Genomic DNA, 144,179 nt, shown 5'->3' on the forward strand with positions numbered 1-144,179 from the left:
CCCGCATTTACATAGAAAAATGTTATTTTATAAATCTATAATTTCATATATTGTCAAATTGTAGAGAATATTGATGTTGGAGCTAACTTATCTTTTACAAATATTTAAAAAAAAAACCAAAACAACAAAACGGTCCCTATGAAAAGGGCACTTTGGACAGCAAACAGAAAAGGGGCAGGGGCTAGAGCACCTGTAGCACCGGTTCATTGCACGTGGGTGCTCTTACATCTCTTTCCTATTCTGGTTGGAGACAGAATCAAAAATCCACTTGATGACGAGGTGTGGCAGTTGTGTTTAAAGCACAGAAAAATTGTGGATTTTATTTGAGCACCCAAGATCCATACCAACCAAGTAGCATATCTTAAGATTCTCATTGAGGAATACATCCAGCTTAGAACTGCCACATTTCCAGAAAGTACACTAAAAGCCAACCACCACTATCTTGTCCATTACCCAGAACTCATTCTTCGGTTTGGTCCCCTCATTAGGTTGTGGACATTGCGCATTGAAAGCAAGCACTCCTATTTTAAGCAATGTGCAAGAAAACTGCATAACTTTAAAAACCTCTGCAGTACCTTAGCAGAAAGACACCAGTTGCTACAAGCATATTTACATACTGGTAGCTTATTTCCACCAACTCTGCAAATGGGCCAAGCAAGTAGATTTGAATGAATGAATGAATGAATGAATGAATGAACCCTTAATTATCACTGTTACCAGTGAAATTGACCATCAACCTGTCCTTACAGAGGGGGAACAGGACAGGAAGACAGGGATAAAAGAAAAAGAAACACAGTAGTAACATAAGGAAAGATGAGGAAAAAAGAACACCCCCCCTCCACACTATGCTCCTATCAGGAGTACAGTGTGGGAGCATTTAAAAACCTCTGCACATAAGCACACAATAACACAAGTACACTTTAAAACATGGGACTTGAGGGGGGGAAGGGGGGAAAGGAGGGGGCAATCAGGGGTGGGGGTAAGGGAGGGAGGGGGTAAGGGAGTAGGAGGGGAGGGGAGGAGGTAGAGGTAACCCAGCGCAAGCAAGCAGCCGTCCGCTCCTGCAGCCATGAGGGCGCTGGTCACGCACCCGCTTGTCACACTGGGGGTGAAAAACGGCAACTGTGGAAAATTGGGGAAGGAATGCGAAGAATGCAAGAGTGTCTCCCAGCAGTGACCTTCTGGGGGAAATGTTTTCCCAGCAACGGCCTTGATCGAGGCTGGTGCTGTTCAGGGAGCCGAATGTCGATAAGATAGAGATTGTTTGGTCTTTTGAACAGATGCAGTCTTTACATGTCCACACCACTCGTCCATATCTGTCCATTTTGTCCATTCTGTTCAATTAAATTCAATTTGGTCTCCAAAATACTTATTCCTTGCAAAGCTGAAAGCGTCTCCAAGATGACAACCATGTTGTGGTTCAAGTTCTGCCACAGTCTGAGTGCCAACAGCTTTGCCCACCATTTCAATCATATCGGGCAGCTTTGTGGGGCTTTGAACAGCTGTCACCATTGTCTGATTTCCTCGATATACCAGGGCAATGCCTAATCCAATCAGCAAAAGTCCAGTAATCATGGTTCCGAACAGGTAGATATCTTCAATGTCCTCCACAGACGTTCCAGCAGGACAGGTGGGTTCCCCCGAACCCAGGCTTCTCATCGAGAAAACTGTGTCAATTTCATTAGGAGACCAGTTTATCAAATCCATGCTTTTTTAGTTTAGAAATTCAATGCGGAGAGAGTCTCTCAAAAAAAAAAAGTATAGGCAGATGAGACGAAACAAAGAGCACAAGCAGGAAAAAAAAGGAGAGGAGAGGAGAGCAGAGAAATGCGACCGCCTTCCGTGAGAGCAAGGAGGGAAAAAAAAACCAGTTGGTCATCATACAGTTTGATGACCAACTGTACCAGATAGGCATTCAGAGAGCTGTCAGTCTTAAGGGTCTCTGCCCGGAACACACAATTGAAACACCCTCTGTCACTTTCAAAGGCACTCTGTACAAAAGAGGCATGACTGTTGTAGTGGACCAAAATGACGCAGGGTATCTCTTTAGGAAAATACTGTTGATACTGTTAAATGAGTCAAACCTGCATTTTGTTGTCCAGCAGTATCAATCTGTGCCTGTTGTGGATCCTGGTGTGTATTGCTTACAAAGCAACTCAGAAGCACAGTATCAGTGTTTGACTGTAGACAAGCTTGCAGATTATTACCCTCTTTCTGTATATAATCAATTTGGTCTTAATCTTGTTGCTCTGCATCATTCTGTGTTTCAGAAGAATGAGTAATGGACTCCATTGAGAAGGCAATACAGACTGCACTACCACAGCTAGATGAAGCGAAACTTCAAACTTTGGTCAATGAGTTGGTGACCAAAGTAGGTGTTGAAGGACCAGATGATCTGCAGTTCATTCAAGAAGATGACATCAAACATCTGCTCACACCCATTCAGTGCAGAAAGATTCTTCATTCCTTGAAAGGTGAGATTACAGTTGCTTTAATTAACATATTAGTTTAGTGATCTTTATTTCAAACATGTAAATAAATAAATAAACAAGAAAAACATCACAGATTTATGACTTCATAATGTCAGAGCATGTTAAACTGTTTTCTTGCAATTTTGTTTGTTTGTTGCTCATTAATTTGTGACTTAAATGTCAGAGAATTTAAGTCTTTTCCAGATAGTGATTGACAGATTATTCAATAATCAAAATAAGTACTTGCAGACCTATATCTTAATATAGGGTTATATAGAAAATTTGGAGGACATTATTTTATGGTATCAAACTGGTCACAACCTTTTGTGTGTTTTCACTCATATGTGTGTAATGCAGGTCCTGTCGATCCCCAGCTGAGCCCTTCATCGTCTGAGCCACGGCCAGTTGCCTCTTCCAGCACATGCCCCATATCACCCACCAGTCCCATCTCTGCATGGGTGGACAGTTTTGAGGTGCCATGGAACAAAGTAAGGCCGACTCTTAGAAGAGCAGTAGATGCTAGTGAGAGGCCAGCTACGGAGGACCGCCGACACTTGATAAGAGTCACCGTTGATGCGATAAGAGAGCATTCCTTGAACCTTACTCGCAGAGAGTGTGTGGTAGTGGCAAAAGCTATAACTCAAAAATATCCAAATAGCTTTTTAGACAAAAATGAAGAGGGGGAGCTAATTGGATGTGGGTATTTCAGTGTTTTAAGTCAGCTCAAGACCAGAGTAGAATATTTGAATTGAGGCAACAATCTTTCCTGTCTGAGGAAGCCCAAATGCACCCAGAGAGATGATAACGATGGTGATGATGACCAGCCAGCAGTGTGTAAGAGTCAACATGTGTAAGAGTCTACATGTGTAAGAGTCAACAGTTATGGGTGTGTTCGTTGGCAGCCAGAGGACTATCCAGATGAGGAAACATCAGCATCATTAGAGGAAAAGAAGCTTGAGATGTTGGATATACAGTTAGGTCAATAAATATTTGGACAGAGACAACATTTTTCTAATTTTGGTTCTGTACATTACCACAATGAATTTTGAACAAAACAATTCAGATGCAGTTGAAGTTCAGACTTTCAGCTTTAATTCAGTGGGTTGAACAAAATGATTGCATAAAAATGTGAGGAACTAAAGCATTTTTAAAAACACAATCCCTTCATTTCAGGGGCTCAAAAGTAATTGGACAAATTAAATAATTGTAAATAAAATGTTCATTTCTAATACTTGGTTGAAAACCCTTTGTTGGCAATGACTGCCTGAAGTCTTGAACTCATGGACATCACTAGACGCTGTGGTTCCTCCTTTTTAATGCTCTGCCAGGCCTTTACTGCAGTGGTTTTCAGTTGCTGTTTGTTTGTGGGCCTTTCTGTCTGAAGTTTAGTCTTTAACAAGTGAAATGCATGCTCAATTGGGTTGAGATCAGGTGACTGACTTGGCCATTCAAGAATATTCCACTTCTTTGCTTTAATAAACTCCTGGGTTGCTTTGGCTTTATGTTTTGGGTCATTGTCCATCTGTATTATGAAATGCCGACCAATCAGTTTGGCTGGATTTGAGCACACAGTATGTCTCTGAATACCTCAGAATTCATCCAGCTGCTTCTGTCCTGTGTCACATCATCAATAAACACTAGTGACCCGGTGCCACTGGCAGCCATGCATGCCCAAGCCATCACACTGCCTCCACCGTGTTTTACAGATGATGTGGTATGCTTTGGATCATGAGCTGTACCACGCCTTCACCATACTTTTTTCTTTCCATCATTCTGGTAGAGGTTGATCTTGGTTTCATCTGTCCAAAGAATGTTCTTCCAGAACTGTGCTGGCTTTTTTAGATGTTTTTTTAGCAAAGTCCAATCTAGACTTTTTATTCTTGAGGCTTATGAGTGGCTTGCACTGTGCAGTGAACCCTCTGTATTTACTTTCATACAGTCTTCTCTTTATGGTAGATTTGGATATTGATACGCCTACCTCCTGGAGAGTGTTGTTCACTTGGTTGGCTGTTGTGAAGGGGTTTCTCTTCACCATGGAAATTATTCTGCGATCATCCACCACTGTTGTCTTCTGTGGGCGTCCAGGTCTTTTTGCATTGATGAGTTCACCAGTGCTTTATTTCTTTCTCAGGATGTACCAAACTATAGATTTTGCCACTCCTAATATTGTAGCAATTTCTCGGATGTTTTTTTTCTGTTTTCGCAGCTTAAGGATGGCTTGTTTCACCTGCATGGAGAGCTCCTTTGACCGCATGTTTTCTTCACAGCAAAATCTTCCAAATGCAAGCACCACACCTCAAATCAACTCCAGGCCTTTAATCTGCTTAAATGAGAATGACATAACAAAGGAATTGCCCACACCTGCCCATGAAATAGCCTTTGAGTCAATTGTCCAATTACTTTTGGTCCCTTTAAAAACAGGGTGGCACATGTTAAGGAGCTGAAACTCCTAAACCCTTCATTGAATTTTAATGTGGATACCCTCAAATGAAAGCTGAAAGTCTGGACTTTATGTCCACGTCCATTATATAACTATAACTTGAATATGTTTCAGTAAACAAGTAAAAAAACAAAATTTGTCAGTGTCCAAATATATATGGACCTAACTGTATTCAGCCAAGAGGGACTCAAGGGCGCTGAGAGAGGAAGGGTAGAAGACCTAATGGCAATCACTTATGCCAAACAGCAGGAATATATCAGTGCAAACCCTTCCCCAAGTATTGTGGACATGGGTAAAGAGTGGCCATTTCTCTTTTCACAGAAGTTTTTATTGTCACAATTCACCACTCTCACCAGTGTTGACCTATACACAAGACTGAATGAAGACTTGGACAAAAAGGGTAAAGAGTCCTGGATTTCTTCAGAAGTCAGATTACAAGGTGGGGGAAGGAAGTAAGAGCTGTTCTGAAGGAAGCCCTGAAGGAGGACTGAGAAGGAACTAACGGCCTAGCAGCAATGCTTGTGATGTTGGCACACTTCAAAGAGCAAGAGGATTCACTTTTTCTCCTTGCTGATGTAAATGCCTTAATTACTTAAATATTTTATTTACAGTTTTCAACAATTGATACCAGAATTATTTTCTCTGATTAGAGTGAAACATTTTACACCCCCCAAATTGTATTGCAGGTTGGCGAGCCTCCAATGGCATCTTGTACTTGAGTTCAAGTAAATGCACGTTTGCATCTGGCAATCCTGTCTTCCTAGGAGTTTGTAGTTTAAGGTTGTTAATAGTTTGAGACAGTGGGTTTCAGGCCAGGTATATTGTTAGAGGGCACCTTTATGTTATTGGTGATTAAGCACTTTTTCATTGATATACCTCACCTCACACTATAACCCACATCTATCCCACAACACTTCTATCTCAATTCTTTTGTAGAGCATGCTGGGTATAGTCACTTGTCCACTGTGTGCACAATATTTGAATTATTAGGAGAAAACTGATATAGCCTGGCATAAGGTTAGTGTGGCACTTTATTTTTTTATTTCCAAGGGGTGTAAATGTGCACAAACCATCAGAGCAACAAAAAATATGGCACATTGCTTCCTTATCAACAAATTCGAAAAAGCATTTTTTCCATAGAGATAATATACCATCTAGTTCATTTCAAGTAACTCTTATCTTTACTGGCATTCATAGGCGACAACCACTGCCACAGACGCAGAGACCCAGCTGTCTCTCCCCATCACTCCAAGGATCATAATGCTTGGTAAGTTTCACATTCTATGTTAATGATTCCTTTGAATATAGACGGCGCAAGCAAAGAAAGTCTAGTCTGGAAACAGTAGTGAATGCAGCTCGTGTTGCGTCATTCACTGCTTCTGCACCGTTCAGGATTTCCAGCTTGTAATACAAGGCCCACACAGACTTCAAAACCTGAACACATGCACACATACACCTCTCACTCTCGCGCTTGCTCTCAGACCACATAAGGAACATTGCATTTGACATTGTCCTGCTCCCACTGCTTTAAAAAAAAACTAGAGGAAACACTAAACACACAGTAATAAAAAAAAGTTATGTTGAGTACGAAAACTCAAGTTCATGCATTTTACTTCATACCTCTTAATCCTGCATGTGTTCATTGATTCACTGAAGTTTATTCATGTTCTGTTTATAAAACCTTTATCTGTAAATAGTTCTCTGACTCTTGTGATCAAAAACATTTATCTGAAGCTAAATTTGGAGGCTTTTATGTAAATAGTTTTCTAATAAACAATACATATAGAAACTTCTGATCAACTCGTATAAATTTTTGGCGAAAAAGACAACTTCTGGGGTAAGACCAGCCTATTTCTGGGTTAAACCACACCCACTTCCGGGTTAAGCCCCATTCAGAGTACGGATATAGATAATTTAGTTGATTTGAACAGATACAGATAATGGTGTACTCATCATTCCTAGTAGCCACCTCTGCTGTCATTATTGCTTTTTCAGATTGCTTGCTATGCATGTGTCTCTCATCTCATCTCATTATCTCTAGCCGCTTTATCCTTCTACAGGGTCGCAGGCAAGCTGGAGCCTATCCCAGCTGACTATGGGCGAAAGGCGGGGTACACCCTGGACAAGTCGCCAGGTCATCACAGGGCTGACACATAGACACAGACAACCATTCACACTCACATTCACACCTACGGTCAATTTAGAGTCACCAGTTAACCTAACCTGCATGTCTTTGGACTGTGGGGGAAACCGGAGCACCCGGAGGAAACCCACACGGACACGGGGAGAACATATGCATGTGTCACTTTTTGTTTATCTTTCACCAACCCAGTTACTTTATCTGCTCCTTTTATCTGTTTTATGCACTGCTTGGAAGATATGTATGCTCCTTGACCTGTTTTTACAGTCATTCATGTGGAGCAAATCATTTATGGAATGTATTGCGATGAAATATAATTTTTGTAATGTCTGACTCTGACTAAGGAGAGACAATCCTGACTGTGAAAAAATGGATGCTGTCGATCGAAGGGAGGGTCATAATTCCACCTGCTGCTCACCTGACTGACTTCACCACTGCCTTGGCCGCTCTCTTCGCCTGTTACTATGTTTTCAACCTAGAGTATCAGGTGGAAGCCAACACAACATTGGAGTTTGTTCTGAGGTATTAACTATCTCAAGTAGTTGATTGTAAAGATTGAAATGTAAAAGCAAATTGACAATTGAAAAGCTGTTCAAAATCACCCTCTTCCTTTAAAATGTTATTGGTCTTGAGTATGTAAATAGTGTAGGTTGAAGTCTCCTTACAACTTGAATGCTTTATTGGAGAACAGAAGACTCGTTGACATGTAAATATTGTCCCACTCTCTAACTCCTACACTCATTTTCATAGGTTTTGGGTCAGGATTAATCCTGACTCCACTAAGTGCAGTGCCAAGGAGCAGATGAGCAAGAAGACTGGGAGAGTGGTGAAGCGGAAGACTTCCTACATGAACCCCCATGTGATCTCCTTCATCAGGGACTTCACTGAGTTCGATTGGCTAAGTGACTAGATAGAGGTGAGGTTCTGATAATAGCCTTTGCATTGAACGTTCAAGATGGTTTATTTAAAGATGTTATCTCAAATAGTTTTATTAACCCTTGTGGGATGTTCATATTTTTGTTTTTGTTACACTGGACATGTTTGCGGGTCTGGTGGCTTTTTAAATCAATACAGCCATAACAATTTATATAAAAGATACTTACCAGATGTTCAATTCTTCCCAATTACAAGCAATAAAGACAGCATTATATGGATAATATTTATTATTTACCTCTGTTAGATCATATTAATAAAAATGTTGCCCGATTTTTCATGATAAAATGCAAAAAAAGAGGAAATATGTCAAGGAGTTCGGTTAATGGTCTGCTCCAAGCAATTCAACTTTATGGATTTTTACATGTTTTTCAAAAGATTGTCTCAAATTTGAATACAAAAATGTCCAAATTCTGGTCTTTTATGTATAATAGTTACTGACTGCGTTAGTGGAGACAGCTGCCTTGGCCAGCTGTTGACTGCTCGCTACGGAAATGTGATAAATGATTTTTAGTCATTCAAACCTATGATTTCAGACTTAACTCTGCTGTAAAAGTTACATCATGGTACAAGTTCATGTGAAAGTTATCAACAATTCAGTTGTGTTTTTCTGGTGGATAGCCATAGCAGTGTTGATTATACTGTATGTAAAAATGTCATGGTTTGAGTATTGCTGTCCCTCACGTCCAAGTAACAAACTATATTGGGCATTTTTGCCCTCTGAGCAGAGAAATTTGCACCTGCAAAATTTTTTTTTGCAGGTTGCTGGGATACAGTAAAGGAGTGGACTAAGTAGACAACCCTGTGGCGAGCCAGTGTTCAGGCTGAGAGCAGTGAGGTGTGGGAACCCAGCCTGACTCTCTGGGAGCAGCCTGACAGAAAGTCCAATATCCAGCTGCAGGTGAGTGGTGGAAGCCCAAGGTCTGCCAGCTTGGACACCAGTCGTTGTGGAAGGATGGTGTTAAACGCCAAGCTGAAGTCCAGAAAGAGCATTCTGGTATAGCTCCTCTGCTGCTCCGAGTGGGTCAGTACAGCGTGAAGTGCTGTGAATACAGCATCCTCCATGGATCTCTTTGCTTTATAAGCAAGTTGAAGAGGGTCCAGCTCAGCAGGCAGGCAGGCAAGGATATGACTCCACACCAGTTTCTCAAAGCACTTCATGATGACAGGTGTAAGTGCCACTGGGTGGTAGTCATTCAGGATGTTGATGTTAGTTTTTTTTGGCAGCGGTTGTTTGTTTGTATGTGTTAGCCCTGCGATGACCTAGCAACTTGTCCAGGGTGTACCCCACCTCTTGCCTATAGTTAGCTGGGATAGGCTCCAGCTTGCCTGCGCGACCCTGTATTGGATAAGTGGCTACAGATGCTGCCGCTTTATGAAATCTTGTGACAATCTTGTTAGCCCTCTTGTAACATATTAATATGTAGTGATTCCATGTCGGCACGTATAAGGATTAAGACAGGTTCAACCAGAAGTCATCAAGATCTGCTTTATGAAATCCATCCATTATCTGTAGCCAGTATGTGTTTTGCACTTAATCCAAAACAGTGTGTATGTTGAGAAGTAGGGGATCAAACTGGAAAGAGCAAATAATAATAATAATTATAATAAGCAGGCTCAGGATTGGACACAGCAATTGTAACAGTACACTTAACATCATGGGAAAACCTCCAACCGGTTTCTGTGATCAATGCCATGAAGCTGAGACACTTGAGTATATCCTTACATCATGCAAGAAATTTAGATCTGAGAGGCAAGAAATGATGACAGACTTACAGAAAAAAGGCTAGGTAGAGGACAGCATTAAAAGTGTATTAAAATATGGAGAAACTACTAAGGGGAGGAAATGGTTATTTACAATTTTAAGAACAACTGGACTGGAAAGACAGCTTGAATATGATGTGATAAGGACATAGAAAAAATCTATAGATGGCAGTAATGCAACATTGTGGGTGTTAGCTGCTGTAAAACCTCAAAGAAGAAGAAAAAGAAGTTGGAGAACTTTGTGGGCCACTGTAGTAGGCTGTGGGCATTTGTGGGAAGTGGAATCCATTGTGGATTCTGGTGCAGATGTAACAAAGCTCCCCCCTGGAGGTGCTCAGATTCTGTAATTTTTATTTTCCTTTAGCGAATTCTAAAGGAAAATATCAGGACATCTGTCCACCTTCTCAAGAGACGGTTGGTCATACAGCAAGACAACAACCTTAAGCACACAAGTCATTCTACCAAAGAATAGTTAAAGAAGAATAAAGTTAATGTTTTGGAATGGCCAAGTCAAAGTCCTGACCTTAATCCAATCGAAGGCAAGGCAAGTTTATTTATATAGCACATTTCATATACAGTGGCAGTTCAATGTGCTTTACAGAAGTAAAAGCAAAACAGTAAACAATAGAAAATAAAATTACATAAAATAAATGGGGAAGAAGAGAGAAAAAAATGTATAAGAATTAAACAATAGTAGAAATAAAATAATAAAATGTAGTAAAAGTTCAGTAAAAAAAACAGCAGAATAAAAAAGTTAAGTAAAGTTTAAAACATGCAGAGACTATAAAAGTTAAGTAAAGTTTAAAACATGTAAAGATGACAATATTAATCAGTTAGCAGAAAGCATCTGAAAACAGCTTGGTCTTTAGTCTAGATTTGAAGCTGCCAACAGCAGGAGCATTTTTGATGTCTTCTGGGAGTTGGTTCCATAGCTGTATTGCATAATAGCTAAAAGCTGCTTCACCACACTTTGTTTTAACAACGGGTTTTACCAGTAAATTTTGCTGCTGCAATCTGGTAGATCTGATTTGGTTAGGCCGCTGCAACATATCAGAGAGGTAATTGGGCCCTGTACCATTTAGAGATTTGTACACCAGCAGCAATGCTTTAAAGTCAATTCTGTAGCTTACTGGAAGCCAGTGAAGGGACCTTAGAATTGGAGTAATGTTCTCTGTTCTTTTTGTTCGTGTGAGAACCCTAGCTGCTGCATTTTGAATCACCTGAAGTCGTTTGATGGTCTTTTTTGGCAGGCCTGTGAAAAGGCCATTGCAGTAGTCAACCCTACTAGAGATGAAGGCATGTATAAGTTTTTCCAGATCATTTTTTGACATAAGTCCTCTTAGTTTGGAAATGTGTTTTAGGTGATAAAATGCTGATTTAGTGATTGCTTTCATGTGACTGTCAAAGTTTAGCTCGCTGTCAATGAAAACACCGAGATTTTTAACCATATCTTTTGTTTTAATCCCCTTTGTGTCAAGAATAGTGGTAATCCTGAGTCTTTCATCTTTTTTCCCCAAATAGAATTACTTCTGTTTTATCTGTGTTCAGCTGGAGAAAATTTTGTGACATCCAGTTGTTGATTTGGTCGATGGTCGATGTACTGGTAGAGACATTCAAGGGGGGTATAATCATTAGGTGATAGAGCAAAATAAATTTGGGTGTCATCTGCATAGCAGTGATACAAAATTGAGTTGTTCTTGATAATTTGTCCAAGTGAGAGCATATAAAGGTTGAATAGTAATGGTCCAAGGATCAACCCCTGGGGGACACCACAGGTCAAGGACATTGACGCTGAGGTACAATTTCCCATGGTAACAAAGAAGCTTCTATCTTTTAAGTATGATTTTAACCAATTGATAACTTTGCCAGTCAACCCAACCCAGTGTTCAAGTCGATATAGCAGTATGTTGTGATCAACAGTATCAAAAGCTGCACTGAGGTCCAGTAACACCAGGACCGATGTTTTGCCTGCATCAGTATTAAGACGTATGTCATTTATAACTTTAATCAGTGCTGTTTCAGTGCTATGATTGGCACAAAATCCTGACTGAAAGTTATCAAAACAGCTGTTTTGATATCAAGAAGGTAGTTAATTGATTGAAGACAATTTTTTCAAGGATTTTCCCGATAAATGGTAATTTGATAATGGCCTGTAGTTGTTTAATACTGAAGCATCCAGATTATTCTTTTTAAGTAGGGGCTTTACAATGGCTTTTTTTCAGGGACACAGGAACAATGCCAGTCTCTAGGGATGTATTTATGATCTAAAGCACATCTGTAATTATGAGGTGAAGAACAGACTTAAAAAAGTTTGTGGGCAGAATATCCAATTCAGATGTTGAGGAACTGAGATTTTGTACAGTTTTTTCAAGAGTCTCATAATCAATTAAACAAAATTCTGACATTGTGTTGAAATTGTCTGTCTGTGTCACTGGTCACAACTTTTCAATTATTTGCAACTGAGATATATTATGAGCAATATTCTGCCGTATTTTATCAATTTTGCCTTTGAAAAAGGATGCAAACTCATTGCATTTATTAACTGACGGAAGTTCAGGTGCTAATTGTGGTGGGGGATTAGTTAGCTTCTCTACTGTTGAAAATAGCACACGGGCATTGTTCATATTCCTGTTGATGATGTTGGAGAAGAAAGACTGTCTTGCTTTACTAATTTCATAATTATATTTACAAAGCATCTCTTTATGGATTTGATAATGGATGTGAAGTTTAGATTTGCGCCATTTTCTTTCAGTCTTTCTACATTCTCTCTTTAGCAATTTAACAGCTGGGTATTGCTTCCATGGTGCTTTCTGCTTGTCATTGACTCTTTTGATTTTGAATGGAGCAATATCATCCATAATTTGGGTCATATTTAAATTAAAAATTTCCAGTAAGTCATCTACGGAGTCTGACATTTTGGTTGAGATCCGAGAGAGAGCTTGCTCAAAGAGAACACGTGTTGTCGTTTATGACTCTCCTACCCATAGTCGTTGAGCTGTTCTGAATGTGAGGAGACATAGAAACATCAGAGAAAACACAGAAATGATCAGATAAGGCCAACAATCAATAGTAGAAGGTTAACAACAGTAGTAGAAACAGTAAGACCCTTTGTGATGACAAGGTCAAGGGTATGGCCCCTGTACATGTTGTACTAGGTTGAAGTTGTCAATAAGTGCAAGTAGTTCTTTGGCATAAGTGTTTTCAGGATTATCTACATGCAAGTTAAAATCCCCAGATATAATAAGACAGTCAAACTCTAAGCAAATGACTGACAACAGTTCACCAAACTCTTCCAGAAAAACTTTGGCTGAATGTCTCGGAGGCCTGTAAATAGTTAATCACAATATGTTAGGAGAGCATGTAACAAGTGCACATAAGTGTTCAAAACATGTAAAATCACCAAGTGAGGATTGTTTACATTGAAAAGAGGCTTTGAATATATTTCCGATCCCTCCACCTTTCCTCTGTCGGGTAGCACTCATGAAATTAAAATTTGGGGGAGCTGCTTCAATAAGGGTGGTAGCACTATTTGCTTGATCCAGCCATGTTTCAGTTAGAAGCAAAAAATCAAGATTGTGTTTGCAAATAAGATCATTAACTAAAAATGACTTGTTTGAAAGTGATCTAACGTTCAGAAGAGCTAGCTTTACAGAAAGTCTAGAAGTAATATCTGCTTGGGCACTCTGATGTTGTTTTGAAACAGGAAGGAGATTAGACTGGCTTACCCCCTGGGTTAAATATGCTCTGTTTTCTATTTCTTATCAACACAGGAATAGAGAATGGCATAGGCATACTGGATCCCAGCTTGTTTTCAAAACTACACCCAGTGCAGGGACCCACAGCACATCATACAAGACTCTCTGTATGTTCCATGAGGTTGGGAGGGGGAAGGATTGGAGATGTCATGTATTTTTTAGATGGTGAAAAAGATTGGTAGCCAGCTGAAAGTCCTGGGTGAACACAATTCAGTCTGTTGGTTGATTTTGGATGAACTGGGTACACTGCTTGTCGCGAATGATTTGGGCTGGAAAAAGAGAGTGCAGCCATTGGTAGCAGTCTCTGCATACTTTTAGGGAAATCCATGCGGGGGGAGACGGAGATGGTACAACAAAGTCAGAAGAACGAGCCTGAGATTGGGACTTTGGTGAGGTCTTTGTGAATGTCTCCATGACTGTCTCTGTGGTGACTGTCTCCCTGACAGTCTCTGTGATACTTGCATGGGGTCGAGATGTGGATGATGCAGCCTTGGCATGATTGTCTTTGGAAATCGAAATGTTGTGGAAGGACCTGAAGCGAGCAGTTCATGTGAGGAAACCCACCAACATCCCAGAGTTGAAGCTGTTCTGTACGGAGGAATGGGCTAAAATACCTCCAAGCTGGTGTGCAGGACTGATCAACAGTTACCGCAAATGTTTAGTTGCAGTTATTGCTGCACAAGGGGGTCACACCAGATACTGAAAGCAAAGGTTCACATACTTTTGCCACTCACAGATATGTAATATTGGATCATTTTCCTCAATAAATAAATGACCAAGTATAATATTTTTGTCTCATTTGTTTTACTGGGTTCTCTTTATCTACTTTTAGGACTTGTGTGAAAATCTGATGTTGTTTTAGGTCATATTTATGCAGAAGGGTTCACAAACTTTCAAGCACCACTGTATTCTGTGGAACAATGATGGTACAACATACATCTTTAACAGAAAAAAAAAACCCTAAAATTTTGTGCACAAGGTTTAATTTTTTTGGGGTTTTCTGAAGTGAACTGCTGAACCTGATGTAGCTTTCAGCCAAGCTATGTTTGGTTGACTTGGCTAGAATTGTAGCAGTTCAGTGGCCAGTTCCTTTCTGTGCACTCATGCACACCTATGGGCAGTTTAGAGTAACTAGTTAACCTAATTGCATGTCTTTGGAGGAAACCAGAGCACCCAGGGGAGACCCACACAGAGAGAGCATGTGAACTCCACACAGTAAGGCCCTTCCCACCAACCACTGGGCTTGAACCCAGAACTTTCTTGCTGTGAGGCACTAACCACCAAAATGCCTTAAAATTACACCTACAGGATAATAACTATACATCCAGCATACCTTATTTTTGATGAAATATCACCTTGGACAGACACTTTTTGTAGACGTCAACAAGATTTTGACAGAAAGCTGATTGGGTAGAGGTACCTAATTGGTGTAACAGAAAAGCATTCACCCTATCATCTGGTGATTGTGAGTTTAAATCCTGATGCTGTCACAAATCAAGAAGGGAGGGGGTGTCAACTGCAAGGAACACTAGTCAAATGTCTGTGAGCTCATACACAGTGGCGGTTCTAGACCAAAATTACTAGGGGGGCCGAGGTGGGGCCAGTGTTTTTTCAGGGGGGCACATAAGGAAAAAACATGGCAATATTTAAGCGTTCAAAATGTTTTGTTTACAATTTAAAACCAAAACAAAATACATTGAGCATAAATACAATGAGATAAACATTCTGTCTCAATAGCCTAAACATAAATTGTGCTCAATAAATCTTAAAACCATGTTTCTCTTTTTTGTAAAATAAGATTTCTATTTTTGCATACAATGAACGTTTTATATGTCCAATGACACTTTTATAAATTCACAGCATGAATGAATTTTCTTTTTCACAGCATGAGACTTGAATGTACAATCACTATCTTTATCTAAATCACACTGTCATCATCTCACTCTTTCTTTATGTACAGCAGGGGGGAAAAATAGAAAGAAAAAATAAATTCACATACAGTGGTCTCAGAATCACCCTATAGCATTCACAGCAGGCTGAAACACTACAACAACAAGATTCTGCGATTGTGACTCCTTGAGAAACGGTCTACAAATGCATCAAGGTTCAAAGCCTTGGACCTTCTGGATTCAATGCTGAGCACACCAAGATTGCTTAGACGCTCCTCACTAATGGTGGATCGGAGGTACCGTAGGTCTTCACCAGTTTCAAAGTGGAGAAACTCCGCTCACAAGAGGCAGATCTCACTGGGAGTGCCACAACTATTTGCATAGTCTAAAGAGCTCAAAAAATACTTCTTTATATGGCTCAGTGAAACGTGTCAACGCTACTGTATCTGATGGCTTTTCAATCAAAAAACTTCGGACGTGACAGCTGTTATCACTCACGTCCGAAGTTTACAATTCGCGCTGCTGCTGGTCTTTCTGCTGCAGGTAACAGTGTGCGTGCAGCGCTTTAAGGAGTCCGTGTAGAACACTCCGTCATGTCAGTTCCGATCTTCGAGCCAGCGCACGTCGAAATTAATAAATCTTATTATCTGTTCAGCACAGGGGCCACAACAGGGGCCAGGAGCAATTTTACAGGGGCACTGGCCCCCTCTGGCCCCCGTTTAAAACCGCCTATGCTCATACATATGGAAGTAGGTAGACAGCAGGTGTGTTATGCTGTATGATAAGCAGTTCAAATAGATTCAGTCTGCTGGCTTTATGTGCCTCAAAAGAGTCTTCTTTGTTATTCCACCCACTTTGTGCGATGCACCAGTTCTACTGGAAGCAAACCAGTCCCAGAGAATTTTAGCTTCGAGCAGCCAAAAAAACAAACAAAACAAAAAACCAGCACAGACATGTTCAGAACAATCAAATGGGTCCAGGCATTTAACATTGCACTTTTAAAATGACGTTATAATTGTTATTAGTAGAAGTGTGTGAGGGTTGGGTTGGGATAGGCGTCCTCCACCCTGAAACTCCACTCCAGTCCAGGTGGTGGCGGTGACGCGTCCAGTAGCTGCTTCTCCAACCGCCAGTAAACACTGGAGAAGAAAAAGCTGATGCTCGTCTGAACCGCTTTAGCCCCTCGATTTATAAAAATAAAAGCACATTATTGTGTCTGGCTCTGAGGATTTAAACCCCTGAGGTAAGTTAAACTGAAGGTGTGCGGTCGAATCCCAAACACATGTCCACTTTACTGTTTTAGTGAACTACGGTCAGTCTGAAAAAATGCCGTGTGCACTCTAGATAGTGCACTATTTATCCACTCAGGAGAGAGTTGTAGTTTGGCTAACCTTTTTAATTGTATGTTTAAAGTATTTAAATAATCTTCACTTCAAGTTAATTTCCACCTATTTATTTATTTATTGCTAATTTGCGACTTCCTCGCAATTCCAACTTTTTATTTCTCGGAATTCCGGCTTCATTTCTCACAGACTTTTTTCTCCTCTGTGTGTGTGTTTGTTTATTAAGCCAGTCAGGCAGCGTTACCCCCTCTGCAGTATGTTAAGCCGAAAGCTTGAAACATTGAGAATGAAAATGAGTGAAATCTGAGGGGAGTATTTTAATCATGGTTTCCCGAACCGGGAGATCTTGTTACTGGAAGAACTTTTTTTTTTTTTTAAATCTTTATTAAAAATAACAGCAACAAAATACAAATACAGTTATTAATACACACACAAACAACAAAGCAAGAGCCAGGGGGAGTTTTCAAATAAAAACATTAAATAATCAGCACAAATGAGAATTTAGCAGCTTTGTTTTTAGAGTTGGAGATGATTTTGATATACTGTTCAGTTTCCTTTTCGAAGGCTATAAATGAAGGTTTTGAGCGACTAAACTTGGCTTTATGAATATGGTATTTTCCTAAAATGATCAACAAATTTATTATATATAATTATTTCTGTTTTTTTTATTTTGTTTTTATGGAAACCAAACAGTACATGTTTCCAACACAGAGAAAAATCAGAGTCAAGCTTGGCTGTAATGTACCGGGTTATTTCTGTCCAGAACGCGATGGTAGAGGGACGTTGCCAGAACAGGTGCGTTATTGTTTCCGGGTCCATCTCACACAATGAACAGTCCTCACAAATGTCTCTCTTTTAAGCATATAATGCTTGGCAGGATAGTATCTATGAATCAGTTTGAAAGACGCCTCCCTTACTTTGTTTGTAAAGAAGTATCTGTATGGGAGGTTCCACACGCTGCTCCAGTTCAGGTCACCAACAAGACCAGTCCAGTACTGAACCACATAGGGGATAGTGATGATATCTGTCTGGAATAATGCGTGGATATTGCAATTATTGTTCTTGGATGTGACAGAGAAGCATACATGATCCACTGAGGTCAATATGGGGTCCAGAGATGGTAAGCAAACCGTTTTTTCAGCCCCTCTTAGAAGGGTTAGGATACCAGAGGGAATGGCATCCATTATTGTTACTGGAAGAATCGCATGGTGTAGACCGCTACCGTGTGACGTCAGGGGTCACGTGATTTATGTTTGCACCGCCATATTGGATGACCAGAATGAGAGACGCACACAAACGCACTTCACAGGGCCTCTGGTGTTGACTGAATACTGGAAGTTGTAGTCAGTACAAATTGTACTTCAAAATATTCCACACATTTTTAAGGTTTTTATGTTAGCATAATGTAAAAAGAAAGTGTTCATTATTAGCTGTGTGGAATATATTTTCACACAAGCCACAGTACTTGAAACTCAATATTTTCAAATTATGTTAAAATTTAAACAGAAATTAACGATATAGAATCAGCAACAATTTATTTATAATAAAGCAAATAATAAAGGCCTATTTTTGTTGAGCATTCTCATGCTGCTGCTGATAAACATAAAAATAATTTAATCTAGTTCCCATGGGAAACTTATTTTATCTATACTCAGCGCTCGAAACTAACGGTGTCCCGACGTCCTGGGGACCATAAAAAATGTCATCGGGACACAAAATGATCATATCTGGGACAATCCCGGGACAATGGAAAAAAATAGATCTAGAAAAAAAGTTCTACATGGGGGAAATTGTGAGAGTGATGCAGTGCGCGTAGCAGTCACAATTTTAGGGCCTGAGCTGCACTCTGTGAATGAATGATTTGCCTTGAGGCAACAAGCCTGTGTCTCTCTGATGCCTCTTTTCCACCAAAGCAGTTCCAGGGCTGGTTCGGGGCCAGTGCTTAGTTTGGAACCGGGTTTTCTGTTTCCACTGACAAAGAACTGGCTCTAGGGCCAGAAAAACCAGTTCCAGGCTAGCACCAACTCTCTGCTGGGCCAGAGGAAAGAACCACTTATGTCAGCGGGGGGGCGGAGTTGTTAAGACCAACAACAATAACAAGACCGCAAGAGATCGCCATTTTTAAGCGACGAGAAGCAGCAGCTGTACAAACGTGAAGTCATGCATTATTGTTGTTGCTGCTGCTGCTTCTTCCGTGTTGTTTTTGCTTCGATATTCACGCCAAGGTTTAAGCAAACGTAGCGACGTAACTGACGTATACAGCGACGTAATGACGTGGCACCACGAGCTATGGAAAAGCAAACTGGTTCTCAGCTGGCTCGCAAGTTGAACGAGTTGTGAACCAGCACTAGCACTGGCCCCGAACCAGCCCTGGAACTGATTTGGTGGAAAAGGGGTCTGAGAGGGAGCAGCCCGTCCCTTCTGTGTGTGTGTGAGAGCAAGCAGCCCCTCCCCCACCCGCGCGCTGCGCTGAGAGACACAGAAGGGGCAGTAATTGCTCAGAGTGCACCCTCCAAACAACGGGGATTTACACGAAAATGGAAGGAGATATTCACAAAATTCTTTCACATTGAGTGTCACAAGGCTCTCCTGAACATGTTGATGTAATTTTTTTGTCTGTAGTGTAAAAACTGAGGTCACTAGAGCGAGTTAAAAACGAGTTTTTGCATGAGAAGCCTGAAAGTGAGGAGAGGACAGGCGCTCAGCCCCATAGACTGCCATTATAAACGTGGCTGCGCTGTGACTGCAAAATCAGAAAAGTCACTGTAAATAATGTAAATGATTTCTATGACTAAAGGTTACAATAAAAAAACTTGCATTACATTGCTTTGTTTGCACTTATATGATATGACACTTTTATCCAAAGTGACTTTACAGTTTTTACAGTGTTACAGTCCCTGTAGCAATGTTGGGGTAGGTGCCTTGCTCAAGGGCATTTCATCCATTGATGATATGGCTGATGGCTTTCAAAACATCTCTGAATGGGGCAACAGGTATATTACATAAAAATGGATAACGGTAATGGTGAAAATGATAAGTTGGCCTTATATATGAGTGATTCCACGCTTATGGGTACTGAAATAGGGACATGAACTTATTTTTAAAAATTCACCTAAAGCCATTTCTTTTTTTACCATCAGGTCACAAAACATGTAATCTTTAATGAATGATATGTTAAAAGATAACTTTAATTTTCTGAGATGTAATAAAAACATATTTATATGCCAAAGTCAGAACGTAACAGAAGTGTTGTGGACATATATATATTCTCAATTTTAACAATGTAGAATTACTTTTTGAAACATAAGAAGGTGATGTTTTAGCAAATATAATTAATAAACGTGTAGTAGAATAAATACACATTCTTTCAATAAGATTAACATGGTATATAGCTAGATTGTAATTAATTTGTAACAGACACGAGATGGACAATCGTAACAGAAGTAATGTAACGGACATCATTTTGGAACTCATAGGCTTGACTTTGGCATATAAATATGTTTTTATTACATCTCAGAAAATTAAAGTTATCTTTTAACATATCATTCATTAAAGATTACATGTTTTGTGACCTGATGGTAAAAAAATAAATGGTTTTAGGTGAATTTTTAAAAATAAGTTCATGTCCCCATTTCAGTACCCATAAGCGTGGAATCACTCATATGCCAACAGATATTCAAGGTATAAGTAGATGAAATGAACATAAAAGGGGTCTTATTTTCAACTAAAGTGTACTGCAGATGTAGTGAGTTGAAACATTTTCTGAATGAGCTAGTTGGGCCCCTTTAAATAAATGGGTATCTATTCATACAGTGAGATCGCCAAAGTTTAATAAACTGAAAATGCAATAACTGTAATTTTGAAGTAGATGATGTATAGGACATGTGTCACTTGTGTTTTGTGACTTATTGTAAAAATGATATAAAGGGTTCAAAATCGCATAGTTACAAATATAATAGTAACTTCATATGATAATATTAACCACTGGTTATTTCAGAGAGGAAAAAAATGGGGACACTATTGCTTCCATTCAGGACAATACAACACAGAATTCGGGACCACTGGGGGACACAAAGAAAAAAAGTTAATTTTGAGCCATTACTAATATAATGTATGTAGCCTTGAAAAATAAGTCGACCCAGTTAATTCCGTTACTTATTATTTACAGGCCCCCGGGGCCATATTCGGAGTTTCTTTCTGAATTTGCAGATTTTATCTCAGACCTGGTTATTTCCTTAGACAGAGCTTTAGTTGTCGGAGATTTTAATATTCACTTCAATAACCCAGAAGACCCTTTGAAAACAGCGTTTGTTTCCATTTTGGTTTCAGTAGGGCTTAAGCGGTGTCATAGGACCGACCCATAATGGTGGTCACGCTCTCGATCTAATACTAACATTTGGGTTAAACATAGAAAATATAGTCACACTTCCACAGTCTGAAGTTATCTCTGATCATTATCTCATCTCATTCAAAATATGTCTGATTAATAATATATGCACCTCACCACGCTACTGTATTAAACGTACATTCACGTCAGCTACTGCACAAAGCTTTATAAATGATCTCCCAGAGTTATAAACTTTGATTGGGTCATTGTCAGCCCCTGCAGAACTTGATCAGGCAACTGAATGCTTAGTCAACGTTCTGCTATACTTTAGATCAGGGGTTCCCAAACTTTTCCATGCCAAGGCCCCCCAAACAGCATTAGCTTCTGGCCGGGGACCCCCTTTGCCAAATCCACAGACAATGCTACAAAATATGTAAAGAAACATCAACTTTTAGAATGTTTTCTCTTACTTTTATTCAATAGTCAATAATTTGTTACATTTGTTTAGCATAAGAATATTATTAACTAACATTTTCAACACAAATATTTTCGCACTGAACAATAAACTTTTCAACAAACTGTTGATAAGAAGAGCACAAAAGAAATCAAACCACTCTCAATTTTGTGTGTGTCTGGGAGTGACAGACAGTTTACACTAGTGGGAGGGATGGGCTTGGTGGCTCCTACGTAGTTTGTCAACCCTGGGCTTAATCTCCGTCAGTGCCATACGCATGTCATTGTCCACATGTAGACATGCTCTATGTTTGGTTTTGAGTACCTTTAAAGTTGAAAAGCCAGACTCACACAAGTAGGTTGTTGTAAAAGGGAGAAGGCATTTCAATGCCCTGTCAGCCAAGCTGGGATCGTCCTTTCTTACATGTAGCCAGTAGTTAGACAGGGGAAGAGCCTCAAAGTCCATTTTTAAATCCCCTGAGTTTGTCATCTCAATCAGCTCCTCCTGTGACTTTAAGTCCAGACTAGAACCGACACCGGGGGCAAAGGGGTTCCTAACCCAGTTTAAATGTGTGTTTTCGAGGTCAGGGAAATAGTCTTTGAAATATCCTTGGAGGTGCTCCAGGTGGGACTGGATCAATGGAGAGACGGAGCCCAAATAATCACATGACAGCAGCTCCTGGTGAAGTAGTGGGAACATTTCTGTAACTCCCTCCTGGAGCTTGTTTGACCACAGCATGATCTTTTTGGAAAAAGCACGCACTTTGTCTTGCATCTGGAGTATGTACGGTACATGTCACGTCCTTGCATGCTTTGATTCAGTATATTTAGATGCTGGAAAATGTCTGACATGTCTGCAAGTTTGCGGATTCAGGTTGCATCGGTGAACCGATCTGCCAGCTGATGCTTTTCAGATGAGAGGAACTCGCAACCTCCCTCCGCAGCTCATAGACACGGTTCAAAACTGCGCCCCGTGACAGCCAGCGCACGTTTGAGTGAAGCAGCAGCCCCTCAAAACGAGCGCCCATCTCATTACAAAGCAAGGTAAACAGTCTGTGTTTCATGGGACGGGCTTTAATAAAATTCACTACTTGTATAACCTCCTGTAGTACCTGATTCAACTCGTTATCCATCCTTTTTGTGACCAGTGCCTCGCAGAGCTGTTGGTTTGTTCCTTCGGTCTCTTCTTCAAAAACCTGTCCATTTTGCGCTAGCAGTACGCTAGTTTGAGGAGCAAAGCAACTTGATAAATGGCGCAAACCGCAACGTCACAGGCAATCGGAGAGATGAGCATGGCAAACAACGTTTCGATATGATGTATTATTATTAAGTTATATTTTATAATAATGATTAAAAAAAATAATTACAATATATTTAATAATTTTAAAATGTATATATTTTTTTCGCAATTTTTTGTTATCGTCCCTCCAACTTCCTGAGGCCCCCCTAGCGCCCCCTGGTGGCTCCCCAGGGGGCCACGGCCCCCACTTTGAAAACCACTGCTTTAGATAATGTAGCTCCTCTTAAAAGGAAATAATTCAAGAGAAAAAACTAGCACCCTGGTATCACCATGACACTTGCACTTTAAAACTGACCACTTGAAAATTGGAAAGTAAATGGCATCAAACAAAATTGGTAGCATTCAAATTAGCTTATAAGGCCAAAAAAAAGTGTTTTTTTTCCGGTTACCCGACCGACCCTAATCCGTACGGCCCGACCCTAAACTTTTTTTTCGTTTTTTTCCCAGTCGTGACTTTTACATATAACCCAACCATGTGAACCGGAAGTTTTTGTCACTCACTGGGAAAATCAGGGCTTTCCACAAGCGCCGGCTGCCGGCCATACAGCCGACTACACAATTAAGTCCAGCCGGCTACTTTAATGACTTATTTTTGTAGCCCACAGGTTCTAAATATTAATTTTCAATTTTAATAAAATTAAATGTTTATCTAACGGACTGACAATGTCAAACTGAACAGCACTCATTTAAGTTGTGATTCGCGCTGTTTGTACCGATAATAACCACAAATTCCCCGCCGACTTCGTTGATCAAGGGCGAGTAACTCATCCGCGGCCCCGACATGCGGTGTGTGTGCGCGCACTCGGCGGAGGCAGTAGTGTGTCGGGGCCGTCGGAGGGAACAGAAGCAGAGATAACGCTTATTTTGTCTTTCACCTAGAGACATGATTCAAACTTTAAAATGGAGACAAAATTCTCCTGTGTGGATCTGGCATTCAACTTTTTTGCTAGGTTCTATACTTTTTGAACAGTCACAGATCAAACACCATGATCAAATCTGGAGAAATTCCGGCTTTATAATGGGTGTCTATGGCGTTACACTTCAGTGGAGCTCAGGAGTTTAGAGTGTAGGCAGCTTGAAAAAAAAAAAGCTCTAACTCATCTCATCTCATCTCATTATCTCTAGCCGCTTTATCCTTCTACAGGGTCGCAGGCAAGCTGGAGCCTATCCCAGCTGACTACGGGCGAAAGGCGGGGTACACCCTGGACAAGTCGCCAGGTCATCACAGGGCTGACACATAGACACAGACAACCATTCACACTCACATTCACACCTACGGTCAATTTAGAGTCACCAGTTAACCTAACCTGCATGTCTTTGGACTGTGGGGGAAACCGGAGCACCCGGAGGAAACCCACGCGGACACGGGGAGAACATGCAAACTCCACACAGAAAGGCCCTCGCCGGCCCCGGGGCTCGAACCCAGGACCTTCTTGCTGTGAGGCGACAGCGCTAACCACTACACCACCGTGCCGCCCAAAAGCTCTAACTTTCTCATTTAAACTGTTTTTTCAGCCACAATTTTCACTCTACACACACAATTTTCTCAAAAGTTGTAGTCACACTTGTCTTGATTCACAAAATGTACCTGAGCGATAGGATTTACAGTTTTTGAATGAGAAGCCTGAAAGTAAGGAGAGGACAGCCGCGCTCTCCCATAGACTCACATTATAAACCTGGCATCGCTTTTACTGCAAAATCAGAAAAGTCACTTGTTTTTAACTCGCTCTAGTGGCCACATATTTTACACTAGGGACAAAAAAAATTACATTAATGTGTTCATGGGAGCCTTGTAGCACTCAATGTGAAAGAATTTTGTGAATAGCTCCTTTCGTTTCTGTGTAAATCAGCGTTGTTTGAGGAGAGGGAACTCTGAGAGAAAAAGCGCTCTTTGCTTGTTATATTGTGTCTTTTCCCTGCACCGTTACCAAGGCGATGAGCTCCACTCAGGGAGCAGAGAGGGGAGGGGCTGCTCTCTTTCTCTCATGGTGTATTGAGCTGTTATATTTACAGAAAAATTCATGTTAAAAGGTGTCTCATGCTGCATCAGATTCATCAGAAGGTGGTAACTCAGGTGACCTGCAAAGAAATTCATTATATTTTGTGAAATTATTCCTGTCTAAATATAGGTTATGGCAGCCATCTTGAAAAAAAAATGCCTGCCTACCGACCCTAGTTTTGAAATCTACGTAACCGGAAAAAAACACTTTTTTTTTTTGGCCTAAGGAGAGCTTCCTGCAGTATAGAAAAGCTCTTAGTGCTGCTAGATCAACATATATCTTCTCCCAAATAGAAGATGATGATAATCCTAGATTCCTATTTAATACTGTAGCAGAATTAACCAGGAGTAAGACCACTATCGACACTTGCAGTATGTAGTAGCAACGACTTCATGAATTTTTTTCAAGGACAAAATTGAAACTATCCGACAAAATATTGAAACTACGAATTTAAGGTCAGACAACTGAAGTGACAATTTAAGTAACCCTGTAGTTAACAATATAACCATCAGATCAGCAATTAGAATGTTTTACTCCCCTTAGAGAAATCGAACTACTTTCATTAATCTCATCAAAATCCTCAATTTGTGTACTAGATCCCTTACCTACACAACTATTCAAACAGATAATACCTGAAGTAATTAAACCACTTTTAAAAATAAATTCTTCTCTTAGGATTAGCCAGGGCTCGACATTAGCACTTGTCCGATGGCCCAGCGGTGTTTTTTACGTCTTTCGGGCCACTAAATTTGGCCAAACAGTGGCCCGGGCGGGCCAGTACGTTTTCGATACAAATTAACAAATTTTATTACTCATATTTTACCCAGAATTGTGAACAAATTGTTCGTAAAATGCACCTTTTTGATACGAGGTCCACCATCTTTTCGTCACGCTCCGCTCCGCGGCAGGAGTGTGTCGTCTTCGTGCATCTTCGGAGATGTTCGGAAGCGTCATTTTGGCGGGAAAATCGCATCTTGTAGATGAAGACGGTTGCGGCAAGGAGACCATCAGAACGGTGAAATTCAAATAGAAATATGTTCAAACTCCACGCTCCCTAACCTGGCCAAGGCCAGTTAAACAGTTTAAATACGATCGTGCATAAATTAACTATCGGGTGTTAACGAACGGCTTCATTTTGAACTCGGCAGCAAATCAGGGCGCGCGACGTCACGCTCGGTTTACAACTCGCCAAATCGTAAAACAGCATTTCAACACACGCGCTTTAGCTTCAGATGGTGTAAAATCATTCAGACTTTGTATATTAATATCAAAATTTCAGGATACACTGCCAAGAAATATGGCTACACGTCTATCAACTTTTAATGATTAAAGAATTAAGTATAAATGTTGGTTGCTATGACTGAAGTAGAAGAACAGATAAAATAATGTGGTAAATTAGATCTGATCCCATTATATTATATTATTCAAATATCCAAAGATGATGAAATCTATCAAAATAGCCAAACTAGGTCTACATTAGTTCATTACAACAAAAATAACTATTCTGACCCTCTCTGGTACAACCAGACCATGCTAAACCCAGTATACCCCCAGTTGCTAGGGTATCTGCTGTTGCCATGGCAACAGTTTATGCAAATGAGCTGAATTTGCAAAAATGTACTACTAGTTCCCTCAAGGAGATATCCTGAAAATTTGGTGTTTATATCTTGTCTTATTAAAAAAACACAACATTTCACCCCTTTTTGGCTCACCTGAGCATACCTGTTAATTAGCTAATTAACAGGTAATTAGGGTTATAAATCACCCCTGAGCAGGTAAGGCTTTGCAAAAATCTCACTAGATTATTCCCCAAAGTCCACCCTTTCAGGAAATGTATGGTTTGTCAGTGATTCTCATGATATTTTATTAATTAAGAAATAAAACTTCTTCATGGGCAATAAAAATGCCCATTTAAATCCAGCATGATAAGGGTTAGTATGCCACCCTCACTTTTCATCCAGACTTGGGACTGGCCTGTGTGTGTGTCTTGTGGCTATTGTATAAAGGTGTATTTAAAAAGTTCATTGTACCTCTATTTCTATAAGAATATCTACAGTGTTGAGAATTCAGTATCTACGATGTTGAGAATATATGAGCCAAAGTTGAAACCATGACAAAAAAGGAAAATATGTCTACATCACACAGGGTGGGTTACAGGCAAAGCTTATTCTATAAACAAGTTAGTTGCATGGTGAGGCAAAACTTATACAAACAATTGTTAATGTAAAACAGTAATCAACAGCATGTGTTAAACGAACAGAGAACAAGAACAAAGGAAATTTTTAAATGTAACTAAGAAATTGATAGAACAAGAAATGCAAACAATAAAATATCAATGTGAACAAACAATAAAGATATAATAATGTTAGCAAAATATGAATAATCTTATTTTCATTAATTTCACCTTAAAATGCACCAGAATGCACGAATATGAATTGAAAAATCTAAATTTTCCGGGGGAGGGCCCCCAGACCCCCCTCTTTGTGCAAGCACCTATGGTGCTTGCAGCGGCTGCCTGCGGCAGCTGTGGTTCGGGTACCGCACGCATTCGGGCCACCACATTTTCCATTTGGGCCAGTAACTTTTCAATTCCACTGGCCCAATGGGCCACCAGTGGTAAATGCTTAATGTCTAGGCCTGATTAGCTATGTACCCAAATCCTTTAAACTTCAGTGTTTCCCACAGACCACAGGGATGAGAATTTTCTGCGGAATTCCGAGTTTTTCCCGCTGAAAATGTCATTTTTGTGAAATGTGTAAATCTGTTGAGAAAATTTCGGGGGGGGGGTTCCGGGGTGTGTGTATGGTTAACGATCTGTGGTCACCTTATAACGCAGACATCCCGAGTCTCCTGGAAGTTCCGGGAGTCTCCCGCATATTGATAGCGGCTCCCTGATGCCCGCAAATTGGAGAATATCTCCCGGAATCTAGAGCAAGCGCATGCACGCGAAACAATGTCTGCATCGCGCATCTTAGAATGTGCGCATATGATGAAGCTCGAGAGAGACTGCGAGTGTGCCTGTTCATGTAGCGCATGCTAGACAAAGAGCATCCTGACTGGGTTACTCAGCAAAATAAGCCAATCAGCTTTCAGTATGGGCGGGCTTTTATCCCTTTTCTTAAGGACCGAAGTTTTCAGTTGAGTCAGTGCAGCCAACAGGATCGGCATGGCAGAGAGAGAGCACGCGCGCGCCCCAAAAAACAAAAATACAAAACCCACTTCACCTCAGATTACACAAAAGAATCTCCCTGTCTAATAAGGGTAAGCAATAATTACAGTTTCGCGCGATGTACTGTTTGCAGCAGTGATTTTAGCATTGCCCATGGTGGCTTAAATGATTGTAAAGGACATGTTGAGGTGAGGAGTGTCAGTTCATGTGCATTATATTTAGGCCTACAACAGGCTGTCATGAAAAGACCAAACTTACTGAAGATTTCCGTAAAGTAACAATGTATGAATATACATCATATATATATCAAATACACGTCATATGTGTGTATCTTTTATAAATGGGGTTAGCTTATCTAATGTAGCACATTGGGGAGAATCATAGTATCATATCTATATTTCTGATAAAATTTTAGGTATGATGCCGTGTATAACTCTCCTACTTATTGCTCATTTCATAGGGGGAATTGCTGGTATGTGCCGCGCGGGAGCGTCTGCCCAAATTTTTTAGGCCAAGATGAACTTAGTTTTTGATTAAAAAAAAATTTCCAATATGTAATGCCAATTGTACATGCCTGTTCTTTAACTCAAAATCACCATCTTAATCTTCAGATTGACTGTATGGTATCTGTATTGCATTACACACACATGCAAACTCCTCACCTTTCGGCGAAATTCGCCGTTTTGGTCCCAAAATAGGTCACTTGTGTGAATCGTGTAGATCCGAAGAGTTTTTTTTTTTTTTTTTTTTGGGGGGGGGTAGGCAGGCTACAACGTTATTGTTGCCAAACATTTCACTTACAAGGTTACAGCCAATCGAGATAAACAGTAACACGTGCTTCTTTTCCATTGGAGTTCTGATCAGCTGGTGCGCAACCCACTGCTGGTTGCCAGTCCTCGCTTACGAATATTCCACAGATTCAGACCGCAAAGTCACCTTTATAGAGAGATCTGGCAACCTCATCTCGCGACTGGATCTGAACATACCAATGGAACAGTTTCCAGCGCGCTCGGGGGTGAATAACTGGAAAAGTCGTTGGATTTTGTTGCTGTTACGTGTTGAGGTAAGTCTTTTACAGTGCCAGAAATGTGTACATAAATGTAACTGTCTAATATGTTTTAACATACGTGCTGAAATCAAGTTTAAGACATAACACGTTAGCTAGCTCCATAAGACGGCTACAGATGTAAATACCAGCTGCTATAGCTTACTGTCGCCAGATATGAGAGATATGAAAACGAACACATGATCAGCTCAGTGGCGTGGTATAGAGAAATTCCCTCTTCACAATGGATGGTTTTCAAATAGTTTTTTTTTCGAGAGCTAGAAAGCCGACAGGGTGTTTTTCTCCTAAAAATAAGCACCAAGCGTCTTTTCAAATCCCCATGACAACCGTTTGTTCTAGCTTGCTCTGGCTGTAGAGCGCAAGCAATGTACAAGCACAAGTAATAGTTCCAATTATTTTTATATTTTCTGGTAGTATCGAAGTTACTGGGGAACTCTTGACATGGGTTTAGTCACCGTTCGCTACAACTTGCGTTGAACACCGCGAGAGCTAGTAAAGCTCCAGTGGAAAATGATTTGCTCCTGTTTGCTAGATATTTTAATGAAATTAGCGTCAAACTTGTGTTGTCAACACTAAGTAACAGAAACACTGGTCGCCAGGATTGTTATTTATTGATTCATTGAAACATAATGGTTCTGAGCCATCTAAAAATAGCGAAAACTGGCCCGTCTCGTGTTGTACACTGTTCTGCCTTCATCCATTGACTCGGCGCAATTTTTTTTTAGCGTGAGAGGAGACGTCAGGAAAGGCTTATTTAGACCAGAGGCTACTAAAGCTGTAGTGTAAAGTCGCTTTGTTGCCATTGTTGTTTAGTCGCTGCTGTAGCTTTTGTCGCTTGTCACCATTCAAAGTCAATTACTTTTGGCTGTTGTACAGCTTTAGCCTCTGTGATCTCTGAACACAGTAAAGAGAGTGGTTTACAGTTAATAGTACTGATGTACCACTTACACAACATTATTCTTGTAGAATGAGTGTGTTAGGGGAGGAGGACGCTGCAGCTGTTAAAAAGCTGGATGCTGAAATAAAATGCAGCTGGAAGTGGACCTGGCTTAAACTGGAGGGCAAGGTATCCGTGAAGGGACGAGGTGTCATTTTACATAGGTGATGTCTTTAAGAAAATTGACAGACAGGGATTGGCCAGGTGTGTCCTCTGCCACAAGGACATAAACTATGCGAAAAAGGGCAGCCATGCTTTGATGGCTCACGTCCAAACAGAAATACATAAGAAGAAGATGGAAATCATTGCATCCACACACAGTGTTGCCAACACTTTCCTCCCAGCATCAGCAAGGCAGAGTCAGGCAAGCCAGAGCCAACCAACTCAGGGCCCAGAGACCATAAGGCAGCAGTTTCAGGGAAAGGTGGCGGTACCTGTAGTAAACTGCATTGCAAATGCAGCAGTAGGTGGGGCAGGTCTGTTAGATAGCACAGGCAGCAATACCTTTTTGTAAATAGCCCACTGTGTTGTACACAGGGGTGAAAATTAACTTCACAAAATATCAAACTTTACCGGCCACTGACAAATAAATGGTACAATTTACCGGCCACTCAACAGTAACTTATTATTCTGTGTCCCAAATCTACCAGCCACTCATGTTTTACCAGCATTTGGCTGGTGCTAATTTTAGTCCCTGGTTGTACAGCTCACTCACTTAAGTGCAGACAAAGAGATATGCTGTACAACACAGTTGGCTATTTACAAAAAGGTATATATAAAAACGGGGATATTTACATCACAGTATAGAATAATAGAATAAAAACTACTGGTGCAAAAGAGAAACACACACACACAGGTCCTATTTGCAAGCTGGTATTGGCCATTAGTCATCCAGGTTATTGCACAGATTGTCATGTTAAGATACTACAGTTGAGATGGGCCTAGGCTGGGTCAGTATACAACCAAATATACATGCTTAGATTGTTTACATTATAGAGAGGTGTGTTCCAAACATAACCTGATCCATGTGTTAGTACCCAATTTGAAATAATTTTCCTGTTCTAGGCCATGGTGCTTGGAGTACTTGCAGGGCGCTCGCTGCCCTTCTGTATAGCTCCAGTTATTGTTGAACTTGCTCAGACCCTTGCAAAGGACAAAGTGGCATTGCAAGGAATGAAACTTTCAAGGACAGCAGCCGCTTACAAGATGGTACATGGATTGGGGCGGACCTACTCGGAAAGGACTTTCTCCTACTTGAGGAGTAGACCTTTTTCTTTGAACATAGATGAAAGTACAACAAACAACAACAAAAAGGTAATCTTTTGAGTCAGTATTTTTCTTGAGTGTTTCAATTCCATATGTTTAGTTTCATAATACAATCACCTTAAATCATATCTCAGGTAGGCTATACAGTAATATATGCGTGTATGTACTTGTATGTGAGATGTGAATCACAAAAGATCAATTAAGACTCTAATCTAACTATTTTGCTTCACAATTTATGATCTGAAGGTGTTGTCCATGCTCGTGAGCTACGACCACGACGATCTGAAGAAAGTTGTTGTTGAGCATCTAGGAACATTGGAGATCTTAAAAGGTACTGCTGCCAGCTTGGAGAGAGAGCTCTGTCAGTTCTTCGACCAGAACAACATACCATGGAGAAACCTGGTAAGCATTTTGATGGATTCATGTGCGGTCATGAGAGGAAGCAAGACTGGCTTGGAGACAAGAATCCATCAGCACTGTCCAGGCCTTCTTGACATAGATGGGACTCTTGTCACCATATGCACAATTGTGCAAAGAAATTTGCAGAGCCATTTGAATGTCACCTGGAGCAGTTATTCAGTGATCTGCAGATGGACCACCAGTGGTGCCCAGATCAGGTACAAATGAAACAAAATTTAATGTTGTGTATTTTCTTCCTTTAGAGAATGTGGCAACCAATCTTGCATCTTAGACAACCAAAAAGGGACTTTATATAACAGGAACATATCTTTAAGTACTCAGACCTTGGTACCATAGTTGCAGTGGATAGCAATACATTACTAGATTTCCACTGCATTTGGCAAGATGTATGAAACATATATACAGAGGAATTGATATCTAAAATATAATTGCTGGACTAGGTATTGGGCTCTTAAATCAGAGAAACTTTAGGTATAATTCAGTAATTTCACAAATTATCTGTTGGTCAGGTGCAGTACTTTAAGGAGCTATGCCTCATGCTGAACATTCCTGCCTCCAGTCCTCAGAGGGGGTTTGTAAACCATCGCTGGCTTTCAGCATATGATGCCAGCATGAGCACTTGCAGCATGCTACCAGCTTATCCTGTATTTTGGGTACTTAAGCGTGGAGGACCAGGAACTGTACCAAGAGCCCCTGGAAGCCTTATACACCCAATACGGTCTGAGTCAGGCAGGAAAAAGCAGGATCAGGTTGATGCATGAAGACCTCAAGAGGAAAGGTGAAGATCACTGATCCCCAGTTGCATCTTTCAGACATGGTCAATAAAGGTACAAGTTGTGAGTAGTTATCGACAAAGTAATTTGTTATTTATGTCTTCACATAGGTATGACTCAGCAGGGCAAAGATCGCAAGAAGAGGGTGTGCCAAAAAATCTGGCATCAGGAGACAATCACAAAGCTGCAGCTCAGTGTTTACATTGGTGTCCTGGCCATTTTTAAGGAGTACGTCATGGTTTTCCAGGTGGTTATTTGCCTTTTGTTTGTCATGACTATAACTGTTGACCATTGAACAGTGTTTGTTTATCATACACATATTTACGCATATTTCAGGGATTGTATGGCCTAATAGTAAGGGAGTTGGTCTTGGGGTTGGAAGGGTGCATGTTTGTATCCCACTCTTAACCTGTAGGAAGAATGAGTATGGACTCCTGTGTACACCTTCATCCATGGTGGAAGTGCCCTTGAGCAAGGCATCTAACCCCACATGGCTCCAGGGAATGTAACCAATACTCTGTACCTAAATAACTGGCAGGTGCTTTGGATAAAAGTGTCAGCTAAGTGTAATTTAATGTTTTTCCTTTCACAGGGAAGTGAAACATTGGTGCACAAGCTACATGAAAAACAGCTTGAGCTGTTCATGTCCTCCTTGGCCTGCTTCATTAAGGGGGAGTACTTCACAGCATTGTCACCCAGGGCTCTTGTTAACCTGGTCTTGGAAGACCACATGATTTTGCCTGCAAGAGAGATCTATGTTGGACAGGATGCAGACACATTCAGGTCAAAGACTCCAAATCATGCTGTAAGTACTCTGCAGCATAGGAACCATTAAATAACTGTTCTAGCCATATATTGGGAATATGCACTGATCATTAACTTTGTTGCACTATATTTTAGCTGCTGAAGCCATTTACGGAGAAGCTAAAAACGGCCTACACAACCACTGCTGCATATATGCAGGCAAAGCTTCCCTTGAACAGCCAGACCCTGAAGACCCTCTCCGCTCTGGACCCACTTTTGAGAAGCCATTCTCAAGGACCCATCCAACTGAAGAGGCTGAGTGGAATGTTGAGCCACCTCCTTCCACCAGGCTGTGATGTCCACCAAGAAATCCTGAAGTTCAGTGTGGATCTGGCGTTGCCTGTCTACAAGGAGGGAGATTGCTTGGTGGAGTGGTGGGATCACATCTTTCAGAAGGAGAAATGTCAGGCCCTCACTGCACTAGTGAAAAGTGCTCTGTCCATCTTCCATGGCCCCAGGGTGGAGTCAGCCTTCAGTCTAATGAATGAAGTGATTGACTCCAAAAGCGGGAATATGAAAGTTGTGACCTGCAATGCCATTCAAACTGTAAAATATAACCACCTGGCAAGAGGGAAATCAGCCGTGGAGTTGTTTAAAAGGGAGGATGTGTCTTGTGGGGAGGTGGATCGTGTGCTGTGCAAAAACATCCGGACAGCCGGAACAGCTGACAAACGCCAGCGACAACAGCGTTTGAAAAATGCTGAATGTGGATGGTCTCACAGTGCAACAGCAAGCAAAGCCCAGGTGGCTGAGAAGGAGAAGCAGGCCAGGCTGAGGCACGCAGCTAAACACAGGAAGAGGGCCTGTGAACTCCTGGTGCAGGCCAAAAAGAAAAAAAAAAAAATGGCTGTAAAGAAAGCGTCCACTTGAATTGAATTGTTGTCCAATAAAGACATGTTTATGGAAAGTTATTTTGTACTGTATTAAATTCAAGATGTCACTGATTGCAATTTTTGTCACGTAGACTACGAAATGTACTTTTGCGCGCGTGCCGTGTGTCTCTGCACCTTTCTCACCTTTTTCACCCCTGACCAGTTTGCATGCCTGATTACACAACGTCCTGTCCAGATAAAACCTCGTTAGTACACACAACAGTTGAAAGGGAAGTGATAAGTGATGTTGAATGTTGCCTGCTTAATATGCAAGACCTCCTGCTACCATGATAATATCAGAAGAAAGCTTAAGAGAATTATATGATAGAACTTTTTTTTTCTGGTTTGCACTTCATTTTAAAGGATTAGAGTATTCAAAGACATGAATAGCAAAAATATAATACTGTAGAGCTCGTTTATATTAAAAGGTGCATTGATTTTTTTTTTTTTTGAAATCATCAAATGTGAATTGATTAAAAACAAGTCTCTTGTCCCATATTAATCATTTTCACCTGGTAGTCCACCAAGAAGGGGAATTTATTTCCAAATAAATTGCAACTTCTTGCTGATAAAATTAATGGTTTTGGGGTAAAAAAAAAAAAAGCCAAAAATCATTAGCTCCCGCCCCCTGGGCCCCCACTGGGGCTCTGCCAGGGAAATCGATAAATCAAACGGGATAAAGAACTGTTTCCGATGGGCATGGCTCGATAGTAGCGTTACCGTGCAGATAGGGACACAAACTGTGACGACGTGCCTGACGGAACATATCCGAAAAGTGGGTGTGCCGGGAAAGGTTCTGTGTATTCTTTGCTCAGATATGATCAATTATGGAAACAGAGGAGCTAGAAACATCCAGGAGCACATCAAAACAAAAAAGCACAAAGGTACGTTTTACTTAAATTGTCAAAGATAGTCAGGAGGAATCTAATATATCGTTACGGTCGCTCATGATATATATTTGTTATCTTAGTTTATAAACGTTTTAAACCATCATTGAATTTGAAAACATTCTCATATATATAAAATCATCTCATTATCTCTAGCCGCTTTATCCTGTTCTACTGGAGCCTATCCCAGCTGACTACGGGCGAAAGGCGGGGTACACCCTGGACAAGTCGCCAGGTCATCACAGGGCTGACACATAGACACAGAAAACCATTCACACACTCATTCACACCTACGGTCAATTTAGAGTCACCAGTTAACCTAACCTGCATGTCTTTGGACTGTGGGGGAAACCGGAGCACCCGGAGGAAACCCACGCGGACACGGGGAGAACATGCAAACTCCACACAGAAAGGCCCTCGCCGGCCCTGGGGCTCGAACCCAGGACCTTCTTGCTGTGAGGCGACAGCGCTAACCACTACACCACCGTGCCGCCCCAGCTGATATCATGCTTACGAATAATCTCACCTATAGGTAGCAGGTATAAAGGAAAAAAAAAGCAGTGGGCCTAAGACAGAACCTTGTGGAACATCAAACTTGACCGGTTCACTTAGCTCTCATAGTACAAAACAGATGAAAAAAGCATATACACAAAACAAGCAAACAACAACAAAATAAGTGCATAGTGCAAAGTAATCCAGGTAAGTCAAGTATGGAATAGTTAAATATAAAGTATACAGTGTGCACAGAATGACGGTATAAGTGTTCAGATATTTTACAAGTGATATTACTGATATATGAATCTGGATTTTAGCTGTTCATCACAGAAAGGATTTCCCTTTTGGTGCAATATCGTGCATAGTGCAAAGATGAAATAGTAAATATAAATAATTATAAATATAAGTAACAGTGAGCACAGAATGACAGTATGAGTGTGCAGATATTTTGCAAGTGATATTACTGATATATGAATCTGGATTTTAGCTGTTCATCACAGAGACAGCCTGAGGGAAGAAACTGTTCTTGTGTCTGGTTGTTTTAGCATACAGTGATCTATATCGCCTCCCTGAGGGGAGAAGATTAAACAGATTGTGACCAGGGTGTGATGGGTCCGCAGAGATGTTACCTGCCCGTTTCCTGACTCTGGACAAGTATAAGTCTTGGATGGAGGGCAGGTTGACACCAATAATTTTCTCTGCAGACCTTATTGTCCATTGCAGTCTGTTCTCTTGTTTGGTGACCGATCCAAACCAAACAGTGATGGAAGAGCAAAGAACAGACTGAATGATAGCAGAGTAGAATTATGTCAACAGCTCCTTAGGCAGGTTGAGCTTCCTGAGCTGGCACAGAAAGTACAACCTCTGCTGAGCCTTTTTTGATGATAGTCAGTGCGTTTACATGCACATCCAAATCGAGCTACTGTCGGTAATCAAGCTAAGGGTCCCAGCAGGGGTGCCAGAGAAATCCAATCCTACATGCACACAAGGAAATCGAGCTATTGTGTGAAGTACATTGTGCACCCGAGCCACAGGTGGCGCTACACGCCCCATCGTGTTGGTACACTTCCGGTTGTCGTCACGAAGAAGAGCTATTCAAGAGTATAAACAAAGTTATCAGCAGTGTTGCCAGATACTGCTGACGTTTTCCAGCCCAAAACATGTTCAAATCCGCCAAAATGCACTTAAAACCGCCCAAACTGGCAACACTGGCAGTTCCGTGTTCACAAGTTCCATGTTCAAGCTGTTAGGCTTGCTCTAACAGATTGTATGGCTACAAACTGTCCTGCGCAGACCACTGTTTTGTAAGACAACTTATTTTGCACAATTGTATATTTTTCTAAAGTCCATTTTTTGCTTACAAAAAAATTTTTTTTGCCTACAATTTAACTTGTGTCTGAATAAACACACAAAAAGTTCAATTGTTTTGTTTTTATTGACATTCTTCAGATGTTGGACATTATGTATGTGTGTGTGTATATATATATATATATATATATGTCTAATATATGTCTATATATGGGCGGCACGGTGGTGTAGTAGTTAGCGCTGTCGCCTCACAGCAAGAAGGTCCTGGGTTCGAGCCCCGGGGCCGGCGAGGGCCTTTCTGTGTGGAGTTTGCATGTTCTCCCCGTGTCCACGTGGGTTTCCTCCGGGTGCTCCGGTTTCCCCCACAGTCCAAAGACATGCAGGTTAGGTTAACTGGTGACTCTAAATTGAGCGTAGGTGTGAATGTGAGTGTGAATGGTTGTCTGTGTCTATGTGTCAGCCCTGTGATGACCTGGCGACTTGTCCAGGGTGAACCCCGCCTTTCGCCCGTAGTCAGCTGGGATAGGCTCCAGCTTGCCTGCGACCCTGTAGAAGGATAAAGCAGCTAGAGATAATGAGATGAGATGTGTATATATATATATATATATATATATATATATACACACACACACACAATTGTAACGAACTCGATACGAGCCGTTAACAAATCTTATAACTTAATGCATGAAACGCGCTTACAGCATATTTCCAATGTGAATATTTTATTGTATGATGGTGCATAGTGAGAAAGAGTGAGAGAATAGCCTTCAGGGCAGAGTCTTTAGTCCAACCACTGCGTAAGCAGTATAACAAAAACCACGCACCGCCCGTGCGCTTTCCAAAAACAAAACAATCCTCGCCAGCAAAAAAAATAGGAAACAAAAAAGGAGCGATCTCACCTCTTCAGATGTGGGTTTAAGTCCGTCTGTACCTTCCTCAAAAAGGGCGAAGAAGAAAAAAATTAATCCTTAAGCATGTAGCAGTCAGTCTATTTCGGAGCATTGAAGAATACTGAAGGATGTCAGAATGTACATGCGCCGGCTTCCATCTACCTTCATTCATTCCTCTTTCCGCTTTTTCATTCAAAAAACGAGCATGTGATTTAAAGGGTCTAAGGCCATAGGACAGGGAGCGAGGAGGTGTGTGCGTGGGTGAGTGACAGAGAAGAACCCTATTGAGGTATTTCACTCACGTGACTAAGTCATGTGATGCTGCCATTTTGGACGGCACGGCTTGAATCAGTTTGAATGCGAGGAAGGCGACAAACGAAAAACATAAAAGAAAAAGGAGCGAGATGCAGAAAACACCTTCACTATCCAGCGACGTAGGGCATTTACAGGGTGAGCAGAGGGAGAGGTATTTGCAAAAATTGAGGTTAGCAGGCTTAGAGAACGACGTTTACCTGCTTCCACCAGGACTGTTCACTGACAGCTAAGATTTGTTCACATTTTCATTTACTTTTGGTCCTCAGGATAAACAAAATGTTATTAAATGTCATTGAAATAACTTCTTAGTCTGTTGAGACATGGCCCGTTATAAGTTTTTCCTTTACTGTATTTACTAGTTTACTGAGCGTGCTCCGGGGCTGGCCGGGGCTAGCTAGCGCTCCGGGGCTGGCCCGGGCTAGCTAGCGCTCCGGGGCTGGCCGGGGCTGGCCGGCGCTCCGGGGCTAGCTAGAACTCCGGGGCTAGCTAGCGCTCCGGGGCTGGCTCGCTCAGTAAACTAGTAAATACAGTAAAGGAAAAACTTGAGACTGAAAGGTTTTAACAGTCATCCAAATGACTGAACGTAAACGTTGCTACAGCAACATACTAGGTACTATGATGTTGACATTAGCTAGCTTGCCGTCCAAAATGGCGGACACCGGGGCGTCACGTGACCCTGTGACGTCAGGTGAAATACCTCAATAGACTTCCTAGGCTCACGCTCGCCCTGAATTTCTCTTAAAGTGAGGCTTTCTATGTCTTACTTTACATAGACGTTTTAATACGAAATATAAAGTGTCTTAGACATACTGTTTTACGCTACTGACACCTGGGCCCACATCAGAGAGTGCACTGTCTGCCAGCAACATAAGCCTTTCAATTCTAAACCCAGTGGTCTGCTGCAATCGACCCAAGTGTTTGAGGTTGGTGAAATGATGGGTATTGACATCATGGGCCCATTTCCTCGCAGCCGCAAGGGTAACTGCTACTTGGTGGTCCTTGTGGATTATTACTCCAAATGGACAGAGCTGTTCCCTGTGCGTGATAGCCAGACCCCAAAGCTAGTGAGGATTCTCACAGAAGAGATATTCACCAGGTGGTGTACACAAAAATATCTTCTATCCGACAGGGGGAGCCAGTTTACCAGTCACCTCTTGAAAGCTGCCTGCAAATCATGGGGAGTGATAAATAAAACTTTATGTGGCTGATGCTACACAATGACTTGTTTATGTACACAAGTCACAGCTATGCAACAGCTGTACAGATGTATTTGGTGATACAGTAAGTGAGCTAAATTTTAACAGTGCAAACAATGCCACAAAAAGAAAAGATTCATGCCGTTGTCATGCCGACCGAGGCTGTTGTGTTTCCTGCTTGTGGTCTCGTCACTCGTCACTTCCGGAAGGGGCAGTGCTGAAGTAAGTAGCTCGAATACGTAGCTCAATAAGGTATACATGCACTAAGTAGCTCGGCAGAAATCACATAATCTAGGTCGTGTAGCTCAATTCCGAGAAATCAAGTTTGGTTCAATTTCAGCCGAATTAAGGTGTATACATGGCATTTTGAACTTCGATTTCAGTCGAGCAACGGCAGAAATTCGATTCTCTCTATGTCAGGGGTGTCCAAACTGATCCATAAAGCGCCGTGTGGCTGCAGGTTTTCATTCCAGCCATGCAGCAGCACACCTGATTTGGCTTATTCAATCAACTGACACACCCACCTTTTAATCAAGGGTGGGTGTGGCTGCAAGTATTTGACTGTGTGAAGACAGTTCAATTGATTGAATGAGCCAAGTCAGGTATGCTGCTGCATGGCTGGAATGAAAACCTGCAGCCACATGGCCCTTTATGGATCAGTTTGGACACCCCTGCTCTATGTGCATGTAAACGCACTGACTGACTCTGTTTGTCTCCCACTTCAAGTCCTGAGAGATTGTGGAACCCAGAAACCTGAAGCTTTCAACGGCAGTCAGTGTTGTTGGTGATGGTGATGGGCAGCAGACTGGGGGGGCTCCTCCTGAAGTCCACTGTCATCTCCACAGTTTTGAGCGTGTTCAGCTCCAGATTGTTCTGACCGCACCACCAGACCAACCGTTCAACCTCCCGTCTATATGCAGACTCGTCACCGTCCTGGATGAGGCCGATGACCGTTGTATCGTCTGCAAATTTCAGGAGTTTAACAGACTAGTCTCTTGAGGTGCAATCATTGGTATAAAGGGAGGAGAGCAGTGGGGAGAGCACACACCCTTGGGAGGCGCCAGTGCTGATAGTCCGAGTGCTGGATATGATGCTCCCCATCCTCACCTGCTGCTTCCTGTCAGTCAGGAAGTTTGTAATCCACTGACAGGTGTAGGAGGGCACAGTGAGCTTGGTGTGGAGGATGTCTGGAACAATGGTGTTGAATGCTGAACTGAAGTCCATGAACAGAATCCTGGCGTACATCCCTGCAGAGTCAAGGTGTTGCAGGATGTAGTGCAGTCCCATATTGATTGCATCATCCGCTGACCTGTTTGCCCGGTAAACAAACTGCAGGGGGTCTGTGATGTCCTTCAGGTGTGACAACACCAGTCTCTCGAAGGACTTCATGACTACAGATGTGAGAGCTACAGGCCTGTAGTCATTCAGTCCTGTGATGGTGGTTTTCTTGGGAACCGGGATTACTGTGGAGCGTTTGAAGCATGAGGGGACTTCACACAGCTCCAGGGATCTATTGAAGATTTGGGTGAAGATGGGAGCCAGCTGATCAGCACAGACCTTCAGACAGGAGGGTGACACACCATCTGGGCCAGGTGCCTTCCTGATCTTCTGTCTGCGAAAAAGCTGACAAACATCCTCTTCACAGATCTTGAGTGCTGGTGTGGGGTTAGAGGCGAGAGGAGGCAGAATAGCAGGGGGTGTGAATGGGTCTTTAATGTCTGAGGGGGGGAGAGGTGTGAATTTGTCGAATCTGGAGTAGAACACATTCAACTCCTCAGCCAGTTGATGGTTCATTGCAGTGTAGGGGGATGGTCTCCTGTAGTTAGTGATATTCTTCAGGCCTGTCCACACTGATGCCGGATCGTTGGCTGAAAGGCTGTTTTTGATCCTTTCAGCATAGCTCCTCTTAGCTGATTTCACCTCTTTCGTCAGTGTGTTTCTGGCCTGTTTGTACAGGACTCTGTCCCCACTTCTGTAGGCCTCCTCCTTGGCCTGGCGAAGCTGTCTGAGTTTTGCAGTGAACCAGGGTTTGTTGTTATTGTATGTGCGGAAGGTCTTGGTGGGTGCACACACATCCTCACAAAAACTGATGTAAGATGTCACAGTATCAGTCAGTTCATGCAGGTCTGAAGCTGCAGCCTCAAAAACACTCCAATCAGTGCAGTCAAAGCAGGCTTGTAGTTCCACTTTGGCCTCATCAGACCATCTCCTCACCGTCTTAACTACAGGCTTAGCAGATTTCAGCTTCTGCCTGTAGAACGGAATAAGATGAACCATACAGTGATCAGATAGTCCCAAGTCCTTTAAAACAGTGTAACAATGGTCCAGAGTGTTAGTGTCCCTGGTGGGACACTTAATGTGCTGTTTATATTTTGGCAATTTGTGGCTGAGGTTTGCTCTGTTAAAGTCCCCCAAAACAATGAGCAAAGAGTCCGGGTGGATTTTCTCCACATTGTTTATCTGATCAGCCAGGTGTTGTAATGCCTCATTAACACACGCCTGAGGGGGGATGTAAACTCCAACCAGAATAAACGAGGAAAACTCTCGCGGAGCATAAAACGATTTGCAGTTTATGAATAATGTCTCCAGATGAGGACTGCATGATTTATATAGAACTGTGACATCAGTACACCAACCTTCGTTAATATAAAAGCAGACTCCGCCTCCCCTCATTTTCCCCGTGAGCTCCGTTTCGCGGTCCGCTCGGTGCAGGTGAAATCCAGGCAGGTGGAGAGAAGATTCCGGGATGTGCTCCCCGAGCCAGGTTTCGGTGAAGCACAAGGCAGCAGATCTGTTAAAATCTGTGTTGATTGTGTTGAGGAGCAGCAGTTCGTCCATCTTATTGGCCAGAGAGCGGACGTTAGCCAGGTGAATAGACGGGAGCGCAGTGCGAAAACCCCGCTGCCTCAGTCTGACGAGCATGCCAGCTCGTTTCCCCCGGTGTCTCCGGTGTCCTTGGCGTAATCCATAGAGAACTGCCGCTCCCCCAACAAGTAACTCTGAAAAACTTTCCGGATTGATGAAAGCCGATGAAAGAACTTTACTGGTGGTTAATCCAATGTTTGAGTTCTTTTCTAGAGTATGTGACCAGTGAAGAAACGCAAGAAACACAACAAATACACAAAAACGTAGAAAGTATGAGAGCGCGAAGTACCGAGGCAATCGTCTGCAGCGCCATCTTGGAACAGATAGGGTATAATTGAGTTATTTTGACAAAAGTACATGTTTAAATTTTTTTTTTACACACATTTATTTCTGCAACAGAAGAGTAAGACAAGCCCTGAAAACATGAAGCATAAATCAGTATCAAATATGTAAGACTTGCGTACAGTACTAGTATGCAATAGCCTATGTCTTTTTATATCGAGTTTAGGACACAAAGCACACTTTGTTTTCCCTACCATATAACAATGACTAGCAATATTGCAAAGATGAATTATAAAACTAAAAACATGATAAAACAGGAGTCTGTACTGCAGTACTGTCTTATCATTCAGGTTCCCATTGCATTGAGGAGGCAATTAAACAACCTGCCCTCCTCATCTTCACCTGCATGATGGGCCAATGTCAAATGATAAATGGGGTAAGATGTATTTATTTATGGGATAATTCACGATATAAATTATATGCATTTTACTATTTGAGACACAAAAGCATGTCTTTCCATTCATTGAATGTACTTACCACTAGCTTTTTCACATTTTTATATACACCTAATTTTTCTCTTTAAATGATAGATTTTCTCAGTTTAAACATTTGATATGTCATCTATGTTCTATTCTGAATAAAATCAAATCAAAATCAAATCAAGTTTATTTGTATAGTGCTTTTAACAATAAACATTGTCGCAAAGCAGCTTTACAGAATTTGAACGACTTAAAACATGAGCTAATTTTATCCCTAATCTATCCCCAATGAGCAAGCCTGTGGCGACGGTGGCAAGGAAAAACTCCCTCAGACGACATGAGGAAGAAACCTCGAGAGGAACCAGACTCAAAAGGGAACCCATCCTCATTTGGGCAACAACAGACAGCCTGACTATAATATTAACAGTTTTAACAGGTATAACCCTCAACAGTCCTCATTGGGCCGTCCTTCACAGGAGCGGTGCGATAAAACTCCGACCAGACACAGGGCACCAGGATGGATCAAGCAGGTCCGAGGGGCAGAAGAGGCCAGCATCTCAATCCCAGGATCAACATGTAACTCAGAGGGACAGATTGGGGGGGGGGAAGAGAGAGAGAAAGAAAACACAGGTTGTTAGGTATGCCCTAAAAATGAAAAGTATTAAATCTGTGTGGTAGGCTCGCAGAGACGAGAGTGTTTACATCAGGCATAACACACAACAATGGCATGTTAATATGGTAAAAAATATCATGACCTGCTCTGGCTGGATGCTTGATTGGGTGATGGGAGCACACTCCTCAGCAATGATGAGATGCAGATGGGACCCTTAGGGCTGGCCAAGACAATTCAGTTACATTTCACCGGGTCTGGGACATGCGACAGAATGTCTGACGGCCGATTCCCTGCAGGCTACGATAGCCAGTCGAGGTCTCCACCCTCTCCACCAAAAGATTTCCTGTTGACTCCATGTAACTCAGAGGGACAGATTTGGGGGGGGGGGGGGAGGGAAAGAAAACACAGGTTGTTAGGTATGCCCAATGTCACCTGAATAAGTAGGAGCAGTATACATATTGCACCGAGTACAAGCAGGGACTCCGGCAACTAACTATGACAGCATAACTAAAAGGAGAGAGCCAGAAGGTAACACAGGCATGAGGGAGCCCCGGGACATAAAGCAGCCAGCCACTACACCGTCAACAAACTCGAGTGAGCAAGCGAGTGGGGACTGACAGCATCCATACATCCCAGTTTACCAAAACACTCTATGTCTGAGGACCCTCCAGATCTACTCCTTTACCTCATAAACACCATTAACAAAAGGCTTGACTAAACAGATATGTTTTCAGCCTAGACTTAAATGCTGAGACTGTGTCTGATTCCCGAACATTACTTGGAAGGCTGTTCCATAACTGTGGGGCTTTGTAAGAAAAGGCTCTGCCCCCTGATGTAGCCTTCACTATACGAGGTACCAGCAGATAGCCTGCACCTTTTGATCTAAGTAGGCGTGGCAGGTCATAGAGGAGCAGAAGTTCACTCAGGTACTGTGGTGCGAGACCATTCAGTGCTTTAAAGGTCAATAGTAGTGTTTTATAATCAATACGAAATTTGATTGGGAGCCAATGCAGTGTGGATAAGACAGGCATGATGTGGTCATATTTTCTAGTTCTAGTAAGGACTCTTGCTGCTGCATTTTGAACTAACTGGAGCTTGTTTATGCACTTATTGGAACATCCAGAGAGTAAGGCATTACAATAATCCAACCTGGAGGTAACGAAAGCATGGACTAGTTTTTCTGCATCATGCAATGACATTAAATTTCTTATCTTTGCAATATTTCTGAGATGAAAGAAAGTTATCCGGGTGATGTTATCAATGTGAGTTTCGAATGAAAGACTGGGGTCAATAATCACTCCGAGGTCTTTTACTGCTGCACGTGAAGAAACAGAAAGGCCATCCAGAGTCACTGTGTAATCAGAACACTTACTTCTAGCTGTATGTGGTCCTAGCACAAGTACTTCAGTCTTGTCAGAGTTAAGCAGAAGGAAATTAATAAGCATCCAGTGTCTAATGTCCTTAACACATTCCTCAATTCTATTAAGCTGGTGTCTCTCATCAGGTTTTGCAGAGACATACAACTGTGCGTCATCAGCATAACAGTGGAAACTAATACAATGTTTACGAATAATATCACCCAGAGGGAACATATATAAAGAAAAAAGCAGTGGACCCAAGACAGAACCTTGTGGAACACCAAACTTTACCTCGGTATGTCTAGAAATATCACCATTTATATCAACATACTGATAACGATCAGTTAGATAAGACCTGAGCCAGGAGAGGGCCGTTCCCTTAACTCCCACAACACTTTCTAGTCTATCCAGAAGAATGGAATGATCAATGGTATCAAATGCTGCACTAAGGTCAAGCAACACAAGTAGCGAGACACAGCCCTGATCAGACGCCAACAGTAGGTCGTTTACTACTTTAACCAGTGCTGTCTCTGTGCTATGATGAGGTCTAAATCCTGACTGATACATTTCATGGATGTTATTCCTATGTAAATATGAGCATAACTGCTGTGCCACAGCTTTTTCAAGAATTTTGGAGATAAAGGTGAGGTTTGATATTGGCCGATAATTGGACAGCTGACAGGGATCAAGGTCAGGTTTTTTAATCAGGGGTTTGATAACTGCTAGTTTAAAGGATTTGGGTACATAGCCAATCATAAGAGAAGAATTTATTATTTTTAGAAGCGGTTCAATTACTCCAGGCATTATCTGTTTGAATAGATGTGTCGGTAAGGGATCTAGTACGCAAGTTGAGGCTTTTGATGTAGAGATTAATGAAAGTAATTCAGTTTCTTTTAGGGGAGTAAAACATTCTAACTGATGATCTGATATAGTTATATTGTTAACCACAAGGTCACTTTCATTGTCTAACCTTAAATTAGTAGTTTGAATTTTTTGTCGGATATTCTCAATTTTGTCATTAAAAAAATTCATGAAGTCGTTGCTACTACATACTGCAGGTGTGCATGTGTTGATAGTGGACTTATTCCTGGTTAATTTTGCTACAGTATTAAATAGGAATCTAGGATTATTTTTGTTATCTTCTATTAGGGAGGAGAAATATGTTGATCTCGCAGCACTAAGAGCTTTTCTATACTTCAGGAAGCTCTCCTTCCACGCTAATTTGAACACTACCAATTTTGTTTGACGCCATTTACGTTCCAATTTTCGAGTGGTCTGTTTTAATGTGCGAGTGTCATCATTATACCAGGGTGCTAATTTTTTGTCTCTGACCATTTTCCTTTTTAGAGGAGCTACATTATCTAAAGTATGGCGGAATGTTGACTCTAAGCATTCAGTTGCCTGATCAAGTTCTGCAGGGGCTGATAGTGACCCAATCAAAGGTGACAGCTCTGGGAGATCATTTATAAAGCTCTGTGCAGTAGTTGACATGAAAGTACGTTTAATACAGTAGCGTGGTGAGGTGCATATATTATTATTCAGACATATTTTGAATGAGATGAGACAATGATCTGAGATGACTTCAGACTGTGGAGGTATGACTATATTGTCTACGTTTAATCTGAATGTTAGTATTAGATCAAGGGTGTGACCACCATTATGGGTCGGTCCTATGACATTCTGCTTAATCCCGACTGAATCTAAGATGGACACAAACGCTGTTTTTAAAGGGTCTTCTGGGTTATCGAAGTGAATATTAAAATCTCCGACAACTAAAGCTTTGTCTAAGGAAATAACCAGATCTGAGATAAAATCTGCAAATTCAGAAAGAAACTCAGAATATGGCCCCGGGGGCCTGTAAATAATAAGCAATGGAATTAACTGGGTAGACTTATTTTTCGAGGCTACATACATTATATGAGTATGAAGAACTTCAAATGTATTAAATTTATAACCAGGTTTGTGTGTTACACCTAGATAATTATAAATAACCGCGACGCCTCCTCCTCTGCCAGTTAGACGAGGCTGGTGTATATAACTGTATCCAAGAGGACTCGCTTCATTTAATGCTATATATTCATTTGGCTTAATCCATGTTTCTGTTAAACACAGTACATTAAACTCCTGATCAGTAATGAGTTCATTAACCATTAGCGCTTTAGATGTAAGAGATCTAATATTTAATAGCCCCACCTTTAGATCAAAGGTGCTGGCAGCAGCTGTACAGTCAGTATGATCTAATTTTATATTGATTAGGTTACTGGAACAAACTCTCTGAAAATTTCTACCTTTTTGTTGAGCTCGGGGAACAGACACAGTCTCGATGTAGTGGACCCTGAGTGACGACTCTGTGCAGCTAGCAGACAGTCGGTTTAGCCTGTTCGTCTGCTCCCTGGCCTTGGCTCTGGATTGTCAGAAATTAACTCGGCCTGTTCTGAGACTATGACCTATGCTGCAGGAAATGAGAGCAGCACCTTCCCGAGTGGGATGGATACCGTCCCGCCCTAACAGGCCAGCAGTGCCCTCAAAATTAGCCCAATTATCTATAAAGCCCACACTGTTTTCAGAGCACCACCTGGACAGCCAGCAGTTCAGCGACCATAACCTGCTGTAAGCTACATCGCCACGCCGCATTGGGATGGGGCCAGAGCATATTACAGCATCGGACATCGCCTTCGCTAATTTAAACACCTCTACAAAGTTACTCTTAGTAACCTCAGACTGACGAAGGCGTATATCATTAGCTCCTGCATGGATAACTATCTTTGAGAACCTGTGCTTGCCTAGGACCCTAAGATTACCTGCTATGTCCGGCGCCCTGGCTCCCGGTATACACCTGACTAAAGCTGCTGGTGCCCCTAAAGGCTGAGCTAATTTCACGTGCCGTATGATAGAGTCCCCTATAACCAGAGCTCTTTCAGGTTTCTCAGTGGGTGCATCACTAAGGAGAGCAAACCTGTTCGACACGTGACGCGGAGAGGAGTGGTGCTCCCGTGGGCGAGCCTCAGCGGTAGCTTTGGCTCTATGCTTATGCTGCCGAGCCGTCACCCATTCGCCCCGCTGTAAGGGCTCTAATGCCGGAGTTGGGGGATTGCTAACTCCACCTAGGGCGTCCAGACTTTCCCCTACAGAAACTACACTGTTCTCACGCTCACTAACCTGCTCTAAAGCCTGGACACGCGCTTCTAGCACTGAAATCTTCTCCGTCAGAGAGCTAACTAATCTGCACTTACCACAAGTAAAGCTAATAAAGCTATCGCTAGTGACGGAGGAAGAATGACTAAACATCCTGCACTCAGCACACTGAACAGGCTGAAGGTGTGCCATGATGAAAAGATTCGTGTACCTTAAATGAAGATCTGTTGATATTAAAGCAGATCAGATGTGGATGGCCTCCGCTTGTGGTCTTTACACAGGAGGAGAGAAAAAGAAAGCTTCCGGTCTCGGTGTTCTTCCGAAAAAAGAAAGAAAAAAACGGGGGAAAAAAACGGAAAAAGGAAAGCGAAAGTGAAAAGTACAAAAATGAAAGCGACAGTACAATAAAAATGAAGAGGATACTGGAAATTTATTTGTAGAAAAAAAGTTAAAAAAGGATTAGTAATTAACGCCGGCACTCGCGGGAAAAAAGGACTCGGCGCGAACAACTTAGGAAGCAGGAAGTGCGTAAACCAGGATGGAATATGGAATTTTGAAACTTCCACATCATTGCATTCCGTTTTTATTTACAATTTGTACTTTGTCCCAACTTTTTTGGAATCGGGTTTTTATATATATATATATATATATATATATATATATATATATATATATATATATATATATATATATATAAAAACCCGATATATATATATATATATATATATATATATATATATATATATAAAACACGTGTGTGTGTGTATATATATATATGTGTGTGTGTGTGTATATATATATATATATATATAAAACACGTGTGTGTATATATATGTGTGTGTGTGTGTGTGTGTGTATATATATATATATATATATATATATATATATATATATATATGTATGTGTGTGTATATATATATATATATATATATATATATATATATATATATAAATGTGAAAAAGCTAGTGGTAAGTGTATATGTATATATATTTCTACACATGTATATGTACAGCCACATACAAAAAAAGTTGTAAGCCTCCATACTCTTCCATGTTTTCATCTGTTTTGTGGTGTAGAAGGATGTCTGCAACACCAGATAGTTCAAGATGTCGGGGAACTCAACTGAAGGGTAGTTTTCGAGCTCATATGACCTCCTCCTTTCCCAGACTGTTGGTGTCTATTCCATTGCACATAGCAATCTTCTGAGTATATCTAAAGCAGGTTTTTTTCTAGAAAAATTTAGTATGAGGGCGCTCACCATGGCGAGGGAGCGAAGCTGGGGGGGGATGGTGCCGGTTGTCCGTCCCCCCCTCCGCTGTGCGAAGCCTTTGAAAAATTGAGGCTACAGTGGGACATTCTGAGGCTATCTGAGAGGAAAATTGTAACAAATTGTCTGTCAACACTGAAAAAGAAAGAAGTAATCATCTTCTGCCCCGGACAGTCTTTGGCTTTCTTCCGTTTCGTGCCGCGGGATGACATCTTTAAATGCCCAAGTGTCAACAAAAACAACTTGCGAACTACTTCTGTCAAAAGCTCCCGCGCCGGTGGGTGAAAGGTCATTCAGTCTCGAGAAATCTCGCTTTACAAGTCAGCTGACCTTGTATGTAACCCAGTGGTTGCGTTAGACTTTTTCATTGTCCGTCATTTTGACGGACAGGGTCGTAAAAATTCCGTCATTGTCCATTATTATCTGTCATTTTATTTTAACTATTAAATGACAATGTATATAGGCTATAAATGCTATATATTTAATAACTTGTGTTTTCATGGACTCATTTTCATTTAAAAATTAATTCGCAGAACAAGCTTGTATTATTTAATCATTTATTTATGTATTTATGATGCAAAAAGATGAACAGAGATTCTGACGTTCGGTCACTTGTGAACCCATTTTCCCTCCACTAAAAACATTGCGGCTGTTGTGCCTTAACGGGCATATGAACAATGTTATTTTACAACGTAGCAAGACAATTGCAGTTAAAATATGAACAGTCCACTACAACGATTTAAGTGACAATCTAATTTGACCTGTTTGCGTGAGCTCAAACCTTCCTTCTGGCCCGCATGGATTTAAATTGGGAGCTCGCTTGTGCATAATCAGAGTCGTCAATGGAGACTGCTGCCGAGGCAATTGTCATTAAATTTTGCGTCTTTGCCTCGGACAGACGACTTCTCATTGACGTTTTAATTTTATTCTGAAGGCTGAACCCGCGCTCTGCTGCGACACTGGAGACTGGAATAACCAGCGCCACTTCAGCCAAAGTTCTGAAGTCGGGAAACATTTCTCCCAGGGAAGTGATCAGAAGCCGGCAAGAGCCTCTGAAAGTTGGATTTCCCGACCCTGCTAGTACTCTCTTCATAGGGAGGAAATCCTGCAGCATGCGGTCTTTCTGCACCAGTGGTGCAGCTGCACCCCGCGGTGACCCATAGTGGGCTGACACGGAAGGTCTTAAATAAAACGAAGTTATGTTTAAATGTTAGTTTGTCTACCCGTGCTCTCATTAAAATGATAGTTTAGCAGATATTCGAGCAGTGATGTTCCTAAGCTTGCTGGGGAAGAATACAATAAATCGACATTTGTTTAATTTTAAAAACAAGAAAACAGCTAGCCTAAATGAGCGCTATTGCATTAAGACGTACAGGCAGGGAAACGACACAAACAACCCAATACATCTCTTTTTTTTAATAGCAAAAATGACGTGTCTTCTGCAGAGAAGGGAAACATTAATACATCTCACTGTGCTAGTGGTTAGAAAAGTCAGAGCGCGGTCAGGAGTGCGATGGGGGGAACAGCCTTGCGCAGTGGCTACAATGTATACATGAGTAGCCTATGCACTGAACATCAAGACTGCCGCAACGTCGACTCAGATTGAAAGTGACGGCAGTGAGGACTATGTATACTGTATGTAAGAAAACTCTGCCACAACTTGCCAATCATTTCAATGATATGTTTCATTATGTTTTATTATTGTTATTATTAGGCTATTATTGTTATTGGTAATGGTAACGGTAAACATCCGTCAAAATGACCGACGGCCTTCAGATTTTTCCGTCATAGCTAAAAAAAATCCGTCAATGACGGACAATTGTCGGTTAACGCGACCTATGATGTAACCCATGTCAAATCTCGCGAGAGCAGCCGCGACAAGTAAACAACATGGCGCCTCAGTCTGGAAAACGCCAATTCGGATTGTTTTGCACCGTCTGGCGGTGTATCTACTATGATTGGAATATTTTTGGAGCAATTATAACGTATTTGATGATCAGACACATTGTCACGTGGTTTTGCTGGGATGTTTTCACAGAGAAAAGATCATTTTGAGAAAGATTGCATGTTGTGCAGTAGCATATAAGTGCATGGCCTAAGTGTGACTTGGGGTTCAATCGGCATTTCGGTAAGGGGGCGCACGCCGAGAGTAAGAGGGCGCAGTGCCCCTGTTCCCCGGTTTAGACAAAAGCCTGTAAAGCAAGCAGTGGCTTCTAGATTACAAGCATACTCTGATAAGTTATCACAAGTTGTTTGCACTATGGCAGCCATTTTGGTTTGCTTGACCACCAGTTGTTTTACTGGAAGTGAGATCGCAAAGAAAAGTCATGTGACTGAAACCCAAGAACACCCAGTCATCTTACTGACCTGTTGCCAATTAATCAAATTAGTTTTGTTAGCATTACACAACTCTTTGAGTCTTTTGTTGCCCCGTCCCAACTTTTCTGAAATGTGTTGCTGACATCAAATTCAAAATGAGCATATATTTTTCAAAAAACAATACAATTTCTGTTTCAACATTTGATATGTTGTCTTTGTCCTATTTTCAATGAAAATATAGGGTTTCCATGAATTGCAAATCTTCACATTCTGTTCTTATTTGTTTTGCACAGTGTCACAACTTTTTTGCAGTTGGTGCTGTAATTAGACTGGGTAGACTTGTTTTTTTGGCTGCATATGTTCATGTAAAGAACTTCAGACATATTGAATTTTTGTTCAGGTTTTTGTATGATGCCTAGATTATCATTATAAATAACTGTGACACCTTCTCAACCAGTTGGATGTGGCTGATCCATATAGCTGAGGATGAATGCACTGGTGTATTTCGATATGACTCTGCATTGTAAAACTCTTTCCACACTGTGAGCAATGATGCGTGTTGGAGCCAGTATTAACCCCTTGTGTTAGTGTGCGCTCCCTCTACAGGCCTGGAGGATACTGTGTCCAGGGGGATGATAAATACCTGGCCAGGAAAAGCTAGTATCTCACTGGGCTGCAACAGCTTACGACAAATTGCGAACGTCATTCGCGAGAGAGCTTCAAAAGTGTCTTGAAACATTCGTGGGGCTTCTCAATTTCCTCGCATAAGTCGCAAAGTGTCGCTCCTTCATCGCTGAAATTTTGAACATGTTCAAAAAATTAATGCGACAAAATTTCTCTCAAAATAGCTTTAAATGCGTCGCTGGTGTCGTAAAGCCGTCGCAAACCCTTCTCAAGTCAGTTTCTGTGAGGCTTCCTCTACTTCCCTGCCTGCCGAGGGAAAGCCGGGCTGCGACAGCCTGTGACTAGTTGGAGACACAACAATTGCGGTAAAATATGCGAATATCAATTCAGTGTGATTCCAAGTGAAAATTGTCACTAATTCGCATATTTTATCGCAATTGTTGTGTCTCCAACTAGTTGCGGGCTGTTGCACCCCAGTGAGATACTACCCAAAGGACCAGGTGTGGCTGATTGGAGATAACAGCTTCTTATGTCTGTCTCCTGCTGTGAAAAGAAAAAGAAGAAAGAAAGCACAACTTTATTCATCACACACTTGTAAAATTCCTCTCTGCATTTAACCCATCTGAAGCAGTGAACACACACTTGCACACACATGTGAGCACTGAGCACACGCACATACCCAGAGCAGTGGGCAGCCATGCTAACAGCGCCCCGGGAGCAGTTGGGAGTTGGGTGCCTCGCTCAAGGGCAGCTCAGCCCAAGGCCGTCCCATATTAACCTCTCCGTATGTCTTTGAACTGTGGGGGAAACTGGAGCACCTGGAGGAAACCCACCAGACACGGGGAGAATATGCAAACTCTGCACAGAAAGGCCCCCGCCAGCCGCTGGGCTTGAACCCAGAACCTTCTTGCTGTGAGACAGTGCTCACCACTTACACCACCGTGCTGCCCAATCTGTACTCCAGTTTAACATCTTGTAGGAGTGTACTGGTACATATATTTGTACCGGGCCATTTGCAGTATGATGCAGATGTGTACCAAATGCAGTCTTTAAACAGTAATTAAATTAATTTAACTGTAATGCGTAACATGAATTCAATACGTTTGAAGTTCTTCATACTAACTGTCCAGGTTGTTGTGTTATGCCGAGATAATCATTATAAATAACCGTGACACCGCCTCTTCTGCCAGTTAGGTGAGGGTGGTGTATATAGTAACTGTAACCAGGAGGACTAGTTTCATTTAATGCATGGTTTAATCCATGTTTCTCTTAAACACAGTACATTAAACTTCTGATCAGTAATAAGTTCATTAACAATTAGTGCTTTAAATGCAAGAGATCTAATATTTGGTAGTCCTACCTTTAGATCAAAGGTGCTGGCAGTGGCTGTACAGTCAGTATGATGCAATTTTATATTATCTAGATTACTAGAACAACCTCTGAGTATTACTACTAGTTTTTCGTTTAGCTTGGGAAACAGTCTCTATATAGTGGACCCTGAGTGATGACTCTGTGCAGCTAGCAGTCAGTCAGTTTAGCCTGTTCGTCTACTCCCTGGCCTTGGCTCTGGATTGTCACAGATTAACTAGGCCTCTTCTGAGAATATGCGCTACGCTGTGAGAAATGAGAGCAGCATCTTCCCGAGTGGGATGAATACCGTCCCGCCCTAACAGATTTGTTGTTTGATCTTTAGCTGTGTGAGGACATGAAAACCGAGATATCCACAGATGGAGGGACGTCAGAAGTCCGTGTGAAGAAAGAGGAGACGCTGGAGCTGAAAATCTACAACCATGGAGACTACCTTGATAATCCACCTGAAGGTCTCTCTGTTAAAGTGGAAGATCCTGACAATAAAGACTACCTCTGTAAGACATCAGGCCACTCTGGTGCTCAGTAACACTCACTGTTTATTCTACCCTCCACACTATCTGGTGCACTGAAAGTGCAGTACAGTACATTTGGGATGTAGCTTCAGTCTCTGATAATTTAATCAACAAATTGAACTTGATATTTTTATTGATAAAGTATGAACCTTGTTTATAGCGTGTAAAATATGGTAGCAAGGAGTGAGAGAAACTAAAGATTTTATGTATTTATTTAGAATAGAATGCCTTTTTTTGTCACTGCACAAATGTACAACGAAATTTAGTTCGTCATAGGAGAGCAAAGCCACTGCGTACATGCGTGCCGCCACTCTTGGGCACTTCAGCCCAAGGCCATCCCATGTTAACCTAACTGCATGTCTTTGAACCGTTAGGGAAGCCGGAGCACCTGGAGGAAACCCACGTAGACACGGGAGAACATACAAACTCCACACAGAAAGGTCCCCTGTCAGCCGCTGGGCTTGATCCCAGAACCTTCTTGCTGTGAGGCGACAGTGCTAACCACTACAAAACCGTGCTGCCCATTTATTTCCTTAAAATATATTAGTTGTTATAAACCAATGATGTTAACCTGAACCAAATAAGTATGGAATATCACACGATGGGTCATGCTGTTAGATAAAAATCTATGCCGGGTGATTTATTTTCATATAACAGCACAGCCCAAAGCATATTATTCACCTCATACTGCACTGATTTGCCTACGATTATCATTTTTAATTTATTAATGAATGACACATTGCATATTTTATTTGTTTCTGTTTACATTTAATGGTACAGAATGTCTGCCATTCTCTCCAGCCACTCATGTGTTTTCTTCTGAGACAAAAAAAAATGCAAGTGGTTGTGTGACTGAGAAACCAGAAAGCACAAACTCCTCTGTCCTGAAGACTTTCCCATCATGGGGAAATTTAATGACTGATAGCTGGATCTCCTCCCATAAACGTTAAATAAACATGTTCTTATGTCTTCACCACATTAGAAGATTATAGTTGTTTGTTTTTTTTCTTCCACCCATTTTTCTCTCCAATGTGGTCACCTGCTAGTATCCACCTACTTGCCAAGTCTCTCTAACCATGTGAGTGAAGGCTAATACGTGATTCCTCCAAGACATGTAAAGCCATCAAATGCCTTGTAACAAGTCCATGATATGGATTGAGTACAGAAGCACGGCAGGCGGGAGATGATATTTACACACACGTTTATTTTGGCTTTTCAGCTTCACACTCGCTCGATTTTAGGACACGCGTGCATACGGTTGTGTTCTGGTCCAGGGAGCTCTCTTCTCTTTGCTCTCCTCCTCCTTTTCTATCCTCCACTGTCACTGCAACACACACACAACATTAATCGACAATAGGTGTAATGACTTTGCCACTCACCTTCGTTGGTCCCGCCCTCCATTCACAAACTGACACTTGGCCATGCCCTCACTGCCACATACCCCCGCCCAACTCACTGGAGCCGTCTGGACTGCAGCGTACTCCTCCCCCCCATGGGACAGGAATTCCGGCACCACCATCTGCACCCCCGGTTGTGGACCACCTCAAATTTAAATGGCTGGAGGGCGAGATACCAACAGGTGATCTGCGCATTGGATCCTTCATGTGTTGGAGCCACTGGAGGGGTATGTGATCCGAACAGAGGGTGAGAGAGTGCCTCAGCAGGTAGTATCGGAGAGTGAGTACTGCACACTTGATGGCCAAGCACTACTTTTCGATGGTGCTGGACTTAATTTCATGCATTGAGATTTTGCAGCTGATGTACAGCACGGGATGTTCCTCGCTCTCCACCTTCTGGGACAAAACGGCCCCAGCCCTGTCTGATGCATCCATCTGCAAAATAAAGGGGAGAGAGAAGTTAGGGGAGTGTAGAAATGCCCCCCCCCCCCAAACACACACACTGTGCAGCTTTTACCTTTAGTGAAAACCTGTTGACTGCTCTGTCCACTGGACTGGATCTGGTGCTCCGTTTTTAGTGAGATCAGTCAGCGGGCTGGTGACATCCGAATAATTAGGTATGAACCGACGATAGTAGCCAGCCATCCCCGGAAATGTCTTGCCCCCTTTTTGGTCTTTGGGTTTCAGGCAGGCTGCAGTCTTGTCAATTTGGGGACGCATCTGCCCATGACCCAAGTGGAAACCCAGATACTGTACTTCCACCCACCCAGTTGCACACTTTTTCGGGTTAGCTGTGAGATCTGCACGCCTCAGTGACCCTAGGACGGCCCTAAGGTGTTTTGAGGTGCCGCATCCAATCGTTGCTATAAATATTGATGTCACTGAGGGAAGCTGAGGCAGAGGGAGCGTGGGGGCAGAGGGTCTTGTCCATGAGTTGCTGGAATGTAGCGAGTGCCCCAAATAACCCAAAAGGAAACGTGACAAATTGGTGTAATCCTGACAGTGTAGAAAAGGCCGTTTTCTCTCAGGATAGAGGAGTCAACTGGGTCTGCCAATATCCCTTTGTTAAATCAATTGTCGGATAAAAGCAAGCAACACCTAATCAACTGAGCAACTCACTGCGAGGCATTTGGTATGTGTCAAATTTAGACACCGCGTTGACTTTTCTGTAGTCCACACAGAACCAGACCGACCCATCAGTCTTGGGACCCAGGATCACTGGGCTGCTCCAGTCACTGTGCGACTTCTTGATTATGCTCATTTCGAGCATGGCCTTGAATTCTTCCCGAACCACCTGTTGTTGTTGGTGGTTTTTTTCTTTTGTTTTCAGGCAAGTGGTAAGGGTAGCTACACACCACCACCCCTGGAGGCGTTTCAGTTTGGTATTTTATGAGGTGGGTGCAGCCGGGAAGGGAGTGAGAACACATCAGAAAATTCCTTTTGCAACTTGGCAACCTCTGTGAGTTGGGCCGGTGAGAGGTAGTCTCCACGAGGGACCGGAGTGTTTTGAGTCATTAGTTTTGTTTTTACCTCTGGCCCCAGCTCCGCCTTCTCCGGAACTACCAACGCCAGTGCAACAAGGACCTCCTTGTTCTAACATTTTAACAGGATGAGGTGGTATATTTGCAGTGCCCGCCCCATCCGCTTGCCTCACCTCACAGTCAATGTGCCTGACTCGCCGTGTGACCTCAAAGGACACTTGCCACTTGGCAATTTGGAGCGCGACATGGGTAATAACACAAGTACCTTGTCTCCCAGTATGAAATCTCTAAGGCGCGTGCCCCTGTCATACAGCCGGACATGATGTTCTTGTGCCTGCTGTAAATTTCCTTGGGTTAAGTGTGTGAGGATGTGGAGTTTTGTGCACTGGTCAAGAACATATTGAATTTCGTTTTTACTAGGTGAAGGTCCCTCCTCCCAATTTCCTTGCAGCACATCCAAAATGCCACGAGGCTTACGCCCATATAATAATTCAAATGGTGAAAATCCCGTGGAGGCTCGCGGGATCTCTCATACTGCAAATAACAGTGGCTCGAGCCATTTATCCCAATTATGTGCATCTTCACTTACAAATTTCCAAATTAAGTTTTTGAGTGTCTGGTTGAATCGTTCCACTAAGCCATCTGTTTGTGGGTGATGGATGCTGGTACGGATAGATTTAATTCCCAATAACCCATACAGTTCGTGCAGTGTGCGTGACATAAATGTAGTGCCTCGGTCAGTCAGGATTTCTTTTGGAATCCAGACTTGGGAGATAACATGGAGGAGTGCCTCTGCAATACTGCATGCTGAAATATTGCAGAGAGGCACCATTGACGCATGATGCAGAGTCTTGTCTTGTGACTGCTCTAACGAGAAATCCTCGTGGGAATCCCCGACAGAGGAAGGAGGGGCAAGCTGCTCCTCACTCCTCTTATCGCCCTGACGTGGTGCTAAAGTAGATGGCTCTGTGATTGCTTCCCCAGTCAATGCCACACCAGGATCTCCCCGTGATGTACTATTCCAGGACCCACCCTTTACTATGTGTTCCATTAAGCCTTTGAATCCCTACCAATCAGTTCCCAAAATCAGCGAGTGGGTGAGACGAGGATTAACCGCCACCTTTCTTCTATGCTTTTCTCCCCTAAATAGAATGTGGACGGACACTAATGAGTAGTTGTGAATATCCCTGTGCACACAGAATCTTCACCACTTGCCCAGTGTCTCACCTTGCATCAGCCTTTGTTTGATTGAGGTCTGATTACTGCCGGAATCCACCAATGTGAGATATGTACTGTATCCCCTTGAACACTTGGCGGTATACGATGCGCTCCAGCCCGATGGTCTCTGGCATGTCGGGCATTTGGACCACAGCTCCCACCTCCATTGTGGAACACTGACTCTGGAGATGTCTGGGCTCCCTGCAGTGCCAGCACACTAGTTTAGGCTTCCCCTCTGCACTGGCATTATAGGCATCACTCACCTTGGGGGGACTAACATAGAAGGGGAAGATGGGCCTCCACCTCCTCGTTGGGGGAAGGGAAAGGGAGAGGACAGAGAAAAGGGGAAGAGGTGGCGCGTCCGCCTGCCGTCAGAACTGCCTCCAGATGGTCCTTCGCCAGCTCGATGGCTTGGTCCAGTGATGCCGGGTGATGACACTGGACCCACTCCGCCATTCCTTTCAGAAGTTGCACAATGAACTGTTCCAGTGTCACCAGGTCGATGATCCGCTCTGCGTCATGGTCGTCTGCCCTCTGCCATCACCGGCAGGCATCCCAGAGCTGTTGGCCAAATGCATATAGCCGGCCGACCTCCTCCCATGTCAGTGTCCGGAAGCACTGGCAATGTTCCGGGGAGCGGCCAACATACTGCATGTCGGCTTATATGAGTAGGCTGTCGGCGGCGAGCTGTGCCTCTCCAATCAGTAGCAGAAGTAGGCACGCCGTGCGCTACTTGACCAGCCACCCTCACGCTTTGGCCGCTTGCTCAAAGAGTGCTATAAAGGCTTCCAGATTGTCGTGAGGGTGATGTAGGGAGGGTCTGCTGTGGTGGTGGTCGAGGACCCTGCCGATGCGAGCAAGTGCCAGAACGCCTGGCGATCTTCCTGCCGGGCCAGCATCAAGACTTTGAAGCATTGTTCTTGCTTTTTCCGTAGAGCGATCACTGCTTGATGCTTGTTCTGCCGGGCAGTAGCGAGGGCATGGATGAGATCTTTGAATGGCGAGGACTCCATGTGGTGGTTCCCATCCGTACTCCTGGGTTTCAGCACCATTGTAACAAGTCCCTGATGTGGGTGGAGTACAGAAGCACGGCAGGTGGGAGATATACACACACATTTATTTTTTGGCTTTTTTGCTTCATACTCGCTTGATTTTAGGACACACACAAAACATTATTTGACTTACAAAACATTATTTTGGTATATTGACTTTGCCACTCACCTTCCCCAGCCCCGCCCTCCATTCACAAACTGACACTTGGCCACACCCCTGCTGCCATACTCCTCTTTTCCAAATGCAGCCCATGCTGCGTCACAGGATAGCAAAACACACCTGGAGGAAAGTGCTATGTGCTCTCTTCCCCACATGCATGAGCTCGCAGAAGACCCCAACCAGCTGTGATTTAATAGGGGCCAAAGAGCATGCCCTTCAGCATGACCCTGGAATGGGATGTTCAATAAGCACATATGGGTGTGAGAGACAGGAGTCCAAATATTTGTGTATGGATTTAGGGGCGTCCGTGGCGCAACTCCAGGGTCTTGGATTCAATTCTAAGCTCGGGTTGCTGTCTGTGTGAAGTTTTGCAAGTTCTCACCCACGCTGACAGGAGTTCCTCTGGGTCCACTGGTTTCTTCTTCAGTAAATTGGTTATGCTTAAATTGCCACTAAGTGATTTTTTCTTTTAATTAAATCTGAATCCGAGATGTATGGCATTGGGGAAAAATGCCTAGATCGAGAAATGCCAGAATTGTCAGCAAGCTCAAATAGAGAGGTGTGTTGGACTATTTACTTACTTACTGTGTGGACAGTTAATTTTGTTTGTACCTGCATGTGATTTCATAACAAATTTGGGATATTCTGTTTCCCAGAAGATAAGCAAACAAGTAGCCGAATTTAAAATGAGCATGAGCCTGACCAGGCAAGTCCTAAGAATACTGCAAATACATCATACAGTGCCACAGTCATGTTCATGAACAATGTTTTATTTTGCCCTTCAAGCTTCATACCTGACCTCTTGTTTACTCCCACAAGGAAGTAAAAAAATTCGTACTTGTGTACCTTGTTATCCTGTGTGATCTCAGTCCTGATGGACACCTCTCATCTCAACTGTTCAGTAAACCTTACTGGCAAGTTTTCTTTGAATAATCTTTATACAGTACTCACATACTGTATATGGTCTTAGAGATACACGCACATTTGGGCCTCATTTCTTCCTGTTGTTTTTTCTCTACTCCCAGACTGCGAAGTTTGCAAATCCTTCTTCCTCAACAAATGTGAGATTCATGGACCGCCCCTCTTCATCCCAGATACTCTTGTTCCCATGGGAGTCCCTGACCGAGCCAGACAAACTCTTCCTCCTGGGCTAGAAATCCAGAAGTCAAGTATCCCTGATGCAGGCCTGGGAGTGTTTAATAAGGGGGGTACTGTTCCAGTAGGTGCACACTTCGGACCCTACCAGGGAGAGTTGGTAAATGGGGAGGAAGCCGGGAACAGTGGAGACTCCTTGGTTGTGAGTTTGTCATCAATTTTTTATAAAGATTGTATATTTTTAAGTAAGAAAATATGATGACTAGATGAAGGTATCTCCAGTTAATATCAGTTTCTTTTTGTCAGTGATATGTGGAGTAGTGGTGTAAATCACAAATTTGATCACAATGCGATCCTACATCAGTTCTTTTAGCCAGTGTGGTGTAAATTCACCTGTTAATAATAGAAATACTAGTAACACCTGAATAATGGTCAAGTAAATATTTCTTTATTGTATAATTTATCTCTCTGGGGTTGAGAGCTTCGTCGACAAAGCTCAACAGGTTTAGAATGACTAGGTCATGTATTTAGATAAATATTTTACAATTTTTTATCATACAAGCATGACAAACATATTGACAAACTTTATACGTATAAAGGAGAAAAGTGGCAAACTTGCATCAAAAAAACCCTCGAGGCTCACCTTCAAGCAATCCACATGGACAGCTGGCGTTGCGAACAGATCGTCCTCCCACCCGCCATGCCACCAGTACCTTCCCCTGGACATCAGCTAGACATCAGCCCTCCCAAGTGGAGTGAGGTAGTAACAACTGTACGTCGGTCAAGAGCTTCATCATCCCCTGGGCCCAACGGAGTACCATACAGGCTTTACAAGAATGCTCCAAGATGTTTTATGGTTCCTGTAGAGACTGATGACGGTGGTTGTGGCAGAAACGAGCAATACCCACAGCCTGGAGGAGGGCAGTGGGTGTCCTAATTCCAAAGCGAAAGGATTCTGCTATCATCAACCAGTTTTGCCACATCAGTCTTCTGAACATTTGAAGGGAAGGTTTTCTTCCGCATTTTGGCTCACAGGAATCTGTGGTTGGTAGAAGAGAGCAACTGGACTTGCTTGAAGATTCTTGAAAATGTTTTGCCTCTCATCCGAAAGGCTTCCTCAGTTCTGTCTGACTAATAGGGAGTATCAAGTATTTATCCTCTCATGGATCATCATAGAATCCGACCATCACTGAACAGAGGTGGGTGTCTAAGACATCTTTTATCAGCCACCTACAATGCAGCCATCAGCATTCTGATTCGGATTCTATGATGATCCATGAGAGGATAAATATTTGATACTCCCTATTAGTCAGACAGAACTGAGGAAGCCTTTCGGATGAGAGGCGAAACGTTTTCAAGAATCTTCAAGCAAGTACAGTTGCTCTCTTCTACCAACCACAGATTACTATCCCCAGTAGCAAAAATTGTGCAGGCCGAAAGCGGCCCGAGTAATCAGAAATCACTCGGCCGATCTCTGGTTTGAGTCTAGGCCTGATTGCCCCCCGAGCACTCGACTTTAACTCGGCCCGATTGCGGAACCCCGAGCGAGAGGACTAGGTCCGGTTGCTCTGCGAGCGCTCGGCTGTCACGCAGCCCGATTGCGGAACCCCGAGTGAGAGGACAGAAAACTCCCGCCGTCAATCTTTGTTTAGGTTTATTCCACCATTTTTCTTTTCCATTCCTACCAAGTTAATACTAGAATTCCTAAGCAGTCGTTCTTTATAAAATGTTAACTGAACATAGGCTAAATCATAAGCAGACAGTTTCCACAGAGTGACTATTCACCAGAGCAACTATTTGTACTAGATTCGATTTCCTCAATCCAGTTGATTGAGAACTGCAGACAAAATAAACCAGCCCTGACAGATAATTTCAAATGTGTGTTCCACTTGGCCCACAACTTCATCCCAGATTTAGATTTTGGCCCATTGTGAATTTGAGTTTGATGCCCCTGACTTAATACTTATTCTAGAAATGGCACCCTTGGTACCAGTACTCTTTTTTTTTTTTAACCCCATTAGTGGAAGTGAACTTGTGCATTAATATGGTTTCCTTTTACACTTAGACATTTATCAATTCATGTCTAACACAATACTATTAAGATAGAAACAATGAGAAGACAGAAAATGAATTTGGATTTACAGTTTAATGAATTTACGATGTGTGCATGTTTGCGTGATCTTGCTGTCCGGCTTCTGCCACCATCTCTGTCCGCGGCAGGTTGAAGCCATCTAATGATAAGGATCTCTATTTCCTTATCTGTTGCGGCTTGGGTGAGAGTATTTGAGCGGATTGCATCTGGAAAACACAAGAGGAGGATAGTATGATACTCAGTGTAACACAGTATGATACCCAGTGTAACACTTGTCACTGCAACCATCTGGATCAGTTGGATGTTCATTAAGTGGTGTATGTTGTATTTAAGACATGAGACATGCCAGCAGTTTATTAACAATAATAAAATTGAAATAGGTTAGCATATTGATATTTATATTATTTATACAGTGACTCACCCACGATCACATTTTTTAAAAGCAGGCCTTTAAAGGCTACTTTTTGATTCGCCCCACTCCAGTTTGTATGTTTTGCCAGGGAGGTGTCAATTGTTCTTTTCAGGATACGCCAGATTGTATCTTTAAGTGACATGCCCTCCACCGTTCCCAGGAGAACAGTCTGAAACAAGACATGCATCTCAGTTATTTAATGAATATTACATTACATTAAGCAGACGCTTTTATCCAAAGCAACTTACAAAAGACATATATAATCAGCAACATACAATATGTGGGGGAAAATAGAGTACACAGGCATAACAAGGTTAGTGCAGATGAGCAGGGTTTTGTTTGTTAAAGTTTTGTTAAAGAGAAAAAGAGTCTTCACAAGCTTCTTGAAGGTTGAGAGAAATGACCTTAGTCTTTTAGTAGCTGATATCTTGTTCCATCATTGGGGGAATAAATCATGGGTGAGAGTCAGGACTAACTTTTAGGATTGAATTGATTAATCAACCATTTAACTCACCAAGTTCTTCTTCTTCTCCTCCTCTGTCTGTAAGATTTGCTCAAGGTGTTTAAGGTCTTCTGGTGTCTTGAGAGGGAGTCTAAACTCTCTTGGGTCAGGAGCTGCCCCACTGACCCCGGTGTTACTGAGCTGTTGTAGCTGCATGAGGATTAGCAGCTGGGTCTCCCGGATGGTGTTCACTTGTATAAGAATCTTCCTTTCAAATGCTGTTAAAACATGAGAAAAAAAGGTCTAAAGGATTATTAGCAAAACATGGTACGTAGTTATGTCAAGGTAAAAAGAGAGAGATCACTGTATTATTCCTACCTGAAGGTTGGGCATCAGGTGACTGTACTGCAACTTGCATGGTGTTCTAGAAGAAAAAAAAAAAAGTGACTATTTTAACCTCATCACACATATCAGGGTGATTTGTTTTCCCACATGAACTATAGAATATTCAATTTTTCTTACTTGAAAGCCAGTTTGGCCGGATGACTGACGACTGACTGGTTGGCTGGACACTGGGCTGTAAGTGGGTACAGGCCGTAAACCGCTCGGCAGGTCTGTGGGCCCTGTGATGTCCACAGTAGATTAGTAGCAGTAGATTAGTAGCAAAAAATAGTACATATGTCAAGGTAAAAAGAGAGAGATCACTGTAGTATTCCTACCTGTAGGTTGGGCATCAGGTGACCTCGTTTGTACTGCAACTTGCATGGTGTTCTAGAAGAAAAGAATAATGGAAATGTTTTAAACTCATCACGTGTAATATCAAAGCGATTTTTTTTTCCTGCATGAACTATAGAATATTCAATTTTTCTTACTTGATAGTCGTTAGTCATCCAGCCAAACTGGCTGACTGATTGGCTGGACACTGGACTATAAGTTGGTACAGGCCGCAAACCACTCGGCAGGTCTGTGGGCCCTGTGTTGTCCGGAGCACACAGGCCTGCTGTGGAGCTGCCTTCGGTGGCAGGGGGATCATCAATTGTGGTCTCTGGAATCAAAGTCAGCTACATTGTCAGTTTCCTCACATTCACTAGACATACAAAGGAATCTAAACTAATTTCTCACTGTCCCATGCGTAGATATGACAGGACGAACATTTAAGTGCAAGACAGGACAACATTTATATGAACGGGAAACACAAATATGTTCTAACCCATCTTAAACGAGCAGACACTTGGGAATAACAAATAGCACCACACATAATCCCTACACCAGCCAAAAAGAAATAAATATGGTCTGTGAACTAAAAACCAGCTGCCTGACTGACTCCTCATCAGCTGGCTGACTCCTTTCACCTAGAGCTGTCACAATGGTGGAAGTGGCAGTTATGCTCACTTTACACTTTACCCGGATGCTTCATAAAAGATTCATGGAAACCACTAAACAACTGTAACAGGCCTACCATAAAAAGATGGGATGGAGGGGGCTGGTACCAGCTCCGTGTATTTTTTTTTGGTTGGGCCACGAGCGGCAGTCCTGCCCTGCTCTTCCTCCGCCGCCTCTTCGCTGCTCATCCACCTACAGCCTCTAATGTTGATTACATTGGGATATGTTAGTTTGTCATTGCAGTATAATAGAATAGATAATATTGAATACATTTTTAAACACATGTTGCACTGCTGTTACAAAATGGCTCTGTATGCTACTGGTCGAAGCTACAATCAGACAATATTTTCCTCCAACTTATCTACCAGCGGGGCCAATGACAGAACTAGTGCGTCTTTCTTTAAACCTGCCTCAATCAAGCCATTGGAAATGCTTGATTTTCATTGGAAGCCAATTCAGAGGGGAATTTGAAGTGGAAGGCATGGCCAACTTGGCCAGACAGACTGGATCACAAAATTTGGTGCAGCGTCAAGGGGTGTTCAGACCAAAAGCGACCAAAGTCATTGTCTATGGAGAGTCAGCAAATTTGGCGACGCAGTTTCTGCGAAAACCAATTGGAATGTGCACATTTACCAATGTCCAAGGTAAAGCCGCTCAGTGATAAGCCAAATCAAACATTGAAATGTCATATAATGTGTAAATAAAGCGAATGCAGGACCAAGTTTCTTCAGCGACTTGTTCGCTTTTGAACTGTAGTCACACAAAGTATGGGCGGGCTCAGGCTAGCACTGCAAGGCCCTATAGCTTGCGACCTAGTCGTTTTCCTAAGTATATTGTAACCAGAAACACAGCCATTCAAATGCTTAAAAATTGAAATTATGGAACTTGTACCTATTCCTTCTTTTCAAGTAGCCTGGTCTATTGTCTTCGTCCTCTGTGTTGAGGTCGGAGGTCACTTTTGCATCAAGCAGCTTTGTGTGTGCAGTGTCATACACAGCTGTCAACACAAATGTAAATTAGGTTTCAGTGGAAGGTCTTCTTATTGTGTTACTTGTGCAGTATGATTTCAATTCAAATTTGGGTGTAGAATTGTGGAATCTGAAAATGAAGCATAACTATACCGTGTGAATACATTATGCGGACTTTAAACAGGGCCCAGTCCGCACCTGGACGCATGCCCTGTTTTGCTGCCTTTTGCACCTTTGACAGGGCTACAAAAGGGGGCCAGAAACTTTGGTCCCCATTCAACCAATTACTGTGGACTACCTCCACCTCCTTTGTATCTACAAACTCCACAACATGGAACATCCTATAAAGAAGAAATGTAAAATTACAACTATAGAACAACATGAAAAATGTTTGTGTTAATCAATGGGAGTAATGAACCAGAACAATATCACTGAATGAGACACTTAAAAGGATCTCTGGCTAGTAAGACATGTTGGCGTAGTAAGGTTGACCTTGGTGTCAGCTACATAAATATGAATAAAAAAAACACTAAAAATGTTTTTGGTTTTCTACATAGTTTACAAAATCCTTTGTGGGCTACCACTGTTGTCAAAAGTGACAACTGGTTGCATCTAATCCAGGCCCAATCAAAGTGCAGCAGTCGAGTGGTTCCTGCCCATAGACACCATCAATAACAACCATATGTCACTTTTTACCCTGAAAGCATTGAGATGCAAATCCAATGGCTGCTTGCAAGCTCTGCAAATGGAAGTAATTTCTAAACGGTTTAATAAAACAGAAAGCAATCCTGTTACACTAAGCTACCACTGATACTACAATACTGATGTCAATCTTTTAAGACCAACATGTCTTACTACGCAGGGATCCTTTGCAACACGCCACTGTTTGTCCATACTGAAATATGTTCTTACCTGACCTTACCTCTTACCTTACCTGATTTGTGCCCGTCTCGTCTTTGTGTGCATCCTAAATTCCTCTGATGCGCGACACTACTTTGCAAGCATTTAGTTTTCTCCAGTACCTTCATTAGGACCCAAATGAGGGTGAAGGGTGAAGCAACCATGCTCTTCCATTTTCTCTAATTTAACACTGTTATGCGAGTATTTACATGACCCAAGTATAGTTACCCCCCAAAAAAACATGGCTATTTTCTTCGTGGCTCTCTTTCTGGTATGGCGTAATTTCAGGAGTGAGCATAGAGCTGCATTGCCGTAAAAGTGCTCCAAGGTGTTATTCTGCCATATAGTTCTCCTTTTTCTCCACTTACAAAATCACCACGTTTTATTTTGTGTAACCATACTTGGGTCATCCAACAACTCTCATAATCGTCTTTAATTTGGAAAACGGTGAAAGAGCATGGTGAAGAGCACTTCAAAACCCTGTTTGGACCCTAATGAATGTACCAGGGAAAGCCAAATCCTAGCAAAGTAGTGCCATGCACCAAGGGGATTGAGTGCACACACAAAGACGAGACAGGCACGCTTCAACGTATCTAAGATCAGATAAGAACATATTTTAGCATGGACAAACGGTACGGTGGTGTGTTCCTTTAAAGATGGACTCTAATGTAAATGCAACAGAGGCTTTCCCACAAGTTTGTCTTTGAAGTGGAGGAGGACATATTTACGAAGACCATCATCAACTTTTACGCACTTCAAGCTCTCCGACAACTGTGAGAGAAGAAACACACCCAGGCTAGATGAACTGAGGGGATATGTGTAGAATGTCTCAACAGCATGAAACTGATAATATACCAAGCACATGTTACCTTCAAGCAAGAGGATATTCTGAAGCAAACCAATGTCATCACCTATTTTAATACAGTTATCTCCCTCTGTGATTTTAACACAAAACTGATTCAAGTGCAACTCTTTAAACTCCTGTATTGCTCCTTTAACACCCTGTAGTAAGGGGCCACCAATATACTCCTTCCTCAACACAGTTCCAGCTTTCATATGGCCATCATGGACCCTTCTGTTATTGGTACGTTCAGACAAGTGACGGACAATCTGAGCAACTGGGAAATTTGGCCCCCTCACCATACGCTTTATCTCACAAAGAAAATTTTCAAAAGGGAATCCAGAATCCAGTTCACCAAAACGCTTATGGAGAAACAATCGAGGACCGTGACGTCGCCCAGTATGGCGCAGCCGGGGCCCCACCCTGGAGCCAGGCCCGGGGTTGGGGCTCATATGCGAGCGCTTGGTGGCTGGGCCTTTGCCCATGGGGCCCGGCCGGGCTCAGCCCGAAGAGGTGACGTGGGCCCGACCTCCTGTGGGTTCACCACCCACAGAGGTAGCTGTAGGGGACTGGTGCAGTGTGGATTGGACGGCAGTTGAAGGCAGGGGCCTCGACGACCTGATCCCCGGACACAGTGGCTAGCTGTTGGGACATGGAATGTCATTTCGCTGGGGGGGGAAAGAGCCTGAGCTTGTGTGGGAGGTTGAGAGGTACTGGCTAGAGATAGTCGGGCTCACCTCCACGCACAGCTTGGGCTCTGGAACCCAGCTCCTCGAGAGGGGCTGGACTCTCCACTTCTCTGCAGTTGCCCATGGGGAGCGGCGGCGGGCTGGTGTGGGCTTGCTTATAGCTCCCCAGCTCAGCCGCCATGTGTTGGAGTTTACCCCAGTGAACGAGAGGGTCACTTCTCTGCGCCTTCGGATTGGGGAGAGGACTCTTGCTGTTGTTTGTGCCTATGGGCCGAATAGCAGTATAGAGTATCCGGGCTTCTTGGAGTCCCTGGGAGAGGTACTGAGGGGTGCTCAGACTGGGGACTCCATTGTGCTACTGGGGGACTTCAATGCTCACGTGGGCGACGACAGTGACACCTGGAGGGGTGTGGTTGGGAGGAACGGCCTCCCCAATCTGAACCAGAGTGGTGTTTTGTTATTGGACTTCTGTGCTAGTCACGGTTTGTCCATAACAAACACCATGTTTGAGCATAGGGGTGTCCATAAGTGCACGTGGCACCAGGACACCTTAGGTCGGAGGTCGATGATAGACTTTGTTGTTGTTTCATCTGATCTCCGGCCCTATGTCTTGGACACTCGGGTGAAGAGAGGGGCTGAGCTGTCAACTGATCACCACCTGGTGGTGAGTTGGATCCACTGGCGGAGGAGGAAGCTGGACAGACCTGGCAGGCCCAAACGAATGGTGAGGGTCTGCTGGGAACGTCTGGCCGAGCACTCTGCCGGGGAGGTCTTTAACTCCCACCTCCGGGAGAGCTTTTCCCAGCTTCTGAGGGAGGCGGGGGACATTGAGTCTGAGTGGACCATGTTCTCTACCTCCATTGTGGACGCAGCTGTTCGGAGCTGTGGCCGCAAGGTCTCTGGTGCCTGTCGTGGTGGCAATCCCGAAACCCGGTGGTGGACACCAGAAGTAAGGGATGCCGTCAAGCTGAAGAAGGAGTCCTATCGGGCCATGTTGACCTCCGGGACTCCTGAGGCAGCTGATGGGTTTTGGTAGGCCAGGCGTGCCGCAGCTCGGGCAGTTGCAGAGGCAAAAACTCGGAACTGGGAGGAGTTCGGGGAGGCCATGGAAAAGGACTATTGGTTGGCCTCGAAGAAATTCTGGCAAACAGTCCAGCACCTCAGGAGGGGGAAGCAGTACTCTGCCAACACTGTTTACAGTGCGGGTGGGGAGCTGTTGACCTCGACTGGGGACATTGTTGGGCGGTGGAAGGAATACTTTGAGGATCTCCTCAATCCCACCATCATGTCTTCCATTGAGGAGACTGAGGCTGATGACTCAGAGGTGGACTCGCCCATTACCCAAGCCGAAGTCACTGAGGTGGTTTGCAAGCTCCTCGGTGGCAAGGCACCGGGGGTGGATGAAATCCGCCCTGAGTATTTCAAGTCTCTGGATGTTGTGGGGCTGTCTTGGTTGACACGCCTCTGCAACATTGCGTGGCGGTTGGGGACAGTGCCTCTGGAGTGGCAGACTGGGGTGGTGGTCCCTCTTTTTAAGAAAGGGGACCGGAGAGTGTGCTCCAGTTATAGGGGAATCACACTTCTCAGCCTCCCAGGGAAGGTTTACTCCAGGGTACTGGAGAGGAGAATTCGACCAATAGTCGAACCTCGGATCCAGGAGGAACAATGCGGTTTTCGTCCTGGTCGCAGAACACTGGACCAGCTCTATACCCTTCATAGGGTGCTCGAGGGTTCATGGGAGTTTGCCCAACCAGTCCACATGTGCTTTGTGGATCTGGAGAAGGCATTCGATCGTGTCCCCCATGGTATTTTGTGGGGGGTGCTTTGGGAGTATGGGGTTCGGGGCTCTTTGCTAAGGGCTGTCCAATCCCTGTACGAAAGGAGCAGGAGTCTGGTTTGCATTGCCGGCAGTAAGTCAGACCTGTTCCCAGTGCATGTTGGACTCTGGCAGGGCTGCCCTTTGTCACCGGTTCTGTTCATAATTTTTATGGACAGAATTTCTAGGCGCAGCCAGGGGCCGGAAGGAATCCTGTTTGGGAACCACAGGATTTTATCTCTGCTTTTTGCAGATGATGATGTCCTGTTGGCTTCTTCAAACCAGGACCTTCAGCATGCACTGGGGCGGTTTGCAGTCGAGTGTGAATCGGCTGGGATGAGAATCAGCACCTCCAAGTCTGAGGCCATGGTTCTCGACCGGAAAAGGGTGGCTTGCCCTCTCCAGGTTGGTGGAGAAGTCCTGCCTCAAGTGGAGGAGTTTAAGTATCTCGGGATCTTGTTCACGAGTGAGGGAAGGATGGAGCGTGAGATCGACAGGCAGATCGGTGCAGCCTCCGCGGTGATGTGGTCGCTTTACCGGTCCGTCGTGGTGAAGGAGCTGAGCCAAAAGGCAAAGCTCTCAATTTACCGGTCGATCTACGTTCCGACTCTCACCCATGGTCATGAGCTTTGGGTAATGACTGAAAGAACAAGATCGCGGATACAAGCGGCCGAAATGAGTTTCCTTTGCAGGGTGGCTGGGCGCTCCCTTAGAGAGAGGGTGAGAAGCACAGTCACTCGGGAGGAGCTCGGAGTAGAGCCGCTGCTCCTCCACATCGAGAGGAATCAGCTGAGGTGGCTCGGGCATCTTTTTCGGATGCCTCCTGGACGCCTCCCTGGGGAGGTGTTCCAGGCATGTCCTCCTGGGAGGAGGCCCTGGGGAAGACCCAGGACACGCTGGAGGGACTATGTCTCTCGGCTGGCCTGGGAACGCCTCGGTGTTCTTCCCGAGGAGCTGGCCAAGGTGTCTGGGGAAAGGGAAGTTTGGGCTTCCATGCTTGGACTACTGCCTCCGCGACCCGGCCCCGGATAAAGCGGAAGAAGACGAGACGCGGGGAATCCAGATATCACATCAACACATCTATGTCTCTTAACAGCATCACTTAAATGAACAAGGCCATGCAAATTGTAAACTAGAAAGCCTTCACCGTAAAGTCTGCCAAAATGTTCAACAAATGACACAAGTAATGTCTTTGCACAGTCACATATCCCTACATCCACCTCAGGATTAGCCAGCATGAAAATAGCAACTGCCAGCAGCATGAAGTTGTGGTAGACTGGAGCAGCCAGAACATCTATAAGAACAACAGGACCTGTATACAACAAGAACTGTCTTAGCTTCGTAGCCTTCCATCTTCCTCTTTCCTCAAAAGCTCTAGGCTTCCTAGCGAACTCACATGGAATGTTGCTCCTTAACTCTTGTAGGTTCCGCGATAGCGCTTTAACCATCTGACCTGACATGCGAGTTTGTAAAGGCCCACTACACCACAAGTCGAACAACCTACGGACAACCCCAAGACACACTAAATTCATATAATCATAAGGAAAGTCCAGTACCATATCAATATCAAGTCCAGTCAGAGGAGACTGTGTGATGTGATGATCCTCATCCAACATTTGCCTGAAGCTAACATCCGTTCTTAAGGTGCAGTCAGCCTGCGGATAAGTCATGCGATTTCCTATATATACACCCGTCTGTACATATTTATCGCATGCTGAATAACCTGAATGACTCTTAATGCCTTTAACAAAAGCCCGGGCTGGAGCATCGCACACGACAGAACAGACTTGCAAAAAAAAATGCTTTCCTTTAAACAAAAACCCAGACTGAAGACTAATCAACTAACTCACCAGGTCCCTCAAATACTCAGTAAGTGATTTGGGTTTGCAATCCCCTCCAAAAATGCCAATCATGAAGGGACAATTACCCACTTCCTTCAATAAACCTAGAATGGGCCAGAGCTGCTGATTATTACTCTTAAACAATGGGAGTCCATCAAAGTTTAACTGTAACTGGAGGCAATGCTTGCTAGGGAGTTTCATCCAAACATTTTCAAGACGGCCTGATATTGCATTAAAAACACCAAAGTAGGCGGCACGGTGGTGTAGTGGTTAGCGCTGTCGCCTCACAGCAAGAAGGTCCGGGTTCTAGCCCCGTGGCCGGCGAGGGCCTTTCTGTGTGGAGTTTGCATGTTCTCCCCGTGTCCGCGTGGGTTTCCTCCGGGTGCTCCGGTTTCCCCCACAGCCCAAAGACATGCAGGTTAGGTTAACTGGTGACTCTAAATTGACCGTAGGTGTGAATGCGAGTGTGAATGGTTGTCTGTGTCTATGTGTCAGCCCTGTGATGACCTGGCGACTTGTCCAGGGTGTACCCCGCCTTTCGCCCGTAGTTAGCTGGGATAGGCTCCAGCTTGCCTGCGACCCTGTAGAAGGATAAAGCGGCTAGAGATAATGAGATGAGATGAGAACACCAAAGTAAAAGAAGACACCTCCTGCCACAGGTAGGATATTGTAGTTGGTGACAGTTTTGAGAAGAGTCCTGCCATCTTTTGGTAAATTGGGATGGTGAAAATGTAGGATAGATAACAATGCCATAAGAGCAACCATGGTGATATTAAATTCCAAAGCCCAATTAACCAATCCTCACCAAGGTCAGGCCTATGGTCAGAGGGTCCCTCTCTATCGTCACAGTCACTTTCAGAGTCCCAGTCACGCATCATGTCACCACTGTCAGAGTTTACAACTACGTCTACGTCATGTACAGTGTCATCAATCCGGTCAGCATTGTCAATATCTTGCAGTAAATTAAACACTGATTTCACTGCCTTGCGTCTAAGATTATATTTTAACGAATGTATGTGATTATCCATACTTACCTTAGAGCAGGGTTAATAGAAATTAGCTGAGAGAGAGAGAGAGAGAGATTACCTGAGTGAGAAAGAATGAGAAGAAAAAAAACATTAGAATGGCAGGGGAATCATGGAAGAAAATAAATACACACATTGATTTTATCCATATACTAAGACAATGACCCTTAAATAATATTTTGTTATTGATACAGTAGATATATAATTTCTCAATACAGTCTTCTGGTATCATGTAGTTTTTGTCTTCTATGCATAAACTATGTGGCAATTTATAACACGTTTGTTAATAGCTCATTGCTTTACACGCAGGGTGTAATTATACCAACTTAGCATAGGTCTATTAAAATAACTCAATTCAGGCTCTCATTTTCGATGAACCTCAGATCTATCTGGCGGTCCATCATGCCAGGGACGTTAAATTGCTAAGAATCCGTGAGGTAAGCCATGCTAGTCAATGCTACCTTGACCTACCGGTAATGCTTGCTAAGTCCTTCGTGCCATTAATGTACAACTGAACCAACTAACATTTTCCATTTTATTTTCTTCCTTAGGTCAAATACCGTGCTCGTAAATAAGATACTACTACATTGCATTCAAGCTCCAAAGAAACTAATGAGCTAAGCCCCACATAGTCCGCCTTGAGCTAATAGTCATTGAGCTAAAACGGTTAGTTCATGCCATAGTTGAAGCCTATTTCATATACATCTTCCCCAACTTGCACTGCTTAACTCGACATGATAAAGAATTTTCAGTTGCTGTTCTAATTAATAATGGTTAGCTGCTGTTTAAATTACATTTTATTCTGTCTGTTCATTTCATCTGGAGCAAGGAATCCAACGAACAAGAACATATTTCAACAGTTAAATAATAATCGACATATATCAGCAACAACTCGAAATATTAATGTATAATGTTGTTGGAACTCTATTGTTTCCACTTTTTACAGAAATTTTAAACAACAATTACCTCACCGTACCAAACTGGCTTCACCGCGCGGGATCAGTAGCAGGAAAAGAACATTTAGAGTAGAGTCTTCTTTTGTGTCCCCTGACGTCACAGTCACTGTGAACCAGTCATACACACTGCCTAGTGGCCAGTGTTAGTAATTACCAGTCATACACACCGCCTAGTGGCCAGTGTTAGTAATTACCAGTCATACACACCGCCTAGTGGCCAGTGTTAGTAATTACCAGTCATAGACACCGCCTAGTGGCCAGTGTTAGTAATTACCAGTCATACACACCGCCTAGTCGTCAGTGTTAGTAATTACCAGTCATACACACCGCGTGCATAGACAAGACTGTGAACGGCGTGCATAGACAAGAAGTATTTCATAAACATATGAGATTAAAATGGTTTTCTTTGTTTACTATCTAGTGAAATGCAAACTGAATATATAATCGTATGTCTGCTATTTTAATTTATCTTACGAAATATAATCAGTCAATGCAGTCAGTGATTAAACTGTGTGCAAATGATGCTTGCTGCAGTACCGTTGGCATTTTCAATCGGCTTCATACTGGTAGCCGAGCGCTCAGATTTTAACCTGGGTGCTATGATTCAGCCGATGCCGCCAAATCAGTCAGCATGAGCTGCAGTTTTACGGAAGCGGCACGCTCCCGGTTACCATGGCTCAGCCGATGCTCAGTCAGACGGAGCCAATTAAAGACCTGGCCCAATTGTGGTTGCCACTATTCAGCTGATGCCACCACTCAGCCAATGGCGCCGGAGGTTTTACGGAAGCGGCCCGATTCTCATTGCTACTTGGGATGTACCTGGATGACTGAGATTCTTCACAGATATGTTTCTACGCACTTTGGGATGAGATCCCTTCGACTGGTGCGGGAGTATGAGAGGACTTCCAGAAAACTGGCAGACATCTTAGCCAGAGAGGATCGTTCATTTTTGTCAACCTGGAATGACCATCACTGAACAGAGGTGGGTGTCTAAGACATCTTTTATCAGCCACCTACAATGCAGCCATCAGCATTCTGATTCGGATTCTATGATGATCCATGAGAGGATAAATACTTGATACTCCCTATTAGTCAGACAGAACTGAGGAAGCCTTTCGGATGAGAGGCGAAACGTTTTCAAGAATCTTCAAGCAAGTCCGGTTGCTCTCTTCTACCAACCACAGATTACTATGTACCTGGATGACTGAGATTCTTCACAGATATATTTGGCTCACAGGCTTTAATTCTTGAATCAAAATAATCCTAAAACAGTAAATACTATACTAGGAGAGCTAAAAGAAATATTATATATACAAAAATACAAAATAAATACAATATAAACACTCATTTCAATGAATTCAGCCATCCACAAGCCCGAAGGGCGAGGACAAAGGGGCCATGGATAGCAAGGGACCCGTGCATCCATGATCCCCCCCCGGGACCCACCCCCAACGGTCCACGGGCGACTAACCCAACCGAAACGAGTGCATTCAATAAATAGTAAACATATAAATACATGGATAAAAATACAAAAAAAAATTATATATGAAAATAAATAATAAATTTGTGAATGAAATACATGCATGCAAAACCAACCTAGGAATAAAAATGAAATTTAGAACTATAAAAGATCTAAAAATAAATTTATAATAGTGGTAGAGACTAATCCAGTCTGAGAGTTGAAAACTGGTATAATAGCTAGATTAGAAATAACCAAACTTTTTATAAGTATATTGATCCATAAGACAATTGATGTTATCAAATAGAAACATAATAATTAAGACCAAATATCATATTTTCGTCATTTAAAAACTATCCTAATAAGGTACATGCATGTAGGACAAACCATCAACATGTCTGTTTAGAAGGCGGGGATCCCAGGCTTCTCTGGGTGTTTTGGAGCATGCAAACATGATCTGGCATCAAATCCAAGCTGCCAAAAAAGATGGAAGAGACCTCCATGTTGTGTTCCTGGACCTCGTCACTGCCTTTGGCTTAGTCCCTCACAATCTCCTTTTGTCTGCTTTCAGTTACTTCAGTGTCCCAGAGCCCATCACAGCCCTAGTCAAATCCTATTTCCAGGACATACAGCTTTGCCTTACAACTGATGAATTCACTACAGCATAACAGTGTCTGGAAATTGGCTTCATGGCAGGATGCACCATCTCCTTGCTAGCTTTCACCATGGCCATGGAGGTCATCATCCAGGCCTCTTGGTGGGTGGTAGGAAGAGAGAAGCTCAAGCCTGGCCTCTGACTCCCTCCTATCAGGGCATACATGGATGATATGACCATACTTACAACAAGCAAACCCTGCACGAGGCGACTACTGAAGAAGCTCCAAGAGAACATTGAGTGGGCTAGAATGAAAATAAATCCAAGCAAGTCCAGGAGCATATCAGTCATCAGAGGGAAGCTGTTCGAGCAACACTTTTACATTGGTGAGGAGCCCATACCAACGGTGGCAAAGAAACCTGTTAAGAGTCTTGGACGCTGGTACGACGCAACCCTCAAAGATATAGACCAAGCAGACCAGATTAGGTAGGATACCATCAGTGGCCTGGAGAGCATTGACAGGTCCTTCCTACTGGGCAGGTTGAAGCTCTGGTGCTTTCAGTTCTGTCTCCTCCCCTGGCTGTTGTGGCCCTTGACCATCTATGAGATACCACTCTCCAAGGTTGAAAAACTGGAGAGGCTGGTTAGTTCATTTGCAAAAAAAATGGCTTGGTCTCCCTAGCACAGGCCTGTATGGGAAAGGTATTCTTGAACTTCCAATGTCCACTCTAACAGAGGAATACAAGTGCTCCAAAGTTAGGCTGGAAATGATGGACAGAATCCCACGATCCTTATGTTGCCTGAACAGCTCCCATTCTGGAAACTGGAAGAAAGTGGACCCCTTCACTAGCCATGCAGCAGGCAAAGTCATCCCTTAAGCATCAGGACATCATTGCTCATGTGCAGCAAGGGAGGGGAGGCCTTGAGCTTGGAGAAAGCAATGTATCCTGGCACAAAGCAACACCATCACAGCACCGAGGTCTTGTAGTTGAGGATGTATGCTACCAAGAACAGGCAATGAGGTGTGCAAAGGCCGCTTCTCAAGCAAAGCAGGGGCAGTGGATGCAGTGGGAGAGGTTGAGAAAAGAAAATTCTCTTGGAGGGATCTGTGGAACATGGAAGCACATCAAAGCAGCTTCGTCATACAAGCCACCTATGATGTCCTGCCATCTCCAATCAACCTCAACCAGTGGTACGGAGAAGACCCTTCATGCCTCCTCTGTCAGTCTCCGGCCAACCTGAAGCACATCCTGGTGTGATGCAAAACAAGCCTGAAACAAGGCTGTTACACCTGGTGACACGACCAGGTGCTGAAGCGCCTTGCATCAATGCTGGAGACCAGGCGGACATCCATCAATGCCCTACATTCTCCTTCATCAGCCTATCGCTCATCTGCGATTAAAATTTGTCAGTGCAGGAGCGAAACATGACGAAGCCCATACATCCAAGCCATACATCGGCCAGTCGTATGTGGCCAATGTGTGGCTTTTTAACTTTGACTCAATCCAGCTGAAAATCAACTGGAGTAAGTGTAAATATTTCTTCCATTTCTGATGAGCAGATCGGTTGATATGCATGTGCTGTAGTGCATACACAGGAAAAATGATGGAGTTATTTTTCCAGAGTCAAAAGGATTTTCCTCAGTAATAGTTAATTTTGCTTTATTTTGAGTTTAGAAAGTAAAATTTGGAGCTAGAGTGGGAGCAAAATTATAGAGTAATTGTATAACACAGTGTAGCTTTCCCTAGGTGTGGGTGGAGCACAGAGGACGGCAGGACAGAAATCAGGTTCAACAAATGGTTTTATTGTTCCACTTTTCAGGGGACACAATAGGTTTGACGCAGACACACGCACACACACATCAGGTGTCTGGTTCGGGAGCGATCTCCTCTGCTCTCGCTCTCCCTCCCTAAATAGGGCGCGGTCCCTGGGAAGACACACAAACACAGGTTAATTGCTCTCAGGTGAAGTGAATCTGCCACTTACCTTCCCTGACTCCGCCCTCCTGTCACAGACTGGTGCTTGACCACGCCCCCGCTGCCACATACCCCCACCGCCCGACTCAGGCCGGGCAGCCGTCCGGCCCGCAGCCGACTCCCCCCCCCCCCCTTGACGGGAGAGGAAGTCCGCCACGACCATCTGCGCCCCCGGCCTGTGGACCACCTTGAAATTAAAGGGTTGGAGCGCCAGATACCAACGGGTGATCCGCGCGTTGGCATCTTTCATGCGGTGGAGCCACTGGAGGGGCGCGTGGTCCGAACAGAGGGTGAAAGAGCGCCCCAGCAGGTAGTACCGGAGGGCGAGGACCGCCCATTTGATCGCCAGGCACTCCTTCTCAATCGTGCTGTAGCGCCCCTCACGCACTGACAGCTTCCGGCTGATGTATAGGACCGGGCGATCCTCCCCCTCCACCTGCTGGGACAAAACGGCCCCCAGCCCTCTGTCCGACGCATCCGTCTGTAACATAAAAGGGAGAGAGAAGTCAGGGGAGTGTAAAAGTGGCCCCCCACACAGTGCAGCCTTTACCTCAGAGAAAGCCCGCTGGCACTGCTCCGTCCACTGGACCGGATCTGGCGCCACCTTTTTAGTGAGGTCAGTCAGCGGGCTGGTGACGTCCGAATAATTAGGTATAAACCTACGATAGTAGCCAGCCAGCCCCAGGAACTGTCTCACCCCCTTTTTGGTCTTGGGCCTCGGGCAGGCCGCAATCGCTGCTGTCTTATTAATTTGGGGACGCACCTGCCCGTTGCCCAAGTGGAAGCCCAGATACCGTACTTCCACCCGCCCAATCGCACACTTCTTTGGGTTGGCCGTGAGTCCCGCCCGTCTCAGCGACCTAAGGACGGCCCTTAGGTGTTGCAGGTGCCGCTGCCAGTCGTTACTATAAACGATAATGTCGTCCAGGTAGGCGGCCGCATAGGTGGCGTGGGGCCGGAGGACCCGGTCCATCAGCCGCTGAAACGTAGCGGGTGCCCCAAACAGCCCAAACGGAAGTGTGACGAACTGGTGTAAGCCGAACGGTGTGGAAAAGGCCGTTTTCTCCCGGGATAATGGAGTCAAGGGGATCTGCCAATATCCCTTCGTTAAATCCAGTGTCGAGTAAAAGCGAGCCGTGCCTAGTCGATCGAGCAGCTCATCAATACGAGGCATTGGGTACGCATCGAATTTAGACACCGCGTTGACTTTTCTATAGTCCACACAGAACCGGACCGAGCCGTCGGCCTTGGGAACCAAGACCACAGGGCTGCTCCAGTCGCTGTGGGACTCCTCGACGATGCCCATTTCGAGCATGGCCTGAAGTTCTTCCCGAACCACCTTTTTTTTGTGTTCGGGTAGTCTATAAGGGCGGCTACGCACTACCACCCCCGGGGGTGTCTCTATGTGGTGTTCTATGAGGTTAGTGCGACCGGGCAGGGGCGAGAACACATCCGAAAACTCGGCCTGCAACTGGGCGACCTCCGTGAGTTGGGTCGGGGAGAGGTGGTCTCCACAGGGGACCGGAGAGGTACGTGATGCCAAATTCCCTTTTTGAACCTCCGGCCCCAGCTCCGCCTTCTCCGGAACTACTGACACCAACGCCACGGGGACCTCCTCGTTCCAGAGTTTGAGCAGATTGAGGTGGTAAATCTGTAGCGCCCCACCCCTGTCTGTTCGCCTCACCTCATAGTCGACGTCCCCGACTCGCCGTGTGACCTCAAAGGGTCCTTGCCACTTGGCGATTAATTTGGAGCTCGACGTGGGCAAGAGTACGAGGACTTTATCTCCCGGTGTGAACTCTCTAAGGCACGTACCCTTGTTGTACAGGCGGGCTTGCCGTTCCTGGGCCCGCCGCAAATTCTCCTGAGTTAGGTGGGTGAGCGTGTGGAGTTTTGCGCGCAGGTCCATAACGTGCTGAATTTCATTCTTACTTTGTGAAGGTCCCTCCTCCCAATTTTCCCGCAGCACGTCCAGGATGCCGCGCGGCTTACGCCCATATAATAATTCGAACGGGGAGAACCCCGTGGAGGCTTGAGGGACCTCTCGCACTGAGAACAGCAAGGGTTCGAGCCACTTATCCCAATTACGTGCGTCCTCACTTACGAATTTTTTAATGATATTTTTGAGGGTGCGGTTGAACCGTTCTACTAAACCGTCCGTTTGTGGGTGATATACACTGGTGCGGATCGGCTTAATCCCCAATAACCCATACAGTTCGCGTAGTGTTCGTGACATAAACGTAGTGCCTTGATCAGTCAGAATCTCTTTCGGGATTCCAACTCGGGAGATGACGCGGAAGAGTGCCTCTGCAATACTGCGTGCTGAGATATTGCGCAGAGGCACTGCTTCCGGGTATCGCGTTGCATAGTCCACTAGAACTAATATAAAGCGGTACCCTCGTGCTGACCGATCTAATGGCCCGACGAGATCCATCCCAATTCTTTCAAACGGGGTCTCGATTAACGGTAGAGGGCGCAATGGCGCTTTTGGAATGGCCGCTGGATTTACTAACTGGCATTCGCGGCATGCCATACACCACCTACGGACATCGCCGCGAATCCCCGGCCAATAGAATCGGGCCATTATTCGGGCTAGTGTTTTATCCTGCCCTAAGTGTCCAGCCATGGGATTAAAGTGAGCCGCCTGGAATACCAATTCCCGGCGGCTCTTTGGAATCAAAAGCTGCGTGACTCGCTCTTTAGTTTGAGTGTCCTGCGTCACTCGGTATAACCTATCCTTCATAATCGCGAAGTAGGGGAAGGACGGGGTGGCGTTCGGCGGGAGCGTTTGACCATCGATTACTCTCACTTGGTCAAACGCATGCCGCAGAGTCTCGTCTCGCGACTGCTCTAATGGGAAATCCGTGAGGGATTCCCCAATAGAGAGAGGAGGAGCCGGTGGCTCCTCACCCTGACGCGGAGATGACGTAGACGGCTCCGCGACAGCTGCTCCCGCCAAAACGACACCGGGACCTCCCCCTGTCAACTGGCAGGACCCACTCTCTACTAGGCGCGTCATTAAACCCCGAAATCCCGGCCAATCCGTCCCCAAAATTAACGAGTGGGTAAGGCGAGGATTAACCGCCGCCTTCACTATAAATTTTTCTCCTCTGAAAATAATATGGACCGACACCAAAGGGTAGCTGTGAACATCCCCGTGCACACACAAAACCTTCACCCCTTGTGCTCCCCCCAATGCCTCGTTTTGAACCAGGCTTTGGCGAATTGAGGTCTGATTACAACCAGAATCCACCAATGCCTGATATGTAGCCCCTTGGATACTCACCGGTATGCGATACGCTCCGGCCCGATCGAGGGCGGCCTCTGGCGCGTCGGGGATCCGAACCACCGCGCCCACTTCCATTGCTGTGCACTGCTGTTGAAGGTGGTCCGGTTCCCCGCAGCGCCAGCAAACCGGCCCGGGCTTCCCCTCTGCACCGGTGCTCTGGGGCTCACTCACCTGAGGTGGGGGAGAGACAGACACAGAAGGGAGAAACGGGAGGGCACCGCGGGTGCGGCGGGCCGGCAGGGGTGGTGCCGGCCCCCGCCTCCGCGGTGGGGGAATGGGGCGAGGACGGGACACAGAAGGAGGGGAGAGAGAGAGAGAAAGAGAAGAGGAGAGAAGAGATGTCGACATCTGCTGTCCTGCCGCCGAGACCGCCGCCAGATGATCCTCCGCCAGCTCGACTGCCTGATCCAGCGACGCCGGGCGGTGGCACTGGACCCACTCCGCGGCTCCTGCTGGTAAGCGGGCGATGAACTGTTCCAGTACCACCTGATCGACGATTCCCTCGGCGTCGCGATCTTCGGCCCTCAGCCACCGCCAGCAGGCGTCCCGGAGCTGCTGGCCGAACGCGAACGGGCTGCCGACTTCCTCCATCCGCAGCGCACGGAAGCGCTGGCGCTGCTGCTCCGGCGTGCGCCCCACGCGCTGAAGGACAGCCCGGCGAAGGTCGGCGTAGGCCAGCCGGCGATCGGCGGGGAGCTGTAGTGCAGCCAGCTGCGCCTCTCCCGTCAGGAGGGGGAGGAGGCGCGCCGCGCGCTGCTCCATCGGCCACCCCAAGGCTTCAGCGACCTGCTCGAATAACGTGAAGAAAGCCTCGGGGTCATCCTGCGGGCCCATCTTAGTTAAGGTGAGGGGAGACGGGCCCGCGGCCGGAGCGCTGGTGGGCCCCGCCGACGCGAGGAGACGCCGGAACGCCTTGCGATCTTCTTGCTGGGCCAGCACCAGGGCATCGAAGCGCCGCTCTTGTTCCTTTCGGAGTGTGACGAGCGCCTGGTGCTGGCTTTGCTGAGCCGTGGCGAGGGCGTGGACCAGGTCGGTGAACGGGGAGGATTCCATGGGGCTGCTGGGTTGGTGCTCCATTTCCCGGGTTTCGGCACCACTGTAGCTTTCCCTAGGTGTGGGTGGAGCACAGAGGACGGCAGGACAGAAATCAGGTTCAACAAATGGTTTTATTGTTCCACTTTTCAGGGGACACAATAGGTTTGACGCAGACACACGCACACACACACATCAGGTGTCTGGTTCGGGAGCGATCTCCTCTGCTCTCGCTCTCCCTCCCTAAATAGGGCGCGGTCCCTGGGAAGACACACAAACACAGGTTAATTGCTCTCAGGTGAAGTGAATCTGCCACTTACCTTCCCTGACTCCGCCCTCCTGTCACAGACCGGTGCTTGACCACGCCCCCGCTGCCACACACAGTAACAGAGTTGTTTGTGGCTCTGAACTGAGTAAAATAGTACAAGAGCTAATTTCAAGACGCACTCGTCAAATACCAAAATAAAAGCAAATAACCAATAAATGAAGCTGTTGTAAAAAGCAGTTTTAGAACTGTGTTGGAACGTGTGAAAAAACATTGCCTTACCCATTGTGATTTGACCTGATGGGATTAAGAGTTGACCTGATGGGATTAAGAGTTGGCAGTGGGAGGGGTTTTCACTCTTCTCATTGAATGGAATGGAAATTTTTACACTACTCATTGAATACCTCTCCCGCTGTCAACTCGTTATCCCCAAACAATAAGACACATACATTTTTTGATGGCCAGTTAATTGCCCAAATCAATGGAGCAGATTTAAGTTTTTGTGCTTGATACATTCCTAAGACTCAACAGAATCACCTCAAGTAACCAAAATAGTTTGTCACAATGGGTAGTTTTTTTTTTCCACAGTTCAACACAGTTCTAAAACTACTTTTTACAACAGTCTCATTTATCAAAATGAAATAAGGGCAAATAACTGATAAATGAAATAGTTGTAAAAAGTAGTTTTAGAACTGTATTGACCTGTGTGTGTGGGGGGGAAACTACCCATTGTGACAAACTATTTTGGTCACTTGAGGTGATTCTCTTGAGTCTTAGGAATGTACCAAGCACAAAAACTTAAATCTGCTACATTGATTTGGGCAATTAACTGGCCATCAAAAAAATGACGTCTTATTGTTTTGGGACTCCTGCAGTAATTGATCACCTCTGGCCAGTATTTCTGATGGGCATTCATCTTGGAGTAAAATAAAACATCTCTTAGAACCATGTTATGTACAAGACCACAGGGTATCACATGAGAAGTCAACCAGTCCCTGTGACAGTCCACCATCCCACCCTGCCTGATGTCCTCTCCCATAGTTGCACCGCCAAAAAAAAGACCATCAGCAGCAGCCTGAATGACCACTGTCCAGTGGCACTTACTCCTGTCATCATGAAGTGCTTTGAAAAACTGGTCTGGACTCACGTCATCGCAAACCTCCCACCCATGTTAGACAGACACCAGTATGCTTACAGAGCTAACAGGTTCAGAGGGTGCCATAGCCACAACTCTCCACACTGCCCTCACTCACCTTGAGAAGCAGGAGAGCTATGCTTGGCTGCTCTTTGTGAATTTTAGTTCAGCATTCACACCTTTCTCCCTCACAGACTGGTGTCCAAGCTGACAAACCTAGGACAGTCTCAATCTATCTGCCTCTGGATAATGGACTTCCTGTCTGATCGCTCCCAGAGGGTGAGAGTAGGCCCCCCACATCTCCTCAGCCTCAGCACTGGCTCCCCACAGGGCTGTGTGCTGAGCCCCCTACCTCCCTACTCTTTACCCTCTACACTTATGACTGCACCCCACCCACTCCAGTAATGGCATCATCAAATTTGTGGATGACACTACCATAGTGGGGCTCATCTCTGGGGTTAATGAGTCTGATTATTGGGACAAGGTAGAGCAGCTGTCTGGTGGTGCAGAGACAACAACCTGGTCCTCAACACCACCAAAACCAAGGAGGTGATCATAGACTTCAGGAAAAAGAAAACCGACATTCAGCCTATTCTCATCAGCGGGGAATGTGTGGAGAGGGTCTCATACTTCCAGTTCCTGAGGATGACCTGGCCTGAAACACTAACACCACACAAGTGATAAAGAAGGCACAACAGAGACTTTACTTCCTGAGGATCCTCTAGAAGAGCCACCTCACTAAAAACTGCTTGTGTCCTTCTACCGTTGCTCCATAGAGAGCATACTTGCATACTGCATCAGTGTGTGGTTTTGCCAGCTGCATAGCAACAGAGAGGAAAGTGCTCCAGAGGGTCGTCACCACTGCCATCATCGGATGCCTTCTGTCCTCTGGAAGAGCCTTACAGTTCCTGCTGCCTCAAAAGACCCCAGGGTATATTAAAATATCCAGCCCACTCCAGACATTCTCTGAACTGCTGTCCTTGGGCAGACAGTGCAGGTCAATTAAGAGATGGGCAAATAGACTCCTTGCACATGACATCACGCATCATGTGATAATTTCATCTGGGAGTCAAACAGACAGTCTTTCGTGTAAGCAAGATATTTTATTGAACTTAACCTGTCTTCAATGTGGTTCATTTTTGCTCTCTTTTTAGTTGTTCAAATCATGAAAATAAAGAAATAGATAAAAGTTATTACCGTCTGTCCGTCATCAACAAAACTGTTAACAAAGAGAAGCAAATGCTTCAAGAACAATAAAGAAATGCATGGTTAAAGAGAATACAACAAGAGGCGCTAAGCCTGAAAACTCCAGAGAAATTCGTGATTGAATTTAAAATGTATTTTAAAAAAGTAGAAAGTCGGAAGTGAGTATGGAAGAGTTTGCTTAAGAAACTCATTTTATTTTTTCTGCTCGCATTTGATTTAGCTTCTTCATGAAAGTGTCTGATTTAACAATAATAAGTATCAATGTATGAATTATGGAGTGCAGATAGCTCTGTAACTAGATGTCCTTGGGGTTGTTGAGACATGGAGGGCCAGGAATACCATCTAGCCCACAGTTCAGGGAGGAGTCCACTGAGAGTCAATACTTTGGCTTTTGCAACATTCTGTTCCCAAAAGCTGATATCGGGAAAAATGTATTTATACAAAGGTGGTTTTCTTGCTTTTGTAGTTATTTTAACTGTTCTTGCATGTCGGGACTCTTTGTGGGGGAAAAGGAAGTATGATCCAACATGTAGCTAATGCTAGGCTACAAATCTACACAGTCACTCCAGTTGTTTCGAGGAATTTTGTATGGATCATACCGACTAATAAACTCTAATTTCCATAGATATCAATCCTTTGCTTCTTTCTGACCAAGATTATCCAAGTAATCTGGTAGTAGAGCTTTTTAGCTGTAGTTTTCTTTGGACAACAGCAACAGATGCCAGACATCTTTGCTTGGCTTTAGTATGTGAACAGTATGTAAACAAAATTCGCTTGCCCCCCAGGTATAGGGTAGCGACGGTTGCTAACGTAAATGTGACATCAGTGCAAGGGGGGACATCAGTTGATGGTCAGTTGATGGTACAAAGACTTCGAGTCCCATTTGTCAGCAGATGCCTGTATTTTGTGAGCTTTATCCCGCCACCATGTATCCTTCGCTGTTCTCAGCTCTCGTTGGACCTTGGCCTTGCATTCCTTAAAATCCTTCTCAAACTTATCCCATTCACGCTCTGGCTCATGACAAGACAAAAGCTCATCATACGCCACTTTCTTTTCTTCAAGTAACCTTGATGCAAACCCAATGTTTTCTTGGAACCACTCCTCTTGTTTCCTTTTAACAAATCCTAGCATTGAAGAACCGGCATCATAGAGCTGTTTGCTAAAACTCGCACATACGTCATCCTTGTTTAGGTTAATTGATCACACTACTTCTTGGTATTCTATGAGCTTCCCAGGGATCTTTAGGTTGGATATGTTGATGTGCTTAAGTGACTTTGCACAACAACACCTTTGGATCTTACGGACTGTGATAGCCATACAGGCACGCACAAGTCTGTGGTCTGTCCAGCATTCAGCCCCTTGCATGCATCGAGTAGATGTTACATCACATATGTCTTTTCTGCGAACAATTATGTAGTCGAGAACTTTTCCAAGTAGCTTTATATTTGTCTTTCTGCCCGAACCAAGTATTGGTCATCACTAAATCAAACTCCTGGCAAAGCTGCAAAAAGAGTAGGCCATTTGCATTATACATTCCCATTCCATTTTTTTTTTAAATTTATCTCATGTTTTACCAGGAAGATCCCATTGAGATACAATATCTTGTCTTCCAGGGAGTCCTGGCCAAGATAGCGACTTAAAAGTTTCATACAAGAAATACAGACTAACATAAACCAAAACACTAGGACAAAACAGTCAACAATCACACATAGAACACAGAGTAAAAAAAAAAGAAATGAGACATAAGTAGTATAAAATGAAGAAGCAGTAGCCTTAATTAAAAACAATGACACTCTTCTGTAAGTACTGACTTTAAACAATTTTTTAAAAATGCAATAGAGGGTATTGTCACAAGATTTAGTGTATTTTGTAGCTCATTCCAAGCACATGGTGCATATGCACAGAAGGCTGTTTTACCAAGTTCTGTTCGTGACATTGGAATTTGAAAAAGTATTTTCTCTGATGCACGAGTGCTATAAGTGTAAGTACGCCATACAAGCAGACTAGATATATAGAACGGCAACTTACCTAAGATAGCTTTTGCAACAAATATTAAAATATGACTTTTCCTTCTTATAGACAGAGATGTCCACTGAACCATATGATAAAGGTTACAGTGATGCGTCCTTGCATTTGCCCCTGTTATGAAGCGCAGGGCAGAATGGTACACCACATCCAACTTTTTCAGAAGGGATGTGCCAGCATGCATATATCACCATAGTCTATAACTGCCATAAAAGTACTTTGAACTAGTTTCTTTCTGGCAGCAAAAGGAAAACATTTTTTCAAATGAAAATAAAAACCTAACTTTGGCCTTGGCTTTTTTAAGAGGCTATCTATGTGGGTGCCAAAGGACAGTGTGGCAGCAGGGGCGTGGTCAAGTGCCGGTCTGTGACAGGAGGGCAGAGTCAGGGAAGGTGAGTGGCAGAATCACTACACCTGAGAGCAATTAACCTGTGTTTGCGTGTCTTCCCAGTGACCGCGCCCTATATAAGGAGGGAGAGCAGACAGCAGAGGAGCTCAACCCTGAACGAGACACTCGTCATGTGTGTGTGTCTATTTGAATTGTTAGACTGAAAAGTGTGACAATAAACGCTAAGTTGGACCTGATCTCTGTCCTGCCGTCCTCTGTGCTCCACCCACCAGTATTGAACTACTACAGTGGTGCCGAAACCCGGGATCTGGAGCACAGCAGCCTCACAGCCCCATGGAGTCCTCCCCGTTTGCTGAACTGGTCCACGCCCTCGCCACGGCCCAGCAAAGCCGGCACCAGGCGCTACTCACCCTCCGAAAGGAGCAGGAACAGCGGTTGGAGGCCCTGGTGTTGACCCAGCAAGAAGATCGACAGGCGTTCCGGCACCTCCTCACGTCGGCGGGGTCCACCAGCGCTCCTACTGCGGGCCCGTCTCCCCTCACCGTAACCAAGATGGGCCCGCAGGACGACCCCAAGGCGTTCATCACGCTCTTTGAGCAAGTCGCCGAAGCCTCGGGGTGGCCGATAGAGCAGCGCGCGGCGCGCCTCCTCCCCCTGCTCACGGGAGAAGCACAGCTGGCTGCGCTACAGCTCCCTGCCGACCGCCGGCTGGCCTACGCGGACCTCCGCCGGGCCTTCCTCCAGCGCGTGGGGCGCACACCAGAACAGCAGCGCCAGCGCTTCCGCGCGCTGCGCTTGGAGGAAGTCGGCCAGCCGTTCGCGTTTGGCCAGCAGCTCTGGGATGCCTGCTGGCGGTGGTTGAGGGCTGACAACCGCGACGCCAAAGGAATCATCGACCAGGTGGCGCTGGAACAGTTCGTTGCTCGCTTGCCAGCAGGAACTGCAGAGTGGGTCCGGTGCCACCGCCCGGCATCGCTGGATCAGGCAGTCGAGCTAGCGGAGGACCATTTGGCGGCTGTCCCGGCGGCAGGACAGCAGATGGCATCTTCTCTTCTCTCCTCTTCTCTCTCTCTCTCTCTCCCCCTCCTCCTGTGTCCCGTCCTCGCCCCATTCCCCCACCGCGGAGGCGGGGGCCAGCACCACCCCAGCCAGCCCACCGCCCCCACGGTGCCCTCCCGTTTCTCCCTTCTGTGTCTGTCTCTTCCCCACCTCAGGTGAGTGAGCCCCAGATCACCGGTGCAGAGGGAAAGCCCGGGCCGGTTTGCTGGCGCTGCAGGGAGCCGGGCCACATTCAACAGCAGTGCACGGCAATGGAAGTGGGCATGGTGGTTCGGATCTCCGACGCGCCAGAGGCCGCCCTCGATCGGGCCGGAGCGTATCGCATACCAGTGAGTATCCAAGGGGCTACATATCAGGCGTTGGTGGATTCTGGTTGTAATCAGACCTCAATTCGCCAAAGCCTGGTTCAAAACGAGGCATTGGGGGGAGCACAAGGGGTGAAGGTGTTGTGTGTGCATGGGGATGTTCACCGCTACCCTTTGGTGTCGGTCCACATTTTGTTCAGAGGGGGAAAAGTTATAGTGAAGGCGGTGGTTAATCCTTGCCTTACCCACTCTTTAATTTTGGGGACTGATTGGCCAGGATTTCGGGGTTTAATGACACGCCTAGTAAAGAGTGGGTCCTGCCATTTGACAGGGGGAGGTCCTGGTGTCGCTTTGGCGGGAGCAGCTGTCGCAGAGCCGTCTTCGTCATCTCCGCATCAGAGTGAGGAGCCGCCGGCTCCTCCTCTCTCTATTGGGGAATCCCTCGCGGATTTCCCATTAGAGCAGTCGCGAGACGAGACTCTGCGGCATGCGTTTGACCAAGTGAGAGTAATCGATGGTCAAACGCTCCAGCCGAACGCCACCCCGTCCTTCCCCTACTTCGCTATTATGAAGGATAGGTTATACTGAGTGACGCAGGACACTCAAACTAAAGAGCGAGTCACGCAGCTTTTAATTCCGAAGAGCCACCGGGAATTGGTATTCCAGGTGGCTCACTTTAATCCCATGGCTGGACACTTAGGGCAGGATAAAACACTAGCCCGAATAATGGCCCGATTCTATTGGCCGGGGATTTGCGGCGATGTCTGTAGGTGGTGTACGGCATGCCGCAAATGCCAGTTAGTAAATCCAGCGGCCATTCCAAAAGCGCCTTTGCGCCGTCTACCGTTAATTGAGACCCCGTTCGAAAGAATTGGGATGGATCTCATCGGGCCATTAGATCGGTCAACACGAGGGTACCGCTTTATATTAGTTCTAGTGGACTATGCAACGCGATACCCGGAAGCAGTGCCTCTTCGCAGTATCTCAGCATGCAGTATTGCGGAGGCACTCTTCCGCGTCATCTCCCGAGTTGGAATACCGAAAGAGATTCTGACTGATCAAGGCACCTCGTTGAGGTCATGAACACTGAATGAACTGTATGGGTTATTAGGTGTTAAGCCGATCCGCACCAGCGTGTATCACCCACAAACGGACGGTTTAGTGGAACGGTTTAATTGCACTCTTAAAAACATAATTAAAAAAATTGTAAGTGAGGACGCGCATAACTGGGATAAATGGCTCGAACCCTTGCTCTTTGCAGTGCGAGAGGTCCCCCAAGCCTCCACGGGGTTCTCCCCGTTTGAATTATTATATGGGCGTAAGCCGTGCGGCATTTTAGATGTGCTGCGAGAAAATTGGGAGGAGGGACCTTCACCAAGCAAAAATGAAATTCAATACGTTATTGACCTGCGCGCAAAACTCCACACACACACACACCTAACCCAGGAGAATTTGCGGCAGGCCCAAGAACGGCAAACCCGCCTGTACGACAAGGGTACACGCCTTAGAGAGTTCGCACCGGGAGAGAAAGTACTCGTACTGTTGCCCACATCGAGCTCTAAATTAGTCGCCAAGTGGCAAGGACCCTTTGAGGTCACAAGGCGAGTCGGGGACGTCGACTATGAGGTGAAGTGAACGGACAGGGGTGGGGCGCTACAGATTTACCACCTCAACCTACTCAAACTCTGGAACGAGGAGGTCCCCGTGGCGTTGGTGTCGGTGGTTCCGGAGAAGGTGGAGCTGGGGCCGGAGGTTCAAAAAGGAACATTAGCATCACGTCCCTCTCTGGTCCCCTGTGGAGACCACCTCTCCCCGACCCAACTCGCGGAGGTCGCCCAGTTGCAGACCAAGTTTTCGGACGTGTTCTCGCCCCTGCCCGGTCGCAGTAACCTCATAGAGCACCACATAGAGACGCCCCCGGGGGTGGTAGTGCGTAGCCGCCCTTACAGGCTACCCGAACACAAAAAAAAGGTGGTTCGGGAAGAACTTCAGACCATGCTTGAAATGGGCATCGTTGAGGAGTCCCACAGCGACTGGAGCAGCCCGGTGGTCTTGGTACCCAAGGCCGACGGGTCGGTCCGGTTCTGTGTGGACTATAGAAAAGTCAACGCGGTGTCTAAATTCGACGTGTACCCAATGCCTCGTATTGATGAGTTGCTCGATTGACTAGGCACGGCTCGCTTTTATTCGACACTGGATTTGACGAAGGGATATTGGCAGATCCCCTTGACTCCACTATCCCGAGAAAAAACGGCCTTTTCCACACCGTTTGGGTTACACCAATTCGTCACACTTCCGTTTGGGCTGTTTGGGGCGCCCGCTACGTTTCAGCGGCTGATGGACCGGGTCCTCCGCCCCCACGCCACCTATGCGGCAGCCTATCTTGATGACATCATCATATATAGTAATGACTGGCCGAGGCACCTGGAACACCTCAGGGCTGTCCTTAGGTCGCTGAGGCGAGCGGGTCTCACAGCCAACCCAAAGAAGTGTGCGATTGGGCGGGTGGAAGTACGGTATCTGGGCTTCCACTTGGGCAACGGGCAGGTGCGTCCCCAAATTAATAAGACAGGAGCGATTGCGGCTTGCCCGAGGCCCAAGACCAAAAAGGGGGTGAGACAGTTCCTGGGGCTGGCTGGCTATTATCGTAGGTTTATACCTAATTATTCGGACGTCACCAGCCCGCTGACTGATCTCACTAAAAAGGGGGCACCAGATCCGGTCCAGTGGATGGAGCAATGCCAGCGGCCTTTCTCTGAGGTAAAGGCTGCACTGTGTGGGGGCCACTATTACACTCCCCTGACTTTTCTCTCCCTTTTGTGTTGCAGACCGACGCGTCGGACAGAGGGCTGGGGGCGGTTTTGTCCCAGGAGGTGGAGGGGGAGGACCGTCCCGTCCTGTACATTAGCAGGAAGCTGTCAGTGTGTGAGGGGCGCTACAGCACAATCGAAAAAGAGTGGCTAGCGATCAAGTGGGTGGTCCTCGCCCTCCGTTACTGCCTGCTGGGGCGCCCTTTCACCCTCTGTTCGGGCCATGCGCCCCTCCAGTGGCTCCACCGCATGAAGGATGCCAACGCGCGGATCACACATTGGTATCTGGCACTCCAGCCCTTCAATTTCAAGGTGGTCCACAGGCTGGGGGTGCAGATGGTCGTGGCAGACTTCCTCTCCCATCAAGGGGGGGGGAGTCGGCTGCAGGCCGGACGGCTGCCCGGCCTGAGTCGGGCGGTGGGGGTATGTGGCAGCAGGGGCGTGGTCAAGCGCCGGTCTGTGACAGGAGGGCGGAGTCAGGGAAGGTGAGTGGCAGAATCACTACACCTGAGAGCAATTAACCTGTGTTTGTGTGTCTTCCCAGTGACCGCGCCTTATATAAGGAGGGAGAGCAGACAGCAGAGGAGCTCAACCCTGAACGAGACACTCGTCATGTGTGTGTGTCTATTTGAATTGTTAGACTGAAAAGTGTGACAATAAACGCTAAGTTGGACCTGATCTCTGTCCTGCCGTCCTCTGTGCTCCACCCACCAGTATTGAACTATTACAGACAGTTTGTCGTCAAGCCATATACCTAGGTATTTGTAATAGGTAACCCTCTCTAGATGACTGCCATCTAGTGTTGAAACAACATAATTTGAGTTAGTTAATCGAGAGCATGTTAAAACCATAAATTTAGTCTTTTTGGCATTCAAAACCAATTTCAACCTAAGAAGGGAGACCTGCAGAGTGTTAAAAGAAGACTGTAAAGAATCTACTGCCCTTTGAACAGATGATGCTGTAGTGTAGATAATTGTATCATCTGCATAGAGGTGAACTTTAGCCGGTTCTAAACCTGCACCAAGATTATTAATAAAAATAGAAAACAAAATGGGCCCCAAAATGGATCCTTGAGGAACACCCATCTTCACCTGTCGATATTTAGAATTATAATTTTTGACCGACACACACTGAGTTTTCCCAGTTAAATAATTAGTGAACCAGTTCAATACACCATCACTGCAACCTATACATTTCAGGGTCTGTAAAAGAAGCCCATGGTCTACAGAGTCAAAAGCTTTGGTTAGGTCAACAAAAAGTGCTGCACATGATTTTTTGTTATCCAAGGCAGTCATGATATCATTTGTAACAGATGTAACTGCAGTTATTGTGCTGTGGCCTTGTCTAAAACCTGATTGTGAGGAACTTAAAATATTATTTTCTGTTAAAAAACACTTCAGTTGTTCATTTACAAGAGATTCAAAAACTTTAGCTGTGACAGACAGCCTCGAAATGGGACGGTAGTTATCTAAAGTAGAGGGATCGCCACCTTTTAACAGTGGAAGGACCAGTGCTGTCTTCCATGAGCTAGGTATAGTCCCACTGCTAAGACTAAGATTAAAAATTGAGGCAATGGGTCCAGCTATCAAACTTGCTACAGTCTTAAGAAAAAAAGGTTCGATTCTATCTGAACCAGCAGATTTTTTACAAACCAGGGTAGACAGTTCTTTATGGACTTGTTGAGGTGTGATGGTAAAGAAATTAAACCTATTTGCAATTTGAGGTGTAGAAGTGACTGTCCTGTCTGTACCAGCTTGGAGATCTACTTTAGCATTCAGACCAGCATTAATAAAATGTAAATTGAAAGCATCAGCAATGCTTTGCTTGCCTGTGACTTCTTTATAATCAATCTTCAACAAATCTGGAAATGTGGTAGGTGACACAGACCCTGACGTGGATTTAACCAACTTCCAGAATTTGTTAGGATCGTTTAGATTTTGGTTTAATAAGTTAAGATAATATTCATGTCTACCTATGCTACTCCAAAGTTCATGGTCACGTCCAACACGGGCATTAAAGTCCCCCAGAAGTGCAAGTTTGTCATTCTTATCAACATTTCTCAGAACTGTTCTCAGATCATTGTAAAAGGTGTTTATTTCATCCTGGGGACTAACTAGAGTTGGTGCGTATACACTGACTACTATCATGAATTATTTTGACTTAACTTGCAACCTCAGAGTCGTTATGCAGTCGGAGAAACCATATGGAAGGTCCGCAAGATTTGCCACTAGATGTGTCCTTACAGCGAACCCCACACTGGATTCCCGGTGTGAATTAGCCGGCTGGCCTTTGTAGAAGATGGTATAGCCTGACTCTGGTTCAACTGTTTGGCCATCAGAGAATCTTGTTTCTGAGAGTGCAACTATGTCTAAACCATATCTAGACAATTCCCTACATATAACTGCAGTGCGACGCTCAGGATGAGATCCTGGGAAGTTCAACAGGGTACGTACATTCCAACATGCTATCCATAGATTTGATCGATTCCATTTTTGTAGTTGTCCATGATTTAACTCAGTAGTTTCTTCATTGCTTGTATTTCGCCCGCACAGTGAACAACCGCCAGCCGTGGCAAGTTTTTTTAGGACCACCTTTTCTAGGTCCCCTCCTGACCAGCAGGTGAGCAGGCTATCCCTAAAGAGGGCTGCTAAGTCGCTTGAGGTGCTGCCGAATCATGCCATTGCCATGGGTTGGCGACAAAGCGACCAATATCCCAAGCCGCCTATGTGTAGGTTAACAATTACATACTCCCAGCTTGTTTAGGCCTGTATGCTTCACTGCACTCCTATTGCCGCAGGGCTTAATTGTGAGTCCATATAATGTTCCAAGAGTCCAAGAAATTCCTGTGCATGTTTTTTTTTTTTTGAGTGGATAAAGTGTTGCACATCACTAAACCCTCTTCTTAGTACACTCAGTTTGACACCAGTAGCACAACAGGGGTTGAGACGACCAGCAACCAACTGAACCTCAGGTTTTATCTACGAATTTCCCTCTCCGAGAAGAATGTTCTGATGAGAACTAGGGGTCCTTCACTCCCAGTGGGGTTACCGCACGCTTGGACACCATCCCAAGTATTTCTATGTCCCTGCGCATTCTATTGGTTATTATTTAACCCATAGTTGGGGCCCTCACAGGTACTACCACTCCGGGCCTGAGTGGACCTGGTAGTAGTGGTGATTAAGATGACTGTCCAAAGATGACTGATAAGGCCAATTTGAGCATGAAAGTATCAACCACATGTTGTGAATGAGATATATATATATTTTCTGCATTTTATAAAACTGTATGTTTCTGCATATACATCCACCTCCCTCGCATACATGACATGGAGATTATTCCATATGACTTTGAACCAACTGAGAAGAGTTGGAAAGATGACAGGATAAGGACCAGTCCGTCGCGCTGGTATTCACGCCACTATTGTCACACAATTGCTGTTTGTCCGTCACCAATGTGAAGATGACCATTGCATCGGAGTACTTGATTAGGTTCTGTGTGTCCGAAGATGACTAAGGCCAATTCGAGCACAAAAGTATCGACCACATGTTGGGCACAAATGTTCAGTAATGGCTAATGAGGTGCCTGCTGCCTTCGTCTTATGGACTTCATGTTTCCTCCTACACTCTGCCAAGCGTGAAAACGGAAATTAATTTTAATGGAAATTAAAACGTGCCAGATCAGGTGGCTGGTGGGTTTTCAAAATAATAAATGCATGCATGTATTTTTGTGATAAATACATATTATACTGTGTATTTCCCACATAATCCTCACTAAGGTTTCGGATAGCACTACAAAATGGCGTCCCCACTGTATAGTGAGTCGGGAGCAATTTCAGACTAGGGATGTTAACCAATGACCGTTTGACCGATGGTTGACCGAATCAATGTCAACCGGTTAATTTGTTTTTGGTTGTCGGTTAAAAAAAAAATCAATCGTTTTGAAGCTGCCAATTTTGGAGCGGAGAACCTGTAATTCTGTGTTGTAAATGCTTGGGGCATGCCATGCGGTGTAAGGACGACAGCTGACAAATCAGAAACACCCATTCAGTCATGTTCCGCCCTCCCGCCCCAGTTGAAGACAGCTGCCACTCGGCGAAAGAAAAGTCTCAGTGTTGGATTACATTTTACTACGTAACATCAAGGAAATTCTTGGCTATCAAAGAAACAAGAACACGGTGCATGAATGAAGTCGATGGTTGATTAGTCTGGTGAAAATGTTAACGTAATAATACACAAGATCTGAACTAAAACCTGGTTACTCACTGTTGTTACTTAGCATCAGACAGTTGCTATATTAGCTTAGCGGCTAATCATCTCAGCTCCAGCTATCCCATTCCCAATGGCTGTCCACAATTAGCAGCCATGTAATCAGTAGCTGGAAAACAATTGCAGTATGAGGTCTCTGTGGCTCACTTCGAAGAAAAGTGCCTAGTCCGTAGCAGTATGCAATATCAACACACAGCCTACTGCAGTTAACTGTAAACACCAGGGGCCATATTGCTAAAACGTCCTATCTTCAATGAAAAGTTAAGATGGGACAAGTGTATGATAGGATTGTTTTCAATAGGCTACTCAATGCAAGCACCGGTAGTGACTGAGCTAAAGCTTGCTGCTTAGAAAATGATGGCAATTTATTGAAAACATGTTCACACTCATATTTTTAATGCCAAGTTGCAACTTAACAAAAGTGCGTGCCCCTTGCTGACACGGCCGCAGACACAGACCCGGGTGGAGAAGGACAAGGAGGAGGGGTTGAGGGGGGATTTCACACTTCTCACAATGTCTCTAAGCTGGAGCCATTTGTCCTCTGCTCCAATACAAACCCCTCGACATCAGTGCCACATTGGACTAAATGTTTCGCGCTGTAGAAAAGGTCATGTGGGTGGAGGGCAGCGACTGGGACTGAATGTGCGGATGCTCGCGGTTAGATTTAGAATAGATTCTAATAATTCCAATTCTAGAATTTTAAACTCGTAGGTTAACTGACTTTAACCGGCTAATGAGGCTCGGTGGTCGGTCAAGTTTTTTTTTTTAATTTTCGCCATCCCTATTTCAGACACAGGGAAAACTTCTGGCTTGATTACGTCAGCATTCGAAGGAGGGCACGCATATCTTTTGACAACATTGGCAGATGTTGGTCACTTTGATTTCCGCTGTACGTTTTACTTCTGTCCTATGAAGTCTCGCACAGGTCTCTGCGAATCTCGTTTACGGCCATTGTTTTGACATATGGACTGATATATTACATAGCATATTTCACACACTCATAACTTGCTATAGACCCTTTTCAGTCACGTGACCTTTGTAAACGCGACCACCATTTTGGACATGTAGTGGACTTCGGCTCGAATTGGTTTGAATGCGAGGAAGGCGACAAACGGAGAACATACAAGAAAAAGGAGCGAGATGCAGAAAATACCTTCGCTATCCAGCGACGTAGGGCATTTACAGGGCGAGCAGAGGGAGAAATAACAACAGTAACGACACATTAGCAACGCCGTACAGAAATAACGGTTTATGGCACAGACCCTTTCGGTTCTCGCTCATCTAGCTGCTACAATGACTGCTTAGACTGCAACAATAATACCTAACACACATTTAAGTATCCGTCGTAAAGACGTGAAACTCGTCGAGTGACGAGTGTGTTCATTGATAAGCTAACACAATCTAAAAGTAGACATACCATCACACTGCCCTGGCGCTGCGTACAGTTTACCTTCTACGGTTTGTGCACTCACTACAGTGGTGCTTGAAAGTTTGTGAACCCTTTAGAATTTTCTATATTTCTGCATAAATATGACCTAAAACATCATCGGATTTTCACACAAGTCCTAAAGGTAGATAAAGAGAACCCAGTTAAACAAATGAGACAAAAATATTATACTTGGTCATTTATTTATTGAGGAAAATGATCCAATATTACATATCTGTGAGTGGCAAAAGTATGTGAACCTCTAGGATTAGCAGTTAATTTGAAGGTGAAATTAGAGTCAGGTGTTTTCAATCAATGGGATGACAATCAGGTGTGAGTGGGCACCCTGTTTTATTTAAAGAACAGGGATCTATCAAAGTCTGATCTTCACAACACATGTTTGTGGAAGTGTAGCATGGCACGAACAAAGGAGATTTCTGAGGACCTCAGAAAAAGCGTTATTGATGCTCATCAGGCTGGAAAACATTACAAAACCATCTCTAAAGAGTTTGGACTCCACCAATCCACAGACAGACAGACTGTGTACAAATGGAGGAAACTCAAGACCATTGTTACCCTCCTCAGGAGTGGTCAACCAACAAAGATCACTCCAAGAGCAAGGCGTGTAATAGTCAGCGAGGTCACAAAGGACCCCAGGGTAACTTCTAAGCAACTGAAGGCCTCTCTCACATTGGCTAATGTTAATGTTCATGAGTCCACCATCATGAAAACACTGAACAACAATGGTGTGCATGGCAGGGCTGCAAGGAGAAAGCCACTGCTCTCCAAAAAGAACATTGCTGCTTGTCTACAGTCTGCTAAAGATCATGTGGACAAGCCAGAAGGCTATTGGACAAATGTTTTGTGGACAGATGAGACCAAAATAGAACTTTTTGGTTTAAATGAGAAGCGTTATGTTTGGAGAAAGGAAAACACTGCATTCCAGCATAAGAACCTTATCCCATCTGTGAAACATGGTGGTGGTAGTATCATGGTTTGGGCCTGTTTTGCTGCATCTGGGCCAGGACAGCTTGCCATCATTGATGGAACAATGAATTCTGAATTATACCAGCGAATTCTAAAGGAAAATGTCATGACATCTGTCCATGAACTGAATCTCAAGAGAAGGTGGGCCATGCAGCAAGACAACGGCCCTAAGCACACAAGTCGTTCTACCAAAGAATGGTTAAAGAAGAATAAAGTTAATGTTTTGGAATGGCCAAGTCAAAGTCCTGACCTTCATCCAATGGAAATGTTGTGGAAGGACCTGAAGTGAGTAGTTCATGTGAGGAAACCCACCAACATCCCAGAGTTGAAGCTGTTCTGTACGGAGGAACGGGCTAAAATTCCTCTAAGCCGGTGTGCAGGACTGATCAACAGTTACCGCAAACATTTAGTTGCAGTTATCGCTGCACAAGGGGGTCACACCAGATACTGAAAGCAAAGGTTCACATACTTTTGCCACTCACAGATATGTAATATTGGATCATTTTCTTCAATAAATAAATGAGCAAGTATAATATTTCTGTCTCATTTGTTTAACTGGGTTCTCTTTCTCTACTTTTAGGACTTGTGTGAAAATCCGATGATGTTTTAGGTCATATTTATGCAGCAATATAGAAAATTCTAAAGGGTTCACAAACTTTCAAGCACCACTGTATTTGCCATTACTTTCTCCAACCGTTGTGACAGATTACAGGGAACGGCCTGGATTTAAGAAACAAATACATGTTCCTCTTGTTTTGAACACTTATTTGTAGGCAGTGCTTAATTTGTAAAGTGGGAGGTCCCGGAGCGCAGAGGATGAGCGGCTCCGTTGCGGAAAAAAAGAGAGGGGGAGGGGGGCGCGGCACTGCGCTTCTGGGCATGTTTTGTAATAACACTGCAAATTAAGTTCATCTGCAGATATTTTGTGGATGTCGTTTCATGAGAGAAATCACCAACAAGACAGATATCAAAATCAGACATTAACACTAAATAAACTTGCATTTTTTATTTAATTATTTGGTTTTTTTTTTTGTTACATAGTCAAAAGAGGTGTCGGATCACCGGATCCAGTGTAAATAGCTGCCGGAGCCAACGCCCGAGGTTCCGGAGCGCGCTCCGGCTTGCTCCCCCTCAAATTAAGCGCTGTTTGTAGGACACTGCCTCTGATCTGTCCTACAGTCTACCAACAGCAAAGGAACACAACGCTAGCTAATGTCGTTAGCTAATAGCTACTACAGAAGAACAAAGAGGTTACAATGGGTTATTTTAGCCTATTTGGTTACACACTCGCCGCCACAGAATGTTAACAGCAATGTAATGCCTTTTCTGGCTAATTTTATTCGTCTTACCTCCAACAAAGTGGTCACTACACAAGCGCTGGTATGCCGAGGGCTGCCAATCTTTCCTGTTTATGGCCGCTATCCATCTTCTCCGTCGGGATCCGATAAAATGATAAACCTTGCCTTGTTTGTTGATGGTTACTACATCCAGGTGCACAACAATATAGTGGCATGATGGAAGTCATGCTGAAAATAAACACTTTCTTTGCTGCCGTTCCTCAATGCTGGCTGTGGTAAACTACTGGTAGTACATGTCCAAAATGGCGGCCGCGTTTGTCGTGACGTCACATGAAAAGGGTCTATAGCAGTGACAAAATAGCTGTCAGAAATGCATTCCTACATTTTATAAAATGAGAAATAGAATTTTGATGATAAATTTGCCTTCAGTTCTCCTTTAAAACTACAGGGCACATTTTACAAATACCATGCAACTATCTGAGAAAATTATGACAACTAGAATTAGACTAAAATTAAAATTGAGTTCCACTAATTAAATCTTTATGAAAAAAAGATTAAAATGTAACTGCAATTTTCAGTCCACAACTAAGACTAAAAGTAAATTTAAAATTCTTTAAATTAAAAATGAACACTGCTGGGGGCGTCGTGGCTCAGGTGGATGAGGTGCCGTGGGTCCGGGGACCCGGGTTCGGTTCTGGCCCGGGGTAATTTCCCGATCTCTCCCCGTCTCTCTCTCTCCTGCTCATTTCCTGTCTCTACACTGTCCTGTCCAAATGAAGGTGAAAAAAGCCCCCCAAAAAAATATCTTTAAAAATGAACACTGCTACACTGAACTAAACCAACATTAGCTCCCAAACACTTATGGCAAATAAATATTACTTGTACAAATCCAAAATATTTTATATAAAACCCATTTAGTGACAGAACTGACTTTAAAGTTGCGCATTTTTGTAACTTTCTGTTTAGAGACCAAAAAACAAGGGATGGATATTTATCAGAGAGGTCTGATTCACAGCACAGCTTTGCCATGTCAGACATAAAGCCTTTCATGATGAACCTTTCCTTTGCCTAAATTCTGATAAAGCTTTGCCTGCATTTTTCTAGTTACTAAATTCATCTTGGAGCTTGTCAGCTGTTTTGTGAATCTTAAGATACAGTCGAGAACCTTTTACTTCAGCCTTCATGAGGCTTAATATAATATTGACATGAGCCATTGCTCTCGTTTCTGTATACCTCATTTAAAGCAATAGATTGATTTAGTGAAGAAAAATGTAAATGTGGTATTTTTCTACAGGTATACAGGAGCATGCAGTGCGAACAATACATTGATGCCAAAAGAGAGATGGATGTGAATTGGATGAGGTGAGGAATGCACCAGTTGTTGGGTCGTTTTAGTGATTTGATTTTACAGCTCCTCATTTGTTGGAAGAACTTTATCTTCATGTCACTGATATCTCTGCCTTGCTTTCTTCAAGTCTGTGACTCTGATCTGATTTTTACCTTTTCTGGAATGTTGCCTCACTCTTTTAGGTATGTGAATTGTGCCCGTAATGAAGAAGAACAGAATCTTGTGGCATTTTGGTATCGAGGGGGAATTCTGTATCGGTGCTGTCGACCCATTAACCCAGGACATGAGCTCTTGGTGTGGTATGAAGAGGAGTACACCAAAGAACTCAGTCCTGCACCTACAGGAACAACCAGACAGCAAGGTGTTACTTTTGTCTAAGAGGTTATAGAGGTTATTTTCTGTATCATCTAGTGACACATTTCTGAGTCGAACAGTATTTCTGGGATGAAAGCTGTTGTACAGTGCAGTCTACAATAACCAGAGCACACTCCCAGAGAACTCATTTTGGCCTGTTCCACCAACCAGGTAGGTCTTCTCTATCATGTGACAATGACCAACCAGAGAGGGTGAAGTCTATCGGCTTCCTTTGTGACATGTGAAGTCAGCCCACTGCATATCTTATTGCGAAACTGACTGTATAGTAAACCACAAAATACTGTTGCAGTTTTATTCATCATGCACAATTTAACCAGAAGTAGCATAAAATGCATGCCCTGTGGATCCCGAGTGGCACAGCAGGAAAGTGTTGTCCCCATCATCCTCCCCGTCATCCAGATATTGCCACTTTCGAATCTTGATGATGTCTCAGTCATCTGTGGTTGGGCGCTTAAGAGAGCAGAATTGTCTGGGCTCTCTGGGAGGGAGAGATGGCATGCTCTCTCTTCCCTGCTCGGTCAATTACACTAGCCAGTCATGGGTGTGTGAGAGCACTGCAGTGGAAAAGCGTAATAATTCAACACCTCGAGACAGGAAAAAGCAGACAGAAAAATGAGTTTATTATACTCTTGCGAGAGCTGGCTTCTCCACAATGAAAATCACAAAGTGTTTGACCCAGAGAAGCGCCCTTTTGATATCATGTGCACTCTTTATACAGCTTAACATGACTGACATATCAGATGTTCCCTTTTTTATCTCCTTTCACAGTCAGGGGCATATTTTCTGCTATCTTGCATATACACATGTTTCAGATAACCTTGTAGAATAGAATAATGTGTCACAAAAGCATTCTTTATCTTACATCAACATGAGAGACAATGTCTCTGAAGCTTACCTTTCTAAAGATCACTGCTCTCTAAAATTATCAATTCTCTAAAAATTATATTTTCCTCTACAGCACATGAATAGGACATGAATGGATTGGGCTTTCCTCTGAGTGTGCTTTGCCACCCCCTGACATTGCATGAAAGATAATAAAAGCTGCATCATAAAAGATGCGGTCAACTGATGTTACTTGTCTCGGAGGAAGCACGTGATAGCCCTCCCTGGTTGGTAGCTGTTATGTGGTATTGGAGAGCAGTCTGATGGGTGGGAATTGGCCATGACTAAATTAGGGAGAAACCATGAGGGGGACACGCATTGTAATACCTTCAGTGCAATACAGCCAGCTGGCTGGAGAGAAGTTAGTTGAACACACACATACAGCGTGTCTCAACCAAGCAAAGTTGTTCATTGGCTAATGCAGATGTCAATCAAAACTATCAACCATTGTACAAGTCAATTGGAACACATTTGCTTTATTTCAGCAGTATATGTGATGATGGTTATATTATCAAGCAGTTTAACAAGCAAGAGCATTTTTAGTATTTTTATGGAATTCAATAATTCCACAAGTCATGCTATGGAGAAATAATCTTTTTAATTATGTTTATTTTTAACTCCTTAAAGCAGATATGCAGAACCTTTATTTTTAAATAAATTTCTGAGTGGATAATATCTCCATCCTTGACTCTTGTGTGCTGCATAAATGGGAATAAAAAAATATATTTTTGAGAGTTAAAATCGACTGCACAGTTGGCATTTGAGCTGCCCCGCTGAGCCAGCCAGCCCTGAGCGCGTGACGTCACAGCAGGAACCGGTTTTAAGGCTGAGGCCTTTTACAGCTATCGACCAAAGTCATATAAATAAAAATTTATGGTGAAAGTAAGAAATACCATTACTGACTTGCTCAACTAAGACTAATTTGACTTCATTGATTGTGGGGTGACTCTCATTAAAACAGGATAGGTGTTATAACTTATGCAACATATATGTACATGCATGCATTTTCACTGATAAAACGTTAAAGGCTAATTAAATAATCAGATGAACTAAGACAATCACATTCTGAAGCAAATTAAATAATCTTATACCGCAAACTTAAATACACAATACAAGCTACATGGATTAATCTAAATGCAGGTAAACAATGTGTTGAGTCAGAGCTTACCCGTCTATGTTCTCGCTTCTTGAAGGCCGATCGTTTTGAAACAATCTGACTTTCAGTTGTTCGTTCAATTCTCTGTTCATTCATTTCTTCCACATAAGGTCGAGATGGCAGCAATATCCAGTTTAGAAATCAGACGACTGCGCCACTCTTTCTCCATTCTCTCCATTCCTGAGTACTCCATCATTACTGCTCGGCTCAGGCGATTACTAAAACCTGGGACGGAACGGGATGTCACCGATTTTAGCAACAACCACGGGGAGGTCACTGCCTGAGTGATATGTCCCATCCCGTTCCGTCCCGGGTTTTAGCAACAACCCTCAGCTCACGCTACACGAGGACTGGTGCAACTGAACTCACTTTTTAAAAAAAATTAAATAAATACTTTGCTTTTCTTGTTTTATTTTTCTTTAATTGTTGGGACTGCACCCTCTTTCAATACGGACTTATAGCCAACGCTTCTCAACAGATCAGAGGTCTCGTATGAGTCTTCAGTAAAATGTGCAGAGCAAAGGAGAGACCACTTCATAGCTGCCCAATGTGTCCGTGAAGTTCTCGCAAAACGCGTCCAAATCTTTGCAGTTTGAACATTCTTGGGCCATGAATGCAACATAAATCCACCTTCTGTTACGTTGCTGCACCGGCCAAAAACACATCTACGTAGCATGGTGATGAATTAGCTCAAAATGGAGGATCGGAGTTGAAGTCAGCTCTGTGTTTTAGTTTAGTGGAAATGGTGATGAGACCGATAGACTTCCTGTTGTGACATTACAGACGTCAAGGTCATTCACTCAGACCGCTACCTATATGAATCACTTTAATCGTAAATATTACTATATTAGATTCATTGCTAGCGCTTAAAACTATTCCTGTGCCATTCTTGAGGTCTCAAGGCATTTATAAACGAAAGTGAGGCCATGGTTCTGCGTATATGCTTTAAACTCTTGCAACTGAAGAACTTCAGCATGTTAAGGGACAAGTAGCATCCAATGAATGAATAATTAAACGCATGGATATTTGGTTTGCTTTATGACTACAAACCACACCATGACATTCTTCAAACACTGCATTAGGGAAATTCCTATATTGCTGCAGACCTACTTAAATGCCATCTGAACTGTTGCAGTGTGTCCCTTTTTTTTATATGCTGACATTTATTTTTAAATTGAATGACTATTCTTATATGTCTTAATTTCTGGATGTTGGCTTGCTTGCATCAATTACATTAATATGAATCCACTGGGTTTCACAAAATCCCATAAAATTTAATTTCATTAAATTTGTGTGTAACTGAAATTAATAAGTGTTTTAAACTTGACAACCTAATCCATATTTAAAATTCATATGAAAAAATACAGATTTGCTGTTGTAAATGCTACTAGAAACGATTTGCAAATAAATCTATTCATATCCAGCTTGATAAATAAGGCCCATTGTTGTATCTTTCAGAACCTTGAATGCTAGGGCCGAGTTTCCTTTTCAGTCTTGGAGGCGATGTAAATAAAGCTAGGCATGCCATTACCTCGACTTGACATTCAATCAAACAGAAACCAACAACTCCCCCTTGGTTGCTCAGACCCACTGGGCTATAGCTAGTGCTGTGCATAGCTGCCTGTAGCCGTTCGTTATGAATGAATGGAGCACAGAGGACGGCAGGACAGAGATCAGGTTGATACACGTAATTTATTGTCACACTTTTCAGTCTAACAACTGTTTTACAGTTTACAGACACCCACACACTCGGCGTCTGGTTCCGGGAAGAGCCCCTCTGCTCTCGCTCTCCCTCCTTAAATAGAGCGCGGTCACTGGGAAGACACACACAAACACAGGTTAATTGTAGTCAGGTGTAGCGATTCTGCCACTTACCTTCCCTGACTCCGCCCGCCTGTCACAGACCGGCGCTTGACCACGCCCCCGTTGCCACATACCCCCACCGCCCGACTCAGGCCGGGCGGCCGTCTGGCCCACAGCCGACTCCCCCCCCCCCCTTGACGGGAGAGGAAGTTCGCCACGACCATCTGCACCCCCGGCCTGTGGACCACCTTAAAATTGAAGGGTTGGAGCGCCAGATACCAATGGGTGATCCGCGCGTTGGCATCTTTCATGTGGTGGAGCCACTGGAAGGGCATGTGGTCCGAACAGAGGGTGAAAGGGCGCCCCAGCAGGTAGTAACGGAGGGCGAGGACCGCCCACTTGACCGCCAGACACTCCTTTTCAATGGTGCTGTAGCGCCCCTCACGCACTGACAGCTTCCTACTGATGTAGAGGACGGGGCGGTCCTCCCCCTCCACCTCCTGGGACAAAACTGCCCCAGCCCTCTGTCCAATGCATCGGTCTGCAACACAAAGGGGAGAGAAAAGTCAGGGGAGTGTAGAAGTGGCCCCCCACACAGTGCAGCCTTTACCTCTGAAAAAGTCCTCTGGCATTGCTCCGTCCACTGGACCGGATCTGGGGCCCCCTTTTTAGTGAGATCAGTCAGCGGGCTGGTGACGTCCAAATAATTAGGTATAAACCTACGGTAATAGCCAGCCAGCCCCAGGAACTGTCTCACCCCCTTTTTGGTCTTGGGCCTCGGGCAGGCCGCAATCGCTGCCGTCTTATTAATTTGGGGACGCACCTGCCCGTTGCCCAAGTGGAAGCCCAGATACCGTACTTCCACCCACCCAATCGCACACTTCTTTGGGTTGGCTGTGAGCCCCGCTCGCCTCAGCGACCTAAGGACGGCCCTCAGATGTTCAAGGTGCCTCAGCCAGTCATTACTATAGATGATGATATCATCTAGATACGCGGCCGCATAAGTGGTGTGGGGGCGGAGGACCCTATCCATCAGCCGCTGAAACGTAGCGGGCGCCCCAAACAGCCCAAACGGAAGGGTGACGAATTGGTGTAAACCAAACGGTGTGGAAAAGGCCATTTTTTCTCAGGATAGGGGAGTCAAGGGGATCTGCCAATATCCCTTCATCAAATCCAGTGTCGAATAAAAGCGAGCAGTGCCGAGTCGATCGAGCAACTCAATACAAGGCATTGGGTACGCATCGAATTTAGACACCGCGTTGACTTTTCTGTAGTCCACACAGAACCGGACCGACCCGTCGGCCTTGGGTACCAAGACCACTGGGCTGCTCCAGTCACTGTGGGACTCCTCAACGATGCCCATTTCGAGCATGGTCTCAAGTTCTTCCCGAACCACCTTTTTTTTTGTGTTCGGGTAGTCGGTAAGGGCGGCTACGCACTACTACCCCCGGGGGCGTCTGTATGTGGTGCTCTATGAGGTTAGTGCGACCGGGCAGGGGCGAGAACACATCCTTAAACTCGGTCTGCAACTGGGCGACCTCCGTGAGCTGGGTCGGGGAGAGGTGGTCTCCACAGGGAACCAGAGGGGTACGTGATGTCAATGCCTCTTTTTGAACCTCCGGCCCCAGCTCCGCCTTCTCCGGAACCACCGACACCAATGCCACGGGGACCTCCTCCTTCCAGAGTTTAAGCAGATTGAGGTGGTAAATTTGTAGCGCCCCACCCCTGTCCGTTCAGCTCACCTTGTAGTCGACGTCCCCGACTCGCCGTGTGACCTCAAAGGGACCTTGCCACTTGGCGATCAATTTGGAGCTCGAAGTGGGCAACAGTACGAGTACTTTATCTCCCTGGGTGAACTCCCTAAGGCGCGTACCCTTGTTGTACAGGCGGGCTTGCCGTTCTTGGGCCTGCCGCAAATTCTCCTGGGTTAGGTGGGTGAGTGTGTGGAGTTTTGCACGCAGGTCCAGAACGTATTGAATTTCGTTCTTGCTTTGTGAAGGTCCCTCCTCCCAATTTTCCCGCAGCACGTCTAGAATGCCGCGCGGCTTACGCCCATATAATAATTCGAATGGGGAGAACCCCGTGGAGGCTTGGGGAACCTCTCGCACTGAGAACAACAAGGGCTCGAGCCACTGATCCCAATTACGTGCGTCCTCACTTACGAATTTTTTAATGATATTTTTGAGGGTGCGATTGAACCATTCTACTAAACCGTCCGTTTGTGGGTGATACACACTGGTGCGGATCGGCTTCATCCCCAATAACCCATACAGTTCGCGCAGTGTCTGTGACATAAATGTAGTGCCTTGATCAGTCAAAATCTCTTTCGGGATTCCGACTTGGGAGATAACGCGGAAGAGTGCCTCTGCAATACTGTGTGCTGAGATATTTCGCAGAGGCACTGCTTCCGGGTATCGCGTTGCATAGTCCACCAGAACTAATATAAAGCAGTACCCTTGTGCTGACCAATCTAATGGCCTGACGAGATCCATTCCAATTCTCTCAAACGGGGTCTCGATCAATGGAAGAGGGCGCAAAGGCGCTTTTGGAACGGCCGCTGGATTTACTAACTGGCATTCGCGGCATGCCGTACACCACCTACAAACATCGCCGTGAATCCCCGGCCAATAGAATCGGGCCATTATTCAGGCTAGTGTCTTGTCCTACCCTAGGTGTCCAGCCATGGGATTAAAGTGAGCCGCCTGGAATACCAATTCCTGGCGTCTCTTTGGAATCAAAAGCTGCATGACTCGCTCTTTAGTTTGAGTGTCCTGCGTCACTCGGTATAACCTATCCTTCATAATTGCGAAGTAGGGGAAGGACGGGGTGGCGTTCGGCTGGAGCGTTTGACCATCGATTACTCTCACTTGGTCAAACGCATGTCGCAGAGTCTCGTCTCGCGACTGATCTAATGGGAAATCCGCGAGGGATTCCCCAAGAGAGAGAGGAGGGGCCGGCGGCTCCTCACTCTGACGCGGAGATGACGTAGACGGCTCTGTGACAGCTGCTCCCACCAAAGTGACACCGGGACCTCCCCCCGTTAAATGGCAGGACCCACTCTTGACTAAGTGCGTCATTAAATCCCGAAATCCCGGCCAATCAGTCCCCAAAATTAAAGAGTGTGTAAGGCGAGGATTAACCGCCGCCTTCACTATAACTTTTCCCCCTCTGAACAAAATGTGGACCGACACCAAAGGGTAGCTGTGAATGTCCCCATGCACACACAACACCTTCACCCACTGTGCTCCCCCCAATGCCTCGTCTTGAACCAGGCTTTGGTGAATTGAGGTCTGATTACAGCCAGAATCCACCAACGCCTGATATGTATCCCCTTGGATACTTACCGGTATGCGATATGCTCCGGCCCGATCTAGGGCAGTCTCTGGCGCGTCGGGGATCCGAACCACCGCGCCCACTTCCATCACCGTGCACTGCTGTTGAAAGTGGCCCGGTTCCCCACAGCGCCAGCAAACTGGCCCGGGCTTTCCCTCTGCACCGGTGTTCTGGGGCTCACTCACCTGAGGTGGGGGAGAGACAGACACAGAAGAGAGAAATGGGAGGGCACCGCAGGGGCGGCGGGGCGGCTGGGGTGGTGCCGGCCCTCGCCTCCACGGTGGGGGAATGGGGCGAGGACGGGACACAGGAGGGGGGGGGGGAGAGAGAGAGAGAGAGAAGAGGAGAGAAGAGAAGATGCCGTCTGCTGTCCTGCCGCCGGGACAGCCGCCAAATGGTCCTCCGCCAGCTCGACTGCCTGATCCAGCGACACCGGGCGGTGGCACTGGACCCACTCCGCGGTTCCTGCTGGCAAGCGAGCGATGAATTGTTCCAGCACCACCTGGTCGATGATTCCCTCGGTGTCGCGGTTGTCGGCCCTCAACCACTGCCAGCAGGCATCCCAGAGCTGCTGGCCAAACGCGAACGGCCGGCCGACTTCCTCCAAGCGCAACGCGCAGAAGCGCTGGCGCTGCTGTTCTGGGGTGCGCCCCACGCGCTGGAGGACAGCCCGGCAGAGGTCCGCGTAGGCCAGCTGGCGGTCGGCGGGGAGCTGTAGCGCGGCCAGCTGTGCCTCTCCCGTTAGCAGGGGGAGGAGGCGCACCGCACGCTGCTCCATCGGCTACCCCGAGGCTTTGGCGACTTGCTCGAAGAGCGTGATGAACGCCTCGGGGTCGTCCTGCGGGCCCATCTTGGTGACAGTGAAGGGAGACAGGCCCGCGGTAGGAGCGCTGGTGGACCCCGCCGACACGAGGAGGTGCCGGAAAGCCCCTCGGTCTTCTTGTTGGGCCAGCACCAGGGCCTCGAAGTGTCGTTCCTGTTCTTTTCAGAGGGTGACGAGCGCCTGGTGCAGGCTTTGCTGGGCCATGGCGAGGGCGTGGACCAGGTCGGCGAACGGGGAGGACTCCATGGGGCTGATCGGCTGGTGCTCCACTTTCGTTCCGGGTTTCGGCACCACTGTAGCCGTTCGTTATGAATGAGTGGAGCACAGAGGACGGCAGGACAGAGATCAGGTTGATACACGTAATTTATTGTCACACTTTTCAGTCTAACAACTGTTTTACAGTTTACAGACACCCACACACTCGGCGTCTGGTTTCGGGATGAGCCCCTCTGCTCTCGCTCTCCCTCCTTAAATAGGGCACGGTCACTGGGAAGACACACACAAACACAGGTTAATTGCAGTCAGGTGTAGCGATTCTGCCACTTACCTTCCCTGACTCCGCCCTCCTGTCACAGACCGGCGCTTGACCACGCCCCCGCTGCCACACTGCTGTTCTAGCACCCTTATTGAATCTACCAGTATTCCTAGTTAGAGGCTGCTATATATTAGTCCTTGTTGCATCTGACCAGGTGAGTGGAGCACAAAAGCACAGCAGGCTAGAACTGAGTTCACAAAAACTTTATTCTTAGCTTTTCAGCTTTCCATACTCTCCCAGCCACACACGCACGCACACAAGTGTTCTGTTTGGGGAGAGAGAGCTCCCTTTCTCTGCTCTCTCTCTCTCTCTCTCTCTCTCCTTTTAAAGGGCGCAGTCACTGGGGAAGACATACAAACACAGGTTAATTCCCATCAGGTGCAAAGACTCCACCACTTACCTTCCCTGATTCCGCCCTCCATTCACAGACCGATGCTTGGCCACGCCCCCGCTGCCACAGTCCTCAAACTTTTGTTTTGTCTCAGTCTTTATTCATGTAGAATCTTGAATGTTTGAGGTTCAGGAAAAATGCTACCTTACATTGGGTTAGTGTTGTTACAGTTTATAATCTTGTTGCATTTCATGTTCAATTTCTGCTATTTTTGTCCTTTTGTTTCTCCAGAAGTAAAGAACACTGAAGTAAAGAACGCACTGCTGCAAGTCTTTTCCTGCTCCACATGTCCTCGTTCTTATACATCTCAAATTTACCTCAACAAACACATCCAGAGATGCCACTATAAAGAGTATGTGGGACTACGGGAATCAGGAGAGATTAAATATGAGCTTCAGATCCCCTCCAGATGTCAGCCAACATCAACTAATACTCTCAGTTCTGACACTTCTCGTAATGGTATACAGAAGGAAATTCACCACTGCTCAGACTGTGGAAAGAGTTTTGGTCATCAGAATGCATTCAAGACGCACCAGCGCATTCACACAGGAGGAAAGCCGCATCACTGCTCACAGTGTGGGAAGAGTTTTACTGGACAGAGTGCTCTCCAACGACACCAGCGCATTCACACAGGAGAGAAGCCATATCACTGCTCACAGTGTGGGAAGAGTTTTACTGGACAGAGTGCTCTCCAACGACACCAGCGCATTCACACAGGACAGAAGCCGTATCACTGCTCACAGTGTGGGAAGAGTTTTACTGGACAGAGTGATCTCCAACAACACCAGCGCATTCACACAGGAGAGAAGCCATATCACTGCTCACAGTGTGGGAAGTGTTTTACTCGGCAAGGTGATCTCCGACGACACCAGCGCATTCACACAGGAGAGAAGCCGTATCACTGCTCACAGTGTGGGAAGAGTTTTACTCTGCACGGTCATCTCCAACAACACCAGCGCATTCACACAGGAGAGAAGCCGTATCACTGCTCACAGTGTGGGAAGGGTTTTGCTCGGCAAGGTCATCTCCAACGACACCAGCGCATTCACACAGGAGAGAAGCCGTATCACTGCTCACAGTGTGGGAAGAGTTTTACTCGGCAAGGTCATCTCCAACGACACCAGCGCATTCACACAGGAAAGAAGCCGTATCACTGCTCACAGTGTGGGAAGAGTTTTACTGAACAGAGTGCTCTCCGACGACACCAGCGCATTCACACAGGAACGAAGCCGTATCACTGCTCACAGTGTGGGAAGGGTTTTACTCGGCAAGGTCATCTCCAACGACACCACCGGATTCACACAGGAGAGAAGCCGTATCACTGCTCACAGTGTGGGAAGAGTTTTACTGGACAGAGTGCTCTCCGACGACACCAGCACATTCACACAGGAGAGAAGCCGTATCACTGCTCACAGTGTGGGATGAGTTTTACTCGGCAAGGTCATCTCCAACGACACCAGCGCATTCACACAGGAAAGAAGCCGTCTCACTGCTCACAGTGTGGGAAGAGTTTTACTGAACAGAGTGCTCTCCGACGACACCAGCGCATTCACACAGGAGAGAAGCCGTATCACTGCTCACAGTGTGGGAAGAGTTTTACTGGACAGAGTGCTCTCCGACGACACCAGCACATTCACACAGGAGAGAAGCTGTATCACTGCTCACAGTGTGGGAAGAGTTTTACTCGGCAAGGTCATCTCCAACGACACCAGCGCATTCACACAGGAAAGAAGCCGTCTCACTGCTCACAGTGTGGGAAGAGTTTTACTGAACAGAGTGCTCTCCGACGACACCAGCGCATTCACACAGGAACGAAGCCGTATCACTGCTCACAGTGTGGAAAGGGTTTTACTCGGCAAGGTCATCTCCAACGACACCACCGCATTCACACAGGAGAGAAGCCGTATCACTGCTCACAGTGTGGGAAGAGTTTTACTCAGCAGAGTGCTCTCCGACGACACCAGCACATTCACACAGGAGAGAAGCCGTATCACTGCTCACAGTGTGGGAAGGGTTTTACTCGGCAAGGTCATCTCCAACGACACCACCGCATTCACACAGGAGAGAAGCCGTATCACTGCTCACAGTGTGGGAAGAGTTTTACTCAGCAGAGTGCTCTCCGACGACACCAGCACATTCACACAGGAGAGAAGCCGTATAACTGCTCACAGTGTGGGAAGAGTTTTACTCAGCAGAGTCATCTCCAAACACACCAGTGCATTCACACAGGAGAGAAGCCGTATAACTGCTCACAGTGTGGGAAGAGTTTTACTCAGCAGAGTCATCTCCAAGAACACCAGCACATTCACACAGGAGAGAAGCTGCATCACTGATCACAGTGTGGAAAGATGTTAACTTATTCAGTTACATTTAAGATCTACAAGTGCACTCACTCAGAGACATTGCATGATTTAAAGTAGTCACATTAAATATAGTTGTTATTATGACTGTTTGTTTTGGCTGAAAATGATCTCATCTCATTATCTCTAGCCGCTTTATCCTGTTCTACAGGGTCGCAGGCAAGCTGGAGCCTATCCCAGCTGACTACGGGCGAACGGTGGGATACACCCTGGACAAGTCGCCAGGTCATCACAGGGCTGACACATAGACACAGACAACTATTCCTACTCACACCTACGGTCAATTTAGAGTCACCAGTTAACCTAACCTGCATGTCTTTGGACTGTGGGGGAAACCGGAGCACCCGGAGGAAACTCACGCGGACATGGGGAGAACATGCAAACTCCACACAGAAAGGCGCTTGCTGGCCACGGGGCTCGAACCTGGACCTTCTTGCTGTGAGGCGACAGTGCTAACCACGACACCACTGTGCTGCCCCTGAAAATGATCTGTAATTTGGATTGTCATGTTACATGACTGTTTTAAAATATGTACCTTTATAGTGATGTTTAAAACAAGATTATTAATGTTTTCTTTTGACCTTAAGTAATCATTAATTGCCACTATACAAGTAACGATTAAACTGCAATTCTCATCAGTGTAGTACTGCAGCATGAGACTGATTGTTAATGGAATTATTACTGAACAGGAGTTTAACATTACTATGTTTAACAGAAATGTGGATCAAACCAAATGACTATGGAGCAGTGAAATGAAGCTCATCCAGCTATATGCATCCGCCTCGCCTCACTGGTAGAGGAGGCGGCATCGGTTATTTATAATCATAATCTAGGAATCGTACAAAAATCTGAACAAAAATTCAGTATGTTTGAAGTTCTTTATCCAAACATATGTAGCCAAAAAAAGTCTATGCAGTTGATTCAGCTCATTATTATTTACAGACCCGTGGTCTATATTCTGAAGTTCTTTCTGAATTTGCGGATTTCTTTCGACAACGAATTAATTGTTAGGCATTATTTGTTTTGATCACCTGGAAGACTCTGAGAACAGCATTCGTGTCCATTCTAGATTCAGTAGGGGTTAATCAGGATGTCATAGGACCTAACCCTATTTTTGTTCAGGTTTTTGTATGATTCCTAGTGGTCACACTCTCAATCTAATACTTGTATTTATATTAAACATAGGAAATATCATCACTTCCACAGTCTGAAGCTCCCTCAGATCATTATCTCCTCTCTTTTGAAATGTCTTGGCAATACTATGTGTACCTTGCACACCATCGTGTCAAAAGTACATTCACGTTAACGACTGCATAAAGTTTTATCAGTAGTCTTCCAAGTTATCAACTTGGATTGGCTCACAGTCAGACCCCACAGAACTTGATCAGCTAACTGACTGCTGAGAGTCAACATTCTGCTTTACTTTAGATAATGTAGCTCAACTTAAAAGAAAATAATTCAGGAGAAAAAAAACTAGCACCCTGGTATAACAATCACACATGCACCTTAAAACATAAAATTAGAAAATGGCATCAAACAAAATTGATAGTATTCAAATTTGTGTGGAAGGAGAGCCTCTTGGCTACATGGACAAGCTTTTAATACTGCTTGATCAACAATTTTCTCCACCCTAATAGAAGATGATAACAATAATCTTAAATTATGTAATACTTTAGTAAGAAAAACACCTTCAATATGTAGTGTTGATGACGAAGTTTTTTCGATGGCAAAATTGAAAATATCAGGCAAAATATCAAACTATTAATTTAAAACTAGACAATTTCATAAGTCCCCCTGGAGAGAACAGTACAACTACATCACAGTAACAATTTGTTTTACACCCCTTAGAGAGACTGAACTAATTTCACTTATTTCCTCATCAAAATCTTCAACCTAACAGATAACACCAGAAGCAATCAAACCTCTTTGAAAAACAATCACTTATTCTTTTAGCAATGGCTGTGTACCTAAATCCTTTAACCTAGCAGTTGTCAGACCCTTGATTAAAGAACCTAACCTCAACCCTTGTCAGCTGTCCCAGTATAGGCCAATATCAAACCTCCCATTTATCTCCAAGATCCTCGAAAAAACTGTGGCATAACAGTTATGCTCATATCTACATGGAAGTAACATCCCTGAAAGGCATCAATCAGGATTTAGACCTCATCATAGCACAGCGACAGCACAGGTTAAAGTAGTAAATGACCGACTACTGGCTCCTGATCAGGGTTGTGTCTCCTTGCTTGTGCTGCTTGACCTTAGTGCAGCTTTTGATACCACTGATCATACTATTCTCCTTGATGGACTAGAAAATGTCATTGGTGTTAAAGGAACGGTCCTCTGGTGTCTCAGGTCTTATTTAACTGATCATTGTCAGTTTCTATAAGTAAATAGTGACTAGCATGCATACAGAAAAGTTTGGTGTTCCACAAGGTGCTGTCTTTGGCCCATTGCTTTTTTTCTTAAAATATGCTACCTCTGGGTAATATTTGTAAGCATGGTATTACTTTCCACTGTTATGCTGGGGGCACAGTTGTATGTTTCAGCAAAGCCAGATGAGAGACACCAGCTTAATAAAATTAAGGAATGTGTAAAGGACATTAGACACTGGATGCTTATTAACTTCCTTCTACTTAATTCTGGCAAGACATTACTAGTACTTGTACTAGGACCACATGCAGCTAGAAGTAAATTTTCTGATTAAATAGTAACTTGAGATGGCCTTTCTATTTCTTCGTGGGCAGCAGTAAAAGACTGGCATGATTATTGGCTCCAGTCTTTCATTTGAAGCCCATATAGATAATATTGCTTGGATAGCCACCTTTCAGCTCAGAAATATTGCAAAAAAAAGTAATACTGTAACTACATGATGCAGGAAAACTAGTTCATGCTTTTATTACTTCTAGGTTGGATTGTTGTAATGCCTTACTGTCTGGATGTTCCAGTAGGTGCATAAACATGCTCCAGTTAGTTCAAAATGCAACAGCAAGAGTCCTTACAAGAACTAGAAGATACAGTGGGGCAAAAAAGTATTTAGTCAGTCACCAATTGTGCAAGTTCTCCCACTTAAAAATATGAGAGGCCTGTAATTTTCATCATAGGTATACCTCAACTATGAGAGACAAAATGAGAAGAAAAATCCAGAAAAAAACATTGTCTGATTTTTAAAGAATTTATTTGCAAATTATGGTGGAAAATAAGTATTTGGTCAATAACAAAAGTTCATCTCAATACTTTGTTATATACCCTTTGTTGGCAATGACAGAGGTCAAACATTTTCTGTAAGTCTTCACAAGGTTTTCACACACTGTTGCTGGTATTTTGGCCCATTCCTCCATCCAGATCTCCTCTAGAGCAGTGATGTTTTGGGGCTGTCGCTGGGCAACACGGACTTTCAACTCCCTCCAAAGATTTTCTATCGGTTGAGATCTGGAGACTGGCTAGGCCACTCCAGGACCTTGAAATGCTTCTTACGAAGTCACTCCTTCGTTGCCCAGGTGGTGTGTTTGGGATCATTGTCATGCTGAAAGACCCAGCCACATTTCATCTTCAATGCCCTTGCTGATGGAAGGAGGTTTTCACTCAAAATCTCACGATACATGGCCCCATTCATTCTTTCCTTTACACGGATCCGTCATCCTGGTCCCTTTGAAGAAAAACAGCCCCAAAGCATGATGTTTCCACCCCCATGCTTCACAGTAGGTATGGTGTTCTTTGGATGCAACTCAGCATTCTTTCTCCTCCAAACACAAGTTGAGTTTTTACCAAAAAGTTCTATTTTGGTTTCATCTGACCATATGACATTCTTCCAATCCTCTTCTGGGTCATTGAAATGCTCTCTAGCAAACTTCAGATGGGCCTGTACATGTACTGACTTAAGCAGGGGGACACGTCTGGCACTGCAGGATTTGAGTCCCTGGTGGCATAGTGTGTTACTGATGGTAGCCTTTGTTACTTTGGTCCCAGCTCTCTGCAGGTCATTCACTAGGTCCCCCCGTGTGGTTCTGGGATTTTTGCTCACCGTTCTTGTGATCATTTTGACCCCACGGGGTGAGATCTTGCGTGGAGCCCCAGATCAAGGGAGATTATCAGTGGTCTTGTATGTCTTCCATTTTCTAATAATTGCTCCCACAGTTGATTTCTTCACACCAAGCTGCTTACCTATTGCAGATTCAGTCTTCCCAGCCTGGTGCAGGTCTACAATTTTGTTTCTGGTGTCCTTTGACAGCTCTTTGGTCTTGGCCATAGTGGAGTTTGGAGTGTGACTGTTTGAGGTTGTGGACAGGTGTCTTTTATACTGTTACCGAGTTCAAACAGGTGCCATTAATACAGGTAACGAGTGGAAGAGAGAGGAGCCTCTTAAAGAAGTTACAGGTCTGTGAGAGCCAGAAATCTTGCTTGTTTGTAGGTGACCAAATACTTATTTAACCGAGGAATTCACCAATTAATTCATTAAAAATCCTACAATGTGATTTCCTGGATTCTTTCCCCCCATTCTGTCTCTCATAGTTGAAGTGTACCTATGATGAAAATTACAGGCCTCTCTCATCTTTTTAAGTGGGAGAACATGCACAATTGGTGGCTGACTAAATACTTTTTTGCCCCACTGTATGACCACATCAACCATGTCTTATCCACATTGCACTGGCTCCCAATCCAATTTGATATTGATTGTAAAATATGACCATTGACCTTAAAAGCACTGAATGGTCTCGAGCCACAGTACCTGAGTGAATACCTACCTGCCATGCCTCCTAAGATCAATAGGTATCGGCTATTTTTTGGCACCTCAAGTAGTAAAGGCTACATCAGAGGCAGAGTTTTCACTTACAAAGCCCCATATTTATGAATCAGCCTTCCAAGTAGTGTTCATAACTCAGACATAGTTTAAGTCTAGGGTTACCGGGTTAGGATTCGGTTTCATGGAGGTCGTTTTGTGCACTGTCCTTCCTAGGGCTTCTCCTCGATGTTCCACCAATGCCATGCAGTCATCCCCATATTGCATTTGGGTTTTTCTTGGGGTAGGGTTTATTTTAAGATTGTGAGTAGGGAAGAGGGAAACAATGAAGGTGAGGTGATGGGTTATGGTAAGGTTTTAGGGGTTAGGGTTGGGTTTTAGGGTGAGGGGTGAGGGTTAATTTTGGGGTAAGGTGTAGTGTTAGTCGAGGGTAGGGGTTGTGGAATAACTCTGCTATGCGCAGGCCTATTGGAGTTTGGGGGGGTGGAAAGAGAGGGCCTGGTGAGGCGAAAGCCTGTAATCAACAAAAAAGTAGAAATATTCAGCAAATTTGTTCCAGTAGCCTAATCAATATAAAATTAGTATGATCTACAGTATGTACAGACTGTACAGCTGCTGCCGGCACCTTTGATCTAAAGTTGGGGCTGCTAAATATTAGATCGCTTACATCTAAAGTGCTAATGGTTAATGAACTCATTACTGATCAGGAGTTTAATGTACTTTGTTTAACTGAAACATGGATTAAGCCAAATGAATATATAGCATTAAATGAAGCGAGTCCTCCTGGATACAGTTATATACACCAACCTCGTCTAACTGGCAGAGGAGGAGGTGTCACGGTTATTTATAATGATTATCTAGGTGTAACACAAAAACCTGGTTATAAATTTAATACATTTGAAGTTCTTCATACTAAAATAATGTATGTAGCCTCGAAAAATAGATCTACCCAGTTAATTCCGTTACTTATTATTTACAGGCCCCCGGGGCCATATTCGGAGTTTCTTTCTGAATTTGCAGATTTTATGTCAGATCTGGTTATTTCCTAAGACAAAGCTTTAGTCGTCGGAGATTTTAATATTCACTTCGATAACCCAGAAGACTCTTTGAAAGCAGTGTTTGTGTCCATTTTAGATTCAGTAGGGATTAATCAGAATGTCATAGGACCAACCCATAATGGTGGTCACACCCTCAATCTAATTCTAACATTCGGGTTAAACGTAGAAAATATAGTCATACTTCCACAGTCTGAAGTTATCGCAGATCCTTATCTCATCTCATTCAAAATATGTCTGAGTAATAATATATGCACTTCACCACGCTAATGTATTAAACGTACATTCACGTCAACTACTGCAGAGAGCTTTATAAATGATCTACCAGAGTTATCAACTTTGATTGGGTCACTGTCAGCCCCTGCAGAACTTGATCAGGCAACTGAATGCTTAGAGTCAATGTTCCACCATACTTTAGATAATGTAGCTCCTCTTAAAAGGAAAATGGTCAGAGACAAAAAATTAGCACCCTGGTATAATGATGACACTCACACTTTAAAACAGATCACTCAAAAATTGGAAGGTAAATGGTGTCAAACAAAATTGGTAGTGTTCAAATTAGCATGGAAGGAGAGCTTCTTGAAGTATAGAAAAGCTCTTCGTGCTGCTAGATCAACATATCTCTCCTCCCTAATAGAAGATAACAAAAATAATCTTAGATTCCTCTTTAATACTGTAGCAAAATTAACCAGGAATAAGTCCACTATAGGGCAGCACGGTGGTGTAGTGGTTAGCGCTGTCGCCTCACAGCAAGAAGGTCCAGGTTCGAGCCCTGTGGCCGGCGAGGACCTTTCTGTGCGGAGTTTGCATGTTCTCCCCGTGTCCACATGGGTTTCCTCCGGGTGCGCCGGTTTCCCCCACAGTCCAAAGACATGCAGGTTAGGTTAACTGGTGACTCTAAATTGACCGTAGGTGTGAATGTGAATGGTTGTCTGTGTCTATGTGTCAGCCCTGTGATGACCTGGTGACTTGTCCAGGGTGTACCCCGCCTTTCGCCCATAGTCAGCTGGGATCGGCTCCAGCTTGCCTGCGACCCTGTAGAACAGGATAAAGGATACACTTTTGCCCAGTGTCTGGTTGGACTCTCATCTCATCGCATCGCTCCTGTGGAGGACGGCCCCATGTGGTCAGTTGGGGGTCACGCCTGGAGGACGCTCTGAACTCTTGCAGTGGTGCTTTTGTGGCTGGGGACTGCAGCTGACTTGCTGACTTTGGGACTGCAGTTGTCATGAACAGTTTTGCGCTCGGGTTTCCGTCGGTGGGGGGTTTATAGCATCAACGAAGCTGACTTTATGCTTAAAGCTGAATTTAAGCTGACTGTTAATGTTATAGCCATGTTGTCTGTTGTTGCCCAAATGAGGAAGGGTTCCCTTTTGAGTGTGGTTCCTCTCGGGGTTTCTTCCTCATGTCATCTGAGGGAGTTTTTCCTTGCCACCATTGCCACAGGCTTGCTCATTGGGGATAGATTAGGGATAAAATTAGCTCATGTTTTAAGTCGTTCAAATTCTGTAAAGCTGCTTTTCGATGATGTTTATTGTTAAAAGCGCTATACAAATAAACTTGACTTGATCAAACCTGCGACCTTCTGGTGGGTGGGCTACCATTTAACCTGTTGAGCTGAAGATCCTCTAATGCGATGCATGCTTACTAAGTGATAAAAGAGAGGGGATTGGGTTCGGGTTATGGGTGAGGGAAGGGGAGAAAAACAAACCCTGGTTTGGGTAGAGGGTGGGTGGGATTACAAATAAGGTTTGAAATGGTTAGGGTTAGGAATTGGGGTGAGAGAGTTTAGGGAGTGGGAGATGATAGGGTTGGGGATTAAGGGTTTGGAGAGGTGAGGGTAAGGGATGGGGTTGTGGACGATTGGGGTTAGGAATTAGGAAAGAGAGAGGTTGAGTTACAGATAAAGAGTTTAGAAAGGTCAGGGATTGGGGAGGGAATGGTTTGTGGAGGGTTAGGTATGGAGTTAGTGTAGGGTATGTGTAGTGGAATAACTGCTATGTGCAGGTCTAATGGAATTTGGGGGTGGAAAGCGAGGACCTGGTGAGGTGAAGGCCTGGCATCAAACCCATGACCTGGTGGATGAGCTACCATTTAACCTATTGAGCTAAAGATCCTCTCATGAGATACAGAAATGCTTTAAAGTTTGTTAACCCTTTAGAATTTTCTATATTTCTGCATAAATATGACCTAAAACTTCATCAGATTTTCACACAAGTTCTAAAAGTAGATAAAGAGAACCCAGTTAAACAAATGAGACAAAAGTATTATACTTGGTTATTTATTCATTGAGTAAAATTATCCAATATTGCATATCTGTGAGTGGCAAAAGTATGTGATCCTCTAGAATTAGCAGTTAATTTGAAGGTGAAATTAGAGTCAGGTGTTTTCAATCAATGGGATGACAATCAGGTGTGAGTGGGCACCTGGTTTTATTTCAAGAACAGGGATCTATCAAAGTTTGATCTTTACAACACATTTGTGGAAGTGTATCATGGCACGAACAAAGGAGATTTCTGAGGACCTCAGAAAAAGCATTGGTGATGCTCATCAGGCTGGAAAAGGTTACAAAACCATCTCTAAAGAGTTTGGACTCCACCAATCCGCAGTCAGACAGATTGTGTAGAAATGGAGGAAACTCAAGACCATTGTTACCCTCCCCAGGAGTGGTCGACCAACAAATATCACTCCACGAGCATGGTGTGTAATAGTCAGCAAGGTCACAAAGGACCCCAGGGTAACTTCTAAGCAACTGAAGGCCTCTCTCACGTTGGCTAATGTTCATGAATCCACCATCAGGAGAACACTGAACAACAACAGTGTACATGGCAAGGTTGCAAGGAGAAAGCCACTGCTCTCCAAAAAGAACATTACTGCTCATCTGCTAAATGCAGGGCTTGAAATTTGTGGTGGTCTGGTCGCCTGAGGCGACTTAATTTGTCATTTGGCGGGTAATCCCTGTCACTAGCCAGCCCGGCTGGCTAGTTGAAAATAAATATATATGAAGCGAAGAGGGCAGCACGGTGGTGTAGTGGTTAGCACTGTCACCTCACAGCAAGAATGTCCGGGTTCGAGCCCCGTGGCCGGCGAGGGCCTTTCTGTGCAGAGTTTGCATCTTCTCCCCGTGTCCGCGTGGGTTTCCTCTGGGTGCTCCGGTTTCCCCCACAGTCCAAAGACATGCAGATTAGGTTAACTGGTGACTCTAAGTTGACCGTAGGTGTGAATGTGAGTGTGAATGGTTGTCTGTGTCTATGTGTCAGCCCTGTGATGACCTGGCGGCTTGTCCAGGGTGTACCCCGCCTTTCGCCCGTAGTCAGCTGGGATAGGCTCCAGCTTGCCTGCGACCCTGTAGAACAGGATAAAGCAGCTAGAGATGATGAGATGAAGCGAAGATTCAGACACACCGTCAACTAAAGCCACCACATATTAAGCGCGTGCCGTGTCTGTGTTAATCGATGTGTTTATTGGCAGGATGGAAAATACCGAAGAATTCCGAATCATATCGTGTACGAGTCAGGCTGTCGGTTTTTTCACTACTGTGCGTGGATATAACACATCTCGTTGAATATCGCGGTAATCACATGTAGTATTGGACCAGGTGGGTGGAGCACAGAAGCACGGCAGGCCAAAACTGAGTTCTCAATGAACTATTTATTGCTAGCTTTTCAGCCTTTTATCACTTCCCAGCCACCCGCACGCACGCGCACACGAGTTCTGGTTGGGGAGAGCTCCCTTTCTCTGTTCTCCTCTCCTTTTAAAGGGCGCGGTCACTGGGGAAGACACACAAACACAGGTTAATCCTTATCAGGTGCAATGATTCTACCACTTACGTTCCCTGACTCCCCCCTCCATTCACAGACCGATGCTTGGCCACGCCCCCGCTGCCACATCACGTTATCAAATTCAATAGATGTGGCCACATTATTGCCCATTTAAATCCATGTTGTTTTTGTTGTTTACATCTACATCTGCCAAAGCTACGTTGTGATGTGGAATTTTCTGAAAGGTGTACAGAAACCGCCAGAGACGGGGACAAAGCGACCTTGGTCTGAAGAGGAGAAAAAGGCCACTGATAAAGCGTACGAGAAGGAATGTTAGGGCCATTTTTATGTTTAACTGAAAATTCATATTTGCATTGTAAGAGATGTAAAATAGATATAGATTGCATATGTACATTTAGAATTAATATTTCCATTAATACTTTTTATAATATTTCTGGTTAATTTGTAGAATAAGAAGAATAAGAATATAAATGCATCTTAGTAATGTTAAGAATTAATTTAGTAATGTAAGAATGTAGTTATTACGAAGCTGTGATGCAATTTGACTTGCTGCGGAAGTAGTATAAAAACGTGATCACGCATTAAAGACGACAGAACAGAAGCCTCGAGCCAAGGAGCACCACAGTCTTTTGAACAGCACCATCGGCACTGTGCCTTGCTGCAGCACGTCAGATTTAGAAGTTAGGAATTCATCTTCTGTTTTGTATGATTTAAAGTTTTAGTAAAGATACAGACAACTCAGAAAAGCTGCATTCAAGACTTCTGTTGTGTGCCGCGTCTGAAAGAACTTTGAGGTTCAAGGCTAGTGAGAGTGAACCTGCACTCACATTAAAAGTCAAAAGACTAGCCAGAAGCCACGTGAGAAGCAGAGGCATGATGGAGCTAAGCTACTGGTCTAATTCAAGTCCCTAAGAAGCAAGGTATGCCAACTCAGTAAGAAGACAGAGCCAGCTGAAACCAGCATCGAGTTCTGAGAGTATTTGAGGCATTAAAAGACTCCGTGACTGCACCGTCGGCCAAAGCAAGCTTTCCCTGGGTCAGGTCTGATATTCTCTCATTCTATTAGCATGCTAACGACACTAGCTAGCCTGCTAGCTAACAGAGGAAACTGAAAGTAAATGCCTGAAGGATTTCCAGCTCAGAAAGTAATTGAATTTCATGCCAAACGATCCTACACATTCAGTAACTCTTTTCACAATTGTCTGAGAGTTTATTGGAAGAGTTTAGAAGCTGTGAGTAATTTCTGGAATTGGCACAGTTTATGTGTGGTGATTAATGAATGAAACAAGATGGCAGAAACAAATGCAGATGCGCTGGTTGACCAGAAGAGGGCACCAAAGCCCACGGAAAGGGCAGTAGAGGAGATAATAAAGAGACTGAAAGATGAGAGAAGGGGAAAGTTGGCACATCTAACCAAGCTAAGAAATGACATAGAAACATTGAAACAAGATGAAGACAATGCTCATGACATAAAATGGGAAATTGTGCCTAAGTTTGAAAAATCCTTTGCATTGTACAAACGTCTAAATGAAGAATTATGTGAGCTCTTAACTGAAGATGAGCAAATAAGTGATCAGGAAACATATGAAAGCAGATGTGAAGAATTAAAGGCATTCATACAAGAAACAAATGAATGGCTTGCAAATGCTAAAATAGATCCTGATGAGGAGGAAGATGATGTTAGACCTCAGGATAGTGTTTCTGTTGCTCACACAATTAAAAGTCATGCATCTCAGCAATCTAACACCAGCTTAGTGCGTTTAAAACTCAAAGCAGAGCGTGAAGCACTGTTAGCAAGAGCAGCGGCTATGAAAATGAAACAGGAGATTGAAGAAGAAGAAATGCGCTTGAGAGTGAGAAAAGAGCAATTGCAAATTGAAACTGAGCTTGCAGCTTCAAATGCCAAATTAAGAGTTTATGAAGAATTTGAAGATGCTCAGGAGTCTATTGATGATTTTGTACATCCAGTGACAAAGCCTAGAACTGGAGCTAAGTACATGACTGGTAGCAAAGGTTATTTCACCACCTATGATCATGAGTGCAGTGCAGCAGAGAAGTGTTTGCTTGATGTCAAACCTAAGGCAGCCGCACCAATTGCTGCTGCAGCTGCACCAGTTGTATCTTCAGTCAGAAGAAAATCTCCTTCAAGGCATGACAATGCTCAGAATCCTAATTCTGCTGATGACCTGTATCAAGTACTACAGCGTCAAAATCAGGTGACTGAAATGCTCATTAAGCAGCAAAGTATGGCTCAATTGCCTCATAGAGACATACCAGTGTTCACGGGAGACCCTCTGACATACAGGTCTTTTATAAGAGTGTTTGAGCACGCTATTGACAGCAAGACAGACAGTCAGCAAGATCATCTGTATTATCTTGAACAGTTTACGAGTGGGGAACCACTTGAGCTCATTCGCAGCTGTGAGCACATGAGGCCACACAGGGCATACAGAGAGGCCAGAGCATTACTCGACCGTCATTATGGTGACGAACTGACCATAGCCAATGCATATATCAAGAAGGCAATGGGATGGCCACAAATAAAGCCAGATGACAGGAAAGGACTGAACACCTTCGCTTTGTTCCTGATTGGATGTTGTAACACAGTGAATGATGTGGACTATATGGACGAGATGAACAATCCTACCAACATGAAGTGCATCTTATCCAAGCTTCCATTTCAGCTGAAAGAGAAATGGAAGAGCTTTGCTTATGACATTCAAGAGGGAAGGAGAAGACAAGCGAGGTTTCCTGATCTGGTGGACTTTGTGTACCATCAAGCCAAAGTTGCCAACCATCCACTGTTTGGGGATATCCTGGACACTACCGCAGACAAACAAGGAAACACAAAGAAGAAGGCGAACTCAGGAAAAAGTGAGTCCAAAAGAAGCAGCTTCGCTGTCAGTGTGCAAAGAACACCATCAAAGGCCAAACAGAGAAGAAAGCTCCAGCAGCTAAGTCAGCCAATGCTTTCCAAAGTCCCTGTTTGTACTGTAAGAAAAACCATGCACTAAATGTGTGCAACAAAATCAAAGATCAGCCTCTGAATGACAGAATTGACTTCTTGAAGTCCCAAGGGCTTTGTTTTAGCTGTCTTATGGCAGGCCATCTGTCTAAGGGCTGTAAGAACAAGAGCTCATGCCCTGAGTGTTCCTTTAAGCATCCTGCTATCCTGCATGTTGTAAAGGAAGATGCCACACCAGAGAACAACAGTACAGATGACAGCTCACCAGGCACAGCAGTAGAAACAAATGTGCTTGTGTCTGCAGGGTGTGGAAGAGGTGAACACACTGGGGCCGGGAACAGTGCATGTATTTTTCCCATTGTGCCAGTGCAGATAAAACACAAGAAGGGCACACAAGTAATCAAAACATATGCATTCCTGGATCAAGGAAGCACAGTGACTTTCTGTACTGAGGACTTGGCAAAGAAGTTGAACATCCGAGGAAGAAAGACTGAGTACATTCTTCACACCATGTCTCAGGAACAGAAAGTGAGCAGCTATGTCCTCACAGATTTGGAGGTGTGTGGCTTAGATGGACAAGATTACATTAAGCTGCCCAATGTGTATACACACCCAGATATACCTACAAAGAAAGCCAATATACCACAGAGAAAAGACTTGGAGAAGTGGTCTTACCTGAACCGAGTCCATCTCCCAAAACTGGAGTCAGAGATCAGTCTTCTCATCAGTGCAAACGCCTACAAGGCCATGGAGCCATGGGAGATCATTAACAGCAGAAGCAACGGACCATATGCCGTGAAGACTGCTCTAGGTTGGGTAGTTAATGGGCCCATCAGCAGATGCCAAGAGGAAGACTCTGATGATGCTGAGAGACAGAGTTTCTTCGTCAACCTCATCTCTTTCTCGAGCATAGAGGACATGTTGATGAGGCACTATGATGCTGACTTTCCAGAACGTCGGTGTGATGACAAGCACGAGCTGTCACAACATGACAAGCAGTTCATGCAGATTGTGACAACATCAGCACATCTCATGGATGGCCATTACTGCATTAAGCTGCCTCTGAAGGATGACTGTGTGAAGATGACATGCAACCGTGGTATAGCTGAGCAGAGGCTTAACTCCTTGAAGTGGAAGTTCAACAAAAACTCAGACTTCTTTCAGGAGTACAAGGTCTTCATGAACAACATCTTGGAGAAAGGCTACACCACAAGAGTCCCAGATGAGCAGCTGAATTGCAGTGATGGAAGAGTGTGGTTCATCCCGCACCACGGGGTGTACCATCCGAAGAAGAGGAAGTTGAGGGTCGTGTTTGACTGTGCGGCAACTTACCAGGGAGTGTCGCTGAATGACAGACTGCTGCAGGGGCCTGACCTTACAAATTCTCTAGTAGGAGTGCTACTTAGGTTCAGGCAGGAGCCCGTCGCCCTGATGGCGGATGTTGAATCCATGTTCTACCAGGTGTGGGTTCCGGATGAAGACGCAGATCTTTTGCGCTTTCTTTGGTGGCCAGGCAGCAATCTGAATGAACCTGTGGAAGAGTACAGGGTGTGCATACACCTGTTTGGGGCCACGTCATCCCCCAGTTGCACTTTGTATGCACTGAGGAGAACAGCACAAGATGCAGCTGCGACAAGTTCACCAGAAGCCACACAGGCAGTCTTTAAGAACTTCTATGTGGACGACTGTTTGAAGTCGGTTGCCACAGGAGTCGAAGCTGTTAATCTTGTGAAGGAGTTGACAAAGTTGTGTGCCAGTGGTGGGTTCCACTTGACCAAGTGGGTCAGCAACAGTAGGGCTTTGCTATGCTCGATCCCTGGCGATGAAAGAGCAGCTGAAGTTAAAGATCTGGACTTGCAGCATGATGAACTTCCAGTAGAACGGGCAGTAGGTGTGCAGTGGTGCACAAGTTCTGATAGCTTCAAGTTCAAGATTCAGCTGCCCGACAAGCCATGCACAAGCTGAGGCATCCTTTCTGTTGTTAGTTTGGTGTATGACCCAATGGGATTTTTGGCACCACTACTCCTGCCCGTCAAGCTTATTCTGAGAAACCTCTGCAAAGAGAAAAGAGGCTGGGATGAGGAAATTCTAGAGAAGCCAAAACGGATATGGCACAAGTGGCTAGCAGACCTTGACAAGGTGTCAGACCTCAGTGTGAGCAGATGTTTCAAGCCAAGCTCATTCGGACCCACAAAGGTTGCCCAAATCCACCATTTCTCGGATGCAAGTCAAGATGGATATGGGGTGGTGTCGTACCTCCTGCTGATGAATGAGCGAGAGGAGAAACATGTTTGCTTTTTGATTGGAAAGTCCCGAGTCGCTCCTCTTAAGCAGGTTACGATTCCAAGAATGGAGTTGACGGCTGCAATGGTCTCAGTCAAAGTTGACCGGATGTTGAAAGAAGTACTTGAAGTTCCCTTGACAGATTCGATCTTCTGGACCGATAGTACAACGGTACTAAGGTACATTGAAAATGATGCTCTTCATTTCAAAACATTCGTGGCAAATCACATCTCTTTCATCAGAGAAGCCACCACAAGAGCTCAGTGGAAGTATGTCAACACCTCTCAGAACCCAGCTGATCAGGCTTCAAGAGGCCTAAAAATTGAGAGCTTCATGTCAAGTGAAAGCTGGTTTCAAGGGTCTAGTTTCTTGAGTAATCCAGAGGAGTGGCCAGAGCAACCTGAACAATCTACTTACCTGTCAGAAAATGATGAAGAGGTTAAGACATCAGCTGCTGTATCATGCACAAATCCAGTAGTAGATAATACAGATTCAGTGAACCAACTTGTCGAGCATTACTCCAGTTGGCACAAACTGAAGAAAGCAACCGCCTGGATTCTGTGCTTAAAAGAGATACTGCGGCACCTGAGTGGGAAAAGAAAAGAAGTTGAGAAGGCTGTCAAACAGTCTGAACATGACACAGAGAAATGCAGATCAATGGTTAAAGAACAAATGACCATGTGTAAAAAGAACCTGGAAAAGAAAATGCTCACAGTTGAGGATTTATCCAAAGCTGAAATGGAGCTGATTAGATATAGTCAGAGAAAAACCTATGCTGAAGAAATAAAAGAACTACAGCAAGGGAAGTCTCACGTCAAAAGAAACAGTTCAGTTTTCAAGTTGGACCCATATTTGCAAGATGGTGTGTTGAGAGTAGGGGGCTGTCTGAACAGATCAGTGATGCCTGAGGAGGCCAAGCATCCTGCCCTTCTGGATAAACAACACAGAATAGCCCACCTTATTCTTCACCACATCCACTTGGAAACAGGACACGGTGGCAGAAATCATGTCTTGGCAAGGTTGAGACAACGGTATTGGATACCCAAAGCCAATACAGCAGCCTGAACTGTGATCTCAGAGTGCAACCTCTGCAGAAGGCTGCGTGCAAAAGCTGGAGAACAGAAAATGGCTGACTTGCCACAAGACCGTCTGCTTCCTGATAAACCACCTTTTACCAACACAGGCATGGATTATTTTGGTCCTTTTGAGATCAAAAGAGGACAAGCCAAGATCAAACGTTATGGAGTGCTCTTCACACACTTGACAGTCAGAGCAGTGCACATAGAAGTTGCCCATACCCTTGACACTGACTCGTGTATTAACGCTCTACGCCGTTTCCAAGCCAGACGAGGACAAGTGTCAGTCATCCGTTCTGATAATGGCACAAATCTGGTTGGCGCAGAGAGAGAACTAAGACAGGCTTTGAAAGAGCTAGACCAGTCCCGCATCAATGAAGCCATGATGCAGAAAGAAGTGCAGTGGTTGTTCAACCCACCTGCTGCATCTCATCATGGCGGCATCTGGGAACGTCAAATTCGTACCATTAAGAAGGTGCTGAGTTCTGTTGTGAGACAACAAATCGCTAGATGATGGACTACAGACCTTCCTGTGTGAAGTTGAAAGCATCATCAATGGGAGACCTATTACCACCAATCCAGATGATCCCAACGACCTTGAGCCATTGACCCCAAATCATCTACTCCTATTGAAGACGCAACCCAGCATGCCACCTGGTGTGTTCAAGAAAGATGACGTCTACGCGCGGCGGCGCTGGAGACAAATCCAATATATGACAGATTTATTCTGGAGGAGGTGGACCCAGGAGTATTTGCCACTTCTGCAAGAGCGGCAAAAATGGCTTAGACTGAAAAGAAGCTTCCAAGTTGGAGATGTCGTCCTTGTTGCTGATCCATCCCATCTCATTATCTCTAGCCACTTTATCCTGTCCTACAGGGTCACAGGCAAGCTGGAGCCTATCCCAGCTGACTACAGGCGAAAGGCGGGGTACACCCTGGACAAGTCGCCAGGTCATCACAGGGCTGACACATAGACACAGACAACCATTCACACTCACATTCACACCTACGGTCAATTTAGAGTCACCACTTAACCTAACCTGCATGTCTTTGGACTGTGGGGGAAACCGGAGCACCCGGAGGAAACCCACACAGGCATGGGGAGAACATGCAAACTCCGCACAGAAAGGCCCTCGCCGGCCACGGGGCTCGAACCCGGACCTTCTTGCTGTGAGGCGACAGCGCTAACCACTACACCACCGTGCCGCCCGCTGATCCATCCCTGGCAAGGAATTCCTGGATGCTAGGAAGAATCACCAAGGTCATGCTAGACTCCAGAGGGATTGTCAGAAGTGCTGAAGTCCGGACGAAGACGAGCACCATACAAAGACCCATAACTAAATTGTGTTTCTTGCAGGGAGAAGAATGAAAGAAGAGACAGACTTACCTGAGTAGACATGGACTGTAAATTGAGTAAAATACATACTTACCTGTAAAGAAAAGAGAGACAATAATATCACACATCATCACATTATCTCTAGCCGCTTTATCCTTCTACAGGGTCGCAGGCAAGCTGGAGCCTATCCCAGCTGACTATGGGCGAAAGGCGGGGTACACCCTGGACAAGTCGCCAGGTCATCACAGGGCTGACACATAGACACACACAACCATTCACACTCACATTCACACCTACGGTCAATTTAGAGTCACCAGTTAACCTAACCTGCATGTCTTTGGACTGTGGGGGAAACCGGAGCACCCGGAGGAAACCCACGCGGACACGGGGAGAACATGCAAACTCCACACAGAAAGGCCCTCGCCGGCCCCGGGGCTCGAACCCAGGACCTTATTGCTGTGAGGCGACAGCGCTAACCACTACACCACCGTGCCGCCCAGACAATAATATTTTGAAGTAAAATTCATGACAATATTTATTGTTGCAGAAATGTGACAGAAGAAGAGTAATGGCTCGGAGTTTGAGTTTAAGTTGATATTTGATATGCTAAGGCCTAGTCAATTAGGGGCCGGGATATGTTAGAGCCATTTTTATGTTTAACTGAAAATTCATATTTGCATTGTAAGAGATGTAAAATAGATACAGATTGCATATATGTACATTTAGAATTAATATTTCCATTAATACTTTTTGTTATAATATTTCTGGTTAATTTGTAGAATAAGAAGAATAAGAATATAAATGCATCTTAGTAATGTTAAGAATTAATTTAGTAATGTAAGAACGTAGTTATTACGAAGCTGTGATGCAATTTGACTTGCTGCGGAAGTAGTATAAAAACGTGATCACGCATTAAAGACGACAGAACAGAAGCCTCGAGCCAAGGAGCACCACAGTCTTTTGAACAGCACCATCGGCACCGTGCCTTGTTGCAGCACGTCAGATTTAGAAGTTAGGAATTCATCTTCTGTTTTGTATGATTTAAAGTTTTAGTAAAGATACAGACAACTCAGAAAAGCTGCATTCAAGACTTATTTCTGTTGTGTGCCGCGTCTGAAAGAACTTTGAGGTTCAAGGCTAGTGAGCGTGAACCTGCACTCACAAGGAGAAACGACAAAGGACTTATAAGCAAACGTGGGAGCAGGGTAGGCCTTGGCTGTGATATGATTTTTATGGAATAATGAATTTTTTTCAAGTTGATTCCTAGTCAATATGAAGCTCCTCATGCTTTCTCTCTCATAAATGGTTAAATACAGAAAGCATGTTGGACATATTTTGGGTGCTATAGTCATGATAGTAAGTATATTTGTTTTCAAAACTCATACATTAAGTTGCCAAGTTTTCCAATATATTATTATTTGTTGATATTATATTATGGTGCTCTGTGTTGTTCTCATTTATGTATTTAACAACAGTATCAAAATACTCGGGTTTTGAAATAAATGCACATTAGTCATGAACAATGGTAACTACTCTCTTTTGCATTATTTTTGACAGAAGTAAAATTCATACATGAATAAATTTTGGCTAGTTGATTTTCTGTTTGGCTAGTTACTTTGGAAGGGAACTAGTCCGGCTGGCTGGTGAAAAAAAATATGAATTTCTAGGCCTGAAGTTATGGACAATTCTATGTGCAAGCTCAGAATTTAATCGATGACCTTTGGATTGAAAGACAGACATTCTAATCGCTGAGCTAAATCTCCCTGTTAAGAACTGGTTTATTCGGTGCTAGAAAAGGTACAGTATAAGGTTATAAGTGGCAAAAAAAGGGAGGGAAGGCAAGAGAGAGGTGTCCAACTCTATAGTAAAAAGCGGTTATACATTTGTCATTAATGTTTCATTTTCTTTCTCGTTTAGTCCATTTGGAAAAAAATTATTTAATTCTAAGATGTCTTATCAAGTAAAAATATCTGTCCATGCAGCAAGATAATTTCACTGGTATTCAATAATTTTCTCCTCAAATTCATTTTTCAATTTTTTGCACTGTGGGTTGGAAGGAGGGAGGTGTCGGGTGAAAGAGGTATGGACTAGAAGATCTTTGAGGTTTTTATTACGTTTGTAGGTGGATATGAGAGTGTGGTTATCAAAAGTTGGTGTTGTGTAGAGAAGTGGGTGACGTTCTCAGTTGTTTATGTAGGAATGGTATATCTTGAGAGAATCTGGGGATGAGGGGGTTTGGGGAGGTGTATTGGTGAGTGAGTGGGAACAAGTCTTGCCAGTGTTTGATTTTTAATGTCGTGGAGGAAATGTTTGGAATAATGTCTGGCATGTAGAGATTTGAAAAGTATGGAAATGATGGGGTGAAACTCGTCTGAAAAGGAGCAGATATGGTGGAGCTGGATGATTTACAATTTAATAATTCCTTTGAATGTATGTTTCGGATGGTTACTGTGTTTATGAAGATGGGAATGTGTATCAGTGGGTTTGAAGAAAACTTTAGTGCTAAATTTCTTATGAGCTGGGGAAATGGGTGTGAAGAACACTGTTGTGTCTAAGAAATTGACCGATTCAGGATGGATGGTGGCTTTAAGTTGAACAGAAGGATGAGAATTGAGTTGAGAATGTCTAAAAAGTTATAGAAATCCGGTCGGGAATATGGTCAAGCTCCAATAATGTCATCTTGGAAACCGAAGAAGAAAGTGGGTTGTTGGATAAGGCAGCTTGTTCCCACTCACTTATGTATATGTTGGCACATGAAGGTGCAAATCTCTGACCCACGGCAGTCCCATGAATTTGTAAGTAATATTTATTGTCAAACAGGAAGTCGTTGTGTGTGAGACTATTTCTGTTAATTGAATGAGTATGTGAGCTGGTCTGGTGGGGTCTGGATAGTTATGGAATGTGTTGTGTAGGGCTTGTAGGCCCATGGGTGTATGGATGTTGGTGTATAAGCTGTCTACATCAAGGATGAAGAGGAGAGTGTGGTTGGGGGCTGCCATGGGTCGGATTCTGTCCAGGAAGTGGTAGGTGTCTTTAATGTAGGAAGGGTGTTTGGTGGAGAGGGGGTTGAAATCGTGGTCAATGAATATTGATACATTGTAGGTGGTACTATTACAGTTGGAAAAAATAGGTCTTCCAGGGGAAACTACAAAGGGAACAGTCCATGTTTCTAGTGGTTTATGAATTTTAGGAAGGAGATAAAACTGGTGTGGGCGGGGTTGATATGGTCTGAATAGGAATATTTTCTGTCTTGAATTCAGGGATTTATTTTATTATTTATTATCCTTTATTTAACCAGGGGAGTCATATTGAGATGATCGTCTCTTTTTCAAATGGTCCCTGGCCAAGAAAGGCAGCACTTGAAAAAATTTAAGTAAAAAATAGAGAAACCTCATCTACAAAAAAAACAAATAGACCAACATCAAACAAAGCCAAACACACATAAACAGCAACAAACACCAATTAAAGCAAACATAAGGACACAGAAGCAACAACAGAGCACACCATATTACACAAAAACATAGAAACACCACACAAATCACACCACATTACACAGCAACATAAAACACAACACAACACAACACCTAACAGAGCAAAAATTAGATATAGTGAAAAACAAAATATAACGCAAGAATATAACATACAACAACCAAGACATCATACAACAAACAGCATAAAAAAACACAAACAAAAAACAAGAGATAAGAACAATAAACTACATACAATCACACTTATAGCTGAAGGCCTCTGAGACACAATTTAAACTCATTAAGTGAGATAAAAGTGCTTAGCTTCAACTGTTTCTGCTAACTAGGCCTTTTCAGCATATCAGGCCGATACGCAATGTTTCCTTACCGCTATGCCCACAATATTGCTGAGACTCCTGTAAAAGTTGCTGCTATACGAATAAAAAGACTTGTCAATGTTGAAAATGTGGTCCTTTGTTTAATTTTCTTTTGTTATTCCATATGGCGATGACAGCGCACTGCCATTCGAATGTTCTACATTTGGACGTACTCCACTCTCTGTCCACGTAAGCACCCAATGCATAGCTGCCTGATTAGTTCCGTGTGGAGATTGTCACTGATCATGCTAGTCCGGTTTACCTCTTTCCTTATGCTGTGTTTGCTGTAAAGTGCCATCTGTGTTAAGAGGCACTTGACATGCCATGCACATAATGCATGCCGGTCCCGGGCAAATTTTTTTTTGCATTGTATTGCAATTAAATGGCTGAAGCTGAAAATAAAGCTGACACTTGGTGAACATCAAATGGTTGTTTTATTTTTATTCCATAAATATGTCACCAATATAGTTTAATATTAATTATAATTAAGTCTTCAATCAAAAACAATCACAGCAACTTTTGGAAAAAAAAATCTCATTAATATTACCAAAAAAGAGTGACTTTCAGGGAGGCTTGCAAGTCCCAGGAAATGCACTAGAATGCATCTCTGAGCATGTAGAATCCATGAGCTTTCAGGGGCCTAAGGCAGCCCCCGGACCCATGGCCGTTATGACTGGTGCCACTATGTGGATATTTTGGTCTAGTTAGAACCCTGTGAATTGATATTGTTGCTGGTGAAGAAAGGTGATTAATTGATGGATGTGATATTGTGCTATGGGTTGTGTGGAATGAGAGATGGGTTGATAATATTTCTGATTGGATAGCTGTCTGTTCGCTTCTTTATTGTTCCAAGATGGCGGCGCGCACACACGCAGCTTCTCCTCTCTGTCCTGACAGAATGGTGTTTTCGTGGTTTTGTGTTTTAAAACAGTGTGTATCTGTTTGTCTTTGTCGCGTCCATCAGTCTCAAGGTGCACATACTCCCGTGAGTTTCTGCTCGACATCCGCAGAACTATATTCATGGATATAAATCCAGCGGAGGTGGAAGTGCTATGTGGCTACGGTTTGCTCCGGAGGCCTGCTCAATCACCGACCCCCACTCCTGCATCCAGCCCACAGTGGAAGCACCACAGGCAGAACATGCGGAAGTAGAAGAGAGGCAAGCGCGGAGGTATCCGAGCTAGGCTAGCGGCTAGCCCTCACCAGCCGGCTATCCCTACCATCACTCTGGCCAATGTATGCTCGCTGGACAACAAGCTGGATTATGTCCGCCTAGGCCGCTCATCTTTTAAGTCTGTAAGTGAGTGTTGTGTCCTTGTGTTTGTGGAAACATGCCTTAACAACAGTGTCCCGGACTGTGCCATTCAGCTAGCATGGCTAACATGCTACCGGTCAGACAGAGCGCTAGTCAAGGGCGGGGAAGACTCGTGGTGGAGGACTCTGTGTTTACATCAGTGATGCCTGGTGCCATGATGCTGTTGTGGTCTGTAAACACTGCTCACCATTGATGGAGTTATGATTATTAAGTGCCGGCCATTCTACCTGCTGAGGGAATTTACAGCCATCTTGCTGGTAGCAATATAGAGTACATCCCTCCTGGCTCCAATAACAACAGGAGTGAAGCACTGAATGAACTCTATCAGCACATCGGTGAGCAGCAGACAGCCCACCCAGATGCTTTCCTCATCCTGGCCGGGGATTTCAACCATGCAAACCCCAAGAGCGTGTTTCCAAAACTCTATGGACATATCAACTTTCCCACACGTGGAAACAATACTCTGGACAATGTTTACACCATGCATAAAGACGCCTACAAAGCCCTACTCCTCCCCCACCTTGGGGCCTCAGATCACTCCACTGTTATGCTAATGCCAGCATACAGGCCACTGGTTAAAGTCACTAAACCAGCTACGTGTGTGGCCAGAGGGGTCCTCAGAGGCACTCCAGGACTGTTTTTCCACCACTGACTGGAGCATGTTCAGACAGACAGCCACCAACAGCAACATCACAGATGTCCAGGAGTACACGGAGACCGTCACTGCCGACATGAAGTGCATGGACGACGTTACAGTCACCAGAACCATCTCCATTTGGGCCAATCAGAAGCCATGGCTGACAGGGGAAGTCCACAGGCTCCTGTGGGCTCAGAACACCGCCTTCAGACCTGGGGACAAGGTGGGCCTGAGGACAGCTAGGACCAACCTGTCACGAGGCATCAGGGTGGCCAAGAGACAGTATTCCAGGAACATTGCTGACCATTTCAATGACAGCAGAGACACCAGGAACCTGTGGCAGGGGATTCAGACCATCACAGACTACAAGCCCTCACCGCAGACCTGTGACAACCCCACATCTCTGCTGAATCAGTTGAACGACTTCTTCGCTCGCTTTGAGGCAGACAACAGCACCACAGCACAGAAGACCACACCACCTCCCGGTGACCAGGTGTTGACGCTGTCCCCAGACAGCGTGAGGAGAGCTCTCAGGACAACAAATGCACGAAAAGCCCTGGGTCCTGATATCATTCCTGGTTGTGTCCTGAGAGACTGTGCTGAGGAGCTCACAGATGTCTTTACAGACATCTTCAACATCTCGTTGAGCCAGGCTGTTGTCCCCACGTGCCTCAAAACCACCACCATCATCCCGGTCCCGAAGAAGCCGTCTCCCTCCTGCTTCAATCACTACCGCCCTGTTGCACTCACTCCCATCCTCATGAAGTGCTTCGAGTGGCTAGTCATGTGGCATATCAAGTCTGCCCTCCCCCCCACCCTGGACCCTTTCCAGTTTGCATATAAGTCCAACCGTTCAACCGATGACGCCATCTCCACTGCCCTCCACTCAGCCCTCACCCACCTGGAGACAAAAGACTCGTATGTCAGAATGCTGTTCATAGACTTTAGCTCAGCATTCAACACAATCATTCCTCAGCAGCTCATTCATAAACTGGACCAGCTGGGACTCAACACCTCCCTGTGCAACTGGCTGCTGGACTTCCTGACGGGGAGACCACAGGCTGTACAGGTCGGCAGCAACTCCTCCAGCACCATCACATTGAACACAGGGGGCACCCAAGGATGTGTGCTAAGCCCCCTCCTCTTCACTCTGCTGACCCATGACTGCACACCAACATCCAACTCTAATCTCTTCATTAAGTTTGCGGATGACACAACTGTGGTGGGTCTCGTCAACAATGGCGATGAGACAATCTACAGGAGTGAGGTGAGCCATTTGGCCATGTGGTGCAAGGACAACAATCTCTGTCTGAACATGGAGAAGACGAAGGAGATTGTTGTGGACTTCAGGAGAGCACACACCCAGCATGCTTCACTATCTATCGATGGTGCTGCAGTGGAGAGGGTGAGCAGCACCAAGTTTCTGGGTGTGCACATCTCTGAAGACCTGTCTTGGAGCAACAACACCGCATCACTGACCAAAAAACCCAACAGCATCGGTACTTCCTCCGCAAACTGAGGAGAGCAAGAGCCCCAGCCCCCATCATGCCCACTTTCTACAGAGGCACCATCGAGAACATCCTGACCAACTGCATCACCGTGTGGTACGGCGCCTGCACCATGTCCTGCTGCAAGTCTCTGCAGCGCATCATGAGAGCAGCTGAGAGGATCATTGGTGTCTCTCTCCCTTCTCTAATGGATATGTATAACTCCCGCCTCACCCGCAAAGCCATCAGGATTGCAGGTGACCCCACCCACCCATCTCACAGCCTCTTCAGTCTGCTGCCATTGGGGAGGAGACTACGGAGTCTCCGGGCCAAAACCAGCAGGCTCAAGAACAGTTTCTTTCGCCAGGCGGTCAAGAGGCTCAACTCCCTCCCTGTTCTGCCCCTCCTCCCCCTACCAAAGATTCTGCTCGCACACACCCCTGCCCCCCCTTCAGCATCTGACATGTCATCCTCACAGTTCCCCCCCCCAAACACACACACATATCGTTCATTAACACACTGAACTCAGGGACCGCACATCTCACTTTACCTCGCTCATTTGCACTATTCCGCACTACCTCACCTTAACAGCTGCTAGTTTGTTTATACTGCTTATTTCATGTTTACCTGCTATACCTCAAGTGCCCTTGACTGTTTGTTTATTTGCACCAATTTAAGTGTGTGTGTGTATATATATATATATATATATGTATATATGAGTGTTTAGTCTATGTCTAGTTCTTATCTAGAGTGTTTATACTGTTTATTTTTTCAATTATTCTATTTTTATTTATTGCATTGCCTGTTTGCACCGTGGGTCAGAGAGGACTGAAATTTCATCTGTGCTGTATGTCAAGCATGTATAGCATATTTGACAATAAAGTTGACTTGACTTGACTTGTAGATAGTGGTAGGTGTCCATAATTACGATTTTTGAACCTTTATCTACTGATTTTATGACTGGTATTTTTGTTTTGTTGAAGTTGTTTGATGGCCTGTTGTTCAGAAGTTGAAAGGTTATGGTGAGGAGGGTGGTGGGGGTCCTGAGGAAATGTTAAAGTGTCTTGTGTGTGTCCTGCATCTCACCTGGTCCCTCAACACCAGCTCCATAGTCAAGAAAGCCCTGAAGCACCTCTACTTCCTATGGAGGCTGAGGAAAACCACTCTCCCATCATCCATCCTCACAATATTCTACAGAGGGATTATTGAAAGCATTCTGAGCAGCTTCATCATGGTCTGGTTTGGGAATTGCACTATCTCGGATTGCAGGACCCTACAGCGGATAGTGAGGACAGCTGAAAAGATCATCAGAGTCTCTCTTTCTTCTATCATGGACATTTTCACCACACGCTGCATCTGGAAAGCCATCAGTATCGTGGCCAACCCTTCACACAATCTCTTCACCCTCCTGCTGTCTGGGAAAGGGTACTGAAGCATTCCGGCATTCACAGCCAGACTCTGCAACAGTTTTTTCCCATGTGCCATCAGACTCCTCAACTCTGAGGGCCTGGACTGATTCTCATGGACTGTTGATCACACCACTCACACTGCAGTATTTGGACAGTGGACAATATTGCATTATTGCTTACAGTGGTTACAATGTCTCACTCACTCTCTCACACACAAGGTTTACATTTATTTATTTATTCCATTTTTATACATGACTTCAATTCCTCATGCTATCAGACTCCTCAACTTGGACTGATTCTCACGGACTGTCGAACACACACTGCAATCTTTGCACAGTAGACAATAATGCACTATTGCCTTACAATGTTTACAGTGTCTCTCACGCACACAAAACTTACATTTATTTATTACCTTTCATATACTACCTCAATGTTCACATTCAACTCTGCACCTGATGTTGCTTGTGTCTGCACTTCATGTTGTTTGTGTCATTTATTGTCTACTGTGTCATTTACTGTCTGCAGTGTTCCACTCTTTGCACTTTATGTTGTTAAATATCGACTTGTAGTCCTGTGATGTTCAATGTAGCACCATGGTCCTGGAGAAACATAGTTTTGTTTTAACCCTGTACTGTACCAACTGTATCTACACCCCAGATTCCAAAAAAGTTGGGACAAAGTATAAATTGTAAATAAAAACAGAATGCAATAATTTACAAATCTCAAAAACTGATATTGTATTCACAATAGAACATAGACAACATATCAAATGTCAAAAGTGAGACATTTTGAAATTTCTTGCCAAATATTGGCTCATTTGAAATTTCATGACAGCAACACATCTCAAAAAATTTGGGGCAGTAAGAGGCTGGAAAAGTTAAAGGTCCAAAAAAGGAACAGCTGGAGGACCAAATCGCAACTCATTAGGTCAATTAGCAATAGGTCATTAACATGACTGGGTATAAAAAGAGCATCTTGGAGTGGCAGCGGCTCTCAGAAGTAAAGATGGGAAGAGGATCACCAATCCCCCTAATTCTGCGCTGACAAATAGTGGCGCAATATCAGAAAGGAGTTCGACAGTGTAAAATTGCAAAGAGTTTGAACATATCATCTACAGTGCATAATATCATCAAAAGATTCAGAGAATCTGGACGAATCTCTGTGCGTAAGGGTCAAGGCCGGAAAACCATACTGGGTGCCCGTGATCTTCAGGCCCTTAGACGGCACTGCATCACATACAGGCATGCTTCTGTATTGGAAATCACAAAATGGGCTCAGCAATATTTCCAGAGAACATTATATGTGAACACAATTCACCGTGTCATCCACCGTTGCCAAGTAAAACTCTATAGTTCAAAGAAGAAGCCGTATCTAAACATGATCCAGAAGCGCAGACATCTTCTCTGGGCCAAGGCTCATTTAAAATGGACTGTGGCAAAGTGGAAAACTGTTCTGTGGTCAGACGAATCAAAATTTGAAGTTCTTTATGGAAATCAGGGACGCCGTGTCATTCAGACTAAGGAGGAGAAGGACGACCCAAGTTGTTATCAGCGCTCAGTTCAGAAGCCTGCATCTCTGATGGTATGGGGTTGCATTAGTGTGTGTGGCATGGGCAGCTTACACATCTGGAAAGATACCATCAATGCTGAAAGATATATCCAGGTTCTAGAGCAACATATGCTCCCATCCAGACGACGTCTCTTTCAGGGAAGACCTTGCGTTTTCCAACATGACAATGCCAAACCACATACTGCATCAATTACAGCATCATGGCTGCGTAGAAGAAGGGTCCGGGTACTGAACTGGCCAGCCTGCAGTCCAGATCTTTCACCCATAGAAAACATTTGGCGCATCATAAAACGGAAGATACGACAAAAAAGACCTAAGACAGTTGAGCAACTAGAATCCTATATTAGACAAGAATGGGTTAACATTCCTATCCCTAAACTTGAGCAACTTGTCTCCTCAGTCCCCTGACGTTTACAGACTGTTGTAAAGAGAAAAGGGGATGTCTCACAGTGGTAAACATGGCCTTGTCCCAACTTTGAGATGTGGTGTTGTCATGAAATTTAAAATCACCAAATTTTTCTCTTTAAATGATACATTTTCTCAGATTAAACATTTGATATGTCATCTATGTTCTATTCTGAATAAAATATGGAATTTTGAAACTTCCACATCATTGCATTCCGTTTTTATTTACAATTTGTACTTTGTCCCAACTTTTTTGGAATCGGGGTTGTATTTATTTGAAGCACTTATACATATTTGTCATGAGTGGTGGAAATTATTTTATTTTTGATTGTGATTTTATGGTTTGGAGCACTTTTACACTGTGTGCACAATTATTAGGCAAGTTGTATTCCTGATGATTAATTTTATCGTTGAACAAATACAGTGCTCTCAGTCAATCCAAATTGTTAATAAACCTTAAACCAGAATGATTAACAAAGGAAAGGGGAGTTTAGGCCTTCTCAGGGGAATATATAAGTGTGCAGAATTATTAGGCAACATTTAGTGTGCAGAATTATCTCATCTCATCTCATTATCTCTAGCCGCTTTATCCTTCTACAGGGTCGCAGGCAAGCTGGAGCCTATCCCAGCTGACTATGGGCGAAAGGCGGGGTACACCCTGGACAAGTCGCCAGGTCATCACAGGGCTGACACATAGACACAGACAACCATTCACACTCACACCTACGGTCAATTTAGAGTCACCAGTTAACCTAACCTGCATGTCTTTGGACTGTGGGGGAAACCGGAGCACCCGGAGGAAACCCACGCGGACACGGGGAGAACATGCAAACTCCGCACAGAAAGGCCCTCGCCGGCCCCGGGGCTCGAACCCAGGACCTTCTTGCTGTGAGGCGACAGCGCTAACCACTACACCACCATGCCGCCCGTGCAGAATTATTATGCAACTAAATGAAAAGCTTAAAGTTTCCCATCTCACTTGTTTATTTTAATTTTCAGTGTAACAAATAAACAACTCAGAATTAACAAATAAACACTTCTAGCATTTCAAAAATATTCAGTGACCAATAAAGCCACCCTTCTTTTCAATAACTGCCATGAGCCTTCCATCCAGTCTGTTAGTTTTTTGATTTGTTGACGATCAACTTTTTGTGCAGGAGCAACCATGGCCTCCCAAATGCTATTCAGAGTGGTGTATTGTCTTCCCTCGCTGTAAATCTCATGCTTAAGAAGGGGCCACAAGTACTCAATAGGGTTTAAGTCAGGTGAGGAAGGGGGCCATGTCATTACTTTGTCATCTTTAAGGCCTTTGTGGGCTCGCCAAGCAGTGGAGTACTTGGGTGCATGTGATGGTGCATTGTTCTGCATAACAATCATGGCCTTCTTGAATGATGCAGACTTCTTCCCATACCACTGCTTGAAGAATGTATCTTTTAGAAACTGGCAGTAGGTTTGGAAGTTGATGTTAAGTCCATCTTCAACCTGAAATGGTCAAACTAGCTCATCCTTAATAATAGCAGCCCATGCCATTACCCCTCCACCACCTTGCTGGTGTCTGAGGCCCTGTCCACACGGCAACGGATTCAGGTGACTCCCATACAATTGCTTATCGTTTAGGCCTGGCGTCCACATGGCACCAGCGTTTTGGGTGCCCAAAACGCAATCTTTTTGAGAACGGGTTCCAGAGTGGAAAGATCTGGCAACGTTGCCGTTGTGAAGTCGTCTGGATGAGTAGAACGGATTTGTTTATGATGACGTCACAACCACATGACTGTGAGTGCTTCACGCCGGGTAGAAGTGTAACGAACTCGATGCGAGTTGTCAACAAATCCTATAACTTGGTTCATGAAACATGCTTACAAAATATTTTCACTGTGAATATTTATTGTGTAATGGTGCAAAGTGAGAGAGAGAGAGAGAGAGAGAGAGAGACTCTGCCCTTAGGGCAGAGTCAATCCCGCCAGCAAAAATAGGGAAAAAAAGGAGCGATCTCACCTCTTCAGATGTTGGTTTAAGTCCTGCAATATATTCCTCAAAAAGGGCATAGAAGAGCAAATTAATCCATCAATGTGTAGCATTTAATTTATTCCGGACCATTAAAGACGCCGCCTTCCATGTAGAATCATACGTCATCCTCGCCGCCATATTGGATAGGTCAAAGCGGAGAATAAAGATTCATGTGCTGCGTTTAACTGTACCAACAGGTTTACCGTCCAAACGAGATCACATGGGATTACCTTTCACAGGTGAGAAACAACAAATTAATCCATCAACGTGTAGCAATCAATTTATTCCGGACCATTAAAGACGCCGCCTTCCGCATAGAATCATACGTCATCCTCGCCGCCATATTGGATAGGTCAAAGCGGAGAATAAAGATTCATGTGCTGCCTTTAACTGTACCAACAGGTTTACCGTCCAAACGAGATCACATGGGATTACCTTTCACAGGTGAGAAACAACAAATTAATCCATCAACGTGTAGCATTCAATTTATTCCGGACCATTAAAGACGCCGCCTTCCGCGTAGAATCATACGTCATCCTCGCCGCCATATTGGATAGGTCAACGCGGAGAATAAAGATTTGCTGCGTTTAACTGTACCAACAGGTTTGCCGTCCAAACGAGATCACATGGGATTACCTTTCACAGGTGAGACTGGAAAAATACTTTTCATTGTATTTGGTCATTATAATGTAATTTTACGAACAGATTTTCCTGACTTTGTGGCTAATATGAAGTCTCGTGCATAATAGTTTATGCGCATGCGTCCTTACTTCTTCTATTGTTCTGGTGTCTCCGAAGGGACCGTCTTACAGCGCCCCTAGAGGTGTGGCATGTGTATTGCATCGTTTTCAGCAAGCGTTGCGTTGCCATATGGACCTGATATTTTACTGATCGTTGCCCATTTGGACGCGATATATTTTTAAATAACATCTCGTTGCCGTTGTCGTGTGGATGTAGCCTGAGTCAAAGTGCCCTGTGTCCATTAGTTATCCAGCTATGGGCCCATCCATCTGGTCTATCCAGAGTCACTCTCATTTCATCTGTCCATAAAACCTTTGGAAAATCTGTCTTCAGATATTTCTTGGCCCAATCTTCACATTTCAACTTGTGAGTCTTGTTTAGTGGTGGTCGTGTTTCAGCCTTCCTTACCTTGGCCATGTCTCTGAGCACCGAACACCTTGTCCTTCTGGACACTCCAGGTCGGTTGCAGCTCTAGAATATTGTGGCACTGGAGGATAATGGGTTCCTGGTAGCTTCATGTTTAATCCGTCTCAAGTCTTTTGTGGTTAATTTGTGTCTTTTCTTCTCCACACATTTTTTGCGACCCTGTTGACTATTTGCAACAAAACGTTTGATTGTTCTGTGCTCACATTTCTATAGCTTAGCTATTTCAAGAGTGCTGCATCCCTCTGATAGGCATTTTATAATTTTTGTCTTTTCAGTGTCTGTTAAATCTCTTTTTTGGCCCATTTTGCCTGAGATAAAGAAGCTGCCTAATAATTATGCACACCTTAATATAGGGTATTAATTACTTTAGGTCACACCCTCCCTCATTACACAAATAAATACCACCTGAGAATGCTTAAATCCAATTAGCATTCAAGTGCATTCAGTTGGAAAACATGCATAGAAATAATGGTAGGGTCAGAGTACTCACTTGCCTAATAATTGTGCACACAGTGTATGTATGTGAGCACTTATCACTGGTTTTTAATTTTTTTAATTCTCTACAATGCAGGGGGTTCTTTTATGTCCCATTAATTACCCTCCCCCTCCCCAATCCCAAACGTTAACCCAATCCTAACCCATCCAATCCCTGAACCTAATCTCCACACTCAAATTCCAACCCTAATCCTGACCGCTCCACAACCTCTCCCTTCCCTAATTCCTTACCCTAACCGTTCCAATCACCTAACCCCTTCCACTTCCAATCCCTAATCTGAACCTCTCCCATTCGCAATTCCTAAACCTATTCTT

At 44.4% G+C, this 144,179-nt stretch overlaps 2 protein-coding genes and 1 long non-coding RNA gene across 7 annotated transcripts; 2 read left to right on the forward strand and 1 right to left on the reverse strand.

The window, feature by feature from the left end:
- The first annotated feature begins 16,519 nt into the window (after positions 1-16,519).
- Positions 16,520-113,474, forward strand: LOC132870988 (zinc finger protein 271-like). The gene is made up of 6 exons (XM_060905070.1): positions 16,520-16,635; positions 53,850-54,021; positions 60,373-60,644; positions 100,583-100,650; positions 100,819-100,997; positions 110,166-113,474. Exons 2-6 carry the CDS (start codon positions 53,862-53,864, stop codon positions 112,265-112,267), a joined length of 2,781 nt encoding a protein of 926 aa, XP_060761053.1. The 5' UTR covers positions 16,520-16,635; positions 53,850-53,861; the 3' UTR covers positions 112,268-113,474.
- On the forward strand, positions 24,212-34,151 carry LOC132871015 (uncharacterized). 5 transcript variants are annotated; one of them, XM_060905170.1, is made up of 7 exons: positions 24,212-30,116; positions 31,053-31,301; positions 31,500-31,870; positions 32,183-32,451; positions 32,557-32,693; positions 33,039-33,251; positions 33,347-34,151. In XM_060905170.1, the coding sequence occupies exons 4-7, from the start codon at positions 32,427-32,429 to the stop codon at positions 34,118-34,120; spliced, it is 1,149 nt and encodes a 382-aa protein (XP_060761153.1). In that variant the 5' UTR covers positions 24,212-30,116; positions 31,053-31,301; positions 31,500-31,870; positions 32,183-32,426; the 3' UTR covers positions 34,121-34,151. The 5 variants fall into 5 exon arrangements, with proteins under 5 accessions (XP_060761153.1, XP_060761152.1, XP_060761154.1 ...); XM_060905169.1 differs by having other exon boundaries at positions 24,212-29,047; positions 30,017-31,301; XM_060905171.1 differs by having other exon boundaries at positions 24,212-29,047.
- On the reverse strand, positions 63,722-64,207 carry LOC132871027 (uncharacterized). The gene is made up of 3 exons (XR_009651243.1): positions 64,108-64,207; positions 63,911-64,011; positions 63,722-63,812 (listed from the first exon to the last, which is right to left on the reverse strand). It is a non-coding gene; the product is annotated as an uncharacterized LOC132871027 (long non-coding RNA).
- Positions 113,475-144,179: the final 30,705 nt, after the last annotated feature.

This window comes from Neoarius graeffei, chromosome 22, assembly GCF_027579695.1.
Source record: "Neoarius graeffei isolate fNeoGra1 chromosome 22, fNeoGra1.pri, whole genome shotgun sequence".
Taxonomy (NCBI): Eukaryota; Metazoa; Chordata; class Actinopteri; order Siluriformes; family Ariidae; genus Neoarius; species Neoarius graeffei.

What these genes read in the sequence shown, in the direction of transcription:
- LOC132870988 (XM_060905070.1), top strand. Translation starts at nt 53,862, where the DNA reads ATGAAAACCGAGATATCCACAGATGGAGGGACGTCAGAAGTCCGTGTG. An exon ending in TGACAATAAAGACTACCTCT is followed by an intron (nt 54,022 to 60,372) that starts GTAAGACATCAG and finishes CTCTACTCCCAG; the next exon opens with ACTGCGAAGTTTGCAAATCC. An exon ending in ATGGATGTGAATTGGATGAG is followed by an intron (nt 100,651 to 100,818) that starts GTGAGGAATGCA and finishes TCACTCTTTTAG; the next exon opens with GTATGTGAATTGTGCCCGTA.
- LOC132871015 (XM_060905168.1), top strand. Translation starts at nt 32,427, where the DNA reads ATGCATGAAGACCTCAAGAGGAAAG. An exon ending in TGAAGACCTCAAGAGGAAAG is followed by an intron (nt 32,452 to 32,556) that starts GTGAAGATCACT and finishes GTCTTCACATAG; the next exon opens with GTATGACTCAGCAGGGCAAA. An exon ending in AGTACGTCATGGTTTTCCAG is followed by an intron (nt 32,694 to 33,038) that starts GTGGTTATTTGC and finishes TTCCTTTCACAG; the next exon opens with GGAAGTGAAACATTGGTGCA.